Consider the following 132,491-nt stretch of genomic DNA (forward strand, 5'->3'; position numbering starts at 1 on the left):
CATCATTGAGGCAGCTGTGCTAAATTTTAACATCACTGAGGCGGCTGTGCTAAATTTTAACATCATTGAGGCGGCTGTGCTAAATTTTAACATCATTGAGGCAGCAATGCTAAATTTTAACATCATTGAGGCAGCTGTGCTAAATTTTACATCATTGAGGCAACTGTGCTAAATTTTAACATCATTGAGGCAGCTGTGCTATATTTTACATCATTGAGGCAACTGTGCTAAATTTTAACATCATTGAGGCAACTGTGCTAAATTTTACATCATTGAGGCAACTGTGCTAAATTTTACATCATTGAGGCAGCTGTGCTAAATTTTACATCATTGAGGCAACTGTGCTAAATTTTAACATCATTGAGGCAGCTGTGCTAAATCTTAACATCATTGAGGCAGCTGTGCTAAATCTTAACATCATTGAGGCAGCAATGCTAAATTTTAACATCATTGAGGCAGCTGTGCTAAATTTTAACATCATTGAGGCGGCTGTGCTAAATTTTAACATCATTGAGGCAACTGTGCTAAATTTTAACATCATTGAGGCAGCAATGCTAAATTTTAACATCATTGAGGCAAATGTGCTAAATTTTACATCATTGAGGCAACTGTGCTAAATTTTAACATCATTGAGGCGGCTGTGCTTAATTTTAACATCATTGAGGCAGCAATGCTAAATTTTAACATCATTGAGGCAGCTGTGCTAAATTTTATCATCATTGAGGTGGCTGTGCTAAATTTTAACATCATTGAGGCAAATGTGCTAAATCTTAACATCATTGAGGCAGCTGTGCTAAATCTTAACATCATTGAGGCGGCTGTGCTAAATTTTAACATCATTGATGCGGCTGTGCTAAATTTTAACATCACTGAGGCAGCTGTGCTAAATTTTAACATCATTGAGGCGGCTGTGCTAAATTTTAACATCATTGATGCGGCTGTGCTAAATCTTAACATCATTGAGGCAGTAATGCTAAATTTTAACATCATTGATGCGGCTGTGCTAAATTTTAACATCATTGAGGCAGCAATGCTAAATTTTAACATCATTGAGGCAGCAATGCTAAATTTTAACATCATTGAGGCAGCTGTGCTAAATTTTAACATCATTGAGGCAGCTGTGCTAAATTTTAACATCATTGAGGCAGCAATGCTAAATTTTAACATCATTGAGGCAACTGTGCTAAATTTTAACATCATTGAGGCGGCTGTGCTAAATTTTAACATCATTGAGGCAGTAATGCTAAATTTTAACATCATTGAGGCGGCTGTGCTAAATTTTACATCATTGAGGCAACTGCGCTAAATTTTAACATCATTGAGGCGGCTGTGCTAAATTTTAACATCATTGAGGCAACTGTGCTAAATTTTAACATCATTGAGGCGGCTGTGCTAAATTTTAACATCATTGAGGCAACTGTGCTAAATTTTAACATCATTGAGGCAGCAATGCTAAATTTTAACATCATTGAGGTGGCTGTGCTAAATTTTACATCATTGAGGCAACTGTGCTAAATTTTAACATCATTGAGGTGGCAATGCTAAATCTTAACATCATTGAGGCGGCTGTGCTAAATTTTAACATCATTGAGGCAGCTGTGCTAAATTTTAATATCATTGAGGCAGCAATGCTAAATTTTAACATCATTGAGGCAACTGTGCTAAATTTTAACATCGTTGAGGCGGCTGTGCTAAATTTTAACATCATTGAGGCGGCTGTGCTAAATTTTAATATCATTGAGGCAGCAATGCTAAATTTTAACATCATTGAGGCAACTGTGCTAAATTTTAACATCATTGAGGCGGCTGTGCTAAATTTTAACATCATTGAGGCGGCTGTGCTAAATTTTAACATCATTGAGGCAGCTGTGCTAAATTTTAATATCATTGAGGCAGCAATGCTAAATTTTAACATCATTGAGGCAGCAATGCTAAATTTTAACATCATTGAGGCAACTGTGCTAAATTTTAACATCGTTGAGGCGGCTGTGCTAAATTTTAACATCATTGAGGCAGCTGTGCTAAATTTTAACATCATTGAGGCAGCTGTGCTAAATTTTAACATCACTGAGGCGGCAATGCTAAATTTTAACATCATTGAGGCAACTGTGCTAAATTTTAAAATCATTGAGGCAGCTGTGCTAAATTTTAAAATCACTGAGGCAGCTGTGCTAAATTTTAACATCATTGAGGCGGCTGTGCTAAATTTTAAAATCACTGAGGCAGCTGTGCTAAATTTTAACATCATTGATGCAGCTGTGCTAAATTTTAAAATCGTCAAGGCGACTGGACTACATTTTTACCTCTTAGTGGCACTTGTGCTAAATTTTAATGCGTTCCGCCTTCAAACTCCAAAACACTTACAGAACATACACCTCTTCAGGTCATTACAGGCTGACTCCAGTGCTATTCGAATCCCTAGGGCTAATGATGACTACTGTTAGAATGAAACTGGCCACCTTGATTTTATTGGCCAGTTAAACAAGCTCTTCTCTGACCACCCTGCGGCTTGTCCATTTATTGGTCTGTACAAAAATTTGCTAGGTAGTGGTTCACAATTAGAATTAAAAAATTACGACATACAAGCGACAATTGATAAACCTGGGTCTTCCTCACCATACCACTGTCAATAGTGTTCAAAAAAAAAGGGGGGGAACGTGGACAGTTTAAGTATATGTATATACATCAAATATTGGATGTGATAACGGCAGAAATTACATTGATCTCCTCAGGACAACAATGGACGATGACAGGAGTACAACCTATGATCTACCTCATTGGACTCATCATTGGGATAAGCACACGGGGCACTCCAAGTAAGATGAACTTGTGGTATTCAGGCTATTTATGATTTGACTCACCCGACACAGGGGAATGTGAGGAGGGTGTGTTATGGATACAAAAAACTAAATGGAAATTTCAACTGAATGTTATCTGAGCGTCACTGTGGCAGGGGATTGGTGGGGATTTTCAAATAATGGGTGCCCTGAAATTGGATGTCTGGCCAACAGCCCAGAAAAAGGATGAGAGCTCGGGCAGTGTTGCCCCGGGACACTTACAGAAGGGAACTTTGCATTGTACGAAATACGAACTGGCCGAAGCCAACCCCAAATCCATCCACTCGATTTGTCCTGAAGCCACTCCTGGACCACAGAATGGATTGATACTAAAACACACAGGGAAAACCTTGTATGACAATATCCACCATGAATTTGTACCTGTGGTGGTGGATATAGCTGAGACTCAACTACCAGAGTGGTGGTCTCCCCAACTTAAGAGATTATACCTTCGCTTGACTGCAGACTGTTAGGATAGAAAAGAGGAATGGATGAAAGACAGGAAAGATCCTAGAGGGAATTAGTCAATGACATGGACAGCATATAGGGCAGGGGTAGCAAAGATCAACGCCCTTGATTCAGCTGATCTGGACAATAAACTTAGGATTCCGACCCAACAGGTTAAACAGACACTAAGTTCTATCAATGAGGACAATAAGCAAGGTGCTGAAGGGGAACTGACTGAGAACGCAGCCAGTAGCCACATGGTAGCTGTGTTAGAAGGACATGCCATGACAATCAATCAAATTATCAGAGAAAAATTAGAGGATGATGACCAACAACAGAACCAGGTTTTATGTAGTGCATACGGACAGTGGATGATAGAACAGCTAAGGGAAAACCTAGAGCAGGTACGCAGTGGACAGGTTCCGTCTTGGATTAGTGACGAACAGTTGGAACACCTATTTATGGGTCAGAAACACACTGAGTTATCTGGCTGTCAGATGCGACAGTTGACCAAAGTATGATTTAATGACGACTGCAAAGGGATTCCAGTGAAAGCCCTGGGAATGATATTAGGGCTTCCCATTATCACTGATGACCAGGTTGGACTTAGGGTCTTTGAAGTGGAAAATATAGGGACTACCCATGAGGATATCTGCATAGGGTACAATGGCACTTTACCATATGCAGTGGAGAAAGGAGGGAGACTCGTAGGTACTACTCTGGACAGATGTCAGTAAACTGATGAAATAATCACATGTTCAAACTCAATTTATTTAAATGAGCATGCACTGAGTGGCTTCAGAACTAACACTAGCCCAAATTACTCAGTAGAAACTCGTAGCCTGGACACAGACATAACTAGGGCAGCTTACAAGGGAGCAGGGAGATACCATCTCACCACCAACCTGAAATAATATCAGTATGGCGCGACACTTTGTAACATTACTAACACTACATTCTGTATCAAACCAGACATACCAGCCGGAGTGGGCCTCATTCAACTAATAGACATCCATAAGAGGGAGAGGGTAGATTTGAACGCCACTGATGAGCTCTGACAGACTCTAGGGGAATACCATGAGAAAGATGACACAAGCCTAAAACCCCTGCCGCAGGAGTTGAACCAGATTCGGGTGAAATTGGATACAGCCCACAGAACCTTCACCAAAGTAATACAGCAGACCTAAGAGGTGAAAGGGGGAATTAAACAAATTAAAGTCTCCTCTTGATGGGATGACCTTTGGAACTGGGGCTCAAACATCCAATTGTTCGCATAATGTCACACCTGATATATCTAGTCATCCCCACAGTCCAATTCAGCTGATGGTAAAAGAGAATCACCCAGAGGCAGGACATAGGGTCTGCCTTGAACCATGGTCCCCTCTAATTTAGTAGAGCAATGTTTACAGGAAGCCTGCCATTTTGTGATTTGTACTAATGAATCGTTGGAAATCCTACTACCAAAATGTGCTTCAGATCTGCAAATACTTTATTGTAATGTCTGTTTGAATGTTGGCTTATCATTAGCTGATTGTAATAATGGTGTTTAGAATATGTGGTTGTTTGTATTTGTAGAGTGTGTCGTCTGTAGCTTCTGGAATGTCAATATGTTGTACGGATGTATTATTACTGTACATGCCAATACCTGGGCCTTGCTTGACTGCTGAGTGACTGGAGAATTCCTGACAAGTACTGGTCCTGAGTTTGTGATCCATCACGCTTCGCTTTCAGGATCAGAGGTCAAACAGGCCACCTAAAATGGCGATTTGTAAAGCACTCTGGGACAATTGGGCAAGAACTAAAACAGCAGGCTGCAGCCTAAAAGACAGAGATAAACAGGCTGTAACTCAGATGACTGAATACAGGATATGGGTCTTCTCCAGGACCAAAGGGACTTTCTAGTCAAACTGGTTGTTTACCAGACATAGGAGTGCTGTAACTCCTTATTTGGGAGGGAGGTGTGTGTCCTATGTGCCCCCAGCACCTACAGACATGGTCATTGGGGACACACCCAGAGATTGGTGCGGCGGCACTTGATTGGACTTTATCGATCAGGGTGATCAAGTCCTGATCGATTGATTGGCAATGGCCAAAAACGGCACGAAATGCAACGGGGTATAAAGAGTGCTGTGCAGCCAAGAATATCTCTCCCTCTCTGACCGTATGAATGAGCTACAACAACAGTGACCGCCGCCAGAAATGACAAGCACGAGGAGAGTCACCACACCTGAGAAGGAAGGAAAACCAGAGCCAGAATGTCAAACCAGACCAAAGGACCAGACTATGCAGAGAACTACCAAGACCAGCACACAAAGGCCAATATCTGCTTGGGTACTTGCCAGTCACACAAAATTAAGTCAAGGTCTCGTATTGGACTTGAACTTTAATAATTTCTGTAAGATTATTGTTGCTTGGGTGGGTGATTATTGATTGTGCGTTTTAAATAAATATTGGTTGTACTAACAAGAAGTCTACTCGCAATGCTTTGCCCATCGTATAAGGGTTAAAACAGATTGTGCAGCAGGCACAACAATGCTAAGCATAAGTCTTTTGCATACTTTTATCTCTGTGTCTTTGACATCTCTCACTGAAACCAGTTCCCACAAGCTCCATTAGTGTTCTACCCAGGATCAATAGCTTGTACTTCTTTTTCAGGTTGAATGGATTAAAAAGTGAATGGTTTTCCCTTTTTTTGTTTCAAATAGGAAAGGATTGTGCCTCATGAAATGGGCTCTCCACAGCTGTCCCTGTGCCTTTGTCTGCTTGTGCTCATCTGTGAGCTGTGATTCACCAGATGGAAACTGGCTCAGTGCACCCACCAATGTGTGAATATCTGTGCTGGTCTGTGGCTATGCAACCTATGATGCTGCTCAAAAAGAATGAGGTCCTCTGAGAAATTGTCCTCATGAATGCCCTGCAACATTTACCATACATTTGAATGTCCTTGAAGACAAAAGAGGGGTATGAGTTATTTGTGGTAAAGTTAGCGACATTCTTGACAATTACTATTCTCTCTGTTCTCGTACTTCAGTGATTGATGAAATGAAGTCAGCTTTTGTGCGTCAGAGATATTTGTAATTCGCTTACCAGCTCTCTGCCAGCTTCCTGGGGGTGGCATTAGTCTGGGCCAGCAGTGTTAGATGGGCATGGAGCAAATTGGCAGCCAGATTTTCACCACACCTGATCTTCTTTCAGGCTCATGGAAAGATACAGTAAGAAGTCTCACAACAGCAGGTTAAAGTCCAATAAGTTTATTTGGAATCACAAGCTTTCAGAGCACTATTCCTTCAGCAGATGAGTGGAAAGGTAGGTTTCACAAATATGGCATATATAGACAAAGGCACAATTGCAAGATAATGGTTGAATTGCGAGTTTTTTCAGGTTATCAAGTCTTTACAGGTATAGACATTGTGAGTGGAGAGCAAGAAAGTCATAAGTTAAAGAAAATATAGAACATAGACTATATAGAAACCCTACAGTGCAGAAAGAGGCCATTCAGCCCATCTAATCTGCGCCAGCAAGATGATGTGAATTGTCTCAAGGTCATAATCACATCATGATCTCCACATAATGGGGAGATAGATTAATCTGGATTCTCATTTGCTCATCTTGCTTTTACTTGAATTGAACATAAGAACATAAGAAACAGGAGCAGGAGTAGGCCATCTAGCCCCTCAAGCCTGCTCCACCATTCAATAAGATCACGGCTGATCTGATAGTGGGTACAGTTCCACTTACCCGCCCCTCCCATAACCCTTAATTCCCTTATTGGTTAAAAATCTATCCATCTGTGACTTAAACACATTTAACGAGGTAGCCTCTACTACTTCATTGGGCAGAGAATTCCAAAGATTCACTACCCTCTGGGAGAAGACGTTCCTCCTCAACTCTGTTCTAAATTGACTCCCCTGTATATTGAGGCTATGCCCCCTAGTTCTTGTTTCCATTTTAAGTTGAAATAACCTCGCTGCTTTTACCGTGTCTAGCCCCTTCATTATCTTATATGTCTCTATAAGATCTCCCCTCAGCCTTCTAAATGCCAATGAGTACAGGCCCAGTCTACTCAATCCCTCCTCGTAAGCTAACCCCCTCATCTCCGGAATCAACCTGGTGAACCTTCTCTCCACCCCCTCCAAAGCTAATATATCCTTTCTTAAATAAGAGACAAAAACTGCACACAGTACTCTAGAACATAAGAACATAAGAACATAAGAAATAGGAGCAGGAGTAGGCCATCTAGCCCTTCGAGCCTGCCCCGCCATTCAATAAGATCATGGCTGATCTGTTGTGGCTCAGTTCCACTTTCCCGCCCTCTCCCCATAACCCTTAATCCCCTCTCTTATCAAGAACCCATCAACCCGCTTCTTAAAAATATTTAGCGAGGCAGCCTCCACCACTTCAACGGGCAGAGAATTCCAGAGATTCACCACCCTTTGAGTGAAGAAGTTCCTCCTCAACTCCGTTCTAAACCGCCTCCCCTTTATCTTGAGGCTGTGCCCCCTAGTCCTACTGTCTTTTTTGAGCGGGAAGAGTCTCTCCACCTCTATCCTATCCATCCCATTCATCATCTTATACGTCTCAATGAGATCTCCCCTCATTCTTCTAAACTCTAACGAGTACAAGCCTAGTTTATTCAGCCTCTCCTCATAGCTCAATCCCCTCAACTCCGGTATCAGCCTAGTAAACCTCCTCTGCACTCCCTCCAGGGCCAAAATATCCTTGCGCAGGTGCGGCGCCCAAAACTGCACACAGTACTCCAGCTGCGGCCTCACCAATGCCCTATACAGCTGCAGCAAGACCTCCCTACTTTTATATTCAATCCCCCTCGCTATGAAGGCCAGCATCCCATTCGCCTTCCTGACCACCTGCTGCACCTGCAAGCTGGGTTTTTGCGACTCATGCACAAGGACCCCGAGGTCCCTCTGCACCTCTAGGGGTGGCCTCACCAGTACCTTGTACAATTGCAGCAAGACCTCCCTGCTTTTATACTCCATTCCTCTCGCGATAAAGGCCAACATTCCATTTGCCACCTTGATCACCTGCTGCACCTGCAAACTGAGTTTTTGTGATTCATGCACAAGGACCCCCAGGTCCCTCTGCATAGTAGCATGTTGTAATTTTTCACCGTTTAAATAATAGTCCATTTTACTATTATTTCTTCCAAAATGGATAACCTCACACTTGCCAACGTTATACTCCATCTGCCAGATCCTTGCCCACTCACTCAGCCTATCCAAATCTCTCTGCAGACTTTCTGTGCTCTCCACGCAATTTGCTTTCCCACTCATCCTTGTGTCATCCGCAAACTTTGTTACCCTACACTCAGTCCCCTCCTCCAGATCATCCATGCATATAGTAAATAGTTGAGGCCCCAGCACCGATCCCTGCGGCATGCCACTAGTCACTGATTGCCAACCAGAAAAGCACCCATTTATTCCAACTCTCTGCTTTCTGTTAGGTAGCCAATCCTCAATCCACGCTAACACTTTACCTCCAACTCCGTGTACCTTTATCTTACGCAGCAACCTTTTGTGAGACATCCTATCGAATGCCTTCTGGAAATCTAAATACACCATATCCATCGGTTCCCCCCTGTCAACCGCACTCGTTATATCCTCATAAAATTCCAGTAAATTAGTCAAACATGACTTTCCCTTCATGAATCCATGCTGCGTCTGCTTGATTGAACCATTCTTTTCCAGGTATCCTGCTATTTTTTTCCTTAATGATAGATTCCAGCATTTTCCCAGCTACGGATGTTTAGCTAACCGGCCAGTAGTTACCCGCCTTTTGTCTACCTCCTTTTTTAAACAGTGGCTTTACATTAGCTGTTTTCCAATCAGTTGGCACCTCCCCAGAGTGCAGCGAGTTTTGATAAATTACAACTAGTGCATTTGCTATTACTTCTGCCATTTCTTTTAGTACCCTAGGATGCATTCCATCTGGACTAGGGTGCTTGTCTACCTTTAATCCAATTAGCCTACCCAGCACTACCTCTTTAGTAATAATGATCGTTTTAAGGTCCTCACCCCTACAGTCCCATGACCGTCAATTATTGGTATACTATTTGTGTCTTCCACTGTGAAGACTGACACAAAATATTTGTTTAAGGCCTCGGCCATTTCTTCATTTCCCATTATTAAATCCCCCTTCTCATCTTCTAAGGGACCAACATTAACTTTAGCCACTCTTTTCCGTTTTATACATTTGTAAAAACTTTTACTATCAGTTTTTATATTTTGTGCTAGTTACTTTCATAATCTATCTTTCCTTTCTTTATTGCTTTCTTAGTAGTTCTTTGTTGTTTTTTAAAGCTTTCCCAATCTTCTAGTTCCCCACTAATTTTGGCCACTCTGTATGCATTGGTTTTTAATTTGATACTCTCCTTTATTTCCTTAGTTATCCTGAAGTTAAAGATGTTAGCAACAGTTTCCAAGTAAATGGAAAACAGAAACTTGGCAGTGAAAAATGGACTGCAGATTCACTCTGAGCCATTGTGTAGCACTGAAATAAAAATTTAAAGCCCAGTCTCCCCATCTTGACTCACAGCATCAAACTAAGTGGCACAGCATGGCAGCACAGCGGTACAATGGTTAACACTGCTGCCCCACAGTGCCAGCGATCTGGGTTTGATCCCTGGCTTGGGTCACTGTCTGTGTGGAGTTTACACATTCTCCCCATGTCTGCGTGGATTTCCTCTGGGTGCTCCAGTTTCCTCCCACAGTCCGAAAGGCCTGCTGGTTAGGTGCATTCTCCCTCAGTGTACCCAAACAGGCACTGGAGTGTGGCGATTAGAGGATTTCCACAGTAGCTTCATTGCCGTGTTTATGTAAGCCTACTTGTGACACTAATAAATAAACTTAATCTTAAAACTTAAACAAATCCTACATCAACAATTGGGGCTATTTGTAGGCCACCCCCAGTCTTCTCCCTCTCCCTTGGGTTTGCACCATCTTTTCCTGTAAGAGGTAAGAATACAAACCAGTAAGGTCAGGTATCCATCCAAGGGACAGCGGGCACTCAGTCAGGATGTCTATGTGACACATACAACACGTTGCATAAGGATTGGGGTGAGTGTTAACAGTAGGTTGGTAATTGGGAAGATGATGAAATACATCAGAAGACAAGTTGGATGCTGCTGGAAGTTGAGAGTATGTGAAGAATGATTTGTTGTTGAACACTCAGCAAGACAGAAAGCGGGTGGGGGCTTTGCCCTTAGGATGGAGTTAAATCTGAAATTGCTCTCATTCTTCCTGATCTTATTATGTCAGTAAGTCATCTCTTACATTGTATTCTTTTAAAGTTTTGAAGTTTATTTATTAACATCACAAGTAGGGTTACATTAACACTGCAATTAAGTTACTGTGAAAATACCCAAGTTGCCACATTCCAGCACCTGTTTGGGTACACTGAGGGAGAATTTAGTATGGCCAATGCACCTAAACAACACATCTTTCGGACTGTGGGAGGAAACTGGAGCACCTGGAGGACACCCACACAGATATGGGGAGAACATGCAGACTCTGCACGGACAGTGACCCAAGCCGGAAATTGAATCCAGGTCCCTGGTACTGTGAGGCAGCAGTGCTAACCACTATGCCACTGTGCCACCCACACCATATCTCAAACCAGGCATTCTTGATGTGAGCATCAGTTTCTTCCTCCTACTATTTGGGGGAAAGTATGTTCTTCCTCCCCCTGTCATCAGCCAGCAGTAATTCCTATAAGGTGTTATTAAATATGGCTGCTTCCCTTGCTCTCTGTCCATCCTGAGTAATCGCTACAATTAAATCAAAACCACACAGTCTGTCCCACTCAGTTGGCTTCCATGATCCCCTTGCACAATTCCACCCTCGTATGTGGTCGCTTCCTTCAAATGAATTGTGGATCCAAATTCTCTCTTTGCATTTTGCAACGAAAGTCACAATGGGTTAGTGCTGCTGTACGCTTTATTGCACAATAGCAAACTTTAATCATTGACTGCTAAAGGATTATATATCCTCATAATAATTTTGATAATGCTCAAAAAGGCCTTTGTCTGTTGTTTCTTTCTCCAAACAATCCTTACTCCAAACTGAAAAGAAAACCAAAACACTTTCACCGCTTCATCCACCTTGATTTTTTGCACCAATTTCAGCTTACTTTCAATGTGCAACTAGTCACTTTTCTTTGCTGACCTTCCTGACAGTATAGAACCAGTTTCATAATGGGAGGAAAGACAGCAGCTCGGATAATCTCTGAATGAGATCTCGGAGGAAACATCGACCCTGCTCAAATTTCCTTATGTAAATGACTCAATGCGTTATGCATGCAGCTTTTGCAAAGATCACAATGTACCTTTGCTTTAAGCAGGGCTGTTGCCTCGTACACATCACCCTCCGCTTTGAAAGGAAGCGTTGACAGGTAAGCACCTTGGGCTGGATTATTTTTCCCGGCACCAGAGGTCCCGTTACTGGAGCTGAAAGTAGGACCCCCATTTCGGCAGCGCCGAAACGCAGAGAAGCATATTTCCGCCGATGGCCAATTGAATGGCTGTTATCGGGGCTACCATCCCAATTGAGGACTGTGGCCACCCCGCTAGGTGCATTGGCCCGAACAGGTGCCGGAGTGTGGCGACTAGGGGAATTTTACAGCAACTTCATTGCAGTGTTAATGTCAGCCTTACTTGCAACTAGTAAATAAATAAACTTTATTGGTTGAATCAGGGAGCCGGCTGCTCGGCACCTTCAGCGGATTCACTTCTTGCAGTGGTCATTGTTGACCCTACAGCTCCAGCCAGAGAAAGCTTTAATGGTGAGTTGCCCTCAAAGAGGGGTAAGTGGGACTTGGGGAGGACATGAGCTAGGCAAGCAGCATGTGGTGGTCAGGAGTCAGTAGGGAGCTTTATATTCATTCATGGGACATGGGCATCACTGGCTGGCCAGCATTTATTGCCCATTCCCATTTGCCCAAGGGCAGTTGAGAGCCACCACATTGCTGTGGCTGTGGAGTCACATGTAGACCATAGACCATAGAACATAGAACACTACAGCACAAACAGGCCCTTCGGCCCACGAGTTGCGCCAATCACATCAACACCTACCAATCCATAGACCTATCTATAACTCCCAATCCCATTAAATCCCATATACTCATCCAGAAGTCTTTTAAAAGACCCCAGCGAGTTCACCTCCACCACCACTGATGGCAGCCGATTCCATTCACTCACCACCCTCTGAGTGAAAAACTTACCCCTAACATCACTTCTGTACTTGCCTCCCCGCACCTTAAATCTGTGTCCTCTCGTAGCGACCATTTCAACCCGGGGAAATAGCCTCTGAGAATCCACCCTATCTATTCCTCTCAACATTTTATAAACTTCTATCAGGTCGCCTCTCAACCTTCGTCTCTCCAGGGAGAAGAGTCCCAGCTCCCTCAGCCTAACTTCATAAGGCATGCCTCCCAGTCCAGGCAACATCCTTGTAAACCTCCTCTGTACCCTTTCAATAGCTTCTACATCCTTCCTATAGTGAGGCGACCAGAACTGCGCACAGTACTCCAAGTGAGGCCTGATAAGGGTCTTATAAAGTTGCAGCATTACCTCCCGACTCCTAAACTCAATCTCTCGATTAATGAAGGCCAGTACACCATACGCCTTCTTGATCACATCCTCCACCTGCGAGGCCGATTTAAGAGTCCTGTGGACCCGGACCCCAAGATCCTTCTGCTCTTCAACACTACTAAGACTCCTGCCCTTGATAGTGTACTCGTTCATCCCATTGGTTCTGCCAAAATGGACGACTACACATTTATCCGCGTTGAAGTCCATCTGCCACTTCTCCGCCCAGTCCTGCATCCTATTTATGTCCTGCTGCAACTTCTGACATCCTTCCAGACCATCCACAACACCACCGACCTTCGTGTCATCGGCGAACTTACTAACCCATCCTTCCACTTCCTCATCTAGGTCATTTATGAAAATGACAAATAGCAAGGGTCCTAGAACAGATCCCTGGGGCACTCCACTGGTGACTGACCTCCATGCAGAAAAAGACCCATCCACAACCACTCTCTGCCTTCTGCAGGCAAGCCAGTTCTGGATCCACAAGGCCAAAGCCCCTTGGATCCCATGCCCTCTCACCTTCTCAAGAAGCCTTGCATGGGGGACCTTATCAAACGCCTTGCTGAAGTCCATGTACACCACGCCCACTGCACTTCCTTCGTCAATGTGTTCAGTCACATTTTCGAAGAACTCAACTAGGCTTGTAAGGCACGACCTGCCCTTGACAAAACCACGCTGACTATTTCTGATCATGGCAAACCTCTCCAAATGCTCGTAAATCTTGTCCCTCAGAAGCCTCTCCATCAGCTTACCAACCACTGAGGTCAGACTCACCGGTCAGTAATTTCCCGGGCTATCTCTGTTCCCTTTCTTGAAAATAGGAACCACATCTGCAATCCTCTAATCTTCCGGAACCTCTCCCGTCTCCATTGACGACGCAAAGATCATCGCCAGGGGCTCTGCAATCACTTCCCTCACCTCCCACAGTATCCTGGGGTACATCCCATCTGGTCCCGGCGACTTATCTATCTTGATAGAATTCAAAAGTTCTAACACATCCTCCTCCTTAATATCCACATACTCAATCTTTTCCATCTGCTGCAAATCCGTAGCAAAATCTCCCAGATCAGGTAAATCTACCAGACCAGGTAAAGACCAGATTTCCTTCCCTAAAGCACATTATGAACCAGATGAGTTTTTATGACAATTAACAATGGTTTCACCAGCAGATTCTTAATTCCAGGTATTTTTTATTGAATCCAAATTCCACTATCTGCTGTGGTGGTATTCAAACCCAGGTCCCCAGAATATCAGCTGAGTTTCTGGATTAACAGTCTAGAGATAACAACACTAGACTATCAATTCCCTGTAGGCCATGAAGTGCCCAACAGAGATGGCCCAGCCACCTGGAGCCCACCAGATCTCACTGGGCAATAGGCCCTCCTGAAGTGGGCAGGATGCCCGGGAAGGAGGGAAATGGCCCTTCATTGGCCACTTAATTAGCTCAGTTGAGCTCTTACTGGGCAGCCAATGTGCCAACTTTTCTGCTGCTGGCAGCAGTGCATGGCAGCGGGATGATGTTGCGCCCACCTCCAACACTTGGCACACCATTTTGCCAGCTTTCCTGCCTCCTAGTCCATTGCCAAAGGGCTGGTAACATGTTGGGGAACATTATTTTTTATCAGAAAAATAGGAACCATTGGATTATGGAATTTTTAATGCAAAATTTTAAAGATGATATCTATATAAAAAAAATGCTGTCAGCAACACACTTTATGCTCAATGATTTATCACAATTATTATCCCATTGAGAGGGTGACTTGAATCCAAACTGTCACAATGTCATGTGCAAATGATGCAATAATGGATTGCAGCACAATTTTCTTAATTTATGTCTTTAAATAAATGAATATGGTTTGCCAAAAAAAATCATGAAGGTTTTAGGGAAACATTGGTCTGTGTTGTGCCAGCTTTATGTTCATAAGACCATAAGACACAGGAGCAGAATTAGGCTACTGGGCCCATCAAGTCTGCTCCTCCATTCAATCATGGCTGATATTTTTCTCATCCCCATTCTCCTGCCTTTTCCCCATAACCCCTGATCCCCTTATTAATCAAGAACTTATCTATCTCTGTCTTAAAGACACTCAATCACCTGGTCTCCACAGCCTTCTGAGATAAAGAGTTCCACACATTCACCACTCTCTGACTGAAGAAATTCCTCCTCATCTCTGTTTTAAAGGATCATCCCTTTAGCCTAAGGTCGTGCAGTTCTAGTTTTTCTTACTAATGGAAATGTCCTCTCCACATCCACTCGCAGCCTCGCGATATCCTTTCAATAAGATTCCAACCCCACCCTCCCCCCCCGGCTCATCCTTCTAAACTCCAACGAGCACAGATCTAGAGTCCTCAGCCATTCCTCATACGACAAGCTCTTCATTCCAGGGATTATTCTTTGTGAACCTCCTCTGGATCCTTTCCAAGACCAGCACATCTTTCCTTAGATTGGGGGCCCAAAACTGCTCACAATACTCCAAATGGGATCTGACCAGAGCTTTATATAGCCTTATTTTATTTGGGAACTAAATTCTGTGCATGTTTTCACACCTGCTGGAAGTGTATCAACTTGCCAGTTTTACAACCAGCATCTTCTGAATGCACCACCCAAAGCAGACCATAGGCCCACTGAGTATGCAGATCCAAAAGCTGCTTTAGAATCAGATTGCTAGGTACCTCAGGATTTGGATGAAATATGTGCTACAAATGTTCCACACTGTATTTGGACCCACAATGTCCCATCAACTTCTTTTTCTAGGCTGTCCCTTGGGATTAAGATTGACTTGTTTCCACTCTAGTTTGATAGGTTCTGAGGTGGCTAATAATTCTAATGCATGATCTGCAGATTCTTGCCTCCTGTGAGGCAGGTGGGACTTGAAGGGTTGTTTGGAGATTTGTGTGATCTCTCCAGTGCCACAACTTCTGCACATACCCAACAAAGTTTCCCAGTGTGTTCTGTGCCTTCCTGAGTGAGCCTTCTTCATTTTGAATGAAAACAAGCCAGGACTTCCCGTGAGTCAGTGATGATGTTTGACCTTTTCAGGAATGTTTGACCTCTTCAGGGATGCCTTGAGAGCACTGCTGAAATGCTTCCCTTGTCCTCCTGGGCATCTCCTGTTGTGACTGAGCTCCGAGTAAAGAGTTGCTTCAGGAATCTGGTGGCAGGCGTCTGAACGACTTGGCCCAGCCAACAGAGATAAAGCACCTTGATGCGGGGCAAGTTGGCTTAGGGCAGGATGCTTTTGTTAGACAGCCTTTCCTGCCAGTAGATTTGGAGGATCTTGCAAAGGCACTGCTAGTGGCACCTCCCCAGTGGTTTGAGTTGCTTGTTCCAGGTTGCCCAATTCTCTGAAACATATTGGAGCACGGGGGGGATCAGCGCTGCACAGTAAAATGTGACAGTCTTATGTTTGAGATGAATAGGATGAGAATAGAAGGATATGGTCCCCAGAAGGGGAGGGGGCTTTCTTTCAGTCGGGCAGCATGGTTGGTGCAGCCTTGGAGGGCCGAAGGGCCTGTTCCCGTGCTGTAATTTTTTTTACTCTTTGTTCTTATCCTTGTCCTCAAACGCTCTTTTCCTCAAACTAAAAGCTGAGCTGGCACCTTGGAGGCGATGATAAATTTAGTTGTTTGTGCGCTCATCCAACTGCAGTCCTTAAGGGGACCACTGGAGGCCGCCGGGGAGCAGATAAGTTTCTTTTGATTTTCTCCTGGCTTCACAGCAACTCAGTAAGAAGTCTGACAACACCAGGTTTAAGTCCAACCGATCCATTGGATAGTAAACTTGCAAGTATTTACTATCAAATAAATTGGTTGGACTTAAACCTGGTGTTGTCAGACTTCTTACTGTGTTTACCCCAGTCCAACGCCGGCATCCCCACTTCACAGCAACACTGCAGGTCGCGGCTGGCCTGTGTTTAGCACTGCCTATCCTCCCATTCATCTCCACCCTCTCCCAACACTTACCTGCAGTTTGACTCCACACCCAAGATGGACAATTTTACAAAGGCCTTGTCTTATGAGTTGCATCAGGCTGTTCAGTATCTGTAGCTTGTGGTTTTTCTTAAAATGAAGGCCCAATTTCGATCATTTTCGAGCACATTGGAAACTCACAGCACGGCGGCACAGTGGTTAGCACTGCTGCCTCACGGCACCGGCGTTCAATTTCAGCCTCAGGTGACTGTCTGTGTGGAGTTTGCACTTTCTCCTTAAAGGAACTGCAGGGTAAAGGAACAAAATGAGTCACTTTGTGAGGGACACAGCTAATTATTCACTGTTATTATTGCCAGTGTGCTAGTGTCACCCAATGACCACTGCTGACAAGTGCAGTGTACTTTAATTAGGGTCAGTTCACCAAGGGTGATGCTTGTACATTTTAACTGTTAGAATACCAAATGATTTTTCTGATGATGGAATAATATTTTCTTTTATACATCTTCACAAATAATGAACTTTGCTGAAGAAAGAGACAGGTGGAGAATTTTCCTGTCCCGCCCACCACGGGAATCATAGCAGATGGGGATGGGGGTGGGGAGGGGGATTATGATCTTGCAAAGGTTCATTGACCTCGGGTGGTATATTCCAGTTTTGGGGTGAGCACAGTTGCAAAATCCTGCTCCAGAACTCATCAGGGCAGAATTCATAAATGTAAAGGAAACAATGTAGATTGCATGAAAAACGAAAGATTGATTGCCAAATGGACGCTGATTGGTAAAGGCATTGCCATGGAAATTGCACCAGGGAACAGTTAACTGCCAAGCGTTTTTTATTCAAACCAGACAAATCAGCTATGACTGGTCAAGGCATTGTCATGGGGAATGAACCAGGGAATGGCTGTACCCCAAGTTTTTGTTTAGTTAAAGAAAAGATGCAATGTGTGGACATGCTCCTTTTGTCTGCAAAAGTCAGAACCGTGTGTGTAAATGTATGTAGCTTCTAGTATGCATAAGGAAAGCATACTACAAACCCAGCAGTTAATGATAAATTGATTGTCAGTGTACATGTAGCACAATCAGGGATGTTTAGTAAGTGTTGTCCAACCATGAAATCACATCTAATGTTGGACACTATGTTTTGGCTTTTGCAAGCACGAGCTAGTGCGAGCTTGCCTGTCATGAACTGGTGAAGAGAATTGCTGTTTCATATGATCTAGCAGTCCTTGCAACTTATGGCTTACATACCTGGCATCACACTGTCACTGAAACTCATATACCACATTATTCATTTATGCGCTAGGAGCAAACACTGAATGGAAAGATACCAAAAGACTGTCCATAAAAAAAGAGGCCTAGGGCTACAAATAAAGAATTGATTAAAAAGAGATAATATCATTAAAAACAAGGCCCATTGGCACCTTGTGCAAGACCATAAAGATAACAGTAAATTGGTAAAAAGCAATATTGAAATGAGATTAAAGCTAAAATGACCATACAATTTAGATTCACCAAGGTAATGCGATGGATGAGAAATGATCATCGGGTTTCTGAGTTTCTGTCACATGTCCAGCAGACACTGCAGAAATAGAAATAACTCCGAGGAATTGCCTGGTCATTATTCACTAGGAAAAACTGGAAATACTAAGGGATATGTTATTAGTAAGTGGACAATATCTGGGTAGTGGGTAAGAAAGCCCAGCCTTTTCCCACGTCATCAGACTGCAATGATAGGATTTCATTCGAATATGATGGTGAGAGGCAATCCACCTCTTGGAGAATGGGGTTTCCTGTGAATCACCCGCTCAGTGTATAAAGTTTTAAGGAAGTTTGTGTTTAACGTGTTTAAATTGTTTAAATTGAAAGGTGTGAGGCAAAGAATACATCGGGGACGACACCTAGTTACTCTCATTCAGTTGTTGGTTGAGGTTCCGAGGTCACAGAATATCGTAAAGCGATCAAAGATGTCCGAACAAAATCTGCCGCAGGCCTAGACAGGTGAGGACTGATAACATGCGTAAGCAAGCCACACTACAAACCTGACTTAATGGGTTAAGGTTTAATGGGAATTTTCTGGCCAAGTGAGAACTGGGCAATCAAGGGAGCATCTCTGGCTGCAGACTGATACCTTCACCCATGACTTCCTTGTCTTTGTGTAAATCTGCTTCTTGCCCCTCATCTTGTTGTTGTGTGACAAGGAGCCCACGATGAGTGCAGGAGAGTCTCTGTGGGCTGTGTTGCAGCAAAACTCTAGGTCTATCGAAGCATGTTTGAGAAGCTTAACAGTGTGTTCGATGATCATTCTAACACAGGTTGTATCTCAGATCTGTGATTGTGCCCAGGTTGCAATGAGATGTGGTGAGATATGCATGGATAATCCCTGCCCCTGTGTAAAAACCATGCCCCAATATTCTTTGATGGAAGGATAATTGGGAGATGGTTAATTGATATGGAGTGAAAAGCATCTTGACAACTGTCTAGAAACTGGATACAAATGTAAATGAATGAAATTCATTTACAGTGGCGATCATTAGTCACCTATGCATCCATTGAATTATAGTGTTTTTGGTTGATAAAGCTTGCTGGTGGATTGGCAGCGATCCTGCTAAATACATGACATGGTGGCACAGTGATTAGCACTGCTGCCTCACAATGCCAGGGACCTAGGTTCAGTTCTGGCCTTGGCTGACATAAGAACATAAGAAGTAGGAGTAGGAGTAGACCATTTAGCCCCTCGAGCCTGCTCTGCCATTCAATAAGATAATGGCTGATCTTTTCATGTGCTCAGCACCCCTTCCCTGCCTGCTCACCATTACCTTTAATTTCTTTACTATGCAAAAATCTATCTATCTTTGCCTTAAAAATATTCAACAAGGTAGCCTCAACTGCTTTACTGGGCAGGAAATTCCATAGATCCACGACCCTTTGGGTGAATAAGTTCCTCAACTCAGTCCGAAATCTGCTCCCCCTTATTCTGAGGTTATGCCCCCTGCAGTGGAAACACCCTCCCTATTTTTAATCTATTCCCTTCATAATCTTATATGTTTCTATAAGATCCCCTCTCATTCTTCTGAATTCCAATGAGCATAGTCCCAGTCTATTCAGTCTCTCCTCATAAGCTAATCTTCTCAACTCTGGAATCAACCTAATAAACCTCCTCTGCACTCCTGCCAATGCCAGTATATCCTTTCTCAAAACTGTACACAATACTCCAGGTGTGGCCTCACCAGCACCTTATACAGCTGCAACATAACCTCACTGTTTTTAAACTCCATCCCTCTAGCCATGAAGAACAGAATTCCGTTTGCCTTCTTAATTACCGGCTCCATCTGCAAAACAATTTTTATGATTCATACACAGGACAGCCACACACAGTAGCATGCTGCATTTTTTTTATCATTTAAATAATAATCAATTTTGCTGTTATTCCTTCCAAAATGGATGACCTCACATTTACCAACATTGTACTCCATCTGCCAGACCCTCGCCCACTCATTTAATCTATCTATATCTCTCTGCAGACTTTCAGTGTCCTCTGCACACTTTGCTTTACCACTTATCTCTGTATTACCTGTGAACTTTGACACACTATGTTTGGTCCCCAACTCCAAATTATCTATGTAAATTGTGAACAATTGCAGTCGCAACATTGATTGCTGAGGCACACCACAGTCAATGATCGCCAACCAGAAAAGCACCCATTTATCCCAACTCTTTGCTTTCTGTTAGTTAACCGATCCTCTATCCATATTAATACATTACCCGTAACACCGTGCACCTTTATCTTATGCAGCAACCTTTTGTGCAGCATCTTGTCAAATGCCTTCTGGAAATCTAGATATACCACATCCATCGATTCCCCATTACACACTGTACTTCTAATGTCCTCAAAGAATTCCACTAAATTATTTAAACATGACCTGCTGTGTCTTCCCAGCGGGACACTTTCGATCCGGAAATTTCTGTCTATCTGTGTGAAGTCTGCACGTTTTCCCTGTATCTGTGTGCTTTTCCTCCAGGTACTCTGGTTTCCTCCTACAGTCCAAAGATGTGCAGATAATGCAGATTGGCCAGGCTAAATTGTCCCTTAGTGTCCAAAGATATGCAGATTAGATTTATTAGCCATGGTAAATGTTCAGGGTCACAGGGATAGGGTGGAGGGGAGAGCCTGGGTGGGATGGTCTTTTGGAGAACCGGTGTAGGTTCAATGCACCGAATGGCCTCTCTGTGCACTGTAGGGATTCTATGGTTTATTGTGTGCAATCTATGCACTGGGCACTAATGAAAAGGCAGCAACTGCAGCAAATCCCACAGCTCTTTTGTTTGTCATGCAATGAGAAATGATTTACCCTTTGGTTCTGGCAGAGTGGGTAATAGTGAACTATTTAGTGCATTTACCATCTGCAGACCGACTGATCGGATTTCTTCTGAGTGACATTTCTCCTAAGTGAAGAGGTTAAGGATGATGGTGACCAGCTCTGCCTCTGGCACAACACAATCTCCCCTGACCTGGAAGTCTACATGCCTTGCTGCAGAAGCCAGCACAGGCTTCTTACCCACTGCTCATGTCCAAGAAAGTGACTCTCAGTCTGTATACTCTATAACTGAGCAAGACTTTCTTCAAGCAACCCCTTAGTCTCCTGATAGGCCCCGGTTGACGTGCCTTGTGGTTGAACAGCCTGATTCTGCCCCTGCGTCTTCACTTCGTGCAACTAAATTGAAGTGTCAAGGACAATATCCATCATAAGCTCTGTGTTTGCTGAGGAATTGTAAGCAGAATGAATGTTGAAAAGCAATCCTCACAGCAAGCTCTGCTGTGGAAACCCAAAAGAAAATGCCAAAGCAAATAGGTGTGCATGATTTGAGTGCCTAGAGGTGAGTGCCCTTTAAACAATGCTTGGAGTTGCTATTTTGAGGCCAATCACGCTGGGGCCTCTCCATCCACAAACACGTCGATTTTTACTTATACGCTGATTCCACCCAGCTCTATCTCCTTCCCTTTTGACCCTTCCCATTATATTCAAATGGTCACACTGCATGTCTGACATCTAATACTGAATTAGCAGAAATTTCCTCTATTTAAATATTCAGTAGACCAAAGCCACTGGCCGGAATCTTACCACTGTTCACACTGGCAGGATTTTCTTCATCCCATTGGCTGCCACGTTCTCCGACCTCCCTGCGCTGTGAACGGCCGGTAAGGTCGCGCCCAACACCTTTGGTCCCCACTGCAAATTCCATTTCCTTGCGAATAAGTCTATCCCTCTCCTTGGGACAGACTTTTTGTAATCTCAGCATCATATCCAACCTAGTGATGAGCATCTCATATCAACACCATCACTAAAACCACCTATTTCCACCTCCATATCAGTACCTGATTCTGTCCTATCCTCAGTTTTCCTGCTACTGAAATCATCATCCGTGTCTTTGTAATCTCCGGACTTGACCATTCCCACGCGCTTCTGGTTAAACCATAGACATAGGAGCAGAATTGAGAGGTCGGCACTTCACCAAAGAGGTCATCCTGAAACCTGACGCCTGTCTCAGCCACAAGCTGCAACCTGAGAGCAGGGAAAAAGTGACTGTAACTCTGAACTTCAGTGTCTGACACCCCTCACCTCCCGCTGGAGATATCAGAAACATCTCTCAACTTGCAGTTCACTGCTGCATAATGGTAGGTCACTGAGCTCACTGCAAAGACAGACAACCACATCTCTTTCCCCCTCGCTAAAGAAAAGCAGACAGAGTGAGTGGAAGGGCTTGCAGGGATTGATTTGATTTATTACTGCCACATGTATTGGGATACAGTAAAAAGTAGAAGCATTGGTGGGCTTTCTTTACTATAGTCGGCATGGATGGGGGGGACAAGGACAGGTTGTTAGAGATCTGGACACCTAAAAACTTGAAAGATTGCAGGCTTTCACAGGGATCAAGGTGCCACTGGCTGCATGTACCTCATGCTGTCTCTGTCCTAGACTGGAACCGAATGTGATTCCGCTCACTCAATGTGCAGCTGGGGCCTGACCACAGGCCGTGCATCATCTAACAGAAAGCCAGTATCCTAGCAGCATCCCCCCTAACACCTCTTACATGTCCCTTTGCCCACTCTTATACCACCAGCAGCTTGTTGTTGTTTGTCCATCGTCCATTATGAGTTGAGGGAGAAAGGAGGGGGAGGAGGATTAGGAATGAGCTGCCCTTCCCATAATGGCCAGCACCATCTCCTCCGTGATGGGTAGAAGGTGCCGGATTAGTTCCTGCTGCCTCCAGTTGGGCAGCATCTTCTCATATAGGAGAATGGGAAGTGCGTCACTTAGTACTTATCATCTGTGAGGTGATGTGGCAGCATGTTTAATAACTGCCAGTGTGTACAAACTGAGAGGCCCAAGGGGGGAGTGTTATGTGTGCAAGGATGAGGTGAAGCATATGAATGTTAGTTATGAGTCTTTATTGATAGAGACTGTTGGCAGTTGATGACAGGGGTGTGGTGAATGGAACAGTATCTGAGATCACTGGGGCCATGGGTAGCATATGACATTTGAAGTTAGCTCACACTCTGTGACCACGCATTTCAGTTCACTAAACAACTTGTTGCACTACATTTAGCTTCCTGAAGGTATACTCCTTGCACTTCTTTTCACCTGCGATCATCTCTTGCCTCTGTCTTTTGAACAAGTGCCTGGAGGCCCTCTATAGGATACAGGACATCATTTCTCTATTCCACCTCTTTAACCAAGACCTCCAATGTAGCAGCCAAAATCTTTCATGCTCTCTCTCTCCTGCTTGCTGCCATTCTTCGCTTTCCTAAGTCATATTCACTTTAGTTTATTTGTTCTTGGAATGTGGGCTTCATTGGCAAAGGCAATATTTAGTGTTTATCCATGATTGCCCTTGAAAAAATGACTGCCTTCTTGAATCATTGTAATTCACCTGGTGTAGGTACACCCACAGTGCTATTACGAAGGGAATTCTGTGTTTTTGGCCCAGCGGCAATGAAGGAACAGTGGTGTAATTGCAAGTCAGGATGGTTTTTCACTTGGAAATGAGCGTGGAAGGGAATCCCTTCTCCCTCTCCCCTATAATTCCCACCCCACTCTGTCCCTCCCCCCCATCACTCATCTCGAGCCTGGGATCCAGCGATGACATTCAGCCTCTGGTGGGTGTGATACCAACAGCTGTCAACGTCTCCTCAGTGCCACCTCCAATCAATAGAACTGCTCTCCTCTGTTTAGCATGGTAGCTTCTTCCAGGTGGGACTTTGGCCACCCTAGGATCAAGGATGGCCCTCCACTAGCCTATTAAATGCCTGAGAGGAACAGCATGTGGTGGACCTTCCCATGAGAAGGTGATTGGGACTGGAACTCGAGTGCCAAAGGTGAGGAACCATCTCGGATTTTTGGGATCTTCCTGCAATTGAAATTGGCCTGTGTTTCAGATTGACTGTTCCATGTTGATCCTATGACTTAGGCCTTTAAATTATGCACAACTGTGCGCATCAGTACACCCAATCTTTCAAATGCCCACTAGTGTGCTAGCAAATGTCCACCCAGCATCCCATTCTGTCAGCCCTTCCAGCAGCCCCAACCCAAGCTCTGATAGGTCCCCTGGCAGCGCAGTCCTACCCCACCTTCTGATGGCATTGCCAGCACCACCCCCAGCTCATACAGCTCCCTCAGCCAAAATCTCATTTAACCCTTTTCCCTTGAAAGTTGGTCACACTGTCCATTGCCTCCACAAGATTTATCCCCTCCTCCATCTTCCTAATGACCCTACTTGAAGTTCTTACCAAGTGAACAGAGAAAAAGTGACCTAAATCAGAAAGTTATTGTTCTTATGTTCAATATTAACTTTGAATTGGTATGAAATTTGGGCTAATCACTATAGATATTAAAAAAAAGTTTCTCCCTTGTGCTGTTTCGAACTATAGATCACAAGACAATGGTTGTAATTTTCACAAGAATCCTACTGTCAGTGTACGGATTTTAGTATAAACAATGATAAATGTAAAGGTTTTATCTTTGAACCTCTTAACTGTGGTCAAATAATTTCCTTGACAGATTAAATAACTTAAAAGAATCCATGCCAGTGAGAAATTGCACATGATTTGGTCAAAAGACCTTCTCCATGGTGGCATAGTCGTTTGCACTGCTGCCTCACAGCACCAGGGACCCAGGTTCGATTCCCAGCTTGGGTCACTGTGCGGAGTTTGCACATCCTCCCCACGTCTGCGTGGGTTTCCTCCAGATGCTCTGGTTTCCTCCTACAGTCCAAAGTTGTGCAGGTGAGGTGGATTGGCCAAGCTAAATTGCTCCTTAGAGTCAGGGGGACGAGCATGGGGCTATGGGGATAGAGCCTGGGTGGGACTGTGGTTGGTGCAGACCCGATGGGCCACATGGCTTTCTTTTGCACAGTAGGGATTCTATGATTCTTATATTCTGATATCCTTAAAAGGCAGTAAGGATGTTGATTGGTAGCTATATGGCTATAATTGAAAAGTGTTCCTAACTTTCAAGATTTATACCTTTTTGCAAAGGCCGACAACGCTGTCTCAATACCTATTATTATTGTACATATGTGTTGTTTTACCATATGCCAACATGATTTAAAACCACTCAATTCTATGTAACATTCTACAAGAATAATGCACAGATAACAACTATAGTGGCTAACATAGTCAAACAGCGGAGCAATCTTCCAATATAATGTCAGGTAGAGTTTACAATGTGATATGATACTCTAGACATAAAAAATTTCTAAGGTGCGATTTTCCAACCACGTTCACCCCAAAACCAGAATATCCTTCCCGAGGTCAACAGATCTTTGCATGGTCCGGAACCCCCCTCCACACCCCCCGCCCACTACAATTCCCAAGCCGGGCAGCACAGGAAAATACCCCCTCAAGAGTCTTATATATTAAAATGAGCGGTATGTTTTCACTGTGTCCCGGTACATGTGACAATAAACTCAAATCAAATCAAAATGTAAATATTTAATTCTTGTAGCGTGGCGCTATGTTGAATCCTAAGATCTGATGTTTAACAGTAAAAGTGAGGAATTGCAGTACAAAATAATTGATTCAGGGAAATCAAATCTGTGGAGTAATTTCTAAGTGTTCCCAGTTTTCTCGGATCCATTCTCTGTGTGCTCAGTTGTGAATAGAATCAATACTGCATCCAAGGCCTGTGGTGCTGTCATAATATTTGCAGTCACACAAGTCTTGGCACTTCAGGGGACAGGCCTATTGCCACTGGATCACATTATTTGACAGTTTACATTGTTACCTTGAAAGGTCAGTTATCACAGTTGATCCACCCTGTCAAGGTTCTTCCTGGCAATTATTGTTCTAGCGATTCATCTTCCAGCCCCAGCCCTTCCTTGCTCTTGTGGAGTACCAAACTCCCTGCATCCTTCTAGGTCAGGCTTCTGCCACTTATGTCATTTCCTTCTGGCATGCTGACAAGGAATCCACAAGGCAAGGGTCAAGCTTCCCTTTTATTGGCCTATCTTGAAGCTCATGGGTTAGTCCGAGTGCTACTAATAGTCCGTTATCAGCTCCTTCAGATTTGAGAGTTGTGGAGGAGCTTCTTCTCGAGGTGGAGTACATTTTCCTATCTTTTTCGGGAAATGCAAGCCGTACTTGCCGGGCAATCCCATTGCCGTTCTCCTGACTGGAAAAGAATTATTGCCTACGCATCCTGGTTTTATATCAGCATCATTTATTATTGCCTGTCGGAGTACGAGATATGAAATATCCATTCCTCAGCTGATAGGGGGAGTGGTGGAGGGGGAGAAAACTATAAATAGTAAAGGGCTGCGACCTGGAAGGAAACTATGGTAAGTTCATCACAGAAAAATCCCCTAACATGCTGAGCTTTTATTTTTAATGCTAACCTTCACAGAAACACACACAGCTTTGAGTTCATGAGATGATTTTTAAATATAAAATGGGGAGGGTGGGGGGAGATGTATCACAATTAATTTCTGTTATAAAAAGATTCATTAACTTATTTCATTAATTCTTAATTTAATTTAATTAAAAGATAACTTCAGTTTGAGAAAAGTCACATCATTTTAAAGTTACCATCAAAACAAGGATAACTTTGTTTGATCTTCTACGCAAAAGATTGTGGTGAATATAAAATTATCACAATGTACGACTATGGCGTAGTCTCACAGTGGTTAGCACTGCTGCCTCACAGTGCCAGAGACCCAGGTTCATTTCCTGACTTGGGTAGCTGTCTATGTGGAGTTTGCACATTCTCCCCATGTTTGCATGAGTTTCCCCCGGGTGCTCCGGTTTCCTCCCACAGTCCAAAGGTGTGCAGGTTAGGCGGGTTAGGGCGTGCTAAATTCTCCCTCAGTGTACCCAAACAGGCATTGTAGTGTGGCAAGTAGGGGGTTTTCACAGTAGCTCCATTACACTGTTAATGTAAGCCTACCAGTGACACTAAAAAATAAATTTTAAATTGCTCAAAAGTCAGTTAGAATTAGGACAAGTTTCTCACTTCACAAGATGGTGTGTGGCCTGCGAAGCAATTCTAGCACTTTCTGTTTCTATCTCTGAATCCTCATCTCTTGCTTGCTCCATGTCACCGTTCTCACCTTGAATGCTCCATCGACTGTCCTGCATTCTCATTGACTTCTGCAAACAAGTGAATGCTGAGAGACCAGAGGTTTCTCATCCACAACCAGGTTTCCTCCTCCCCTCATCTTCCTACCCTCTCTGAAAGTGATTTTGTTTGCTTTCAAAGTTCAAATAAGGAAAAAGTGCCAATCTTCATTTTCTGTAGTTTTACCGAAAGCATAATATAGAGTGTGCAATCACATTAGATTAACTTAAAGTATCACACACAAATTGCTGACATTTCTGGAAGAGAAAATACTGGAAAATCTTAGTCGGTCTGCCAGCACCTGGAAGGAGAGAAAAGAATTGATGTTTTGAGTCCAGATGACTCTTTGTCAAAGCTAAAAGGCATAGAAAGTGGGAGATATTTATACAACAGGGGGAGGGAATGAAAGATGAGTCATAGCCACAAAAGCAAGGGGAAAGGCAGATAATGGCAGTCCATAGAGCAAGTAGAAGAGGTGAGTGGCCAAATAGCAGAGAAACTGAAATCAGAGTGTAAGTTGTGACAGATGAAAACGGGAGGGGGGTGTCACCTTTCATTCCCTCATCCTACAGTATAAATATCTCTCACTTCCTATGCTTTTAGCTTTGACAGAGGTCACCTGGACTCAAAACGTCAGCTCTTTTCTCTCCTCACAGACGCTGCCAGACCTGCTGAGATTTTCCAGCATTTTCTCTTTTGGTTTCAGATTCCAGCATCTGCAGCAATTTGCCTTTATCACTGACATTTCTGTCCGTGTTATGACCGCCATGAAGACTGATAACTTTGTTTTAAAGGAAGACATCCCCACAATGCCAATGAAGGGAAAAGTGCCGGATAAAATTTTGCTTTTTAAAACGGTAACTGTAATAAACTAATAAAATCAATATAATTAATTAACAGGTGATGGATATTTAATAAGGTACAATATATTTTGAATAGTCAACACAACAAAAACACACCTCACATAGTTACAAATACTCACGTTACTTTCAGCACAAATGTGTGATCATATGCATTTTTCCAGTCTTTCCAACTCAGATTTTGTTCTGTAGCATCTCCCATTTCCCATCCAACTGTTTTTGTTTCTAAATCACAAACACCAGCAGCCATCTTCCATCTGATGTACCTGGACACAGTTATCACCAATAGGGTGTATGTCTACAAACCCTCTCATCGCTCACAACAGTATGCGGTATGCCTGATGGCATAGAATCCTCAGATATTCCCTTCTCTGACCTCTGGAAACACTGAAATAACAGCAATCATAGACTCTCTACAGTGCAGAAAGAAACCATTCGGCCCATCGAGCCTGCACCGACAACAATCCCACCCAGGCCCCATCCTTGTAACCCCATGTATTTACTCTGCTAATCTCCTGCCACTAAGGGGCAAATTAGCATGGCCAATGCACCTAACCAATATATCTTTGGACTGTGGAGGAAACCAGAGCATTCAAAGGAAACCCACACAGACATGGGGAGAACATGCAAACTCCACACTGACAGTGACCTGAGGGCAGAATTGAACCCAGTTCCCTGGCACTGTAAGGCAGCAGTACTAACCACTGTGGCATCGTGCTGCCTAATCGGTACTATCCAATTGACAATGTCTCGCTCTTCCTGTCTTCAGTGTTATGTCCTTTCCAACTGTATAACATATATAATAATACAGCCTCTGCTCTATTCTTAGAGATCTGCTTCAATATGAGGACCCATTTTAAGACTACTAAACAGAAAACTGTTTCATTCAGAGGCAGCAGGGGTCAGTGTTGAGACTCTTTCTTTTCCTATTCTATACTAACTTTGCTGTGCAGGACAGTTTCAAGATTTGTGGATGATAAGAATCTTGGGAGAGGTTTGCAAGAATAGTTCCAGGGATGGGGAATTTCAGTTATGAAGATAGAGTGGAGAAGTTAGGACTCTTTTCCTTGGAGAAGAAAAGGCTAAGAACAGATCTGATAGAGATATTCAAAATCATGAGAGGTCTGGATAGAGTCAACAGGGAGAAACTGTTCCCAATTGTGGGGGGATCGAGAACAAGACAGCACAGATTTAAAGTAATTGGCAAAAGAGCCGCAAATGATATGAAGAGAAATGTTTTCTCACAATGAGTGGTTAAGGTCTGGAATGCACTGCCTGAGAGTGTGGTAGAAGCAGGTGTAATAAGCCTTCGAAGGCAGAAGCCCCTCACCAAAATCCCTTTATTTACAATTCCAACAGCAGTGCACAAACTGCTATCAGTCAGCAATTTACCTTCAGGAGTGCCAGAGGAACAGACACACTCAGTTAAATACAAGGAAAAGACTCTCTCATTGGCCCATCAATTGGCTCTTTAATCAGGGAGTTCAATCAGTCAACCTCAATGGCCTGAGTGAAGTCATTACACCTGGTTCAAGTGAGGAATGCAGAAGGGAATGAGACTGTTATCTGAAAAAGTAATAATGTGCAGGATTATAGTGAGAAGACAGAAGACAGGCACAAGGCTAATTGGTCATTTGGAGAGCTGGTATAAACATGATGGTCTCCTCCTGTACTGTAACAATTTTGAGCAGTTTCAAGATTTCAAAGAGCAAAGGAAAATGTGAGTGTGTTTGGAATGAGAAAGGATGATGTTGCAATGTGTTGCGATCGGATCCTGAAGGATGCGATGGAGAGGAAAGAATAGTTGAGATTGGTGGGGAAGGGGTGTTATCAGGTAATCATAGAATCATAGAAACCCTACAGTGCAGAAAAAGGCCATCTGGCCCACTAAGTCTGCACTGACTACAATCCCACCCAGGCCCTACACCCCGCCCCAACACATTTACCTGCTAATCCCTCTAACCTACACATCTCAGGATACTAAGGTGTAATTTTTATCATGGCCAATCAACCTAACCCACGCATCTTTGGACTGTGGGAGGAAGCCTGAGCACCTAGAGGAAATACACACTGAAAACATGTAAACTCCACACAGACAGTAGCCCAAGCCGAGAACCAAACCCAGGTCCCCGGAGCTTTGAAGCTGCCGTGCTAACCACTGTACTACCATGCCGGTATTGTTGAGAAAGATGGAGAGCTGTTCTCACCTTTGCTGCTTATGGAGTTATTGAGACTCTTCCGACATTGAACCAAGTCCCGAGCTGTGACACTGCTGAAACTGACTCACCACTATTTGGATAGTCCTGCTGTGGGTGCAGGGAAACAATACACATCCTTCCTATTCCGTGCGAGCCTCTAATGAAAACCTAATAGCAGCCCAGCAATTCATTTTCCTTATTGTCCTGTCTCCAGCACCATGACATCGAAATCTATAGTTGTGTTTTAAGAGATGCCACTTTAAATAGGCCTTAGGCAACCCAGAGAAATTGGACTTTGAGAACAGAGAGGCAGGCCATTTCCCACTGCGATCAGGTGGTTAGTCTAATGAAACAATAATGCAAGGTCAGAGCATTACCCTGGCAATGCCTTGGGGTCTTTCCCTGCCTGCCTCCCACCTAATGCTCACCCCGAGTTAAAAATGGGGCTTTTGCCCCATTTATTGCATCATGTACTATTGATTAGTGCAGAGCTAGGGGAATTCTTAGTATAGGGATGAAAATCACCTCCCAGCACTCAGTTCAACCACTAAGCTTTCAAATCTTTATCAGAACAGATGACTGCATACAAAGACCAGGGTTTATAGACTAATGGTTGCCTGGTCACAGGCTGATCAGCCAGAGAGAACCCTGCCTTCACCAGTCATGGAAACGCCAACTGAAATTTATTGACCAAACATTAAATTTTATTATCTAAAGTCGCCCTTTAAGGTGGAATTTTCTTTATTATTTTGTGGGATGTGGGCATCGCTGACTAGCCCAGCATTTATTGCCCATCCCTCATTGCCCTTGAGAAGGTATGGGTGAGCTGAATTCTGAAATTGCTGCAGTCCATGTGGTGTAGGTACATCTACAGTGCAGTTAGGGAGGGAGCTCCAAGAGGTTGACCCAGCAACAGTGGGGGAACGGAAATCGATGGTGGAGGCATGTGGATGGGGTACCAGTCGAGCATCATCCTGCTTTGCCCTATTCCATTGCACTCCTGACTTGTAGATGGTGGACAGGCTTTGGGGAGTCAGTGGGTGAGTTACTCACCGCAGTATTCCTAATCTCTGATCTGCTCTGATAGCCGCTGTGTTTATATGGCTAGATCTGGTCCTGCTAGATTTGTCCTGCTTTTTGTGAATGGAACATAATTGGGAAATTTTCCACATTGCCAGGTTGAGGCCAGTTTTGTAGCTGTAATGGAGCACCTTGGATAGGAGCATGGAGTACAGGTCTTCAGTAGTGCTGCCGGAGTTACCTGGAGAAATAAAGAATCATCAGCCAGGGAGTAGGAGGTGGAGGTGTTAACCTAATGCCATGAGACTTCATGGGGTCTGGAGTCTGAGTTGGGGATTCCCAGGGCAACTCCCTCCTTTTAAAACAGATCCAGCAGAGATGGGGGCACGGTGGTATGCATCCCTCCTGAGTATTAGTGAAACAAGACATATTCAGGAATGGTGAAGGAGGTGCCTGGGACATTGTACGGTATGATTCTGTGAGCATGACTATGTCAGAATGTCCTGCCTGTAAAAGCTGCCAGCGAGTTGGAAGATCGGCGGCTCTTAGGCCTAACAGCACCACTGGAATTGGTGGCCACTGCTGGAACTGCAGCCGGTCCTGGGCTTGCCAACATGGACGAAGTGTGTGGGTAAGTCAGCTTGGGTTCGCTGGCGCCAATCAACCAGGTCTCCAGTTCATGGGGGCTGCAGGAGACATTCAGCGGGGCCAACCCTTGCTGTCTGTTGGACTGTCCATGGGCCACAGATGCCCGATCAGGGGCCACTTCCCCATATGTCCAAATGCACATAATGGGGGTATATAGACCCCATTGTATACCCTTCAGCACCCCACCACCCACCTCCCAACAGTGCCTGGAACTGTAAAATCCCAGCCATGTTATCAGAATATTGTACTTCAATATAACTTAAGAAATGATATATTGAAATAGGCAGTAAGGAAAAATCTAAATACTCAGACATTTAAAGATCTGGCAACAAAGTGAGGGAATTACTTAAATATACATGGGCCATCACCAACTTGATTGCCTGTCTTTAAATATAGTTTACCATGAACCTTTTATTCGTGCCAACTACAAACATCAAGCTCACTGTTATTCCTGGAATACAGTCGAACTTTGCAGGAGCACTCCATTCTGGTTAACAAGATTAAACAGAATGTTGTATTGATATCTCAGGTAATTATATCCAGCAATATAGATTAGCCTGGCAGAGTCACAGAGAAAATAATGATGAAACTTTGAGGAAATGTGCTCTCTTTCAGAGCAGCACCACAGTACAAGCAGGAATAACACCACTGGAACCACCACGCAAACCCAGCCTCCCGTCCATTGACTCTATCTATACACTTCCTGCTGCTTCAGCAAAGCAGCCAGCATAACTAAGGACCCCATGCACCTAGATATATTCTCTTCCACCTTCTTCTGTTGAGAAAAAGATACAAAGGTCTGAGGTCACGTATCAACTGACTCAAGAGCAGCTTCTTCCCTGCTGCCATCAGACATTTGAATGGACCTACCTCACATTAACTTGATTTTTCTCTACACCCTAGCTATGATTGTAACACTGCATTCTGCACTCTCTCCTTTCCTTCCCTATGAACATCATGCTTTGTCTGTAGAGTGCGCAGAAAACAATACTTTTCATTGTGTGCTAATACATGTGACAATAATAAATCAAATCATTACTCTGCTGTGAAGAGAGGAAGGAATTACTCCAAGTACAACTAAGATGTAAAAGCAAATTACTGCAGAGGCCGAAATCTGAAAGCAAAACAAAAAACGTTTCATCCAGACTTGAAATGTTGGCTCTATTCGCTCTCCACAGATGCTGTCAGACCTGGAGAGATTTTCCAGCATTTTCTGTTTTTGTTACAGTTAAGAGTGTTGTTGCTTTGGCCACTATTGTTTCTGGTTTATTTCTTTACCAAAATAAATACAAAGGTATATACAAATTCACTTGATGTGCATTGTTGGACATATTACTAAAGCATATTCAAATTAAAAGAAAGGCTTTGGACACAGGTGAGGTCCCAGAAGACTGGAGGGTAGCAAATGTGGTCCCGTTGTTCAAAAAAGGTAGTAGGGATAACCCTGGGAATTATAGGCCAGTGAGTTTGACGTCGGTGGTAGGGAAGTTAATGGAAAAAATACTTAGGGGTAGGATGTATGAGCATTTGGAGCGTTGCGATCTGATTAGGGATACGCAACATGGCTTTGTTAGAGGGAGGTCTTGCCTTACGAATCTGGTGGAATTCTTTGAGGAGGTGACAAAAACGGTTGACGATGGGAGAGCCGTTGATGTCATCTACATGGATTTCAGTAAGGCGTTTGACAAAGTCCCTCACGGTAGGCTGGTAGAAAAGGTTAAGGCGCATGGGATACGAGGCCAGGTAGTTAGGTGGATTGAGAACTGGTTGGGAAATAGGAGACAGAGGGTAGTTGTGGAGGGTACCTTGTCGGGCTGGAGGCCAGTGACCAGTGGTGTGCCGCAGGGCTCGGTACTGGGACCTCTCCTCTTTGTAGTCTACATAAATGACTTAGAAGAGGGAGTAGGTGGTGTGATCAGCAAGTTTGCTGATGACACCAAGATGGCAGGGTTGGCGGGTACAGAGCTGGATTGTCAGGTGATACAACAGGATATAGATAGGTTGGTGCAGTGGGCAGATAGGTGGCAGATGGCATTTAATCCTGACAAATGCGAGGTGATGCATTTTGGAAGGAATAATGCAGAGAGGAGTTATGTGATAAAAGGTAGGCCGATTAGGAGTATAGATGTACAGAGAGACCTGGGAGTGCAGGTCCACAAATCCATGAAGGTTGTGTCACAAGTGGAGAACGTTGTTAGGAAGGCTTATGGGATGTTAGCCTTTATAGGAAGGGGCTTAGAGTATAAAAGCTGCCGTCTAATGCTTCAGTTATACAGAACGTTGGTTAGACCGCATTTGGAGTACTGCGTCCAGTTCTGGTCACCTTATTACCGGAAGGACGTGGAGTCTCTGGAAAGGGTGCAGAGGAGGTTTACCAGGATGTTGCCTGGCATGGGGGGACTGGGTTACGAGGAGAGACTGAAGAGACTGGGGCTATTCTCCTTGGAAAGAAGGAGATTGAGAGGGGACATGATAGAGGTATATAAGATACTGAAGGGAATAGATAGAGTTAATAGTGAGAGACTGCTCCCTAGACTGGGTACGAACACAAGAGGTCATCAATTAAGGGTGAGGGGGGGGAGGTATAATTTGGAGGTAAGAGGAAGGTTCTTTACACAGAGAGTTGTGGGGGTCTGGAATGCGCTACCGAGTAGGGTGGTGGAGGCAGGCACGTTGGACTCGTTTAAGATGCAGTTAGATAGGCATATGAGTGAAACGGGAATGGAGGGATATGGTAGGGGCTATTAAATAGGGTAAACCTCGGGAGACACCGGAAGGGCAGGCTGTATAACTAATATGTTTTGTCTTTATTCCACAGGTGGAGGTCCACCTCGTGTCAAGCGAGGGGCATGCACACGGCGGGTCGTGCGTGGGCTGCTCTTGGAAGTCCAGGAGTGGCCTAGTACTTCATGTCGGTGTGTGTGCTTGATCCTGGACCGATAGACGGGCACCGCAACAGCTCAGTGACTAGCACTGCTAGCTGTGCAGATACATGGATTTGGGCCTGTGTCTGTGGGAGTTTGCGCATTCTCCCTGTGGTTGCGTGGGTTTCCTCCGGGCGCTCCGGTTTCCTCCCACACCCCAAAGATGTGCTCTTAGGCTAATTGGTTTCCACCAAATTGACACTATTTCTTCCCTGAATCTGACTGAGTAGGGTCCCATTCGTAGACATGCAGGGTAGAATAGGTGTAGGGCGATGCGGCGGCGCGGGCTCGTTGGGCCGAAGGGCCTGTTTCCCGTGCTGGGTTGTTCTTTGTTCTTTTTTTTTAAAGGTGCTTTGACAGCAGCAACCTTAGATGTATGAAATAGAAATCAGTGCTGGAAAGTGAATTAGACAATTAGTAATGCCAAAGAAAGGAACTGATAATATTTATTATTTTGAGAATTACAGTTGCAGTTCTTTCATTTCAGCTAGATTTCTGTTTGTATAGTTAAGGTCCTTTTGATGGAAAATTCTGCTTAATGCTGCCAGAGGTTTTAAAGAAGCATTTGCTGCCATTTGAATTTGCGGCTGAAGTTGCACACTATCAGTGGTATAGTGGTTAGCACTGCTGCCTCACAATGCCAGGGACCTGGGTTCAGTTCTTGGCTTGGGTCTGTTGTGGAGTCTGCATGTTCTCCTGGTGTCTATGTGGGTTTCCTCTGGATGCTCTGGTTTCCTCCCACAGTCCAAAAGACATGATGGTTAGATGCACTGGCCGTGCTAAATTCTCCCTCAGTGTACCTGAACAGGTGTCGCAGTGTGACAACTAGGGGATTTTCACAGTAACTTTATTGCAGTGTTAAAAACACATCCAGAATTTAGATTCCTCTTTAAGATTTCTTACTCCACATAAGTTCCATTTAGAGCAGTGCTCCATTTCATTCTTGACTGGTGTCATGCCCAAAATGGAGTTTATCAGACAGTGATTTCATTTGATGGAGTTTAAAGAAAGGATGAGCTTTAGTTACCTATTTTTTTTTAAAGATGAGAGATTGCCCTTGCTGGGATGTAATTATTGGATCAGCAATGAGATTGTTTTGGTCAGTTGGACAATGTCTGAGGTCCACTAAAAAGCACAGAATCACATATACAGAGTCATCTCCAGTCCCAATAAGCGAGACATGGAGCATGTGAATCTTTCTCAATTGATTTAAATGATGATGATGTTTGACTGGGGTAGGCACAGTAAGAAGTCTAACACCACCAGGTTAAAGTACAACAGTTTTTTTTGGAAACACGAGTTTTCGGAGTGCTGCTCCTTCATGGCTACCACCAACACCACAAACCGCCGGCTCAAAGTGGAGAGGATTTCCAAGAAGATCATGCATACCGACACAGACATCAATTTTCTACAAAGATGCAAGAAAGTACATTATCTTGCAATTGTGTCTGTTTCTATATGCCGTGTTTGTGAACCCACCTCTCCACTCACCTGATGAAGGAGCAGCACTCCGAAAGCTCATGATTTCAGATAAAAATGTTGGATTTTAACCCAATTTAAATGATGGGTTTGATGATGGGAGCACGTATAGTAATGCTGATGCAACCTATTATTTTACTTGTCCTTTACAGCTCCTGAAATGCTGTGCAACTTTTTGTGGGAGTGTTCAAAGCACTACATGAATGCAAGTTGTTATTGTATAGGGAGGCACAACAGTGAAGCTGAGCACATCATTCCTGGATGTGTATGTGTGCATGTATTAGGTTAGGTCACGTGATAGCAAGTCCTAACTTCTGGAATCCTTTTTACTTCAGGGTTACTGAACACCTTTTGTGCCCTGCCACGCTACACATGATTTAACACTGTCCATGCCTTCAGTTCCCGGTTCTATGATTGTTCGGGGCCCGTGGTGCACAGTGGAAACAGCACCATTTGCAAACAAAGTCAAGTAGATTGATTTCCTCTTAAAGCTGTAAATACCTGAAAACAGATTGGGTGCTCACTGAGTAGTGCATGTTAAACATTAACTCTACAAAATATATTTATAGATCAATGCAGATTTAACAATGTTGCAAAGCGAAAATGGACCGACAACCTGCACAAAATCCAAAACAAATCCAACTTCCTTCAAATGAACTTCCTACATTTACTGTAAATGATCATTCATTGGTAAGAAGTATTGTTATCAGTTGACGTACAAGTTTGAATAAATATTTCTCTTTTTTTTATAGCTAGCAGTTCAGATTGATGAACTGACTTGGTTGGGTGAACCATTACATCAGAATCAGGCTGTCTTTTTTTTTTGAAGAAAATTTAACACAATTGAAACCTTTTTTGACCTTGGGAGTTTCTGACAACAGCAGCTTTGCTCAGTTGGACACAAACAAAAAAGTAAGTACAATGCTAAATGACCTTTCAGTCTTTCCCATTTGTAAATGGAGCAGAATTTTCTTTGAAGTGCATTCCTGAGACAGCACCTGGTTACAGGTTTGAAGGCAGGGCAGAACTATAGTCAATTCTGACATTGATTTAATGGACCAGTCGGAAGAATGGTTTTCGTTTGCTATTTTTGGTCATCCATTAAATTGATTTAACTCAATTTCAAGAGCAAAGACCGCTGCGACTTGTTTATTTGCAAATTGTCCCATACTTGTGAGCATGGGTAGAGACTGGTAAGCGCTGTTGATCAAGGGTGGCAGAAGAATCAGATACACTGAGTTAGAGGTAACAGCTCCCCCTGCTGGCCAAGAGAAGGCATTTCAAATCAGTCAATTAGCACAAATATCTCTGGTAGTCTCTGGATGGTTGTGTACTCGGAGAAGGTTAGGAAAAGTTGGAAGCACAAGAAATCATCACATAAGGAGCAAAAAGCAGCTGCCAGAGTGTTTCAAACAATGTGCAATTATTTTTATCAACACTGTGGGATAAAACCTCCACTCATCAAAGCCTAAGTGGGGATACTTAACATATCCCAGCCTCAGCACTGGGCATTAAACAATTAAAGACCAGCTGGTAACATCTGCATAGATATAATGTGGAAGGAATATCTTGAGGATTGGTGTGTATGTTTCACTGATCAGGAGTTTCATTCTAATAAGCCTGATTCATATGCGCCCCCCCCCCCAGCTCCACCCCCCAACAGGCACTGCCCAGAGGGCATTGCCAACATGCCAGGCTGGCAAGCTCTCTGGGACCCTCAGTTGCTGATGCACCTGATTTTATATAGGTCCTAAACTCAGGAATTTGCTTCCTAAACCTCTATGGTGTCTCTCTCCTATCTGGCTGTACTCCTACAAAGCAACATTTCGCAATGCTAAAGGCATTACATTAACGCAATAAGGTGACTGTTGTTATAAACATACTGTGGACATACTCTGATATAAACATACTGTAATGTAAACATACTCTGGGACACGGGGGCACAATTGTTAACACTGCTGTCTCGCAGCACCAGGGACCCGGGTTCAACTGCTGGCTTGGGTCACTGTCTGTGTGGTGTCTACACGTTCTCTCTGTGTCTGCATGGGTTTCTTTCTGGTGCTCCGGTTTCCTCTCACTGTCCAATTATGTGTGGGTTAGGTGGATTGGCTATGCTAATTTGCCCGTTAGTGTCAGGGAGATTAGCAGGGTAAATGTGTGGGGTTATGGGAATAGGGCCTGGGTAGGATTGTGGTTGGTGCAGACTCAATGGGCCGAATGGCCTCCTCTATACTGTAAGGGTTCTATGTTTAAAAACGTGTTCTAACTGTAGCACCAGTCAATGTCAGCTCCTACCAATCTTACTATCTCCCAGCTGCCTCTATGGCCTTCAGCACACTCAATGTACAAGTGTTACTGAAATTGTAGTTTGCGTTCTTTATATTTACAATCACAAAATAATCTCAATGTGTTGGGTGCTGTTTCCTGCAGCGTAACACTGACAAACACATTGCAAACCATGCAAAGATTCTTGAGCAGTTACATTTTCAATGAACACAGGCTGTTTACTTCGAGCAATTGAACACATTGGCTAAACACAAACAGATTTAAATACAGATAATATTCAATGCATGACAAAATGGGTAGCATTTCCACTGCAGGGTATCAAACAATGTTTGCCTTTAGTTAACATTGCCCCTGAACTCTTTAGCTTAAAAGGATTTTTGCCACTAAGTTGCTGGAAGTGCTAAAAGCACAATGAGGGAAATAGGGCATCTGTTTAAAGTATACTTATTAGTGTCACATGTAGACTTACATTAACACTGCAATGAATTTATTGTGAAACTCCCCTAGTTGCTATATTCTGGCGTCTGTTCGGGTACACTGAGGGAGAATTTAGCATGGCCAATGCACCTAACCAGCACATCTTTCAGTCTGAGAGGAAACCAAAGCACCTGGAGGAAACCCATGAGAGAACATACAGATTCTGCACAGACAGTGACCCAAGCCGAGAATCAAACCCGGGTCTCTGGCGCTGTGAGGCCACAGTGCTAACCACTGTGCCACTGTGCCAACTAGAGCGCAAACAAACCAAGGCAATTAACTGTGCATCTCCTTAACAATTCAAATTGAAGGATTGAGTTCTAAACAGGAAAGATTGGGAAGGAAGTATAAATTAGATTGGGTGCATACAATATCAAATCAGACACAGAAAGAGAAATAAACAGAGATGTACAAGAAAATATAATTATAAAGTTTAACCTTTTTATAATCTCCAAAAGTTAACCCCTAATGGAATTATGTAAAAACCATTGTCAGCACCAGAGAGATTGATTACAGTAGTTAACAATTGTCACACTGATATTTGACGACAAGATTTTCAGTGGCATACTTGACTCATCTCTGCCACATAAATAAAATAAACTCACACCTTTCAATACAGGTCAATGATGAGTGGACAGTGAGATACCTCGTTTATAAAGTTGATAAAGAACGGTGGGAGAAACTATGAAGCTGGGCTAGCGCTTAATGTAAAAAAGGATAGCAAGAGTTTTTATAAATATATAAAAAGGAAGAGGCTGGCTAGGGTGAACGTTGGACCCTTAGAGGATGAGAGGGGGGACTTAGTGGTAGGGGATGGGGAAATGGCTGAGGTCTTGAATAACTTTTTTGTTTCAGTCTTCACGGAGGAGGACGTGAATAATTTGTCGGGTGTTAGTGATGGAAAGGTGGTAGGACTGGAGGGCCTGAATGACATTATTGTTACTAGAGAGGCGGTGCTCGACAGACTGGAGGGACTGATTGTGGACAAGTCCCCAGGACCGGATGGAATGCATCCGAGGGTTCTGAAAGAAATGGCGGAGGTGATAGTGGATGCCTTGGTGGTTACATTCCAGACGTCGCTGGATTCCAGGGAAGTGCCAGAAGATTGGAAAACGGCTAATGTTACGCCGTTGTTTAAGAAGGGTGGCAGGCAAAAGGCGGGGAATTATAGGCCGGTTAGTTTAACATCTGTTGTAGGTAAAATGTTAGAACCCGTCATCAAGGAGGAAATAGCAAGGCATCTTGAGGGGAATTGCTTGATAGAGCAGACGCAGCACAGTTTCGTTAAGGGGAAGTCGTGTCTGACAAATTTATTGGAGTTCTATGAGGATGTGTCTAGGGCGGTGGATAGAGGAGAGCCGGTGGATGTGGTCTTTCTTGATTTTCAGAAGGCGTTTGACAAGGTACCTCACAAGAGGTTATTGCAGAAGGTAAGGGGGCATGGAGTTGGGGGTAGGGTGTTAGCGTGGATAGAGGATTGGTTGTCAAATAGGAGACAGAGAGTGGGGGTTAATGGGTGCTATTCGGATTGACGGTTGGTGACTAGTGGAGTGCCCCAGGGGTCGGTGCTGGGGCCTCAGCTAGTTACCATTTATATAGATGATCTGGAGGAGGGAACCGAGTGTATGGTGTCGAAATTTGCTGATGACACCAAGATTGGTGGAACGGCAAATTGCGCGGAGGGTGTAGAGAGTCTGCAGAAGGATCTAGATAGGCTGGGTGAATGAGCCAGGAACTGACAAATGGAATTTAATGTTGGCAAGTGCGAGGTGGTCCACTTTGGTAGGAAGAATGGTAGGAAGGACTATTACTTACGTGGTGAAAAACTGCAGCAGGCGACGGTGCAGAGGGACCTCGGGGTCCTTGTGCATGAGTCGCAAAAACCCAGCCTGCAGGTGCAGCAGGTGGTCAGGAAGGCTAATGGGATGCTGGCCTTCATAGCGAGGGGGATTGAATATAAAAGTAGGGAGGTCTTGCTGCAGCTGTATGGGGCATTGGTGAGGCCGCAGCTGGAGTACTGTGTGCAGTTTTGGTCGCCGCACTTACGCAAGGATATTTTGGCCTTGGAGGGAGTGCAGAGGAGGTTTACTAGGCTGATGCCGGAGTTGAGGGGGTTGAGCTATGAGGAGAGGCTGAATAAACTAGGCTTGTACTCGTTAGAGTTTAGAAGAATGAGGGGAGATCTCATTGAGACGTATAAGATGATGAATGGGATGGATAGGATAGAGGTGGAGAGACTCTTCCCGCTCAGAAAGGACAGTAGGACTAGGGGGCACAGCCTCAAGATAAAAGGGGGGCAGCTTAGAACGGAGTTGAGGAGGAACTTCTTCACTCAAAGGGTGGTGAATCTCTGGAATTCTCTGCCCGTTGAAGTGGTGGAGGCTACCTCGCTAAATATTTTTAAGACGCGGGTTGATGGGTTTTTGATAAGAGAGGGGATTAAGGGTTATGGGGAGAGGGCGGGAATGTGGAACTGAGCCACGACAGATCAGCCATGATCTTATTGAATGGCGGGGCAGGCTCGAAGGGCTAGATGGCCTACTCCTGTTCCTATTTCTTATGTTCTTATGTTTATGAAAATTAGCACAAAGCTGTGGAACTCAGACTATTTAAAGTTTGCATATTGGCATTTAACCATGAACGTGGTCCCCGCCTGAAGTTGCTGGATCATTTATAGGTAAATAAGTTTAAGCTTATTTATTAGTGCCACAAGGAGGTTTACATTAAAACCACAATGACATTACTGTGGAAATCCAGTGGGAAGCACCATTACCCTCATTGGTACTTCGAAAGAGAAACCTGGCTGAATATATGCTTGCCTAATATAGCATATCGTCCGGTTCAAACTCAGCAATGCAATGTGAACATTGCTGGTATATTTGAAGAATAATAAATGACTGGCAATGTGATAAAGGTAGTGATTCTATACTGTTCTCACTGATATCAATCTGAACTCTACTCCTGCCGTTTATCTTATTATTACAATATTAGATGGGGGTCTACTTTGATTTTTGGGTAAGTGGCTGGTACAGACTGGCTGGTCCATTCCTGTGATAAAGAATCCCAGGTAACATTGAGACCCGGTCTCACTGACCTGGGAAGATAAGGTGGTTAGTCTTTGGACTGGATGGCTTTCCATGCCTTCTGTAAATGTGTTTCTCCACTTGTCTTCTATGTACCCGTGCTGGATTTCACAACAATTCTTTTCACTGATGCATGTGACTGGTGATAGTGCAAGATGATGTGTAATGTTGAATTTCCCGATCTTATAAAATGGTTGAATTCTTCATTTGTGAACTGAGGGCCATTGCCACCCATCACTGGAATGTCATATCAACTGAAGTGTGCTTTTAGATATCCTTTCATCACTACTTCTTGTAGCATTTGGGGAATTGCTTTGTATAGCGTAGGTCACTTGATGGGAGCAAGGCACTTGCGGGTCAGATTCAACAGGTGAAACTTTACGACAAAAGTTGTAAGCGTCCAACTAGCGTGAAAATGAGGGGTTTTGGATCCATTTTTTGGGTGCATTTTACTCCCAATCTTGTGAACTTAGTGCATGAAAAATGGCCTAAAATTTGTCTAGCTACTAGAGATAGTGTGAGGGGCCTAAATCAGCAGCCAGCAGCAAAGGGAGCTATTGCACATGTGCAGACTTCTGTGTTTGCACATGCACAATTCCAACAGCAGAGGCCTGGCAGGCAGAGAGAGAGAAAGCTGTCAGGCCTCTGCTGCTGCATCCAGCCGCAACACAGCTCCCAATCCCCTCACAATCGTGGGGGCCCACAGCTGATCACAAGCCACACACTACCCGAAAATGTAGTCCCCATCACCCAGACCGAGTGCTCTCCCTATCCTCACCAATCGCAGGCACAGCAGCAGCGGGGCCACTGTCCCTCCCTCCCACTGATCACCTGCAGAGTGGCAACAGGACCCCTCTTCCCCGACCAATCTGATGCAGAATGTCCAGCGATCCCCACTTCCTCCCCAGTCGGGATTGCCTCAGCCTGGTCCCGCCCCCTCCAGGTACTGACTCACAGGTCCTGCCCTCTATTGGCCCTGCCCCCTCCAGGTCCCACCCCCGACACAGACCAGTGAGAACTGCCAGGTTGGCACTGCCCAAGGGGCACCTCCATTATCCTTGACCTCTCCGGGGTGCCTCAATGATCCCTGGTTCTACTGGTGAGGGCAACATGACTGTTTCCCATTCATGGGGAGCAGGTGTTTTCCTCGCCAGAGAGAACTTCTCCTGATGAAGCCATGAAGGCAAGGAGCCCAGATGACTGAGCACTGGGCTCACTAAATACATGTAAATGAAAATTAGAATAAATTTAAATAATATATTCAGCTTCTTACTGGAAACAGGCGAGAGGATGACCTCACTGGAAATCCAGTTCCAGTAAGATTGCAACAACTAATAAATCGGGCATGATTCTGATTTCTCGGCTCTCACATGGTTTTATTGGCTCACTCCACCCATCAATGGCCAGCCAGGAAAATTCCACCCAATGTCTTTGCTGGGGCAATCATCTCCATCTCATGTCAATTTGCTGCTTCACATTAAATCTCTGTCAACATGCTTAGGGTTGCCAAGCAAGCTTTAGACTTGTTCCAGTTGAGGTGGGAACTCCAGATCTTCCTGCTTTCATTGCATTGGGCCGTCAGATTAATTTGTCCTCTCAGTATGAGTATTGTGCTATGATATAGCCTCAGTCTGACGTTCCAGGGCTCTATTTTTGGATCATCATGTTGAGCTACTTGGCACAGGTCTATGAAGGTCATGATGTTCCATGATGCACCAGTGTCTATCTGAAACTTCATGTTCTCTTGATACTGTTCTGCAGTCATCACTCTAACAGTCACAAACCATTAATCACCTATAGATTTGATTGAACCAATCTGTTGTACACGTACAGTGCTTTATCAGACTCTGCTCTGATATCACTCCAGTGCCCATCTACTCTGTGTTGTTTTGCTTCAGTCTAATCAAGTACTTGTCTGCGAACGGTTATGCATCTTTCAGTTAAAGCACTGCTCTCTCCATGCTGGGCAAACCTCCTTTTCCTTTGTCTGATGTCATCTGCATTATTTGCATCCTGCCCTTTGACTGTGATTGCTCTACTCTTTCACTCTGCAAATCCTCTCAGTATCATGTATCTCCTAGTCTGCTCTGCCCATATCGATGCTCTAGCTGATGTTTTATAAGCTTGCACATCTATGCATGTTTTTTACATTCCTGAGTATAAGTTTCTCCTCCATCAGACAATGCTCTCTCACTGAGGGGTCCCTTATGCCTTAGAAAATTCTATCTTTACTTGGGGGGGAAACCCACTACCACTCTGCATCACAATCGGCGGGGAGGAGGGGAGTGCAATTGGCCTGAGCACTGGGGGTGCAGTAGGGGCTATATTTTCAGTCAGTATGGATCTCGCAATTGGCCACCGGCTCCCGCAATTGTGGGAGGGGTGGGCGCTGTGTTGAGGCTGGCTTCAAAAGCAGAGGCCTGACAGCTCTCTTTTTCTCAGATAGGCCTCTGCTATTGGAATTGCACATGTGCAGACTCAGAGGTCTGTACATGCGCAATAGCTTCCTCTGCTGCTGGGTGGTGAATTAAGCCTATAGAAGCTAGAAACAGTCTAGCCTAGTTTTTCACGAACTATATGCACAATATTCAGTGTAAAAATGTACCAAAAAACAAAAATGGATCTGCAACTCTCCCATTTTGCTGGACACTTAGTATTTTTCTTGTAAAGTTCTGCCCATGGTTTGAAAGTAAACTTCACCCAGGGTTCAAAACATTCATTCAAAGCTTTCAAAATGTCTGCCATTTTCTTTGTTTGTCACTTAGATTTAGGGTGATATACAATTTCTAATTTCTCCCCAGCATGGTGGGCTTAGCACTGCTGCCTCATAACGCTAGGGACCCGGATTCAATTCCCAGCTTAGAGTCAATGCCTCTACAGAGTCTGCCTGTTCTCCCCATGTCTGCATGGGTTTCCTCCGAGTGCTCCAGTTTCCTCCCACAGTCATGCTGGTTAGATGTATTGGCCATACTGAATTCTCTCTCAGTGTACCCAAATAGGCACCACAGTGTGGCAACCAGGGGATTTTCACAATAACTTCATTGCAGTGTTAATGTAAGCCAATTTGTGACACCAATAAATAAATAGTAGTGTTAGAAATATGGCTATTTTTACCAGTTGCAGTTTATTAATTAGAAAATTAATTGGAAAAACTGTGAGTTCTGCCATGCATCACCTTTCATTTCGACTGAAGTTGGATTTGGAATGTTTAGTGCCATATTCATTCACCTAGTATTTTACTTGCAACCTTCTCTGTGTGTTTGCTTTTCTTTGTCTTCTTTTAACAGCTTTTTGATGATTTGGATGATTTTGTGCGCCAATCTGAGCTGCCTTCTCTGTAGTATTTCCAGTTTTCAGAACTCTCTTTTGTACCTACTTGTTGGCACCTGGACCAGGATTCTATCACCTCACCCGCCCAGAAACGAAGCTGGCAAGAGTCCAACAGTGGAAATCTTCAATTACCTCAGGCAGAAATTTCTGGTCTCGCCTGAGCGAGGCCTTGAAATCCCGCCCAATGTTTCAAGTTCAAAGACAGCAGTGCTGCCTGATCCTTACATAAGTTGAAATCTCCGCTTTATAATTGCCAGGGTGAACATTGACTGTATTAAGTCAAATGAGAAGCTCCCATTGCCTTGAGAAGCTTTAAGGTGGGAGGAAATGGGGAATATGCCTTGGGATTCCTGTTTGAACCGAGGCACTGCTTCTCACGGTTTCTAGTTAACTCGCCTTGTGCCATCTTCTGCTTGCATTTCCCATTTATGTTTTGTTTTCCATCCTTACAGTTTTCCAATGGGCATTTTTTTAAAAAAAGGATTGCAACAAGGAATGGAAAGGTTCCTTTCTGGTTGGAAATAGGAGAAGGGGTAGGAAGGGAATGTGGATCTTCGGAGAACCTATCAACCAGAGAAAACTGGGAAAATGACCGGATCCCTTTCACAGGCTGAGCACTGATCATTAGACCAGCAATCTTTGGAAGCTGAAATAGCTGAGTCAGCCTAAGACACAGGCTGAGGTTTCTTTGTCAGAGTATGGAAATGGTTACTTATTTTATATTTTTTCTTTAGAGTCACATGCAGATTTTTTGGCAGCACCAGGGTGGGCGACACCTGCCAGCACTCACCAGTGAAGAGGTTCCCAGTAAACACAAATTTCGGGACCCTAGTCAGACCCCACTTGGTGTACTGTGCTCAGTTCTGGTTGCCTCGTTACAGAAAGGATGTGGAAGCCATAGAAAGGGTGCAGAGGAGATTTACAAGGATGTAGTGACTGATAGACTACTTCAGTGTGAGGATAGAATTGAAGGTAGGATAAGGACAATGGATTTCCTTCCCTGAGAGGCATTGGTAGTTGGCTTTTTACAATATAACAGCTTCTTGAGAACTTTGCTGTTTTTAATTTCCAGATTTTTAAAAACTGAATTTATCTTTAAGATTGTCATGGTGGAATATCAAATCGTTAATTAATAGTCCAGGCTTCTGAATTGCTGGCCCAGTAACTTAATTACTTCACTACTTGTCACTTCACTTCTTGATTCAATCTCACAGTTACGAAGTCCATGTGCAGAGTGCACAGGGCAAGCCCTTAATACATCCCCTTGCTTGCTCCAAAAATCAATTCAAATTGAATCCAATTCATGGTCCCCCAAGGGAGACAAACAAGATCTAAGCTGACAAGATAAGGCATTGCACCCCATCTTGGGCTTGATTTGACACTTGTTCTCGGTCTTTTGGCTAAGATCAAGTGCACCCCTGCCAGGTGATCACAGTTTTATCCCCACCAGTTAAGAATCATTGACTCTCCTGGAATCAACACATAAGCAGCAAAACCAATTAGCTCCATTTGGGTCAGAATATGAGACACTGCTGCCCTCTTCTGAATATCAGAGGTATGAATTGTATAATTGGTGATGGTAAGGCATATAATTGAACTCGACATTAAGTATGCCACATTTTGCAAACAGTCCAGCCTCCAGCATCCTCCGATTGGTGATCCTTTACAGCAGGTTAGTGAATAGGAATACATTTTCAAATTGTTAATGACCATACTTCAGACTAAGTTGGACCAATTAAGATTCTCCCACAGATGAGCCCAAACTTGTTTCTGAAAAGATTAAAAAGAAAACACATCGAAAATTTGAAATATACTTCTAATGATTTTTCAGCACTTTTAAGATATTTAATGTTCATTTTGGTTAATAAGGAGCATCTTGCTCCTTTCATAGTCTTCTTTAGTGCACTCATTAATTTTAGTTTTTTTTGAAAAACAAAGCCGAAAGGGAAATTGCTGATGGATTATTCATTCAGATTCACAGCTGCCATGAGGATTGCACCTGCTTGAAACTAAGTTCAGTTTTGTTATCCCTTGAGGGTGGCATAGTGGATAGCACTACTGCCTCACAATACCAGGGACCCGGTTCAATTCCCGGCTTTGTTCACTGTCTGTGCAGAGTCTGCACGTTCTCCCTGTGTGCATGGGTTTCCTCCGGGTGCTCCAATTTCCCCTCATAGTTCAAAAGACGTGCTGGTTAGGTGCATTGGCCATGTTAAACTCTCCCTCTGTGTACCCGAACAAGCGTCAGAGTGTGGCGACTAGAGGATTTTCACAGTAACTTCATTGCAGTGTTAATGTAAGCCTAGTTGTGACACTAATAAATAAATTAAAATGAACTGTCTAGATCAACAGGATGCAAGCACATATACACAAAACACATAATGCTGGCCTTGGTAACTAATTGTTATTTCCCGCTCCATAAATACGACGCAGAGATTGTTTGCTGAGTATCACTGCTGTCTTAGCACTGCAACAGAAAGCAGGAGCAAACGATCTAGGCATGCATAGACTTAACAGGTCTACAACCCTCAAAACAAAACCAGTGCAAAAAGTTTTGTTTCAAAATCTAAATGTAAAAGCCAGGTGAGGAGAGGTAAATAGTTCCTTGGCCTTTTGGCTAAGTTATTTGTCATGAGCAGGCTTACATTAACACTGCAGTGAAGTTGCTGTGAAAATCCCCTAGTCGCCACACTCTGGTGCCACTCGGGTACACTGAATTTAGCATGGCCAATGCACCTAACCACCTCATCTTTCGGTGTGTGGGAGGAAACCAGAGCACCCAGAGGAAACCCACGCAGACACAGGGAGAACGTGCAGACTCTGCACAAACAGTGACCCAAGCCGGGAAATGAATCCAGGTCTCTGGCGCTGTGAGGCAGCAATGCTAACCATTGCTGGACTAAGATCAAGCATCAGATCAAATCCAAGATGGGACACAATGTCTTGTCAGCTTGGATCTTACTTGTCTCTCTTGTGGGGACCATGAATTAGATTCAATTGGAATTTGAATTTGATTTTTGAAGCAAGCAAGGAATGGATTCAGACCACTCTGAGCATTGGCTTTGCAACTTTAAGAATGAAGTAAATTTTTAAATAAACAGCCACTCTCTTTTACCACTCCTCGTTTAACCACAAGTTATTTTTTAAAAAAGGATATGCTGGCCAATTCAATGTGTTTAAATGAACTTTTAACTGTAAAAGACTCACAGAGACAGGTTTCCTTGTAAGGGTTTAAAAAAGAGAAGTGTTTATTGTACTTAACACCCAGTCTAATAAAAATAATGAAGCGTTCTGACCCTCAGACATTAATACACTCATCAATTCATACACACAAGTAAGTTACGAAGTGGGAGGATATATAAAGCAGTATCATTAAGTCCAATAAATGTTAGTGGTGTATGGATCTCACAGACTGACAACTTGGATGGATTCAAGCTAAGTTTGATGGTCTCTCAGGGTTCAGCAATGAGACAATCTAAAGATATTGATGGACGATTTATATCTGTTCTTCTTGAGGCAACAGCAACTGGGATGATTCTTAAAGCGCTGCTTGTGGTGACTGGTTAGTTAAAACAGCAGCCAGATGCAGGATGGGTAGGGGAAAGCGAGTCAGGGGTCCTGTTACTTAGGTGCCTCTTCTTCTTCTGGCCTGGAATGAAGCAATTTCTTAAACACAAATGAGAGTTAGTTAGCTCATCAAATTATCCCCTCGCCTCACCTGACTAGTTGCCCAAATATGGTCATAGTGAATTAATTAAAAAAACCCATGGTTTAGACATGATTAGATTATGATTGGACAAGTTTTTTTTCAGATAGAATCCATTCCCCAAAGTTATTGTCTGCATCCAATTGAATCCACAGGTTATTGTCTGGATGTTTTGTAAATTAGTCAGGAGGTGGTTCATTCACACTACTCTGAGGTGAGTATCTCTCATGGAGTTTCACAGAAAGGCTCCATTTTAAAGGCTGAGGAATTTGAGATACTGACATGCAAATGTCCAGCCATCTTAGAAGCTATTGCTTTAAATTACTGGAATTCTTCTGGCTTTTAAAATTCACCCAATGGTTTTCAGCCCAGTAAATATATAAAGTTATTTTTACTATAAAGCATGGGTTTAAAAATGTTTCTATGGAATATTTCTGAAAAATGACTGACTTGGAATTGAATGGTATTTGATTGTGGTATATCTGGAATTGACTGATATCTGATTTTGTGGTATATTTGGGATTGACTGATATCTGATTGTTATATTTGGAATTGACTGATATCTGATTTGTGGGATATTTGGAATTGACTGATATCTGATTTGTGGGATATTTGGAATTGACTGATATCTGATTTGTGGGATATTTGGAATTGACTGATATCTGATTTTGTGATATATTTGGAATTGACTGATATCTGATTTTGTGATATATTTGGAATTGACTGATATCTGATTTTGTGATATATTTGGAATTGACTGATATCTGATTTTGTGATATATTTGGAATTGACTGATATCTGATTGTGTGGTATATTTGGAATTGACTGATATCTGATTTCTGGGATATTTGGAATTGACTGATATCTGATTGTCTGTTATACTTAGAATTGACTGATATCTGATTGATATATTTGGAATTGACTGATATCTGGTTTTGTGATATATTTGGAATTGACTGATATCTGGTTTTGTGATATATTTGGAATTGACTGCTATCTGGTTTTGTGATATATTTGGAACTGACTGATATCTGGTTGCGTGTTTTATTTAGAATTGACTGATATCTGATAATGGTATATTTGGAATTGACTGATATGTGATTGTGTGGTACATCTGGAATTGACTGATATCTGTGGTATATTTGGAATTGATCGGAATCAACTGATATCTGATTGTGTGGTATATTTGGGAGTCAACTGATATCCAATTGTCTGGGATATTTACATTTGCACAAATGCCAAAAGCTTTTCTTCATAAAGTTGAAGTAACTTATCATATTCAGATTCTTTGTCAACATTACACAATCTTCCCTCTTGCATTGCAAAACAGTTTGTCCTATTATCAGTGACTTGCTTTCTTGTATTATTGTTAGCTGTGTACCTGATATCTCCCATAAGACCATTAGACACAGGAGCAGAATTAGGCCACTCGGCCCATCAAGTTTGCTCTGCCATTCAATCATGGCTGGTACTTTTCTCATCCCTATTCGCCAGCCTTTTCCCCATAACCTCTGATCCCCTTATTAATCAATAACCTATCTATCTCTGTCTTAAAGACACTCAATGACCTGGCCTCCATAGCCTTCCATGGCAAAGAGTTCCACAGATTCACTACTCTTCGGCTGAAGAAATTTCTCCTCATTTCTGTTTTAAAGGACTGTCCCTTTAGCCTGAAGTTGTGCCCTCTGGTTCTAGTTTTTCCTACTAGTGGAAACATCCTCTCATGTTCACTCTATCCAGGTCTCACAGTATCCTGTAGGATTCAATAAGATCCCCTGTGTCCTTCTAAACTCCAATGAGTACAGACCCAGAGTCCTCAATCATTCGTCATATGACAAACTCTTCATTCCAGGGATCATTCTTGTGAACCTCCTCTGTACCCGCTCCAAGGCCAGCACATCCTTCCTCAGATATGAGACCAAAACTGCTCACAATACTCCAAATGGGGTCTGACCAGAGCCTCATACAGCCTCAGAAGTACATCCCTGCTCTTGTATTCTAGCCCTCTTGTCATGAATGCTAACATTGCATTTGTCTTCCTAGCTACCAACAGAACCTGCACGTTAATCTTGAGAACCTTGAACAATGACTCCCAAGTCCCTTTGTGTTTCTGATTTCCTAAGTAGTTCCCATTTAGAAAAAAGTCAATGCCTCCATTCCTCCTTCCAAAGGGCATAACCTCACACTTTTCCACATTGAATTCCATCTGCCATTTCTTTGCCCACTTTCCTAACCTGTCCAAATCCTTCTGCAGCACCGCCCCCCGCTTCCCCAATACCACCTGTCCCTCTACATATCTTTGTATCATCTGCAAACTTAACAACAGTGTCTTTAGTTCCTTCTTCCAAATCATTGATGTATTCTGTGAAAAGTTGTGGTCCTGACCCCTGAGGCAGACCACTAGTCATCAGCTGCCATCCTGAAAAAGACCCCTTTACCCCCACTCTCTGCTTTCTGCCAGTCAGCTAATCCTCTTTTCATGCCAGGATCTTACCCTCAACATCATGGGCTCTTAACTTATTTAACAGTCTCCTGTGCGGTACCTTGTCAAAGGCCTTCTGGAAATCTAAATAAATCACGTCCACTGATTTTCCTTTATCTAACTTCCTTGTTACCTCCTCAAAGAACTCTAACAGATTTGTCAGACATGACCTCCCCTTGATGAAGACACTCCCAAGCGATGAACAGTGATATAATCTTGTTTTCTGCAGAAACTGGCTGTCATTCATTCTGGTATCTTACAGGAGTTTTGTGTTATTTAAATTGTTTATTACCCTAACAATTACCAGAACAACAAGAGATTACTACCCTCCCAAGCACTCTTGCTATCTCATTTTATGGCACTTCCTCCACAAAACCACATTTCACTTACTTAACTATTCAATATTATTGTGATCAGAGCTACCGGATAGCTCAATTTATCTTAATATTGATTCGGGGAGAGAATACGCCATTAAAAAATGCTTATAGAGTCAGATCACATAGGACTTCAGCACCCATGTCAGATGTCAGCCTTCACTGACATTCGATAAGGTGCCACATAGGAGGTTATTGCGCAAAGTTAGGACACATGGGATTTGGGTAATGGATTAAAGATTTAACGGACAGAAAACAAAAGGAGTAAATGGGTCACTTTTGAAATATCAGCTGTTACCAGTGGAATAGCACATTGATCAGTCCTTGGGGTTCAGTTATTTACAATCTATATCAATTACTTGGATGTGGAGACTGAATGTCCAGATTTGCTGACCTTGTAAAATTAGGTGGGAAATTAAACTGGAAGGAAGATGAAGATGTTTGCAAAAGGATATAGACAGACTGTGTGAGTGAGCAATGCAGGTAGAATATAATGTAGGGAAATGTTCACTTATCCACTCTATTAGGAAAAATAAAAGTGTAACATTTCTTAAGTGCGAGAAACTGGAAAGTGTTGGTATTCAGGGAAACCCGAGTGTCCTTGTACACAAATCACATAAGGTTAATAAGCATGTACAGCAGTTAAGAAAGAAAATGGTACATTAGCCTTTAATACAAAGAGATTGGAATGTAAAGAAATCTTCAAGCCATGATGAGACCACACATGAAATGCTCTGTTTGGTCCCTTTTCTGAAGGAAAGATATGTTTGCCTGGAAGCGAGTGCAACAAATGTTCACTCGACTGACTCCAGGGATGAGGGGATTATCCAGGAAAACTATGTCTATCTACCTGAGAATTTAGGGAAATGGGAGGCAATCCAATTTAAACTTACAAAATCCATCAGGGACTTGGGGTGGCACGGTAGCACAGTGGTTAGCACTGCTGCCTCACAGCACCAGCGATCTGGGATCAATTCCAACTTTGGATCACTGTCTATGTGGAGTTTGCACGTTTCCCCCTGTGTCTACGTGGCTTTCCCCAGGTGCTCTGGTTTCTTCCCACAGTCCAAAGTTGTGCAGGTTAGGTGCATTGGCCTTGCTAAATTGACCCTGAGTGTCCAACAAATGTGTAGGTTAGCTGGATTGGCCATGATCAATGCGCAGGGTTATGGGGAAAGGGTGAGTAGATAGAGTGCTGTTTCATAGGGTGAGTGCAGACTTGATGGGCTGACTGGCCTCTTTCTGCGTTGTTGAAATTCGACGGATTCTATGGATTTGACATAATGCTGGGAAGATGCCTCCCCTGGCTGCAAAGTTTAGAGCCACGGCTCATCATCTCAGAATCAGATGAGGAGAATGTTCTTCACTCAAAGGATTGTGAATCTCTGGAATTCTTCACCTCTGAGAGCTGTGAATGATCAGCCATTGACTATATTGAAGATTGAAATCAATAGGTTGTTGGGTACTAAGGAAATGAAAGGATAATGGAATTAATGGATTGAGGGAGGAGATAAGTCATGACCTTATGGAATGACAGAACAGGCTCAATAGGCTGAATGATCCACTACTGCTTCTATTTCTTATTTTCATTGTTCTAAAACAGCGATTCTAAAACTTGTGGTTGAAGATCCACTTTACAAAAGACTGTAAACATGAATCCCCTTCACTCACCTAAATTACAATACAAATTTAATGAAACTCCTTGCACATTTACATTTTGGAACGTGTTCACTAGTGTCTTATTAATGATTTGAGTGAAATTTGGTCAATGTAGTGAACAATAATGTGATTGTTGATTTGAAAACTTTTACGCTCCCTTCAGCTGAAAGATAATCCTCCAGGTTCAACAATATTCCTTCCAAATATCTCAGTGTACAGCAACCCCTACTCCATCTGGAGTGGCATTAGGCCTGGTGTCTCCTGTTGGGACACTGACATCATTTCCAATGTTATCCTCTACCACGTGCCAACTCGCTGAACAACCCGCTGAGTGTTTCCAGACTTTTCCCACCCCCTCAGCTATTTATTGGTTTATTGATTTGCATCTTTTCTTCTCTATATTCTTTCATGGACTGTGAACATCTCTCACAAGGCCTGCAAGTATTGCCTATCCCTATCTGACCTTTTGAAACAGAGTTAAGAGTCATTCACTTTGCATAGGCCAGACTGGGTAAAGACACTGATTTGCTTCCCTGAAGGATGTCAGAGATCAATTGTTGAATCATAGGATCCCTACAGAGCAGAAGAAAGCCATTCGGCCCATCGTGTCTGCACCAACAACAATCTCACCTGGGCCCCATCCCCGTAATCCCATGTATATACCCCACTAATCCCTCTAATCTATGCATCCCGGGACACTAAGGGGCAATTCAGCATGGCCAATGCACTTAACCAGCACATCTTTGGACTGTGGGAGGAAACCAGAGCACCTGGAAGAAACCCATGCAGACACAGGGAGAACATGCAAACTCCACACAGACAGTGACCCAAGCCGGGAATTGAACCCAGATCCCTGGAGCTGTGAGACAGCACCGCTAACCACTGTGCCACCATGCTGCCCAGATTCAGACTTTTTCAAGCAACAATTGTTGTCATGGTGGTGATTACTGAGACTTTATATTATGTATTGTTTTATGAATTGATTTTCAATTCCAACAGCTGCCATGCAGGGATTTGAACCCACGTCCCCAGGGCAATAGCCTGGGCCTATGGATTACCAGACTGGTGACAGTACCATTGTGCTACCACCTCCTCATCACTGAATCATAAAATAGAATGATAGAATCCCTACAGTGCAGAAGGAGGCCATTCAGCCCTTCGAGTCTGCATCGATTCTTACCTAAGCCCTAATCCCTGTAACCCTATCCCCGTAACCAAAGGTGTTTTACCCCGCTAATCCCCCTAACCTATATATATCTTGGAACACTAATGGACAATCATGGCCAGTCCACCTAACCTGCACATCTTTGCACTGTGGGAGGAGACCAGAGCACCCGGGGAAACCCACACAGAGAGAGGGAGAACGAGCAAACTCCACACAGTCACCCAATGTCGGAAGTGAACCTGGATCCCGACGCTATGAGGCAGCAGTGCTAATCACTCTGCCACTGTACCCCATGACAGAGTCATTATGACACAAAAGGAGACTATTCAGCCCATTAAATCCATTTTAGAGTATTTATGGCATCCGAACATCACCAGCAACTCAAACAGTCAGCAGCATTCGCCTGACCTGCACCAATTCAGAAACAAATTGCATTCACGTTATATTACAGATCCACCAACAAACCACCCCTCGCACCCCCCCCCCCCCCCCCCCCCCCCGCAACCCAGAAAGACTTGCTGACTTTCATGTTTCTACAGGCTCCACTTTGAGAACCACTGCTCTAAACATGATAAATGACCAATTAGATTATTTTACTGATAATTAAGCTATGTAAAATAACATGTGAAATGCAGAAACCTCACCAGAACGCTGTGGTGGCACAGTCGTTAGCACTGCTGCCTCACAGCGCCAGGGACCCAGGTTCAGTTCTGGCCTTGGGTCACTGTCTGTCTGGAGTTTGCACGTTCTCCCCATGTCTGTGTGGGTTTCCTCCGGGTGCTCTGGTTTCCTCCCACACTCCAAAGATGTGTGGGTTAGGTTCATTGATTATGCTAAATTAACCCTATTGTCAGGGGAATTAGCCGGATAAATATGAGGGGTTAAAGGAATAGGGCCTGGGTGAGATTGTTGTTGGTGCAAACACAATGGGCCGAATGGCATCCTTCTGCATGGTAGGGATTCTATGATTAGCCATGGTAAATGTGTGGGGTTAGGGGAATAGGGTCGGAAGCAGGCCTGGGTAAGATAGACTGTCAGTGAGACCTGGATAAGACTGTCCTTGAGTTGGTATACACTCGATGGGCCGAATGGCCCCCTTCTGCACTGCAGGGATTCTAACTCGTTTGAGGTCATAGATCATGTTAGCCCATAAAATTCTCGTTATTTCGATTCTTTCTTTTAAAAACTGCACCATGTATTCATTGACCAAGTACATGACTGTTCAGTGACAAAAGTCACTTTGAACTGAGAAATATATCGGTTTAACCTCTTAACTTGAAGGAGAGCAACTCTGGTGCACTGGATCTGCCCACATATCTGGAGTGGGGCCATCCTTCCGATAGAGAGTGCAGAGAGCTATCAACGGGGTTAAGGCAATAATCTCAAACCACTGGCTTTGGAATATTTGCAGCTTGGATTTCTAGAATTGACCACTTTCTTGATTTGATGTGTGGGCTCGAAGGCTTGAACGTTTTATCTTTTTGTATTTTGTGCCTTTCGAGATGCCATAGAGCAGAGGAAGGTCAGAGTTTGTGTGGCTCTGCTCCAACGGAAGATTCACTGAGAAAGTGTTCAGCTTGAGGGATCCGGCTGGGATGGAGAGCAATCCGGCTCCTGTCCTCACTCGGGACTCTCTGATCCACATCTTCACTCAGCTGGAGGCCGATGATCTGAGACGGGCTGCTCAGGTGAACCAGGTAAATGAATGGCCGGAGAGGGAAGTTGGCCCGACACTGATTTAGAAAGAGTAAACTGCGCTATAGCAGTCAGCAGGGATCCTCCCCACCGAGCACATAGCAGACTCAAATCGAGATTACTTAATGCTAAATCTCTGTACCACTAAACACACGAGTTCCCTCCAGAAAGAGATTCTGCCTGATATAATCTGTTCATTCAGCTTCTTGATCTACAGCCTAAATAAGGCAGGGTTCCAGAGTAAATAGCCTTTTCAAGAAATATACCCAGTCAAAAAAACCCAGTTATATTTTCCACCAATCCTCCCAAGGTATGGCAGCACAGTGCTTTAGCACTGCTACCTCACAGTGCCAAGGACCTGGGTTCAATTCCCAGCTCCGGTCACTGTCTGTGCAGAGTTTGCACATTCTCCCTGTATCTGTGTGGGTTGCCCCCAGGTGCTCTGGTTTCCTCCCACACTCCAAAAGACATGCTTGTTAGGTGCATTGTATCCGAACAGTTGCCTGAGTGTGGCAACTAGGGGATTTTCACAATAATTTCACTGCAGCATTAACGTAAGCCTACATGTGACATTAATAAATTAACTTTTAACTGTAAATTTAAACTTAAAATTTAAAACTTTGGGATCAGTGCAAAATTCCTTTTTTTTGTGGCCAATTGGAATCTATTCCATATTTACGAGTGATGTAGAGATGCTGGCGTTGGACTGGGGTAAACACAGTAAGAAGTCTCACAACACCAGGTTGAAATGTAACAGGTTTATTTGGTGGCAAAAGCCACTAGCTTTCGGAGTGCTTGCTGCCCCTTCGTCAGACACTCACCTGATGAAGGGGCAGCAAGCGCTCTGAAAGCTAGTGCCGTTTGCTACCAAATAAACCTGCTGGACTTCAACCTGGTGTTGTAAGACTTCTTACCATATTTACGAGGCCATAGATGGGAGATTGTTGCATAGAAAAGGTCCTTACGCTGGCACTGCTGCCTCACAGCACCAGGGACCCAGGTTCAATTCTGGCTTTAGGGATTGACTGTGTCTGTTTGGGTTTCCTCTGGGTGCTCCGGTTTCCTCCCACTGTGCAAAGATGTGCTGGTTAGGTTGATTGGCTAGATAAATTGCCCCTTGGTGTCCAAAGATGTGTAAATTGGGATTAGTGATATAAATATGTGGGATTACAGGGATATGGCGTGGGTAAGATGCTCTGTCAGAGAGTTGGTGCAGACTTAATGGACCGAAGGGCCTCATTCTTGCTGCAGGGATTCTATGGTTCAATGAAACTGCAAATATCAATAATAAAAATGCATCTAAAGGGAATAGTTCCTCAGTTGAATGGAGATTGCATTGAACCCAGTCCAAGCCAGCAAAGATCTGGATGAATTGTTAGCATGAGACGCAGCACAGTGGTTAGCACTGCTGCCTCACAGCGCTAGGGACACACATACCGTTCACAGAGTATACAGGGGAAAGAGAAGGAGAGGGTGCAGAATATGTTGTAACAGACGTAGCTAGGCTGTAGAGAAAGATCGACTTAATATGTGGTAAGTCTATTCAAAAGTCTGATGGCAGCAGAGAAGAAGCTGTTTTGCATAATTCTTTAAGATGGAATGCATACAGGATCCAAATGTAGATCTGGGTTCAAGTCAGGGCTCTAGGGAGTAGATGAGGACATGAGGTGGCTTGGATCACGCAGGGTGTGTGTGTGTGTGGGTGAGGGGGTGCATGAGGTGAGGACTGGCAGGCCTCCCTGTTTTTCTTTTAACTGGGACAATTTCCCACAACACCGGGAGGCGGGCCTTTTAAACAGCTTGCCTGGGCACCTGGTAGCTCCTATCAGGCTGCCTGTGAACCGTTTCCCAGGTCGACTGGCTCTACTCCCACCCATACACCCCCACAAGGGAACCCCATCCTTGAAGACACTTCCTCCTGAGGTCGGTGGGCTGAGCTGGGGATTTCCCAAGATTCCCAGCTTGGGTCACTGTCTGTTTGGAGTCTGCATGTCCTCCCTGTGACTGCATGGGTTTCCTCTGGGTGCTCCGGTTTCCTCCCACATTCCAAAGACGTGCTAGGTGCATTGACCATGCTAAATTTTCCCTCAGTGTACACGAATAGGTGCCAAAGTGTGGTGACTAGAGGGTTTTCACAGTAACGTCATTGCAGCGTGAATGTAAGTCTACTTGTGATACTAATAAATAAACTTTAACTCTTTAGAATCTGAGGCCGGGGAAGGGATTGCTGCGTTGTACAGAATTGTTGCAGGCCCTGCACTCTCACTGCCTGCTCCTCTTCAGCTCTCTCTTGCTAACCAATATCTCGGTGCCTGTGCTGGTGGCACATTCATCTTACTTGACCTATCTGTGCATTTTGACACAGTCAGTCGCAATGTCCCCCTCTACTCTCCCTCATTGTACTGCTGGTTGGGCCAATTCAGTTTGGTTCCAATATTATCTATATGTTTATAGCCCTGGCATCTCAGACAATCTGTTGCTGTTCATTTACCTATACACCATCTCTCTTGAACCCTTTGTGTTCTCAGACTGTTCGGCCTAGATTTTCATCCTGGTGGCATGTAGTGGGAGTAGTGAAAATTCCCAGCTCATCCCACTGACCTTGGGGGAAGTGTCTTCAAGGATGGGATTCCCTTGTGGGAGTGTATGGGTGGGAGTAGAGCCAGTCAACCTGGGAAATGGTTCACAGGCAGCCTAATAGAAGCTATTAGGTGCCCAGGCAAGCTGTTTAAAAGGCCTGCCTCCCGATGTTGTGGGAAATTGTCCCAGTTAAAAGAAAAACAGAAAGGCCTGCCAGTCCTCACCTCATGCACCCCCTCACCCATACACACACCCTGCCCCATCCACGCCACCTCATGTCCTCATCTACTCCCTAGAGCCCTGACTTGAACCCAGATCAACATTTGGATCTTCTGTGCACTCCATCATAAAGAATTATTCAAAACAGCTTCTTCTCTGCTGCCATCAGACGTTTGAATAGACTTACCACACATTAAGTCGATCTTTCTCTACAGCCTAGCTATGTCTGTTACACTATATTCTGCACCATCTCCTCTTCCCCCTATGTACTCTATGAACGGTATGTGTTGTCTGTATAGTGCACAAGAAACAATATTTTCACTTTATCCCAATACATGTAACAATAATAAATCAAACCAAATCTCTATAATATCACCTAGCTGTACCCCTACCTTAGCCTATCTGCTGCTGAAACCCTCGACTATCCTTTTTCACCACCTGACTTGACTATTTCACAGCTCTACTGGCTTAACTTAATCAGAATGGTCTGCCTGTATCGCATCCCATCCCACACTGAGCCTTGCTTATCCGTCACCCCTGACCTGGCTGATCTACATGGAATTTCTGTCTCCAAACACCCAAATTTTAAATACTTATCATTGTGCAGAGAAGCATCTGTGATCTCTCCCCAACCTGTCGCTGAGTTCCAGTCCGAGCTCTCCTCTCCTGTGGTGTACCTCAAACTCACTTTGCCCCATCATTGGCAGCTGTGCTTTCAGACTCTTACGCCTTAGCTTCCGAAAATCTCCAAAACTCTCTGCCTTGCCTCCTCCTCCTCTTCCTTTAATATCCACTTTAAAATTTAACCTTGAAAGGGTTTTCGTTGTTCCTTCCTGTTGTCGCCTCCTTTAGCTTGATGCCTGGTTTAATATACTCCTCTTGTGGTGTGTTTCGTGACCCGTCTATGACTTTGAGACGTTACAGTAATTCAGGTCATTGCTATAGCGTTGAAAACGGCAAGGCCTCGCTCCAGGTCGGGGCATTAGCAGCTAGGAGGCTGAGTAAGTCCCACCAGCAACCATTACCAGAAAATTAGTTAGCAACTTTTCAAGATGGATAGAGATAAATTAGAGTCGTGCAGTTTACCATTTACCCACTCATGTTGGGAACTCCTGTGACTGAAGGATTTCCAGGCACCTTTCCCTGGTTTATTAGGGACTGAGCTTTTATCACAGTGAGCAGCAGTAGGCCATTCAGTCCCTCAAGCTTGCTTTGCCACTTAATAAAATCCTTGCTGATCTGACAGAAACCTCAAATCTGCATCCCACTTACTCCCTGATAATCTATCACCTCCCCCGCCCCCCCCTTGCTTACCACCTCTGTCTTAAAAATATTCATGATGTGGTGTTGGACTGGGGTGGGCACCGTAAGAAGTCTCAGGTTAAAGTCCAACAGGTTTATTTGGAATCACGAGCTTTCAGAGCACTGCTGATGTTGTAAGACTTCTTACTGTTAAAAATATTCAAGCCGGCTTAGAGTAACTTCATTGGCTACATTTGTCTGGAATTCACAATTAAGTTGCCACACTTTTAAATTGTAGCAAACTTTAAACTTATGCATCTTATCAATGGCTCCATAATGTCATGGGTTTTTCACATCAAATTCCAATCCAAAAAAGAATTAATATTCATATCTTCTAATTCCAGGCTTGGAATGATGCTGCCGAAACGCCCTGGCTGTGGAGGTGAGACTAGTCCATTATTATCAACCATCTGCTCTGCGGTGTCCAAGAAAATAATGTGCATTTGGGTAGCGCCGTTCACGACCTCAGGATATCTCAAAGCAGTTTACAGCCGATGTACTGTAGAAGTGCAGTCACTGTTGTAAGATGGGAAACCCAGTCTAACAAATAGCAATGTAATAGCATTTTTGGTGTTGTTGATTGAGGAATAAATATAGTCCACGAAGAACTACCCTTCTTTGAGATGGTACCACGGGATTTTTTAATATCTATCCAAGAGAGCAGAGAGGCGCCTCTGTCAGTGCAACACACTCCAACTCCTTCCATTTCATCTCTGAGTACATTCCTTTGAGATCTACCTCCTATTCCCTAGATTCCATTCTCACAACATGTCTGGCCACTCAGCCTCCTTTCATGCTGTCCTTGTGAGGAACATTCTAACTGATTCCAAAACCATTATCAATCTCCCTTCTCGAAAATCCATGCTCAGCTCCTCTGTCCTTCTAATCTCCTGTTCCATTTCCGACTTCTCTTCTCCCTGCAAAGTCTACGAGTGTGTTGGTGCTTCCCAAATCTCTACTCTCCAATCTAATTTTTGCCCAACCCATAACCAAATTGATAAGCGGCATTCTCTGTGACTGGGACCATTATCCCTGCCTGGAAAAAGACTTCACTCAGAGCGCGTTGGGAATCTGGAATGCACTGCCCGGGGAGGTAGTGGAGGCCGGAAACCTTACAACCTTTAAAAAAATATTTGGACGAGCACTTGAAATATTATTATGGAACAAGCACAGGAAAATGGGACTAGCGCATATTGAGTGATAGTTATTTTAATCATAGGATCCCTACAGTGCAGGAGGCAGCCATTCAGCCCATCGAGTCTGCACCGACTCTTGCCTATTCCTAGCCTGTAACCCCACATATTTACCCTGCTAATCCTGCGAACCAACACATTTTTGGAAACTAAAGAGCAATTTAGCATGTCCAATCCACTTAACCCGTACATTTTTGGACTGTGGGAGGAAACCGCAGCACCCACAGGAAACCCACGCACAGGGAGAATGTGCAGACTCCACACAGACAGTCACCCAGGGCCAGAATTGAACCCAAGTCCCTGAAGCTCTGAGGCAGCAGTGCTAACCACTGAGCCACTGTGCTGCCCATGTTTACTGCAGACTCGATGGGCCAAAGGGCTTTTTCTGTGCTGTATGACTCTTATGACTGACTACACCTGCAGCTTTGTCATGCTTAACCACACTACTCTCCTCTGTGACAAAAGTGGAGGACTGCAGTTGCTGGAAATCTAAATCAAGAACAGAAAATGCTGGAAATACTCAGCAGTCTGACCTTATCTGTATCGGTTACTCTTTCCTCAGATGCTGCCAGACCTGCTGAGTGTTTCCTGTATTCTCTGTTTTAATTCCTCTCCTCAGTCTCCCAGCTCTGTGATGCTGCCCTGGTCCCTAACTTACCCACCTAAAACACAGTCTGATCACAGCAATGGCTTCCATTTGCACCTCACTGTGAATCCTTCAAAGGTCCATCTTGAGCCCCTCCATTCACCTGCATCATGAAGAGTGCCATGAAGAACCTTAGCGTTGATTAAATGTTTAAATGCAAGTTGCTTCATGTTAAATCTATTAGATATTGTTTGAGGTTTACATGCATTTTTACTTCTCCTTTTCACATCAACTTTTTTTGATTGTGCTTCTCTCCTCCCGGTTGGAGTTTCTGTTGAGAAATGGTTATAGTGCACACCTTAGTGACTGGAAACATAGAAATATTGAAGATAGGATCAGGAGGAGGCCATTGGCCCTTGATCTGCTCCGCCGTTCATCACAATTGTGGCTGATCGTCCAACTCAATAGCCTAATCCTGCTTTTTCCCCATAACCCATTCGCCCCAAAGTGCTATATCCAGCCGCCTCTTGAATAGTTTCAATGTTTTGGCGTCAACTATTTCCTGTGGTAATGAATTCACAGCCTCACCACTCTTGATGAGGAAATGTCTCCTCACCTCTCCTAAACGGTCTATCCTGAATCCTCAGACTGTGACCCCTGGTTCTGGACTCCCACCATCCAGAACATTCTCCCTGCATCTACTCTATCTAGTCCTGTTAGAATTTTATAAGCCTTTGTGAGATCCCCCTCGTTCGTCTGAACTCCAATGAAAACAATCGTAACCTAGTCAATCTCTCTTTATACATCACTCCCACCATCCCCGGAATCAATCTGGTAAACCTTCGCTGCACTCCCTCGAGAGCAAGAACATCATTCTTCATTAAAGAGACCAAAACTGCGCACAATACTCTAGGTGTGGCCTCACCAAGGCCCTGTATAATTGTGACAACACATCTTTGCTCCTGTACTCGAAGCCTGTGGCAATGAAGACCAACATACCATTTGCTTTCTTTCCTGCCTGCTGCACCTGCATGCTTACCTTCAGTGACTGGTGCACAAGAGCACCTGCATACTCTCTCCCAATTTACAGCCATTCAAGTAGCAGTTTGCCTTTTTTTGCTTCCAAGTGAATAACTTCACATTTATCCAAATTATACTGCATCTGCCATTGATTTGTCCACTCACCCAACTTGTCCAGATCATTCTGAAGGATCCCTCCAATCCAGCTTGGTATCATCTGTAAACTTTGAGATGTTACATTTTCTTCCCTCATCCAAATCATTAATATATATTGCGAATAGTTGGGGTCTCAGCACCAATCCTTGTGGCACCCCATTAGTTACTGCTTGCCAATTTGAAAAGCACCCATTAATTCCTTCTCTTTGTTTCCTCTCTGCCAACCAGTTTTCTATCCATTTCAGTATACTTCCCTCAATCCCATGCTTTAATCTTGCACGATAATTTCTGTGGGACTTTGTCAAACACTTTCTGAAAGTCCAAATATACTACATCGAGTGATTCCGCCTTGTCAACTCTACTAATTACATCTTCAAAGAATTCCAACAGATTTGTCAAGCATGATTTCCCCTTCATAAATCCATGCTGACTCTGTCTGATCCTGCCACTGCTTTCTAAATGCTCCACTATAAAGTTCTTATTAGTTTCAAGAATTTTCCCCATTACTGATGTTAAGCTTATTGTTTTACAATTCCCTTTTTTCTCTCTACCTCCCTTTTTGAATATCGGAGTGACATTAGTTACCCTCCAATGTGCAGGGACTGTCCCAGAGTCTATAGAATCCTGGAAGGTGACCAGCAATGCACCCACTATTTCTAGAGCCACTTCCTTAACTACACTGGGCTGCAGATTATCTGGGGATTTATCTGCCTTCAATCCGATCAATTTGCTCAGCACCATTTTTCTACTAATATTGATTTCCTCAGTTCTTCCCTCTCACTAAATCTTGTATTCACCAACATTTCTGGCATCTTTTGTGAAGGCAGAACCAAAGTATGTATTCAGTTGCTCAGCCATTTCTTTGTCTTATTATACATTCCCCTGTTTCTGTCTGTAGGGGACCTACATTTGTCTTCACCAACCTCATTCTCTTCATGTATATGTAGAAACTCTTAATGTCAATCTGTATGTTCCCTACTTAATCAATCCTATGGTTGTTCTTTGCTGAACTCTCAACTGCTTCCAGTTCTCAGATCTATTATTTTTCTTGGCCAATCTGTATGCTTCTCCCTGTAATTTCCTTTGTAAGCCGTGGATTGGCGCTCTTATCCATTTTGCTCTTGTGCCTGATGGGAATAAACAGTTGCTACAGTTCCCCCATGCGTTTCTTGAATGTGTGCCATTGCCAATCCACTGTCATCCGTTTAAGTAACTCTCCCCAATCTATCAAGGCCAACTTACGCCTCATATCCTCATTCCTTTACTAAGATTCAGCACCCTAATCTCCAAGTCAACTACTTAACTCTTCATCTTGATAAAAATTCTATCATGTTATGGTCACTCGTCCCCAAGGGGTCTCGTACAGCTAGACCGGCAATGATTCCCTTCTCATTACACAGTACCCAGTCTAAGATGGCCGGCTCTCTAGTTGGTTCCTCCACATATTGGTCAAGACAACCATCCCATATACACTCCACGAATACCTCCTCTATGGCACTGTGGCTAATTTGATTTGCCAAATCTATGTGCAGATTAAAATTACCTATGTTCCCTTATCACATGCATCTCTAATTTCATGTTTAATCTCATTACCAATATCACCACTGCAGTTTGGGAATCTATATATGACACCTAATTAATTTTTTTTTGCTCCTTGGAATTTCTCAACTTGACCCATACAGTCTCCACATTGTCAGAGCTAATATCCTTTCTCTCTATTCTGTTAATTTCCTCTTTAACCAGCAGTGCTACTCCACCATCTTTTTCCATTGTGCCTGTCCTTCCTAAAAAATATTGAATACCCTGGGGCATTCAATTCCCAACCTGGTCATCCTGCAGCCATGTCTCAGTAATCCCAAATATATTGTACACATTTACATCTATCTGTGCGAGTAGTTCATCCATTTTATTACAAATGCTTTGCGCATTATGGCACAGAGCTTTTAAATTTGTCTTCTTAACATTATCTCGCTCCTAATATTTTCCTCTATGGCCTTGTTTGAATTTTGTCCTTGATTTCTCTGCCTATCATTTTTCTTATTCCCTTTTCTACTTTTTGATTTTGTCCTTGCTTCCTCCTTCTCCAACTCCTTACATAGGTTTCCATGCCCTTGGCATATTAGTTTAAACCCTCCCCAACTGCTCTAGAAAATAATCGCCCGAGGACATCAGTCCCAGTCCCGCCCAGGTGTAACCCATCCAATTTGTACAGGTCCTACCTCTTCCAGAAACGGTCCCAATGCCCCAGGAATCTGAAACCTTTCTCCTGACACCATCTCTTCATCTGTGTAGTCATCCAATATATCCTGTCATTTCTACTCTGACTAGTACTTGGCATTGGTAGTAATCCTGAGATCACTACCTTTTGAGGTCTGATTTCTTAACTTTCTTCCTAGCTCCCTGTATTCTGCTTTTAGCACCTCATCCTCTTTTTCACATACATCGTATGTACCAATGTGAAACATATTCAATACTTTCATAATTGAGGTCATGCTTACCCACTTCCTATTGTGCTCATCGGATAGTGATCAGAAGCAGGAACCCTGGTCATTTTTTCCCTTCCTTTAATAGGAGTGCAACTTAGAGAGTCAGAGAGAGGATCAAACCTTGAACACTTCTGCTGTTACAGCCTTGGTAATGACTGGATAGCCTCAATGATCTGAGAGACATGATGTGGAGATGCTGGTGTTGGACTGGGGTGGGCACAGTTAGAACTCTTACAACACCAGGCTGAAGTCCAACAGGTTTATTTGGTAGCATGAGCTTTTGGCGTGCTGCTCCTTCCTCAGCTGAACAGTTAAGTACAATGTCACAGTAAGGTGCAAGTAAATATTGCCGATTGTTATTGTGGAACTAAGTGAATTCCTGTTTAATCAAAATATTATTTAGTGAGTGTAATAGGAATAAATCAGGACTGGTGAGACAATGCTACACATTAAACAGCTTAAACTGGATCACCTTTTGAAAGCTCATTTTTGGGGTTTGGTATGTTTGGCCTTGTTGCCCTTGGGAAAATGGTGCTGGGCCTTTCTTTTCAACAGCTGCAGCAAAGATGCGTCCACAATTCTGTTGGAGGTCAATGATTTTGACCCAGTAATGATGAAGAATGGTAATATATATATCCAGTCAGGATGATAGAAACATAGGAATTAGAAGCAGGAGTAGGCCATTTGGCCCTCTGAGCCTGGTCCGCTGACCATCGAATTCAATATCCTGATCCCCCCTCCCGCACCCCCCCATATCTCTTGATATCTATAACATATGATGTGTGACTTAGAACCACCAAATCCCTACAGTGCAAAAGACCATTCAGCCCATTGGGCCTGCCCCAACAATCCCACCCGGGCCCTATCTCCGTAACCCCCACGAATATATCCTGCAAGTCCCCCTGATATTAAGGGGCAATTCAGCATGGCCAATCAACCTAACCTGCACATCTTTGGACTTTGGGAGGAAATTGGAGCACCCAGAGGAAACACAACCATGGGGAGAAGATGCAAACTCCACACATAGTTACCCAAGGCCAGAATTGAATCTGGATCCCTGGTACTGTGAGGAGTGGATGGTGTTCCTAAGCAAGTCTAACTCCCTTGTCAGTGATTGCAGGTTCATTAAGGTTTCTTGTTTCAGTGGATAGCTTCAGTGAATACTATCATTCCCCAGTGATAGTGTCACACAATGCAGAAAACACCTTTAGCCCATTGAGTCTGCAGTGACAATATCTATGATGTGGAGATGCCATCGCTGCACTGGGGTAAGCACAGTAAGAAGGCTCACAACACCAGGTTAAATCCAACAGGTTTATTTGGCAGTACTAGCTTTCGGAATCTCAGGTTCCTTCATCAGCTAAGTGAAGAGCCATGTTCACAAACAGGGCATATACAGATACAAACTCAATAACAAGATAATGGTCGGAATGCGAGTCTTTACAGGTAATCAAGCTATGGTATTCCGGCTACATCAAGGGCATTCTGAAACCCATTGTATAAAGAACCCCCAGTTTCTGTCGTGACAGTATGGACTTCCTACACAAACTCAACACACACGCAGCAGTTGAACCAGGAGCACACCTCATCACAATGGATGTCTTGGCGCTCTACACCAGCATCCCCCACGATGATGGCATTGTTGCAACTGCCTCAGTGCTCAACGCCGACAACTGCCAATCTCCAGGTGCAATTCTACAACTTATCCACTTCATCCTGGAAAACAACGTCTTCACCTTCAACAATCAGTTCTTCTTCCAGACAGAAGAACAGCCATGGGGATCAAATTCAAACCTCAATATGGCAACTTCTTCATGCACAGGTTCGAACAAGACCTCTTCACTGCATAGGACCTTTAATCGACGCTATACACTAGATACATTGATGATATTTTCTTCCTTTGGACTCATGGTGAACAATCACTGAAACAACTATATTATGGCATCAGTAAGTTTCATCCCACCATCAGACTCACGATGGATTACTCTCTGGAATTGGTTGCATTCTTGGACAACGCATCTCCATCAAGGACGGTCACCTCAGCACTTCGCTGTACTGCAAGCCCATGGATAACCTCACGATGCTCCACTTCTCCAGCCTCCAGGCTAAACACGTTAAAGAAGCCAGCCCCAATGGACAAGCCTTCCGTTTACACAGGATATGCTCAGATGAGGAGGACCACAACAGACGCCTCCAGACACTGAAAGATGCCCTCATAAGAACAGGATATGGCGCTCAACTCATCGACTGACAGTTCTGATGTGCTACAGCGAAAAACCGCACTGACCTGCACAGAAAACAAACACAGCGGACAAAGTACCCTTCGTCCAGTACTTCCCCGGAGCAGAGAAGCTACGACATCTTCTCTGGAGCCTTCAACATGTCATCGATGAAGGCAAACATCTCACCAAGGCCATCCCCACACTCCCAACTCTTGCCTTCAAACAACCGCACAATCTCAAACAGACCATTGTCTGCAGCAAACTACCTAGTTCTTCATGAGAACAGTGACCACGACACTAGACAATCCTACCACAGCTACCTCTGCAAGATTATCGACACGGATGCTGTCATTTAATGTGAGAACACCATCCATCAGGGACACAGTACATACTCTTGCAACTCAGCCAACATTGTCTACCTGATACATTTGTAGGAAAGGATGTCCCGAGGCATGGTATACTGGGGAGACCATGCAGACGCTATGACAATGGATGAGTGAACGCTACTCAACAATCACCAGGCAGAAGTGTTCCATTCCAATCGTGGAACACTTAAGCAGTCAGCCTCTGATCTTCGTGTAAGCGTTCTCCAAGGTGGCTTTTATGACACACGACAACGCCGAGTCGCTGAGCAGAGACTGATAGCAAGTTTCACATGAGGATGGTTTCAACCGGGATCTTGGGTTCATGTCACACTATCTGCACCTCCCATGACTTGCAAAATCTCACTAACTGTCCTGACTGGAGACAATACACATCTCTTTAACCTGTGCTTGGACTTCTCTCCACTTACGTTGTCTGTAACTTTAAGATTGATTATCTGTAAAGACTTGCATTCCAAACATTATCTTGTAAATTGAGTTTGTGTCTGTTTATACCCTATTTGTGAATGAACTCCTCATTCACCTGTAGAAGGAGCCTGAGACTCCAAAAATTTGTGCTAGCAAATAAAGCTGTTGGTCTTTAATCTGGTGATGTGAGACTTCTTACTGTGCTGACAATATCTACCATTAAAGGAGCGCTAATTCCATGTTCCTGCAATTGTCCCATATCCTTGAATATTATGATATTTCAACTGCTCATCCAAGTATTTGTTAAAGGTTGTAAGGTTTCTGGCTTTGGCTACCTTCCCCGGCATGAATGTTTAGACTAGTGAATGATCAAGTCGGCTGCTTTTTTTCAATGTTGTTGCAGTTGCCCCCAGGGAAGCGGAGAGCTATTCCAATACACAGCTGATTCATGACTTGTGGAAAGGGGAATTCCTTTCAGGAATCATTCACCAAAAAATACCCAGCATCTCACTTGCTCCAGTTGCCACAGTGCGTACAGTTGATCTAGGTGGGGACGGCACAGTGGCACAATGGTGAGCACTGCTGCTTCGTGGCTCCAGAGACCCAGTTTCAATTCCTGGCTTGGGTCACTCTCTCTGTGGAGTTTGCACTGTCTCCCATGTCTGCATGGGTTTCCTCCGGCTGCTCCAGTTTCCTCCCACAGTCTAATTAGGTTAATTGGCCATGCTAAATTGCCCCTTAGTGTACTGGAATGGGTAGGTTAGAAGGATTATTGGGGTAAATATGTGGGGTTATGGGGATAGGGCCTGGGTTGGATTGTTGTTGGTGCAGACTCAATGGGGCAAATGGCCTCCTTCTGCACTGTAGGGTTCTTATGATTTTAGTTAAGTTTCTGGTCAGTAGTTATCCCCAGGATGTTAACTATGAGGGGCTTGGGGATGAATCAGAAGCAAGAGGGCTTTCATTGAACCAAAGTTGACATCTTGTGGATAAAGATCCTATTGCTGTCTCCAGCTTCCTGTTTCACAATATGTAGTGGAAGGCATATCTAGACATGCTTTATGGTAATGTGAAAAGCGCAAAATGGTACCAGTAATAAAACCATCCCAAAAGCTTTATTTTTTCAATCTAAAAGCTCTTTCCAGGAGAATTTGGATGATTCAGCTGTGCTAAATATTTGTTATATGTGCTACTTGGATTTACAGAAAATTATGTCTGGAACGTTGGATCTTCTGCAATCTCTCCAACACAGACAGTGAAGTAAATTCCTGGAAAAAGTATTATTTACATCGCTCCAAAACAGAGCACCACATGGCATCAGGGCGTGGCACTGCTGACTACACTTGTACTACTTTCAGAGGTCACAGTGGTAAGTGGAAAATGGTTTGAGCTTCCTAGTAAGGACAGTTCTTAAGTTATTGTTTCTTATGTCAATTCTAACCTAACCCAAACTGAGATCACTCTCAAAAGAGGCAGGGGTCAGTATTTGAGGCACTTCTCGCAAGGTACATTCTAACCCCAGCTCAAAACCATCACCAACATTTCTAAACCCCCCCTTGACTGCAAGATATTTTTTATAGCATGATAGAGAAGGCAGCACACTGGAGGAGAGGATTTCGTCCTCATTGTCGATGGCTCGCTCTCTTTTCTTTTGCACCTGTTTTCTCCTTAGGTCTTTTCATATAGAATTCATAGAAACCTTACACTGCAGAAGGAAGCCATTTGGCCCATCAAGTCTGCACCAAACAAAGTCCCACCCTTTTCTCTTCAATTTCCCCACTAATCCCTCTAACCTACACGTCCCAGGATACCAGGGGGCAATTTAGCACAGCCAATGCACATCTTTGGACTGTGGGAGGAAACCGGAGCACCTGGAGGAAATCCATGCAGACACAGGGAGAATGTGCAGACCCCACAGAGACAGTGACCCAAGCCGGGAATTGAACCCAAGTCTCTGGAGCTGTGCAGCAGCAGTGCTAACCACTGTGCCAACATGCCACCCACATATTCATCGATTCCAAACACTTATCCTATTCCTTGCTGAATAATGTTCTAGTCTTTGCTGCAATAGCCACAAATGGTAAAATGTTTCAGAGATTAATGGCCCTCAGTTTAACACCCTTGCTTCTCCCTTTCCCCTTTGCCTTACTAGTCAGAGTCCCCAGTGCAGGCTGTCCCAAAAAAATTCTAAGTGTTGAATTCGTAGGAAAACTGGAGTAATTCATGCTGGTTTTTCAGTGGGAAATCAGACCAGGATCTCCTACAGTCTGCACTGCAGAGGCCTCCAGTTTGAATATCATTAGATTTCAGTGGATGGGGCCTATTCCCACCAGAGAGGCTGAAATCAGCAGGCCTCTGCACATGCGCAGTGACCCTGAACTATCAGCCTCCCCATCGCTGGCCAGCTGGGGACCCCCGCAGTGCTGCCCCCCATGGCCTGATCACAGCCCCCCAACCATTCTATGTCCTGAACTGCCCCAGTCTTCATCAATTCAGCAACAACCTACCCCCAACCCGCCTCAAACCCAGCAGTGCAAATCCTCCCAACCGATCCCCATTCCCGTGGCAGAACACACCTGCCTCCCTCTCATCGATCCCAATGCAGAGTAGCAGCAGGACCCTCACCACCACTGATTACCCTCTTGTCACTGTTTGGTGGGTAGTGCCAAGGTGCCCCTGGGGCAGTGCCAGGGGCACAGCCTAGCACTGCCAGGGGGCATTCCCTGGGAGGCCCCTAAAATGGGAAGCTAGTGTAATCCCCACTGGAGTGAAACACACTGCCGGGGTGGGAGAGGCTAGTGGGCCCGGGGAATTCATTCCATTCCATTCCACTCCACGTAAATATCATTTAAATGCTAGCCCCAACTCCACACCAATTTCAGTTGCAGACTGCGCTAGCAGGACGCGAACGCTCATGGGAATCCCACAAAATCACCCCTCACGCGATTCTCCCAGCCCGCTGCACTAGAAAATTAGCGCAGCAGGGTGGAAGAATCCCGCACCCCCCTGCCCGCTCCCCCCCCCCCCCCCCCCCCCCGGTCCTCCATCTTTGTTCATCATCCATTCCATGATAAAGTCTTTAGTTTTCACTCACTCTGCTAGTGTAGAGAATGCTGGGCTCCAAGCCCATTCCATTGTCCCTTTCTTCCCTGCCAAAGTCCCAATCTCCTGACCTGCATTTCCTAGTCTCCCTCTTATTTCATGTGGGCCCCAGTCTCCTGAATGACCTGCCCCTCCGCCAGTCGTCCCCCAAACGACAATCTCTCGACCACCCTGTTCCTCCCACCAGCCCGACTTAATGACACACACTTTTTCCCAAGTGTTCATCCTCTGGGATATAGTCGTGGTTTACCCCAGCAGTGCACCACCGTCTCTTCCTCCCCACCCCTTGTCTCTTCCTCCCCACCCCTTGTCTCTTCCTCCCCACCCCTTGTCTCTTCCTCCCCACCCCTTGTCTCTTCCTCCCCACCCCTTGTCTCTTCCTCCCCACCCCTTGTCTCTTCCTCCCCACCCCTTGTCTCTTCCTCCCCACCCCTTGTCTCTTCCTCCCCACCCCTTGTCTCTTCCTCCCCACCCCTTGTCTCTTCCTCCCCACCCCTTGTCTCTTCCTCCCCACCCCTTGTCTCAGCTTTTCAGACACCTGGCAGTCGACTGGTCTTGTTTCTGGTCACTGGAGGCAAAGATGGGGAATGAGGACATGGTAATGTCATTGGAGGGGTGGGGGAGTGAAGACATGGGTGCTGCTGCAATGAAGTGCACACTTCTCCCAAGCTAGCAGGGTGGCCTTTGTGATCCTGAAAATCCTGGATGTTAAAACGGTGGGGGAATAAGGAAGATTGTGGAACCAATCCACCACCATTTTGATACTCTGCCCACACCACTCCTCCCAGCAGCAGGACAGATTGGCATTATATACTATCCAAAGGAAAAAGTAGAAATGGAGGATTCCATGCAAGAAAGAATTCAGTCTGGATTTTGCTTTTAACCAGCTCCTTGTTGATAAACTGCAGTCATGGTGGCACAGTGGTTAGCACTGCTGCCTTACAGCACCAGGGACCGGGGCTCGATTCCCGGCTTGGGTTACTGTTTGTGTGGAGTTTGCACGTTCTCCCCGTGTCTGCATGCATTTCTTCCGTGTGCTTCGGCTTCCTCCCACAGTCTGAAAGACGTGCTAGTTAGGTGCACTGGAATTCTCTCTCAGTCTACCCGAACAGGCGCTGGAGTGTGGTGACTAGGGGGTTTTCACAGTAACTTCACTGCAGCATTAATGTAAATCTATCTGTGACGCTAGTAAATAAACTTGAAATAAACAATAAACCAGAAAACTATTAATGGAAGCAATGTTTTTTTTTCTCTCTTTAAAGACAGCATCACTGGTCTGCAGTACCTGAGTAATCCTGACCATCAGTTTGATACTGGGATCTGTAAATCATTGGTTTGCACTGCATCGAGAGATCATACACTGCGAGCGTGGAGCATTCAAGAGGTCGGCACTGTCTGCTATAAGTCCACTTCTTGTTAACTGGTTCAGTAAGAATTGCAGTTAATAACGGTCATTTTATTTAGTTAATGTGCATTGTAACAAAATGGTTAGAAATGGTATAATAGTGAAAAGTACATACAAAATGATAATCTTCCTTGCATGAGTGCACTGGTTCCCCAACACTGGCTTCCTTCCAGGTGAGATGGTCAATCTGAAGCAATGGAATTGTTAGGTTAATGTACATTATTCAGTGTCAGTTGCTACGATTAAATAAACGTGCAAATTAACCCTTAGCAAATGCACAGAAATGACTCTCATGCTTGTAAAATACACATACGAAGATGTGTAAATGTGCCTCTACACATCTATTTCAAAAAGATGTGTGGAGGCAATGAAACATTTTCAGAGAAGCCCCCAAAGTTAAAGTTTATTTATTAGTCTCAAGTCAGACTTACGTTAACACTGCGATGAAGTTACTGTGAAATTCCCCTAGTCGCCACAATTCTGGCACCTGTTCGGACCATTGCATCTAACCAGCACATTTTTCAGGCTGTGGGAGGAAACGGGAGCACCTGGAGAAAACCCACACAGGCACAGGGAGAACATGCAAACTCTGCACAGTGACCCAAGCGGGGAATCAAATTTGGATCCCTGGCATTGTGCGGCAGCAGTGCTAACCATTATGCCACCGTGCCACCCTGCCAAGTTAGTTGCAAGTTGTAGTTCTTTGAGTACTGTGAGATTGACGAAGCTAGATGTTTCATTGAAAAGAAACAACAGCTTGTTCATTTTTGAAAATAATAGGTGGACTAGATGAAGCTGATGTCAGAAATTTTGTACAGAACAAAACAAGTTATGACAATGGACTAAACTTTAGATGAAATATTCAATTAAAAATGTAATGGTTGTTTATTAGTGTCACAAATAGGCTTACGTTAACATGCAATGAACTTACTGTGAAAATCCCCTAGTTGCCACACTCCGGCATCTGTTCGGATACACTGAGGGAGAATTAGCACAGCCAATACACCTAACCAGCACGTCTTCTGGACTGCGGGAGGAAACTGGGGCACCCGGAAGAAACCCACGCAAGCAAGGGGAGAACGTGCAGACTCCGTGCAGACTCCATACAGACAATGACTCAAGCTGGGAATCGAATGCGGGTCCCTGGTGCTGTGAGGCAGCAGTGCTGACCACGTGCTGAGAATAATGAACATTTGCAATAGGTTGTTATTCAATGTGGTAAACACTAGGATGTAATAACTGAGCATTTAGAAAGCAGTGACAGAATCGGTCCATGTCGGCATAAATTCACGGAAGGGAAACAGTGCTTGACTAATCTTCTGGAATTTTTTGAGAGTGTGACCAGTAGAGTGGACAAGAGTGAATCAATGGATGTTGTGTATATGGAGGCTTTTGACAAGGTCCCACAGAAGAGATTAGTGAGCAAAATTAAAGCTCATGGTATTAGGAGTAATATACTGATGATTATAGAGAACTGATTGGCAGACAGAGTGGCAGGCAGTGACAAGTGGAGTACCGCAGGGTTCAGTGTTGAGACTCCAGCTATTCACAACATACATTAATGATTTGGATGAAGGAATTGAATGTAACATCTCCAAATTTGCGGACAATACTAAGCTGGGTGGCAGTGTGTGCTATGAGGAGGATGCTGAGGCTGCAGGGTGACTTGGACAGGCTGACTGAGTGGGCACATACTTGGCAAATGCAATATAATGTGGATAAATATGAGATTATCCAGTTTGGTGGCAAAACTAGGAAGGAAGATTATTATCTGAATAGTGGCAGTTTAGGAAAAGGGGAAGTGCAACATGACCTGGGTGGTATGGTGGAACTGTTGCTGAAGGTTGGCATACAGGTACAGCAGGCACTGAGGAAAGCAAATGGCATGCTAGCTCCCACAGCAAGAGGATTTGAGTATAGGAATAAAGATATTTTGCTGCAGTTTTACAGGGCCTTGATGAGGCCACATCTTGATTTATTGTGTGCACTTTTTGTCTCCTAGTCTGAGGAAGGAGATTTTTGCTACTGAGGGAGTCCAGTGAAGGTTTACCAGACTGATTCCTGAAATAGCGGAACTGATACATGAAGAGAGACTGGATCGACTGGGGTTATAATCACTGGAATTTAGAAGAATGAGAGGGGATCTCATAGAAACAAATAAAATCCTGATGGGACTGGATAGGCTAGATGCGGGAAGAATGTTTCCTGATGTTGGGGTAGTTCAGAACTATGGGTCACAGTCTAAGAATAAGGGGTAAGCCATTCAAGACTGAGATGAGGAAGAACTTCTTCACTCAGAGAGTTGTGAACCTGTGGAATTCTCTACCACAGAAAGCTGTTGGAGCCAGTTCGTTGATGTGTTTAAGAGGGAGCTGGATGTGGCCATTGTGGCTGAAGGGATCAAGGGATATGGAGAAAAAGTAGGAGTGGGATACAGGAAGTGCATGATCAGCCATGATCATCTTGAGTAATGGTATAGGCTCAATGGGCCGAATGGCCAACTCCTGCACCTATTTTCTATGTTTTCATAAGACCTATTCACTTACACATCAGTAAATCACATCAGTAATATTCCTTTGTTTCAAAGGGTAAACAACTGTGGTCAACTCCAGTGCAAGAAGAGCCGTTGGTGAAATTAATAACTGTTCCACAGCGAGACCTTGCGATTACTGCAGACGCAAAAGGAAAACTCAAAGTTTGGAATGGACAAACTGGAGATGAATTGGCTGTGTCTGCTACTGTGTTTACAGTTTGCAGTTTGGTGACTTACATCATGAATAACCAGTTCTATCTAACTGTAAGTCAAATTATATATTTTATAATTTATCGTCCTAGAATTTTAAAATGTGTGTATAACAATGTAAGTATCAAAAGCTTGAATCAGATGCCAGAGTGAATCATCTGTATTGTTTGCGGAAAGATATTAGTCTTGCGTTTATTTGCCGTTTTGGATAAACACACCCTTCAATCACATTACTTCATTGCAGGATGGGGTCAGGGATTTCCCCACATTTATGCTCGTATTCTGACTTGTTCAACAGATAGTCTTGACTGCAGTAGAGCAATACAGCACAGAAACAGGCCCTTCAACCCAACCAGTCCATGCTGACCACGGCATCCTCTGAGCTAGCCAAAGTTGCTCATGTTTGGTCCATACCCCTCTAATCCTTTCCCATCCATGCACATATCCAAATGCTTCTTAAATGTTGATATTGTACCTGCCTCAACCACTTTTTCTCGCAGCTCATTCCATTTACACACTGCCTTCTGTGAGAAGAAGTTGTCCCTCAGGCCCTTTCAAATCATTCCCTCCCCTCACCTTAAACCTACACCCTCTAGTTTTTAATTCCCCTTCCCTGGGAAAAAGACAATGTGCAAACAACCTATTGATGTTCCTCATGATTTAATACACCTCAATAAGGTCATCCCTCATTCTCCTACGTTCCAAGGAATAAAGTCCTGGCCTGGCTAACCTGTCCCTATAACTCAGGCCCATTAATCCTGGCAACATCCCAGTAAACCTTCTTTGCACTCTTTCCAGTTTATCAATGTCTTTCCTATAACAGAGTGACCAAAACTGTACACAATATTCCAGTAGAACCAAAGTAGCCCTGAAAATTGGTAATAGCCTTGCTAAAAATTTCTGACCATTAAGATACACTGGAGAATGCATTCACATTAGGAAGCCAGCACATTATAATTTCTGCATTGCTTTGGTCATGGGTTTCAGGCAACAACGCATTCTGCTACCTATTCATCCTGGTTAGTTTGCCTAAAGTTGTGACATATGTGACCAATGATAAAGTCAGAGTGCTTCACAGGAGATGAAAAGGTACAGAATTGATTCCTTTTGATTGGAATGAAAATGTATAGCAAAACATTCCTATCATTTACAGCAGAGAGAATGTGGCACCATTTCACTTGAGATGATAAAATGGGCACAGACATTAGTTAGCACTGAAAATTCAGTTTCAACTCGCTGTTACAGATGGTGCTCAGATTTCCCAATCTTTGTGTTTTCCCTCCTCCTCTTGAATCTATCTCATGTGCGGTCAACCCACAGAACATGGACGACAGCATTTCAAAAAGGCAGCTCACCACTACCCTCTCAAGGGCAACTAGGGATGGGCAATAAATGCTGGCCAGCCAGCAATGCCCATGTCCCATGAATGAATAAAAAAAACTCATCCTGCAGTTCAATGTCCACAATCTACTTTTCATAGTTCGTCTGAAGTTATATTTTCCATTTCTAATGCTTCCTAGCTAATGTAACCTTTTCCCATTTCCCAGTCAGTTTTTCCCCAGGATTTTTATTTGTATAATGTCAATTGCTTTACTGGAGTTTTTTGTTGATAATAAGCCAACACATTAAAATTGGAAACTATTCACAAAAGTCCAAGTGAATGTTAGATGATCACTTCTCATTACATTTTATGTTCCAAATCAGTATAACTGATCCGTCATGATTTAGCTCATGAGGAGCTGTGATCAATACACACCAACATTCACACTACAGCTGATGGCAGGGCAGATGTGGAAACAGAGTTCAGAGTCAAGTGGGCAGAGACTTAATGGGGAAATAAGACACCCAAGGTGATCACCAACACAATGGAAACATAGCACAATGATTAGAGAACATGGAGAATAAGAGATCTTGAAGTGAAGCACCAAGAGATAGTGGTAGTAGATTATATGGCCCAGTAACCTGCTCTGTCATTAAATACCATCATGGCAAATCCACAACTTCACTTCCCACCTTTTCCCCATATCACTTGGTTCCCTGAAAAACCACACATATTTGTATTAAGTGAAGAAATTCCTCATCTCAATCTTAGATGATTGGTCCGTTATCCTGAAGCAGTTCTTTAGATTTTCCAGCCAGGGAAAACAACCTCTCAGTGTCTACTCTCTTAGCTCCCCTTCAGGATATTGGATGTATCAACAAGATCATCTCCTTCTTCCAAGACTCCAGAAGGTGTAGGCCCAATTTTCTCAGTCATTCATTAAAGACAATTTCTTCATCCAGAGAGTGGTGAATGTGTGCTGAAAATTTCACTACTGCAGAAAGTAGTTGAGGCTAAAACGTCGCCCGATTTTAAAAAGAACTTAGATATAGCTCTGGGGGCTCAAGAGATCAAGGGATAAAGGGGGAAGGGAGGGGTTAGGATATTAAATTTTATAACCAACCACAACCGTAATTAATGGGGGAACAGGTTCAAAGGGTCAAATGGCCTTGTCCTGCCTCTCGTTTCAATATTAATACTCCCATCCCAGAGACCAATCCAGTGAACCTACACTGTATTGCATCTAATGCACGCATATCTTTCCTTCAATGTGGAGATTTCACCTAAGCCCTATATAATTGTAGCACAGCATCCTTATGTACTTTCAGTCCCTTTAGAATAATGACCAACATGCCATTTGCCTTCCTAATTGCTGTACTTTCATGCTAACTCTGAGTTCCTTTTATGGGCACAACAAAGTCTCGCTGAACATAAGCAATTACAAGTTTCAGGTTCTTAATGAACATTCTACTTCAGTATATGGTAAGAAATAATTAGATGTAATTAGAAAGTATTAGGCTTGTTTTTGCTATATCACAATTCATTTTTGTAGAAACAGATTGTGGGTGAGGAAACATCCTGTTTGCAGCTTTTTCTATTGAGAAAATCATGGTGAATTGAGCCAGTCAAGAAAGCAGGAGATCTGTTTTACACCCTGACACATTTCAAGTATAAATTATGCTAAGATTTTTGATTTAAAAGCCAGTGATGTATTCCTTATGTCATGGCTAGAGGTTAGATTAAGTTTGTTGAAATGCTGCTTCACGTATAACTGTTTAGGATACAAGAGTCAAATACTGAAATATTTGCTTGTTCCACATTGCTGTAATTTTACTTTGACTCCATATACTTTGTGCTTTCATTCTTGCAATTTTAGAAATTCTGTCATAAAAATTAATTCCAGTTCAAATAAGAAGTAGGAGCAGGAGTAGGCCATCTAGCCCTTCGAGCCTGCCCCGCCATTCAATAAGATCATGGCTGATCTGAAGTGGCTCAGTTCCACTTTCCTGCTTTCTCCCCATAACCCTTAATTCCCTTGCCTAACAAAAACCTATCTACCTGTGACTTAAATATATTTAGCAAGGTAGCCTCCACCACTTCAACGGGCAGAGAATTCCAGAGATTCACCACCCTTTGAGTGAAGAAGTTCCTCCTCAACTCCGTTCTAAACTGCGCCCCCCCCCCCCCTCCCCCCGCTTATAAAACATAGAACATAGAACATTACAGAGCAGAACAGGCCCTTCGGCCCACGATGTTGTGCTGACCAGTTTAAAAAAAAACAATGACCCACTAATCTAAACCAATCCCTTTTCGTCCATAAACCTATCCACGGATCTCTTAAACGCCCCCAAACTCGGCGCATTTACAACCGCAGCAGGCAGGGCATTCCAATCCCTCACCACCCTCTGGGTAAAGAACCTACTCCTGACATCCGTCCTATAACTACCCCCCCTTAATTTAAAGCCATGCCCCCTCGTGCTAGCTTTCTCCATCCGAGGAAAAAGGCTATCACTGTCCACCCTATCTAAACCTCTAATCATCTTATATGTTTCAATAAGATCCCCTCTTAGCCGCCTTCTTTCTAGCGAAAACAACCCCAAATCCCTCAGTCTCTCCTCATAGGACCTCCCCTCCATACCAGGCAACATCCTGGTAAACCTCCTCTGCACCCTCTCCAAAGCCTCCACATCCTTCCTGTAATGTGGGGACCAGAACTGCACACAGTACTCCAAGTGCGGCCGCACCAGAGTTGTGTACAGTTGCAACATGACGCTGCGACTCCTAAATTCAATCCCCCTACCAATAAACGCCAAGACACCGTATGCCTTCTTAACAATCTTATCTACTTGATTCCCAACTTTCAGGGATCTATGTACACATACACCCAGATCCCTCTGTTCATCCACACTATTCAAAGTCCTCCCGTTAGCCCTATACTCAACACATCTGTTATTCCTACCAAAGTGAATCACCTCACACTTCTCCGCATTAAACTCCATCCGCCACCTCTCGGCCCAGCTCTGCAACCTGTCTAAGTCTCCCTGCAAACTATAACACCCTTCCTCACAATCTACCACACCTCCGACTTTGGTGTCATCAGCAAATTTACTAATCCACCCAGCTATACCCTCATCCAGATCATTAATAAAAATTACAAACAGCAGTGGCCCCAAAACAGATCCCTGAGGCACACCACTCGTAACCGAACTCCATGACGAATATTTACCATCAATCACCACCCTCTGTCTCCTATCTGCTAGCCAATTCCTGATCCAATTTCCTAGACTACCCTCAATCCCATACATCTGCATTTTGTGCAGAAGCCTACCATGGTGAACCTTATCAAACGCCTTACTAAAATCCATATATACCACGTCAACTGCCTTACCCCCATCCACCTCTTTGGTCACTTTCTCAAAAAAGTCAATAAGGTTAGTAAGGCACGACCTACCCGCTACAAAACCATGCTGACTATCTCCAATCAATTCATTACTCTCCAAATAACTATAAATCCTATCCCTAATAATTTTTTCTAAAACCTTGCCCACAACAGAAGTAAGACTCACCGGTCTATAATTCCCGGGGAAGTCTCTGTTCCCCTTCTTAAACAATGGGACAACATTCGCTATCCTCCAATCCTCCGGTACTATACCAGAGACCAACGACGACCTGAAGATCAGAGCCAGAGGCTTTGCAATCACCTCTCTTGCCTCCCAGAGAATCCTAGGGTAAATCCCATCCGGACCAGGGGACTTATCTATTTTCAAACCCTCTAGAATATCTTATATAACATATATATTATATAATAGCTTATCTTGAGGCTGTGCCCTCTAGTCCTGTTGTCCTTTCTGAGCGGGAAGAATCTCTCTACCTCTACCCTATCCAACCCTTTCATTATCTTATACGTCTCTATAAGATCCCCCTTCATCCTTCTAAACTCCAACAAGTACAGACCCAGTCTATTTAGTCTCTCTTCATATTCCAACCTCCTCATCTCCGGTATCAGCCTAGTGAACCTCCTCTGCATTCCCTCCAAGGCCAAAATATCCTTGCGCAAGTGCGGCAACCAAAACTGCACACAGTACTCCAGCTGCGGCCTCACCAATGCCCTGTACAGTTGCAGCAAGACCTCCCTGTTTTTATATATTCTATCCCCCTCGCTATAAAGGCCAGCATCCCATTTGCCTTCTTGATCACCTGCTGCACCTGCAGACTGGGTTTTTGCGATTCATGCACAAGGACCCCCAGGTCCCTCTGCACTGTAGCATGCTGCAGCTTTTCACCCTTTAAATAGTAATCCCTCCTACTATTATTTCTGCCAAAGTGGATAACCTCACACTTGCTAACATTGTACTCCATCTGCCAGGTCCTCGCCCATTTGCTCAGCCTATCTAGATCCCTCTGCAGACTTTCCACACCCTCCACACAATTTGCTTTTCCACTCATCTTTGTGTCATCAGCAAATTTTGTCAGCCTACACTCAGCCCCCTCCTCCAGATCATCTATATAAATGGTAAATAGCTGAGGCCCCAGCACCGATCCCTGCGGCATTCCACTAGTTACCAACCGCCAATCAAAATAGCACCCATTGATACCAACTCTCTGCCTCCTATTAGACAACCAATCCTCTATCCACGCTAATACCTTACCCCCAACTCCATGCCCCCCAACCTTCTGAAGCAACCTTTTGTGCGGCACCTTATCAAATGCCTTTTGAAAATCGAGAAACACTACATCCACCGGTTCCCCTCTGTCTACCACACAAGTCACATCCTCGTAGAATTCCAATAAATTCATCCCCTTAACGAATCCGTGCTGCGTCTGCTCTACCAAACAATTCTTCTCTAGGTGCCTCGCTATTTCTTCTTTGATGATGGATTCAAGCATTTTTCCAACAATAGACGTTAAACTAACCGGCCTATAATTCCCTGCCTTTTGCCTGCTACCTTTTTTAAACAGCGGTGTAACATTAGCCGTTTTCCAATCTTCCGGCACTTCCCCGGAATCCAGTGAAGTTTGGTAAATAATCACTAAGGCATCTACTATCACCTCTGCCATTTCCTTCAGAACCCTGGGATGCATTCCATCCGGTCCTGGGGACTTGTCCACCATCAGTCCCACTAGTCGATCAAGCACTACCTCTCTAGTGACAGTAATCGCATTCAGGCCCTCAACTCCTACCATCCTTCTATCTTTAATATCTGGCAAACTATTCGCGTCCTCCTCCATGAAGACCGAGCCAAAAAACTTACTTAAGGCCTCAGCCATTTCCTCATCTCCCACCACTAAATCCCCCCCCTCATCCTCTAAGAGTCCAACATTCACTCTAGCCAGCCTCCTCCTCTTTATATATTTGTAAAAACACTTACTGTCCTTTTTTATATTTTAGTGTTAGTTTAGCTTCATAGTCTATCCTTCCTTTCTTTATCAACTTCTTAGTCAATCAAATAATCAAATATTTGAATATTTAGAATAATCAAAACAAGGATTTTATGTTCAGCTTATTTGAGTTTTGTTCTTAAACAAAATCCTTGTTCCAGCACTGTGGTATTTATCTTTCAGAACGTATGATTCTGGTGCATTTTCTGTAACAGATTTATGCGACCTCCATATGTTTGAATTATATTCGAGTAATCTGTGTTACGGTTTCTATGTAATGAACAAGAAAGTTCATCTCAATCAGTTTGTTGCTTAGTTCCAGTGATTCCACCCTAAAGATTACTGCAGTTCAAATTTCTACTTTGCCAAATTTAAAAAAATTAATAGATTAATTTAAAATTTGCCTTTAAAAATATCATGGCATTTGTTGGTGATAAACAGTATGTCCAACATTTGTTTTTCATTGTAGGTTGACAGTGGAGGAGGTGTGCTTGTCACATTAACTATTCCTAATCTCAGTCAGATCTCTCACGTATCAGTAATTGTTGCTGATAAAATAGATTTTTTACTGGTATCACCAGATCAGAGGTGGATCATTGCTGGAGCAAACGAAAGTTATGATATTCCTGCTAAGGTAAAAAGTTGTTCCAAGATCTTGCAAGTTGTATTTTAGAAATATAAAATGCTGTATGTTCTACTGTCTCACCGCTGCTCTAGGTCTAGCAGCACTCTTGACGTGTTGTTGAAATTAGCCCTATTCATTAATCATTACACTGCTCACATTAATGCAAATCAAAATTAATACACATCACTGCAAAGGTGGCAGTGTAAGTGAAAAATCAGGTTGACACTAAAACTAAAAGACGTACACTCATCTCTAGGAAGTAGTTTGAAACTGTTCTGGCTTCACGGTGTCTGTAGGCTTAAAAGATTACATGGAAATCCACTGGACTTCATAGAATCCATACAGTGCAGAAGGCCACTCAGACCATCAAACCTGCACTGTCTACAACATCATCCTGTAATCCCATTTATTAACCCTGATAATTTAAGGGGAAATTTAGCATAGCCAATCCACCTAATCCGCACATTTTTGGATTGTGGGAGGAAACCGGAGCACCCAGAGGAAATCCACCCAGGTACCAAAAGAACGTGCAACTCCACACAATCACCTGAGGCCAGAATCAAACCCGGATCCCTGGCGCTATGAGACAGCAATGCACTGTGCCACCTAGCTACCCTAAAGGCTTACGTTAACACTGCAATTAAGTTACTGTGAAAATCCCCTAGTCGCCAGACTCCAGTGCCTGTTCGAGTACACTGAGGGAGAATTTAGCATGACCAATTCACCTAACCAGCACAACTTGTTGGGAATACTTTAACTGTAATCTTTGGCACTTTTTGCATTAGGGAGTGGAAAATGCCAGTTAGTAACTGAAGCTGTAATATATTTGCATAGGTACATAAAGGATTGGTATCATAAAGCAGTGTGTGAACGACAGGTAACAATACAACTTGATTCTTCCATTACATCACACTCTAGTAGAATCCTAACATATATATAGGTGTAAATTTAATATGTCTGATTCAAAGGAATTGTAGATCGTAAATCTATTTGAAGAGGTCAGTGTTTACAATTTGTAGCTTACAAAATTTTCCATCCATTTAACATTGCCATCAGATCATAAAATTTACCCTAGTCGTGAAAAGCTCAAAGGCATTATTCAAAATGGCAATGTGCAATTTCTAACACTAACGTTTATCAATACTTTAATTTTAAATAGATTAATTCCATTTAAGATGCAAAATGGTGTTTTGGCTATGTTGTTTCCACAAAGGAAAAGTTGTACCTAAGTCAGTAGGTCATAGGTTCATGACCTCCTCCAGAACCAAAGCTCATCATCTAAATTTCAGTACGTTACTGAAGGAGGGACCATGTTTTAGATGATCAGGTGAATGCAAAAGGTCCTTTGGCCAATGTTCATCTCAGCTCATCTCACCATAACATTGACCTGTCATGCATCATATTCTATCTGCCAGGTCCTGCTTTGTACAAAATGGCCGTTGCCTTTTGTTTCTAAAACAGTAGCTCATTGTCTTAATTCTCATCTGTTACCCAAATCAAAACTGGAACAAGATCTAATTAGTTTGAATGCTTAAGTGGAAGTTTCAGAAATTTACCAAGCTTTAGCAGGATATTAGAATTTTGAAACCGAAAATAACTTTGAGATTTTTTTTGTACATTGCACGGAAATTTCCCATCGAAGGTCACATACAAATCAAATAGAATAGTTTCAAAGATTCCAATATTTCCTCCCCATATCCAGTAACAGGCATCACTGGCTAGGCTAACATGTATTGTCCTTGCCCTTGAGGTAGTGATGAGCTGCCTTCTTGAAGTGCGGCAGTCTGTGTGGTGTAGATACGCTCACAGTGCTCTTAGGACCTGCAAATTAAATTGTGAATAGACCCCATAGTTCTTTCTGGATTTTCTTATTTTGGGTGTTTGTCATTTTGAGTAGTTGTTAAGATTATAAAACCAAACTATGTGGGTCAATAAAACTGATACTATGAATTGTTATTTTACTATGTCTTGCTGGACAAATGGAGTAAAAGACAAATGTATTTAAGACATCAAGTCTCATAGAGGAACTAAACCACTAAAACAAGATGTATTTCTTCTAGGTGTTGAGGACAGAACTTCTAATCAATTCTGTTGATGATGACAGATTGACAACAGATTCCTTACCACTAACTGGTTGTTTCACAGCTTGTTGGTTACCAAAAAAACCATCCAGGGTGGCTACCCTAACCCGTAGCAATGTCACAGCTTCTGAAATTAGTATTGTTACTCTTGACATTGGTCTTCAGAAAACAGGACACAAACTGGAAATACAAGGTATAGATTCCTCTTTTGTGTGCAAAACAATACAACGTTGTGACTATTCTGCAAAGACCTTTGAGTTTATTTAGTTACCAAGGCTTTGCTTTTGGAATTGAAAAATATATAACTATCCTGCAAGCTTCAGCATTAGCATTAACAAAGAGGAATCTGGGCATACAGGTCCACAGATCACTGAAAGTGACAACACTGGTGGATAGATGGTCAAGAACGCAGACAAGTATAAAACTTTAGTTGGGCCACATTTGGAATATTGCATGAAGTTCTGGTCACCATACTCCCAGAATGTGGATGCTTTGGAGAGAGCGCAAAGAAAGTTCACTCGGGTGTTGCCTGGACTGGAGGTTTTTCGGTCTGAGAGGTTAGAGTAACTCATTGTTTTCACTGGAAAGATGGAACCTGATAACGCCTAATAATGTCCACAAAATTATGACAGAGATAGATAGGATGGTTGTCAGAGGCTTTTTTTCCAGGGTGGAAATGTCAACTACAAGAGGCACAGGTTTAAGCTGCGAGGTGGTAAGTTTAGGTGAGGCGGTGGGGGGAAAGTTTTTCATGCAGAGGTTGCTATGTGCTGGGAACTCATTGGGGTGGTGGAAACGAGCACATTAGCAACATTCAAGGTGTATCTTAACGGGAGGTGAACAGAGGGATAGGAACCTAGTATCGGCCCAGACCTTGAGGCTGAAGGGCCTGTTCCTATGCTGTATTGTTCTTTGTCTCAGCCCCATTTAGTGTTTACAGCTTATATATGCTTGTGTTTATGTTAGTTTGTTTTCTGTGTAGTTAATCTGAACTAAGTCTCCCTGATAATTGAGTTGATTAGTGCATTTCACCATACTCAAATAGTCTCTCATTCCATATCCATTACACTGAAGTATCCCGCTCTTGATAGTTATTGAGTGCATATACTTGGGACGCTATATGAGTTCACAACTGGGTTCATTGGGGTGTATATTCTCCACTGACAAATACCCTGCCAGCACCCGCTCTAGACTCACATATACAGATTGCCTCTACGTCATTAAGGGAGACAATGCATTTGGATGCCTAGATATTTTCAGATCCAATAACTGCATGCATTTGTCAAAGAATGGTCCATATTTTCTAAAAAGCGGTACACCTATCATAGATATTTGTTAAATTGCTAACTAGATCTAGGAATGGGGCTGGTGTCAGATGTTAATGCTTCTCCCATCAGTACTTTGCAAATTACACTTTGAACAGTAATGCAAACTTATTTCATATTGTTTTGTTTATAAAAGCTGAAAAGGTTGGAAATTTCACTCACAAAGTAGCTGGCTGGAGCAACAATATACTTCTTGAAGGCCATGGGACTAATACCATCATTCTGGCACAAGGCGAAGAACTGAAACTATTTTCCATTGATGGAATGCATCTTGCCAACTTTCGTGACCATAAGGAAGCTATCAGTGGAATTTCAGTGGTATGAACTTCTGTAATTTTTTCAATACAAATTAACATGGCTGCCTAATTATTAAACAATTTTTCACTTTTTTTGTATGAAGGATCCCTTCCGTGTCATCACTGCATCAATGGACTTGTCACTTCGAGTCTATACCTGGAAAAGGCAACCAAACAAATGTCTCAGCCTTGAAAGTAATTACCATCTACTGGGGGGATCTCACCAGAGGTCCAGGTAAGATCTATTTCCTTGCATTTATATGAGTCATTTTAGGGGCAATGAGGAATGACAACTTCTGTTTACCTAACCTGAAACAAAGCACAATGTCCCAAATTACTACACAAGTGGGATAGGGAATGAAATAACCAGACAGTAGTTGGCGGAATTGACCTAATGGGCAGGATTTTACGGGCCTCACTCATCCCAAAACTATAAAATCCCGCCCGAGATCAAAGGAGCTTTCCATGGTCTGCTTCTCACCTGCTTGATTCCTGTGGCAGTGTTGGTGGGGGCTGTGTATGTGCGTGCGTGCAGGGAATGGTAGAATTCCAGCCAATGTGTGGTTCAAGAGAGATTTTAAGGACACTTTAAGATCAATTCCCTCTGCCTTGCCTTTAGAAAACAGAAATTTAGAATATAAGCACACCAAAAGTGAAGGAAGGGGATGCAGGTAGTAAAAGGTTGGAGTTGACTAAATTTGAAAGAAGCCAGTTTGAAAATGACTGTCAGAGATGAGAATATCTGCACCTGTGTATATAATGAGGATGGATGTTGATGACCTTGGTGATTAAAAAAGGTTGTGTTTATGGGCAACACAGCTTGGGTCATTTAAGATTCAGCCTGAGCAAGAAGTTTGGAGAGTGGGAGAAGGATGTGTGCATGCAATTTCTAGAATAACAGGATTTTGTTAGTTTTTCCAATTTTAAAATTCATGAATTCAGATTCATCAATAACCAGACAGAATAGTACAGTGGTTGGATTAAGGATGATTGTGGAGGCTAACCTTTGCTGATAATGGGACAGGGCAAGGATGGAATTTGATGCATTGCAGAGGTGATCCTACAGGGCTAGAGAATCTACTGCACCTGTACTGTTTGTATAGAGATGTAGAGTAGAAGTTTGAGAGAGCAATAGAATAGAGGTATAAGACCCGGTGCATCTGAAACCAAAATTTGTAAAAGTGATGAATAACAATTTGGAGGGAATTGTATTTATTGTTTTGCTAAAATTTTAAGGCTGTATTTTTCAAAAACTACCATATAATTTATAGATTTTATCATCTTCTTTTCAGAGGATTTACAAGTGTATTATGCGACCACGTAAGCATTGTGGGTGCTGTTCTATCAAAGAATGGAAAAGATGTTGTAAAAGCATACTACTTCAATCTGTAAGGAATTCACTCTTTACAGCATTAATGTTAATTATTTGTATTATTTTACAAAATGAAAAATATTGAATTCGACTTTTCATTTGTGACGCACAAGAGTTGCATTTTGTTATCACCAGACTTCATACTTTTGACTAGCTGTATATTTTATGACTCTGGCAAGCTGAAATAACACAAAATCGCAATTTAATTGGTTTCTGTGGTTGTCACATTCATAAATTCCTACTGTGCAGGAAGCCATTCGACCCATTGATTCTGCACTGACCCTTCAACAGAGCATCTTAACCAGGCCCCATCCCCATAACCCCACATATTTATCTCATTAATCCCCCTAACCTACACTTTAGATTGATTGGCCATGCTAAATTGCCCCTGAATGTTGGGGGACTAGCAATGTAAATACGTGGGGTTACAGGGATGGGGTGGGATTGTTGTTGGTGCAGGCTTGATGGGCCAAATGGCCTCCTTTTGCACTGTAGATTTTTTTATGATTCTATGATGCTTTGGACACTTAAGCAGCAATTTAGCATGGCCAATCCACGTAATCTGTACATCTTTGGATTGTGGGACGAATCCCACGCAAAAACAGGGAGAACGTGCAAATTTCAAAGAGTCACCCAAGGCTGGAATCAAACCCAGATCCCTGGCACTGAGAGGCAGCAGTGCTAGCCACTGTACCAATTAAACACAAGTTTTCATTTATACTGGTTCCATGTGATCTTTTACCCACGATAACATTATTGGTAAGGGCACTTATGGAATAATGAAATACAATTAAGTGGGGTAGACCATAAATATTACTACTCATTGCCAATTCTGTGGTAATACCAAATTCACTTAATGTTTTGGATAATGAATTTATGAAAAAACAGCCTGTCACAGGACTAAAGACAATAAACACGTGTTGAAATTTTCTGAAATGTTGGCCCAAGTTTTGCACTGGATGCTCACACACTGTGAAATTAAGCAGGATCATGTCTTTTGATGGTGTTGATCCCTTTAAGTAAGTGGTAGGCAACGAGCTGTGACATTGTGTTAGATTTCTCTGAGGATTGTGAGATTTCCTTGTCAGCTTTCCCCAATATTTAAAAATGGGAAGTAGGTTGGGGGCCAAATTCAATGTTAAGTTTTCATTTGTAGAGGACTAGAATACAGCAGCAGAGATGTACTGCTGAGGCTGTATAAGGCTCTGGTCAGACCCCGTTTGAAGTATTGTGAGCAGTTTTGGCCCCATACCTCAGGATGTGGTGGCTTTGGAGGGGGTCCAGAGGAGGTTCATGAGAATGATCCCAGGAATGAAGGGTTTGTCATATGAGGAGCAGTTGAGGAGTCTGGGCCTCTACTCAGAGTTTAGAAGGATGAGAAGGGATCTTTTTGAAACTTACTTACAGAATACTGAGAGGCCTAGATAGAGTGGACATGGAGAGAATGTTTTCACTAATGGGAGAGACTAGAACTTGAGAATACAATCTGAGTGAAGCTCCTTTAAAACTGAGTTGAGGAGGAATTTCTTCAGCCACAGGACGGTGGTGGAACTCATTACCATGGAGGGGTGTGGAGGCCAGGTCATTGAGTGTCTTTAAGGCAGAGATAGATAGGTTTTTGATCAATAAGGGGATCAAGGGTTACAGGGAGAAGGCAAGAGAATGGGGATGAGAATTATATCAGCCATGATTGAAATATGGAACAGACTCGACGGGCCAAAAGGACTAATTGTGCCCAGTCTGTGCTGCTGGAATTGGGATAGACTGGAATCAGGATCCAAACTGGAACAGTCCAGAAAATGGCCACCACAATGAAGAAAACAGTGGGTGGGTGGGAAGGAGAGAGGGTAAGAGAAAAAGCATTGGGGATAGGAGAAGTTGGGGTGGGAGGAGAAAAGTGAGAGTGGGAGACTAAGAACATCTGTGTGCTAGGACCCTGGAGATGAAATATGTTCAATACAGTGACAAATACACTAACAAATTAGCCTTGTAATTTGAAGCTTGTGATTGAAATACACATTTTTTTTTGTTTTAACTGCAAGATAAATTTCTAATGCCTTATCGTTGCAAAATTTGCTCACAGTCTAGTGAGTGAGAAGAAAATGAAACGTGGCTCTCCACGTAAAAATGTTGGGCAGCCCTGATCAATCCCGTTTATAAATGCTGGATTTGCTTACAAAGTAATTCTGCAATGCAGCCTCGAACTTAAAATGAATGTAGACTTCTGTGACCATAAAACAGTTGGGCAAGGTGGCCTGGCTATTTTTTTAGTGTAAACACAGTAAGAAGTCTCACAACACCATGTTAGAATCCAACCAGTTTATTTGATAGTAATCTCACAAGCTTTTGGAAACGGTGTTCCTTTGTCAGGTGTGTGGACCTTCCACACACCTGACAAAGGAACACCGTTTCCAAAAGCTTGTGAGATTACTATCAAATAAACTGGTTGGACTCTAACATGGTGTTGTGAGACTTCTTACTGTGTTTATCCCAGTCGAACACCAGCATCTCTACATCATGAGTACCTTTTTTAGTGGACAGTTCACCCTGTGATCCCAAGATTCCTGTGAGCTTTCATTATTGCAATCATAGAATCCCTACACTGCAGGTGGCCGCCATTTGGCTCAAGTCTGCATTGAGCACAATTCTACCCAGGCCCTAACCCCACAACTCCACTTAATTACCTTGTTAGTCCTCCTGACATTAAGGGGCAATTTACTATGGCCAATCAACCTAATCTACATATCTTTGGAGTGTGAGAGGAAACTGGAGTATCAGCAGGAAACCCACGCAGACATGTGGATAATGTGTGTTTCAACAGTGTGGAGTTTGCATTGTTTCATAGGATTGTTTGTAGCTGACTGGGCTGGCATTTGTTGCCCAATCCTAATTGCCCCTGAGAATGTGATGGTGAGCCACCTTCTTCAACTGTTGCAGTCCATCTGTTTTACACAGTGCTGTTTAGAAAGTACTTTCAGGTTTTCAATCCAGCAACAATAAAGAATGAATAGTACAAATCCAAGTCAAGATGGTGCACAACTGAGGGGAGAACTTGCAGATGATATTGTTCCCATGTATTTGCTGCTCTTGTTCTTTAGGTAGTAGAGGTCGTGGGTTTGGAAGGTGATGTTGAAGGAGCTTTAATGAGTTGGTGCAGCGCAAGGTGCACACTATTGCCACTGTGCATTAATGGAGGTTTTAAATGTTTAATGTGGTGGATGGGGATGCTAATTAGATGGGTTGCTTTGTTCTAGATAGGGTTACTTCTTAAAAAGCTGCACTTATCCAGATAAGTGAAGAGCATTCAATCATATTCTGGATTGTAGATGGTGAACAGACTTTGGTGGGTCAGGAGATGAGTTACCCACCAGAGAATTCCCAACCTCTGATCCACCACCAACTCCACCCACTCCTCGGATACTGATGGTGGGGAGATTCTGGTCAATGGTAATGCTGTTGAAAGTCAAAGGAGATACAAGTAGATGGATGACCATCTCCAACGGGAGAGAATCTGAGTTCAGCAACTCATTTCTACTAATGGAGAACTTACATGTGGGAAACGAGACACTCTTTACAATCAAAAAATGAAACTACAAATTTGCAAGCAAAGTATTTATTTAAATAACATTAGAAATATCATCCAGGTATGAAGTATATTTTCAAAACGACAGATACACCAAAATGAACAACACTTTTAAAAGTTCTCCCATCAATATTTCAGAACTTGTAATATGAGTAATTTATGTCAACAACACTAACAAAATCAGAAAATCCACAAAAGCCGTCTTTGCTGTGTTTAAACATATACAGAAATTCACAAACAGACCAGAACCTGCACTATTGTACATTACCTTTCGAAACTTATTGCGCGTTGCTGAGTCAGGTCTGTGGAAGTTTAAGACGTTCAGTTGTGACGTTCAGTATGATGCCCTAGGAAAGGCAGCAAGTTGTATAGTTATCTCCTTTGGGCCAAAATTTCAGTCCTCGAACTATGCAACCTACTACCTCTACCCAGGAGCTCACCATATTATCCACATTGATCATCTTGCTACTTTTTTCTGTAATGGAAAATTAATGAAATATTTTAAAGTACAAGTATGGATTAGTGGCGTTACCTTCAATGTCTAGTAAGAGGCCAGTGACTATTTTGTTTTCTTAAAATGATGTCCTATTGTTTTGTGAAAATAACAGTTCCATGCTGAAAATACATTTGTTTGTTTTTGAAAAAAACCTCAACACAATTGAAGTATTCAATTGCACCACACCCCCACATTTCAGCTCCTCTACTGAAAGCTGTGAATCCTTGCTGCTTTACAGTTCATGGGTGACAACTATCCTCTAGTGTCTTGCCAAAATGCTCATTAAAAACCACATCAATATCAATAAGCATTGATTGGCTGCTTAAATGAAGGAGGCATTAGTGAAACCCAATCCTGCACCTAACTGATGTTCACACATGCGCTTTTCAAAGATGGGCCTTACTGAATATTGATCAGTAGCAGAAAACTTCAGTGTACCTTCTTTCGAACAGCCAGCACTGTTGAGGCCAACTGCAGTGTTTATACTGCCAACTTGCCTGAGATCAGCTAATACAATAGAGAAATGATGGAATCTGGCACCTTCCTGTCTACAGCTCAGCTAGCCACTAAGTAATTTAGCTAAGCTAATTTGTGGGGTGATAGCGGGAATCTGCTTATTTCAAATGCATGTTAAAAGGGCAAAATGTTTTTTTCCTAATCAAACTCAATTTGGATAGGAACATAAGGCAAGAATTTAATGAAATTTCAAAATCATAAAGTGTAAAAACTTGTTAAAACAAAGGGCAGGAAAGGGGAAATGACTCAAATTATTAATATAACAATTCATTAGAATAAAAAAAAGCTCAATATCCCACTGCTTTGGTAAGTTTTCTGCATGATTTAGCTAAAAGACTAACAAAAACATACCGAAGAAATGAAATTAACAATTACCTAGATGAAGTGTCTCGGGAAATTAGTTTATGCAAATATTTATATGGAGAATGTAACATCACTAGTCAAGAAATACCAGACTGTTAGTAATCTTTACTGTAATTCCTACAGACTTCTTTCAAAAAATCTACAGGTTTCTATTTTTTTATTCAGTATTGCACTGTACAAGAAAATGTATTGCATGATTTGCAATTTGTTTGCTGTCAATATCATGAATGATGTTAGATAAGAACACATCCCTGTCCTCAGACTAAATGATATGTACAAGATGTAAAATGCCACTTTTCTTGATTTTTATAATAAATATATAACAACATTGCATACATAAGATAGGTATCAATGGACGTTATTTAGCTGTGGAAGATATTCTGCTACCTTAGGAAAGACAGTAGATTGTATAGTTATCTCCCAGTGTGGGTGTGACCCTAAAACTATACAACCTACTACCTCATCCCAAAGCGCAAACTCTACTTCTGACGCATTCTTTATTCTGTTTATGCAATTAGTGCTCTGTGGAAACAGAATAAAACAACGAACGCTTTAACATGTGCCACAACACAAAGTCAAACTCTCACATGGATATTTAATTTCGACAAATCTACTTAAAAATACTGAAGTCCAAATACCAAAAATGTTGCCATGGTAGCATCATTATTTGGCACGACAGATTACTTAGAAGTATAGAACTAATCCACTCTCTCCAAATCAAAATTTCTATACAACTGAATAATGCACACTGTAAAAGTTTAATTAAGAACCAGACTGTCCTGACATTTATTATGTTCTATTATTAATTCCCATTTCAATATATATATCTTCCCTAAGCATTGTTCCACACAACCTATTCCCAGGCCTCTCCCAATAGCATTTTTGATCCAGACATTAAGAGTTATATAACTGAATCACAAAATGGTTCTCTAATTCCCACGACATGATTTTATGATCACATCAGAAATCACCATATGGAAAATGAGGTGCAAACATGTCCTAATGTCACAGCACAGCACAACAAACATTAACAAGGTAGACATTTTACGTATACCTGTACACTTTATATAATCTTTACATAAGACATAGATCAGTTTACCTCTCAAAATGTATCTACATGTGACAGGTCTGACATAATTTAGCTACAGTACTTTGCCAATGAACAAACTTATTTTGTTTGAAATCTCACAATATATTTGTTCAGAGTTGTACTTTTTTTTAATAATGACATTCAAAAGTTACTCTAGTGCAAATATCCCAACCAAATATTAATTGACAGAAAATGAGATATTAAAGCTTGAAAAAGTAATTTACTAGTTTATCTTCTGTTTCTAAATGTTTCTATTTCTGAATCTCAATTGTGTTCTTTGCTTTGGAAAAATTTACTACATGGGTTTACTATCCATTATTTTCTTACATATGTGACATTTTTCCTTTATTGTGAGGTCAATATGTTTGCAATTCTTTGATTATTATTGCATATCTGAAAAACTATTCAAACTGTTGTTGCAATTTTATTAAAACATCTACAGACAAAAATTAAAATCTCAGCATAAAAATCAATAGCACTCTCAGTTTATTTACCCTATCTAGGTGGTAGTTACCAATTTTATTGCAACTGTGAAAGATTTGAACAGGGGGCTTTGGGAGACCAAACATCAATGTAGATCAGCAAGGACTTAGTTGATATAAACACAGAAAATAAGAGCAGGATAGGCCATTCAAACCTACTCCACCATTCATATGTTCATGGATGATCACCAGATCCTACCTTCTCCCCATATCTTTGATTCCCTTCACCCCAAGAGCTATATCTAACTCCTTGAAAACATACAATGTTTTGGCTTAACTCCTCTCTGTGGTAGCAAATGCCACAGGCTTACAGTGTGTGTCTGAGAGAAGTAATATCTCATCTCAGTCCTAAGTGGTCTACCCCATGTAACCAGACTGTGATCTCTGGTTATGGACTCCCCTACTATTGGGAGCATTCTTCCTGCATCTACCCTGTCTAATCCTGTTTGAATTTTATAAGTTTCTATATTCCCCCATCAATCTTAAGAATTGTAGCAAATATAATTCTAACCAATTCAATCTCTCCTCATATGTCAGTCCCATCATCCCAAGAATCAGTCTGGTAAACCTTTCTTGCACTCCCTCTGTAGCAAGAACATCCACCCTCAGATAAGGAGCCCTAAACTGCACACAATATTCCAGGTGTGGTCTCATCAAAGACCCATATAATTGTAGAAAAACATCCTTGCTTCTATACTTGAATCCTCTCATTATGAAGGCCACCATACCAATTGCCTTCTTCATCACCTGCATGCTTAACTTCAGTGACTACTATACCCAGGTCTTTTCACATTGTGATAATAATCTGCCTTCCTGTTTGGCCAACAGACCAATTGCCTTCTTCGTGGATTGCTGCATCTGTATGCTTAACTTCAGTGACTGGTGTACCCAAGTCTTTTCACATTCTGATAATCTACCTTCCTGGTTTTGGTACCAAAATGGATAACATCACATTTATCCACATTATTCTACATTTGTCCACGCATTCATCTTGTCCAAATCACACTGAAGCATCTCTGCATCCTCCTCATAGCTCACCGTCCCACCCAGCTTTGTGTCAACTGCAGATCTGGAGATATTGCATTTTGTTCTCTTATCCAAATCATTAATACACATTGTGATTAAGTGGGGTTCCAGCACCGATCCCTGAAGTACCCCACTAGTCACTGCCTGCCATTCCGAAAAATACCTGTTTATTCCTACTCTTTGTTTCCTGTTTGCCAAGCAGTAACTGGTGTCGCAGAGGTGAAGAAACAATTACAATTTTGAAAGTGTGGGATGGAGAAATGAAAAAAGGGGAGAAGCTGCCAAGGAAATTGGAATAGTGACCAGGGTGTGATTTGGTTCTATGGCCACCCTGCTTGCTGGCAGTTTGGACAGAAAAGTGGATGGAAAATGTAACTAACTGTACAGAACATGCTGCCACCCATAAACCAAGTTTCAGTTAAGGTAAGGATGTCAATGCAATCCTTCACAATAAAATCACTGATGACAAACCTAGTTCACATGTTGCAGCATTACCAATGTAGCTGGGAAAAGGAACTGGTCTTATTGATATTTTCATTGTAAGAGGTCCATCAAAAATGGGACCTGAAAAGCTTTAGTACATTAGCAGAAAAAAAACAGAATATTTCAAGTCAGTCAAATTATTATCCTGATTGCCACAGCGCTTTCATAGTGTGTTTCTGGTCATTCTTTCACCAAAGACTTTGACAAAAGCAGAATTTCTCACTCTGGAAAAAGCTACATCAAGATGTCCATTTGCACAAACGATATGAGGAATATTGCCAAGAGTCTTGGCTCGGAACTTGTTTATTGCCATAAAATTGAGAACAGTTTTTGCCTGAAATAAAAAGGGAGATTTAACTCTGATGGGAGTAACATTATTCAAATATAAACACTATTTCCTTGAAATCTGCCTGATCCTATTTCAACATCTATGACTGAAGAAAATGGCCACCAATCAAATTCAATTTTTTTAAGAAACATTATAACTTTCCTCCTTGAGTCTACATTTGTGTAGTGTCATTTCCACTGGAATTAGACACTGTAAAAACTCTCAATCAACACTGATACATGCTTTTCCATTTGAATCCAGTGAATTTTCATTTTCAACACAAAGAATAATCTTTGAATGATGAGTTGTATCAAATAATAATCTCCATCATTGTGCCACACTTAACTAATTCTTTCATCTCATCCATCCCTCACATGCCATCTTCATCCTCACAGAAACAATCATTCTAGACAGGGTAACTTGCTGTTAAGTTCCCCTTACGTTTTGCTGCTTTTGTTCTCCATCAACACCCCAGCCACCAACCATCTAGCAAGATGTGCATTAAGCACTGCAGTCCTTCATGCACCCCTGTAATTCCCCATGCACCACCAGTCCAAACGGACAAAAAAACTGATATAATGCTCGAGGTCACAACCCAAGGTGCTGACTGGAACATAATTTCTCAAATCATCCCATTATTTTCTTCAATTTGGTGAATGTGTGGGCACTAATTTTAAATGGAGTTATCCTGGATCATTCAGGAATTCTACAACTTGGACCAGCCAGATAAATGCTGTGGCTACATAAGCAGATGAGAGGCTAGGAATACTGTGGCAAACAACTTGCCTTTGAATCCCCAAAACCTGTCCACGTTCACAAGGCACAAGTCAGGAATGTAATGGAATAGTCTCCACTTGTCTGGATAAGTGCAGCTCCAACAACACTCAAGGAGTTTAACACCATTCAGGACAAAGCAGTCCACTTGACTGGCACCCCAGCCACTGCTTTAAATATTCACTCTCTCCAATATCAACATAAGAGTGGCAGCAGTGTCTAGAAGATGCACTGTAGCAATTCCAGCTATTCCAAAGTGCAGTGGATGCTGGGACAGTGAGTAAGTTTGACAAGTTAGATTTCTAATTTGTAATGGGTTAAAAGGTTATGGGGAGAAGGCAGGAAAATGGTGATGAAAAGCATATCAGCCATGATTGAATGGTAGAGTGGACTTGATGGGTTGAATGGCCTAATTCTGCTTCTATATCTTATGAACTATTATTCACCAAGGTTCTTTGACAGCACCTCCCATATGAATAACCTCTGCCATCTAGGAGGGCAAGGGCAGCAGATACATGGGACACAACCAGCTGCAAGTTCCCCTCCAGGACACGAACAATCCTGGCTTGGAATTCTACTGCCATTTTTTCACTGACGCTGAGACAAAATCCTGGAACTCATTTCCTAACAGCACTGTGGGTGTACCTACACTACACAGCCCGCTCACCATCACTTATCAAAAGTTATAAGTGCTGACCTATACAGTGACACCTACATCCGTGAAAGAATAAATGTTTAAAAATCTTAAGTGAAGAGTGTACAGTGTGACCAATAATCCACTTTCTAACCTCTGCTTGGATATATAGTATCCAAGATATCAATCCCAGGTGCTGGCAAGCTCTGTGAATAAACTTTGTCTAAACATAATAAATCAAATCTCTTTTGGTACTGTTGTTTTCCAAAAAAGACTAAAACAGGAAACTGTAGTGTAGCAGCCTAATAGAATTAAACTAAAAACAACTTTAGAATAGACATCGAACTTGATAAACCAGATGGAAAATTTCACAAAGGTGAAGATAAGTGGAAAACTCTCAAGAAGTCTGTCGACATCAAGAAATAGAATGAATTCACTTGTAAGAGGTATCACAAATTATTTTCTTGGTTGTCAACGTGAGCTTACTCAACTGTCTGAAGGTTGCTGGAAAGAAGAACTTTAGAAATCTTACTGCAAGTAATAAAAATGTTTATAATTGGTTTAATACAAAAAATTATTCCCTCTACACATCTGTTACACCAAAATACCCACTGTTGATCTAATTACTTACATCAAGAATTTCTTCAAATGGTAGCACTAAGAAAGTTAGCTATAATATCTTGTTAACAGTATAAAATGCTGGCACTTAAATGTAACTATTGCAGTTTAAAACCCTCATTCATGTTACATAAAGATACGAAAGCCTAATGCTTCTATTGTGTAGCATTTGGCAAACCCACAAGCAGATCACCATTCACAATGTAGACATTTTACTCAGCTTCAAATCAAAATACAGACAATCTATAATTTGAATTATTTTTACATTAGATTGAACCAACTGAATTCTAGTAGTGAATGACCACTACTTAGTTTGCAGATGTCACTTATATTCATACCCACCAAGAAGTGGTAATAACAGGATTTCACTCCCAACATGATGTACTTCCTCTTCAATGAATCATTCAATATACAGGGGCTTCTGAAAAATATTTACTGTGTGTGCAATTAACCATTTTCGCATTTTTTCACCCATCCGTTTAGTATACGAGCTGCTGCAATAAAAATCTACAATTTAAAAAATACATATTTTTCGTAAAACTCGAGTAGCAACCCACTAACACTGCACAAGATATACCTCTTAATACAAAAATAAATCAGAATAAAACTGGTTTTCCTGAGTAAACATAATACTCAGTGAAAAGATTAAGTAGGTAAATTTACTAAATGGGATGCACTCAGCCTTACAAGGGAAGGTTTGATCTCTGCAGCATGTTGAATTAGCTGATTTCAATCAAGCCAACAATTAGAACATAAGAACATAAGAAATAGGAGCAGGAGTAGGCCATCCAGCCCTTCGAGCCTGCCCCGCCATTCAATAAGATCATGGCTGATCTGTCGCTGCTCAGTTCCACTTTCCCGCCCTCTCCCCATAACCCTTAATCCCCTCTCCTATCAAAAACCCATCAACCCGCGTCTTAAAAATATTTAGCGAGGCAGCCAATAGAAACTGCAGCTAATTTAGTGCCCAAAGCTTGGGAAAGGGAAAAAACCCAACTTGCACTGATATTCAGCAAATCTCTTCAAATTTTACATTTGTGCAAGAAAGATAAGTCACTTCAAGTTCAGCTGGGGTGCTTTCTACAAGGACCCAATAACACTAGGATCACAAAATTCAATCATGAAGTGATTTGATGCATGATTAATCCATGTGGTTGCTTCTGATGCAGGTAGCATGCAAACTTTGTACTGCCTGCCTATTTATATGATGTGGTATGCAACACTAAGCACTCCTGAGCTGGGGTGCGAAATCACATGAGTGCAGGTTAGTTCGTATTACTTAAAGCCAACTGGCCCTTCTTAAAGGGGAGATGCATTTTGGTGGGAGCGGTGCTAGAAGTAAATCTAACCAGGAATTTGACCTGAAAAAGTCACTAGAATGGCACGTCATGACAGACAGCATGATCTTTCAGAGAGATATTGTAGCAAAAGCAGTTAAGCACCACAAACAATTTCAGCACTGTAGCCCTTGGGGATCTGAATGCAATGCTGCAAAAAGTTCAATGGTCTCACATGCGTGGACAGTTCCTAAGTGCATCCTCAAATGCTATATTCCACCATTACTAGCCTCCCACACTTCTCATCACTTTCCTTTCATTTAATCAACACTGCCAACCACAACTAGTATTTAACATTTATTGCTTCATTTCATCCGCACACATGCACGCACTGTTGCAAGCCTCACACCCACATTTTACAGCTTGCACAGAAAGCTAGCTATTTAACCACAACACTCACCGCAATTAGACACATTGCATCTTTTACTGGCATACTTCCCTCTCATGCAGAACAAGGTGGTGCAGAATGCAAGCAGCAGCATCAAATCAGCAGAGGACAGGTGTGGACGTACGCCCTCATCTCCGTCATGGAGATGGCACTCTACATCATTGGAATGGCCAAGATTGAGGCCATGTCCAGCAGCAGAACTGAAACCATGCAAGTGACAGTATGCTCATAATAAATCGGCCTTCTCACATCTTACTTCTCCCTCATCCCACAAACTCTTCTAATTTACAAACTGTGGGTGGTTTAAACATTCATTTCTTGCTTTCCCTTCCTCCTTTCAGATCTCAAGAATTATAATCTTGTCAGGTGGTATTGAAAGAGCAAGAGAAAGGGGATGAAGAGACTGATGAAGGAGAAACATCATCACTCACTTTTATAGTTGCAGATGTCAGCTCTGATACTGACAGTGCATTTACATCCCAGTGTATTTACTTTATTTAGGCTAGCTTAACAGACAGAATCCACATGTGGCAAGTCACTTGCAGCCAGGTTAGCACATGAGGGAGAGATCACACAAGTTCTGCTGCACAGGACTTGTATGAGGACTTCAATGAAGAGGTTTACAGAAAAATGTTAAAAGGCATGTTTGATGCATTGGCAGACCTGCAAAAAAAAAAGCCTAATCGGAAAGGTACTGTGGTGATTTCCTCATTCCTTCTTCTGCTCACCGTATACCTACTCACAATGGTGAGAATATGTAGGGTACAATATAGCAAATCATAATGAATTGCAAAATGCATTCTGGCAGATACTACAGGGTTTCACCAGAGCAGTCCACACAGTGGAAAACTTATTTAAGCGCTCAAATGGTCTGCTTGTGACATTTTGTATGTCAGCATAGTTCATGTTATACGCAGACGTGTATTAGTTGTGCACCAAAGTCAGTTAGTCAGCGAATAGCCCTCAACCACCACACTCTGGTTTCTCATTGTGGATGAAATATTGATAGCAAAATATATTATCACAGAATAAAGGCACCAAGACTATATTAACCTATAGGTTAATATAGGCATTAACCTATATTACATGTGATTGCACACTGCCTGGATATTGAGAAAAACAACTTTCTTCCAGTTGTGGTACATCTCCAAGTTTATATGCAACACTTGCAGAGTGGTGTGTATAACAAACGGCATCCTGCTCCATGGCAAAGCTGTGCCTGCTCCTCTCTGATAAGAGATAATGATATAGATTCAGCTCTCCTAATTTAATGAGCATCAGCAACCTCCATAATGGTAGGAAGGATTATTACTTACGTGGAGAAAAACTGCAGCAGACGACGGTGCAGAGGGACCTCGGGGTCCTTGTGCATGAGTTGCAAAAACCCAGCTTGCAGGTGCAGCAGGTGGTCAGGAAGGCGAATGGGATGCTGGCCTTCATAGCGAGGGGGATTGAATATAAAAGTAGGGAGGTCTTGCTGCGGCTGTATAGGGCATTGGTGAGGCCGCAGCTGGAGTACTGTGTGCAGTTTTGGGCGCCCTACTTACGCAAGGATATTTTGGCCTTGGAGGGAGTGCAGAGGAGGTTTACTAGGCTGATGCCGGAGTTGAGGGGGTTGAGCTATGAGGAAAGGCTGAATAAACTAGGCTTGTACTCGTTAGAGTTTAGAAGAATGAGGGGAGATCTCATTGAGATGTATAAGATGATGAATGGGATGGATAGGATAGAGGTGGAGAGACTCTTCCCACTCAGAAAGGATAGTAGTACTAGGGGGCACAGCCTCAAGATAAAGGGGGGGCAGTTTAGAACGGAGTTGAGGAGGAACTTCTTCACTCAAAGGGTGGTGAATCTCTGGAATTCTCTGCCCGTTGAAGTGGTGGAGGCTACCTCGCTAAATATTTTTAAGACGCGGGTTGATGGGTTTTTGATAAGAGAGGGGATGAAGGGTTATGGGGAGAGGGCGGGAATGTGGAACTGAGCCACGACAGATCAGCCATGATCTTACTGAATGGCGGGGCAGGCTCGAAGGGCTAGATGGCCTACTCCTGCTCCTATTTCGTATGTTCTTATGAACTGTGAGATGCTGCAAACATCATCTGCTCCAGCTTGGAAGGAGCCCGATGCAAAAAAGCTCATGACCAAGATCACCTTCAGACTCTCGTAACGTCGTCATTACTCTGTCATAAGGCTGAAGGTCTGTCCACAAAAGATGAGGGATTTCAGTGAGCATCTCCTTAGTGAAAGGGAGGCATCACCTACATTGTTGCCCCATGAGGTAGAAGGTTACTCCATGAACATACTAGGTGAAGATCCTGCTAAAAACCTTTCTCCTCCTACTTATTCCTCTTCAAGCAACTTGTCCTCCTCTATGTCACCTCTGCTCATTCTTTGTCATGCTGCAGGCCAAGGAGGATGGAGAGTACAGCACATATGACTGGACGCAAGTTGGGTATGCAGAACTCTTGAAATGTGGATCAAGACCTTCAAGTGCCAAACCATTAAGACTCCAGCAACTTTAAGTCACATACGAATCTACAAACACTTCTACTATTTCAGCAACAACCATCAGTAATCAACTAATCTGAGTGTACCTGATGATCCTTTTAAATAATGCTGGTAGGGGTCCTTCCTGCTCTTAAACAAATTTGCAACTGTGCAAGGTTAACAACTGAGGGTGAAAATGGCACCACTAGATTCAAATCACATGCTGACTGATTGCATGACCTGTCTAACTCTGTGTACTTCCAGTGCTCACTCCCAACAACCATGTTAAGGCACTGGGTGTGGTCCACACCATAAACGTGCACATGTTGGTATGAATGCCATTTTGGACCAAAAACAGCATTTGTAGTGCCAAAAACAGAGACACTTGTGGAACTGAACTTGCGGCCAGTAATCATAGGCTCGCGCACGAAGAATAGTTATTTTGCGCATGCTATGGAGGGTAATTAGCAACAAAGGAACCATTCTTCAGCAAGATTCACTACATGCAAGAAGGCAGGAATAATAAGCAACAAAAAAAGAAGAAACTGGTGCAGCCCATTGGTATGTCAAAAAATGGTAGGATATGATTCTCTCACCAGATGAGTTCTAGATATGAGCTAGATTATCATAGAAATAACAGCAAGGCAATAAACTGACCTACTGCATTAAGACTGAAATAGACTTTTTTTTGTTATCTAACATAGTAACTGCCCCTGAAATGTAGTAACTATTTTGATTAAATCGTCCATTCCAGAGTGAGATAAGTAGAAATACCAACATATTAATTTTAACATATTAGGCAACATGAAGAACCATTTCTGAAAAGACAACTAAAATTCACTCAATACTGTGGAGTAAATGCTGCAGGCCACTTCACATTATAGCATAAGCTAGTTGCTTATTCAATATCATAAAATTCAAAACGTCTTAAATATAATTAAGGAATTTATTCTCTTTGTCAATAAAAGAGCTGTTAAAATGATTAAATTCCAAGATTAATGTATCTCCTAAATATTAATTCACTCCACAGTAACAAATCCATTATGAGTTCAATGAGAACTCCTGTATGTATATTTTCCTGAATTTCTACAACATTTTATAATTAACTTTATCTTTCACCTTTAAACACACACCTGCAGCTCTTCATTTTCCTTCTCCAACTAAACTTGCTCTCTACATATGCCAAAACTCTTCACCCCCCTATGCCTTTAGCTGTATTAGGCCCGAACTCTGCTATTTTTGCCTAAATTTACAAAATAGACTGAATTTGCCCTTTTCTAAACATATGGTTAATAAACGTACCATCTCTCCTTCATAGAATAAGAGTAATAGCATATCAATATTTTCCATAATTCCTCAAATATGATCAATTTACACTGTCTAAAATTTAGGAATCTACCACAATTAACCCACTATGCAATGAAAATTAGTTAACTAGCACATATATTTTAAAAAATACTGTTTTTGAGTTTGCATTTTTTGAAGGGGAAAGAAAGTTAAAATCAGCACAAAAGGTTGATAATTACTTCAAAAATATTATGGACATGTTATGCAAGCTAGAATCTAAATACTAGAATCCTTAATTTGTGTTATTTTATAAAATTGGATAATTTCTGCACAGTAAACAAGTTCCTCCTCCGTAAATAAACATTTTAGAATAAAAATCTATCAGCCTAACACTGCACCAGATCATTAATCTCAATGAACAGCCATATTTGTTGTATGTGCAGCTTTCAAATTTCCTGCATGCATGCCAGTTATACTAGATTCATAATAGCTTTATTTCTATATATTAAAATAGCCTAAACTAGTTTCTCATAATCTGAACAAAAGGTTTAGCCTAAGAGTATTTTGAAATGCACATCTGCATTGCAGTATTGTCCCTGCAGATCAGAAACATTCAATCGCCATCTTTTTTTACATCCATCCATATAGAAAATTACCTTTTGTTATTTTAATTTCTGTACTACTCATTTTAACGCTTCTTCAATTTTTTTTTCAGTTCAACAAACAGTTTATTGTAGATATTTTCTTTTTGCCATAGTCCTCCCTAATGTGTCACTGGCTTAGTTAAGGCGCCCCTCAAGAAATTTAAAGCATAGATACCAATTCAAAATTAACATCTAAAAACAAAAATATTGGTAAAAACGCATACTATTTACCTCCTTGGCTGAGAAACAAAACCATAGCGACTCATTAGAAAAGGAAAAATCGTAACATGACGCTGAATGCTATTTTTATTGCCAAAATGCAGATACTTGCCGCACTTCAAACGCAAGCCAAATAGGGACAGGGAATCCTCTCCTTGGTATCATTCACTCTGTAGAACAAAAAAAGTGAAGCTGTAAGCTTCTTTTGTGGAACACTGACTGTAAAAATGGGGGGAAAAGTGATGTTAAAAAGGTAAAAAAAAGGCATCTTCAATTTTAATTTGATCACCTTAGATACATTTGACAACAACTGAAAAATCAAATCAAAGATGATTCATATAAGCTTTTCAGACAAAACAAAATTCTTAAAAAAAAAGCCTTGATGAACAGACAAACAGCACTTCTGATGCATGCTAACGCCCTTACAAAACTAGCCTCGTATTCATTTACATTAATATTCAAAAGGGCGGATGTCATTCTACAACCCAATGTGGATGCACTCACAATTCCAAAATTACAAACAAAACACACACAAATACATCAACAGACCTTCTACACCTTATTATACTGATATATTCTTTCATGCTGACATACGAACAATGAATTTTACTTAATCGTCTATTTAATGTTTGGTCACAGCTTGGCATAAATCCCAGACTTGCTCTCATATGCACCCTTGCACCCCTCTGTCTGTAACCTCCTCCAAAGAATTTGTTTTCACATTGAGCACAGATGGAAGCAAGTACTTGGCACAGGCAGCACCCAAATGGATACATATTAGGAATATACTGGCAGCGACACAAAAACGTGAACCGTTGCAAGGAACTGGCACAGGGCCTCCCTCGGATTAGCATTTTACAGGAACTCAAAATGAGAAAAGAAAATCAAATGGGTGCGCCATTGCGTTCCATTTCTGTGTAGAAAATTATTTCACTTGCCTTAATACTGTGTTAATAATAAAAGATCAGTCGCACAGGAAAACAGATCCAAGGTAACCAAGGCATTGCTTGCTTCAGAAAGTATGCTGGTGCATGCCCACTTCTCTGACTCCAGCTACGTCAGTTGCAGGATAAACCATGCAGCAGTACTTCCAAAATAATCCACACTGGTTTTGTTTCTGATAGTCTACTTAATAACTACAGTTAGACCAAGACATGATTGTATGGCAATTTTGATTTTAACAGTTTACTAAGTAGTAACTGATATTATAAATAATATTTTTCATTTTGACTATTACAAAGAAATTGATAATTTATGCCCAAGTTAAGAGCACTGCCACACCATGACAATGATCACCTCAGCAAGAAGACACAGTTATCAGTTTACTATAATTACTGAACAAGCGTCGTCACTGAGATCACACATTCTTAGGTTCTGTTTCACTTCCAAATGAGAAAATGTAAAATTGAATTTAATTTTTTACAAATCAACATTCGGGTATTGATCAGCTACAACTTTATAACTAATAAAAGATTACTTAAATGTTTTCACATCGATAAAGTTATTACTTGTAGCTTTGTGAATAAATAAATCATAGGCCGATGACACAAAAACTGAAAAAAATGTAGAAACCCTCTTACAAAGCTCACTTAACAGTCTCAACCCCTGTCCAATGCCCTGATATTAGCCATAAAAACCATAATGCTGTTTGGTCATGTGGCATGAAGACCAGTCGTTTATGAGGTAGCTAGCAAATCAGCTCTAGTTTTTTAAATCAACAATTCATGTCAGCCCATTCTTTGGCCTGAATCCAGTCATGGATCCTCTTTTGTAACAAAGAAATGGGAAGGACAGGTTAACGATTTTTCTATTTAAGTCACGTCATCCTGGTTACCTTAATTTCTTTGCACTTCAGAGAATTCTGAACTGAAACCAAAATGCAAAATCTTTGGATAGCTATAAAGGATGCAGACCAAAAAAAGGACATGCAAATTTTAGAAGCTAGCCAAATGGAGACGATAGTTGTATGCTCACGATTTAACAGAATCACTGCATTAATCAATATTCAAATCTAAGATTTCATCATTACAACATCTCACCATGTCTCCTCACCACCTAAAAATTGACAGATGTAACACTGATATTCAGTTCATTATTTTTAAATTTATTCTATCAGACATATTACTGAAAACAAGCAGGAAAACAATTCCTTCGCTTTTTCAATGTACTGGTTATCTCGACACAAAATTATTGTAACATAATAGCTGTATTCAACATGCATGAACATTTTCAAAATTGAAGCTTTCAATAACATCTGAAATACAGAAGCCAAATTTAAATTCTTTCAACCAGCTTTAAGATTTTCCACATCAGCTAGAAATTAGTTAGTCTTCTTTTGAGTTTTTAAGGAAATCATAAACTTTGTTTTGCAGTGAAAATATAAGGGAAACAGATAGATATAAAACAGATATTTGACGTTTTTCAATCAAGTAAATCCTCAAAAGAGGAGCAGAATTTTACTTATCTAGTAATCATGTACTAAACATTTCAGTTTTCAAACATAAATCACCAACCCTAGTTCATCCTGCTACCTTTCAGCACCAACATAATTTAAACTGACACCATCAAGCACAAAGCAGTATTGCCAACTCATAAGGGAATGTTTCTAGCAATCAAATTTCAAGTTTTCAATGAAAATAATGATGTATTTTAATCAAAACAAACCCATCTACCTGACTTATGTTCAAAACACATTAATTTGCAAACATACTCAAATGAAACAATATATGAAAGCTTGCATTTATACATTGTGAAACATCCCTAGAAGAGATCTTTGGCCCAGTTACCACAATCTTAGTTGAAGAGAACACCACAGAGGAGAGTCTGTGAGGCAGAGACATTTAGGGGGGAAATTCCAGAGTTTAGGGCCCATTTAACTGAAAGCAAGGTCACCGAAGATGGAGCAATGAAAATGGAGAATGCATATAGGCCAAGATTGTGCAAGTGTAAACATGTCAGGATTGTGGAACTGGCAATCGTGGATATGGGAAGGGATGAGTGAATGAAGGATTTGAAAACAAGGATAAGAATGTGAAAATTGAGACATTTCTGGTTTGGAGCCAATGGAGGTCAGCAAGCACTGGGTTGATGGATGAATAGGTCTTGGTACATATTAAGATGCAAGTATCAGTTTTGGATGTGCTCAAATTTACAAACCATGCAAGGTGGGACATCGCTGAAGGATTTATATGTGATATTTCCTTGTACATTACAAATTAAATTGTAAACATCAAATCTTGAAGATTGATGACACAATGAACTACAAGTGATGTTCTCAAAATCACAATATTAAGAAAATGCTATAATATAACACTTCAATCTAGTTTCAGGAACTGCTGTAAACAAGATAAACAAATATATAAAGAACATTAATATGTTTTTCATTTCCATTGCATGCCTAATCTCATTCGAATTAAAACATATTCCGTGACTTAACTCAGTATTGTCACCCTCTTAATAAACTGATCTGTGTACCTCTTAATCCTGAAGGTGAAGAAATTGGCTGCCCTGTCTTATCTGTATCTAATTCAGATTTAAGAAATAATTCCATACTCAGCAAGCTCTGAAGTGTGGAATTAATTTTTCAAAAAGGCTGTACTTTCAATGTAATTGCTAGCCTGAATGCACTATATTAGCACTTACCATTTGACATACAGCAATCAAGAGCTAACATGCAGGTTTCTGTAATAACTGGCTTGCAACCTTACTGAATGTAGATTTTAAGTTTCTATATGTAACTAAGTGACAAATGTAAAATAGTTTAGGAATTTTACACTACCGAATGGGAATTGAATATTGACTATCCATATTGAGAATCTTCAAGATTCTGGACAACCACCCAAAAAGAAACAAGTCTACTCACATTATCAAATGGATGTTACAACATTAGTGTACATATTAAAAATACAAAATTAAAATTTACATAATGATATATATTTTTTACATACAGCCAGTTCAAGAAATGTTTTATATTCCAACCTCCCCCCATTAAAATATTTCCGACATCTGCGGTAATCATGTAAAGAATTCAAGTACAGAAAACGATCAATGACTCTTCAATTCCATGATAATATTTTTCCCCATGGGCTATCTAGCTAATCCCACTCTCCTGCTTACTCTCTACAACTGTCAACCTCCCGCTTCTGAATCCAAAAGTAGCCTGGTAATTTAACACTTTAACATAATGTAATTATATTGTATTAATTATAATTATACGTTCTGGTTGAAAGACAACAATTTTGTAAAGTTTTGCTCCTGGCTCAGTGTGTCAGGAACAACAGGTCCACAGCAGTAAACTGAAATCACAATACTGTAGCCCTCTCTCCATTCCTGTGTTTATCAGTAGCACGTCTTTACACCATTAAATTACCTCGAAGTGATAAAAGCAGAGTATGATCATGCAAGACAAGCAAAAGGCTGCATGAATGATTTGATGCGTCAGTAGAAGAGTAGCAGTGGTTAAGGAGGACTTTGTGGCAGCTACTTGATGTATGAAACCATTGCATAACCTTATCTGGGGAGCTTTAATTTAGTATATAATCTTACTCCTCATGCAAGCATTGCTGACAACATTCAACCTGTTATGTCCAGTCTTTTCAAGACCAGTGTTTTTTTTTTAGTGTCCATTCTTCATTCAGAAAAGCAAACATGAATGGTCATGGATGAAAATGAACCATTTTGCAAAAATATGTCAATAATAAACTTCTTCACTTGGCTTGCAGCCAAAAATATAGCCCTTTAAATGGCTGCTACAGGCTTTTTATTTCCCATCAGTGGTGCAAACACTTCTTCTGGTAACAGACAAAGGCCTGTTAGACAATTTGAGTTAATAACCAAATTTCAGATGAAAATTGCATGCAAGTTTACAGGATCTCTTACATTGATACAATCTGTCTGTAAATAAGAATTTCTACTGACATTTTGCTGTTTGCTATCTTTAACTCAAGTGCGGACAGGAGTATATTGCAGTCCACCAGTTTTAGAATTATCTCTGTAAACAATGAACTACCCCACTACACTTAAGACAAGGGAAGATCAGAGAAAAGAATCTGGAAAACAAAACGTTTGGGGCAAAGCGAGAAAGAGAAATGCCAAAAACCTGTCAAAAATAGGACAGCTGAATTGTTTTTAGCTCAAAATTTGGAATTCAGTATAAAACGTTGTTTCTAAAATCCTAGAAACGTGTGTTTTTAAAATATCCAATTCTGGTGTTTGACATCATAACTCCACAATAATACTAGTCTACACAGCCAGGTATAATAAAACCAACTCAATGCAACTGCTGATGTGAATAGAATCATAGTTGTGCGGTGTAATGCAAGAAACTAACACAATGGAAGCAGAACCTTCAACAAAATTAACAGAATGCATTAAAGTAAGAGAGGTTAAGAATCATAGAATCAAGTCAATGAGTAATTACGTACATTTCCAATCATTACAATGCTGAGGTCAGGACTACAGTAATAACTAGCAGCAGGATGGATTTATAATTCTTCCACTGCAGATAATATTTCTTTCCCATCACACGAACGTAAAGAAACATTGGACAGGAAAAGGTCTGCTGCCCCATCAAACCTGTCGCATGCAGTTGTAATGTCATCATGTTAACAATCAGGATTTAGTTTCTTCTGGATGTATCACATGCACGCCTTTCCCTTTTCAGAAGGTGACAAATCTTTCATATTTGGTACACATGAAGACAAATTTAATTAAAGTGTGGAATCATAGATGGTCACAGCAAATATCCATTCAGGTGGTGTAGCAAGCTATTTTGTTAAAAATAATAAAAAATGTGGGAAATACTCAGCAGGTCAGGCAGCACCTGTGGAGAGAGAAAAAAAAGTTAATGTCTATTTTCCTTTGTGCATACTGATTGTTGGAAATTATTTCACATTTAACCAGGTATTCCCTCCAGGTTCCACACAGAACTATTTGCAGTGAAACAACTTGCATTCATTTGTGGATTTAGGATAGTAAAACCATCTCAAGGTACTAAAAAGGGGCAGAGAGAGATGGAGAGGTTGAAGAAGAGAATTTCAAGGTTTAGGGCCAAGGGAACTTAAAGCACAGCTATATGTAAGTTGTAATTGAAATTATGGATGCACTAGAGACTAGAGTAGGAAGAGATCAGAGATCTCAAAAGGTGCATAGAGTTGGAGAGACGAAAAGCATAGGGAGGAAGCGAAAACAAAAATGAGGGTTTAAAAATTGTGTTGTCAGACCAGGTGCTAGGGGTGGATGGATAAACAATCTTTGGTATGAGTTAAGAAATAAGCAGTAAAGTTTTGAAATGAAAAAAAAACACGTATGGAAGTTGGAGGATCGGAGGCTGACTAGGAGACTATCAGTGACAAAGACAGGGATGAGGTTTCAACAATACAAAGAATCAAAGTTGAGCAGTTAGCCTGGTAGCAGAAGGCAGTCTTAGTGATTGTGTGTTTATGTGGCCTAAAACACAATACTATGGTTGTGAAAGGTCGTAATCAGCTTAAGACAGAGGCCACAGATGGATAACGTCAGGAAATTAAGTGTGCAGTGGAGACCGAATACAAGGACTTCAGTCTTTCCAATACTTAGTTGGAAGAAATATTTGCTCATCTAATAATGGATATCAAGTAAGTAGCATGACAATCAAAGACTTTGGAGGAGTCCCCACAGTTGGTGGTGAGACAGTGTTCAGTACTGTGGAAGACATGTTTTCGTATGCTATTAATAAAGGACAGCTTAGGCAAGAGATATAGAAGGGGGCCAAAGATAGATCTTTGGGGGACTCCAAAGGTTAACATTCCATGAATAAGAGGAGAGGCATTCTTGGTGATTCTCTGGCTGCAATTCGATAGGTAAGAATGGAAATACCACACAGCTGGATGATGAACAGACACCGAAGGAGAACATTGTGGCCCACCGTGTTAAATGCTGCAGACAGGTCAACAAGGATGGGAGGGCTAAGTTATGGCCGAAGAAACAAAATGTGCCAATTGCGACAAGTAGTACAATTTCAGTTCCTTATCTGGGCTGAAAATGTGACTGGAGCGATTCAAACATATAATTGAAGAAATGATGGGCATGAGATTGGAAATGGGGCAGTAGCATGCAAGAAGAGAGGAATCATGGAGAGCTTTTTCAGAAAGGGTGTTGACAGCAGATTTGATGGGAAGAATGCCTGATGAGAGAGAACCATTAACAATATCAGCTAATATAGGACCAAGAAACTGAAGTTAATTGGTCAGCAGAACTATGTACAGTTCTGGTCACCCTATTGTAGAAAGGATATTATTAAACTAAAAAGAGTGCGCAAGAAATTTACTAGGATGCTTCTGGGAGTTAATAGTTTGAGTTATAAAGAGAGGCTGGATAGACCAGGGCTTTTTATCCGGAACATAGAAGGCTGAGGGGCGATCTTACAGAGGTCCATAAAATAATGAGGGGCATAGATCAGCTAGATAGCCAATATCTTTTCCCAAAGGTAGGGGAGTCTAAAACTAGGTTTAAGGTAAGCGGGGAGAGATACAAAAGAGTCCAGAGGGGCAATTTTTTCACACAGAGGATGGTGAGTGTTTGGAACAAGTTGCCAAAGGTAGTAGAAGAGGCATGTACAATTTTGTCTTTTAAAAAGCGTTTAGACAGTTACATGGGTACGATGGGCATAGAGGGAAATGGGCCAAGTGCGGGCAATTGGGATTAGCTTAGGGATTAAAAAAAAGGGTGGCACAGCCAAGTTGGGCCAAAGGGCCTGTTTCCATGCTGTAAACCTCCACGACTCTATGAGTTTGGTCAGAATAGAGCCAAGAGAGCAAAATGTGGATTTCATGGTTAAGATGAGGTCTTAGAGAGTGTTGCAGGATATGAGATAGAATCTAGAGAAAAACATCAAGACTAGGGCAGTTTGTCCTGATACACTGAAGGAGGAAAGTGAGACAGACAGCTGAAAAGATAATCTCCATGTTTGCTGATATAACAACCATTAGTTACCTAAATAGTAAGAAGCCTAATGAACCTCTTTAGTCTCAACAATTCACCCGATTATCTGCCAAAACGGATTTGGCATAGAATTTGTGCAAAATATTACCCAGTTCTGCCAGTCACCACCAGTCTCCTCCTGTCTTACATTAAGTCAGATTCAAAGCCAAAAATAGTAACTTAATTTGTTAATTCTATTTTACTTATCTTTATTCCCAGATCTGAAGTGCAAAATCAAAATTCGTCTCTACTTAATTTCCATTAATCATAGAAGCTGTTTGGCTACAGTGGATAATATAGTTTCTGTTGCAAATCAAAGCTATTTGCCTATAAATCCGTTAACATAATTTCTTGTATTTCTCCCAGATACAATTTAGAGGGGATTCAACACATGCACCGTATCAATCTGTCCAAAAATAATTTCAATTAATATGGTGAAAACAACGTGACAGTAAATAAGTGAAAATGTTAATTAAATATCAGTTGTGACTCAACAATTTCCCCTCTAAGGCAGAAGGTTGAGAGTTCAAATTCTACTGCAGGATATGCACAAAAATTTAGGCTGACACTCCAGTGCAGTCCTGAAGGAATGGTGCACTGTTGGAAGTGCTGTCTTTCAGATGAGAAGTTAAACAAAGGACCTCAATGTCCTCTTAGCTGGACATAATTACTTTGAAAAAGAGTTATCCCTAGTGTCCTGCCCAACATTTATCCTTAATCAACTCAAACAGGTTATCTGATAATTTATCACTTTGCTGTGAGTGATAGTTAGCTGTGAGCAAATTGACTGCCACATTTCCTAGATTACAACTGTACTACAAAAGTATTCAATCAGCTGTGAAGTGTTTTGAGATGTCCAGTAGTTGTCAAAGGCATTTTAGAAGTGTTTAATATTTGGTGGTGTTGTGAAGTTAGCAAAGTCACAATAGCCAGGGTTAAAGTTTGTCACAATTTGAATACAACCTTCTTTTATATCAGTGCAGAAAACTGATAGCATCCCATAATTATCCACTGAAAATTATCAGTTTCATTTAAGAGTTGAAGACAATTTTTCAGATCAGCTATACTCACAAAAGTGACAGGGATGGAATTTATGTTCAGCTCACAGTTCATCATCCAAACAGCTTTAATCTTTCCTAAACTAGGCCATCTGCAAAATGGAAAAAAAAAGACAAGATACAGTTATTACCTCAAACCTGAAAACTCTGATTATCCCACAGACAATTCAAAACAAAATGTGAAAATTGTGATTCTCTTAAAACATGCCACTAAGCATCTGCAATATCAAGATATCCCAAATGCATTCATTACAATAAAATGAATAAAACTTTGAATTAAAAGGCAAAACATTAGAATACAAATCAGATAAAATCACATTCAAACACTGGATCAAATTATACTCTGAAAACTGTATTTAACTCTGGTTGCTAATACATCCTGAAGGCAGTCCAAAGAGCACCACAAGACTGGTCCATCCTGTCAAGGCCTTAGTTATCAACAAGAACAGGAAAAAAACTGTGTTCGTCAGCTGAGAAAAGAGGCATCTGGAGTATTTGTACAGAAGTATATGAGGTAGTTTAGGAAATAGAAAAAAGTACATTAAATTTCACATGAATGAACAACACTGATTTCCAAATTGGATACTGAAGATGAAAACATTAGTGTTATTGAAAAAAATGATTACAATGAATGGTGGACGGGATAGTTTGGGATCTTTTTGGTAGATGGATTAAGGTGTGCTGAATAGCCTTATTCATCCTCAATTATCCTGGTTGTGGATAGCACTAGTTCTAAATTGAATATTTTTTTAAATGGAATGTTATTGAGCTTTCACATAATAAGCTGTTCATGTGTTTGTGGAGAAAGTAGAGCCTGAAACCAGCAACAATCCATTTAGTTTCATTAAATTTTCTTCCTGGAGCACTTTAGAATTTATCTATATAGATTGAGGGCTAGTACCTTATTTTAAGTGAGGTAGAATCCCATATTCTATATTAAAATAGCCTCAAACTGTTAAGTGCTCGTGATTGCATATTGTATCCATTCAGTTTTTAAAATGTAACCTTTTTTTGCATCATTTAATTTAAAATTCAATTCCAAATGAAGAGTTATTTATTGCATTTAGACATTTTAAAATATTTATTCTTATTTCTATTTATGTACACATTTATATAAACTGTAACTGCACACTGGCAACAAATGTTTTCTAGCACTATCATTGCTTGTAGTGAAGTGATTTGAACATTTTCCTTCTTAATCTGGCATTTTTTTGTTAGACTCTTTATTAAAATAATTAGAGAACAGATACCCAAGTCTACCTCTATGCATATTTCTCATTAAAGTCGCTGTATTTAGTTTTAGAAGATAATTTATCTTCGTGGGTTTTTGTTTTAAATGTAAAAGTAAATAGGGAACTGATTCCCCTATTCAAGTTCATTCTGCCTACCTCCAGGTCATCTTAATTATTTATAAGAAATAATTTATACATCTACTTCATTTTACACCAAGCAACTGCTGAACTTCCCTTTTTGCTTTTGGGACTTTTAACACAACGATTAAACTAAATATAAATTTGTTGTGGCAGAACTACTAATTTTTTACATGTTTCATGTTATTTTGATGTGCTGAAGCTTTGTGGTCTTTTGGCATAATTTCAGTATTTCAGAATCCATGTGCTTTATACCACTGCGGATACTGGCAAACATGAGAGTGGAGTGGGGTTAATAATTTCTAAAACTTCTGATCCATAATTGTCAGCACGCCACATAGCCTCACCTATGTTAGAATATTCACTGATAAGCATTTCTAAACCAAGTAATAGATGTTAAATATATGGAAATAACTTAGCTGCACCAATATATTTCTCAATAAAGTAGCTGTATTCAATGTTAGAAGCTAATTTATCTTCATGCTTTTTTGTTGACTTAGCTCTTTCTAATGTGAAAATGAGTAGGGACTGATTCCACCATCCGAGGCCTGCCACCTGGTCATCTAGGCAAATGGAAATGAAAACTAGCGTACAAAACTTTCAAGGAAAATACAAACAGTATCGCTAAACATTTTTAACAGATTATGGGCAGCATTCTCTGAGCGTGCTCTGCCAGAGAGAACAGAGAATTTGTCGCTCAGCCAAAACTCGTCATTGCAGCGGGACCAAAAAATTCCAGCTGCGGGCAAGGTCAGCAGTTTCCAGCACATATATCTTGATTACTTTAATTTTGTTTAAAAAATGTACAGATTTATTTTAAAATTAAATGTCTGGACATTTAAACCTTAATTTTTCCTTTTTTTTTCTTAGAACATGGGCATCATTAGCAAGACCAGCGTTTATTGTTCTTTCCCTAATTTCCCTTGAGAAGATGGTGGTGGACTGCCTTTTTTAACTGTTGCAATCTACATGCTGTGAGATAGGGAGTTCCAGTATTTTGACCATTATAATGAAGAAACAGAGACACAATTTCAAGTCAGGATGGTATGTGACTTGCAAAGTCAATTCAATTCAAAAGCTACATAATTAAAGGCATATATTTTAAATAGTGAAATATATGTGGAAATCATTCATGTATTCATATTACAATCATGGTAGCATTTTTTCACTTTAAACTTGTTAATTCCCACATAAAATGGCCACATAGGAATATCCTTTTTAGTGTTTTCACAAATGAGCGTGCTTTTTTTTTCTTTTTTGTTTAATTGTTTAAACAAATTGGATTGTTCTTATGTAAAAGGCATAATTGTGAAAACGCATCACAACTCAACAGAAAACAACTGCAGAGTCTGCAGGCAAAATGCAATATTAAACATTTAAAAACAACAACCATCTTACCTTCCAACACTAATCCTATTAAACTAGCTTTAAAAAAAGTGGAAGTTGCCACAGTGCATAAAATAGCAGCATGAAAATGTAAAAGTTTAAGGAAAGAGCAAATAAAATAATACGTTCAAATAATTTTTTTTCCTCTGGATAATAATTTCTTGTTTTGTGAGTAAAACTACCAACATTAGATTGTGAACAAGCCATATTCTCTGCTCATTTCAACACTGCCTTTCAGTGTACCTTAACTACAGTATGACAGGCATTCTAATGCCTATTATTTGTACTTTGTCATCGTAAGGGCTTACCAAAATAGCACAAGTCAAACATTTGGAACAGCAAGCAGATTTCTGCAAACCAAAACTGCAAGAACTAATCAACTAACAAAAAACTTTAAATTTACTCACTAAAAAAAGCTGATTCTGGTGATTTTTTTGGATCATTTTATTTTCATATTGACTTTTTAAAAAATTGTCTTGTGATACGCTTACTGGACTCTGAGGCATGGCACTATGCAAGTTACATGTTCACATGAACAATAGCATGTTTGGCACAATTAAAAGCAATGAGGGCATAAATGCTTTGTCTCAGGAGAAAACATGTTTTCACCTTCTCAGCACCTTAAACTTTATGTCTGTTTTATATACTTTGCTAAAATGCATTAAAAGCAGTGGCTGTTAATTTCATTCCTTGGCATATCTATCACCAATCTTCATTTGTGAACCACATGAAAGCAGTAAAATGTCATCCAAGTCTTGTATCATAACTTCTATCATCATTACTCCATCACTGCATGGTCAAAATCCAAAAACTCCATATCTAAAGGAACTGTGGGAGTACTTTCAGCATATCAAGGCGGCAACTCACCACTATATTCTCAGGGACAGTTAGTGATGGGCAAATCATGCTGATCTGGCAGCAACATCCATATCCTGTGAAAGAATGAATGAAAAGAGAGCACAGATAAAACTGCTGCCATTTGAATTACTATAGCTGTTCAAAAAAGGACTTTCATTTACACAGCACCTTTCAGAATCCCAAGACCTCCCAAAACATTTTACGGTCAATAAAGTATTTTTGAAATGTATATACTATTGTAAGGTAAGAAACAACAGCTGATTTGCACACAGCAACATAATAAATGGCCAGTTATCTGTTTTGGTGATGTAGATTGCAGGATAAATATTGGCCAGACCACTGGAGATAATTTCCCTGCTCTTCTTCAAAATAATGCCACAATTTTTTTATATCCACCTAAGAGAGAAGACATAGCTCGATTAAAGACCATGTTGAAAAAACAGCACCTCTGATAATACAGCACTCCCTCAGGAGTTCTCCTACTGGAGAATCAGCCTTGATTTTTGTACATTAGGAAATGAATGAATAACTTTCAGACCTGGAAATGAGAATACTAACAACAGCTGATACTACATAGTTTGCTGCATTCATCATTTTATATCACAATGTTACACTCATGTTTGTGCAATAGTTTTATACCGATGTGTCAACTGTAGAATCAGAATGGTTACAGCACACAGACGACCATTCAGCCTGTGTTTGTGCTATCTTCCTGCAAATTCCACTCCCCATAGCCCTGTAATACTTTTCTCTTCAGATAATTGTTCAATCTTCTTTTGAAAGCCACAAATGAATCTGCCTCCACCACACTCCCAAGCAGCCCATTATATATCCAAAACAATGCATCATAAAGGTTTTCCTTGTGTTTCTTCTTTTACAAATCACTGTCAATCAGTACCCGCTGATTCTTGATCCTTCCAGTTTCTCCCTATCTATTCTGCCCAGGTTTTTGAACACCTCTATCAAATCTCCAATCTATCCACATAATTGAAGATCATTATTCTGATAGCCATTATCAATAATCTTTTCTACACTGTCTATAAAGTCTTCACGTCACTTCTGAAGTGCAGTATTGAGAGCTGGATATGATATTCCAGTTGCTGCCTAATCTGTGTGTTTTACAGATTTATCAAAATATCTTGTTTTTGTAAGTCCCAAGATCCTGTAAACTTTAGTACCAATTTCAATGATTTGTGCACATATACTCCCAGGTCTTTTTGCTCCTGCATCCCCTTTAGAATTGCACCGTCATTTTATACTATCTCTCCTTCACCCAGTCAAAATGAGCCATTTCACACTTCTCTGCATTAAATTTCATCCGACACTTGTATATCTATTCCACGTGCCTGATAATGTCCTTTTGAAGTACTACACTATCTTTCTTACAGTTCGCAATATTCCCAAGCTTTTGGTCATGCACATCAAATGCTAATAATTAATGTATAGAACAGGAAAAACAGGGGTCCTAACGAGGCCTCTGATGTACCTCACTGTTTACAATTCCCCAATCCGAAAAGCAACGATTCACCACTATTCTCTGTTTACTGTTACTAAGTCAACTTCATATCTGTGTTGCACCGATCACTTCTATTCCATCGCCTCTAACTTTGTCCACAAGACTGTTACGTAGTCTCTATCATATGCCTTTTGAAATCCATGTAGATAATTTGCACCTTTGGAAACTGTCTTCTACGTGATTAAAAATACCAAACAAATGAGTTCTAAGCTACATTGTGCATTTTTAGGGTGACACATGATAAGACTACTTCACACTCTTACAAATAAAATTGTGCATCTACATGTACTCTGGAGTTCTTTTATTAAAAAATGTGTGGCTTTTGCCCTTCTAAATGTCAAGTCTTACTTGATTTTTCTTTACCCAAATTACTAATTTGAAAATTCAATTAGCTTTAAATGGAGTTTAGAAAATCAGTTTATAATCTATATTTCCCATCCAGTCATCCACAAGGCTTCCATTTTTGCAGGGCTGACAGCATCTGCTTAGAGAGAATAGAGCCAACGTTTCGAGTTTGGGATGACCCTTGGTCAGAGCTGGCGAAGAAGGGTCATGCAGATTTGAAACGTTGGCTCTATTCTCTTTGCACAGATGCTGAGACCTACTGAGATTTTCCAGCATTTTCTGCTTTAGATTGCAGCATCCGCAGTATTTTGCTTTTAAGCTCCCCATCTCCATTTAGCAGTCTAACTGACCAGTGCCGAACCCAATTCGTATTTCTTCGCCGTGGGGTGTAGTAATAGTTCAGATGAATCAATTTAAACTTGCATGATAACCTTCACACATTTGTCATTAAACACCGAGTGGTGTTTAAGTATTTGAAAATTACGCCTGGCCATTCCGCTAACGCGGTAATTCGTTAAGATATTTCAAAAATAACCTCCTTAATGCTACGTTCACAACTTTGGGCTTTTATAAAGCAACTATTTATAATGTGTGTAAGCGTTTAGAGGTTAAATTATTCCGCTCCTTTTTAATGGAAGCGCTGCTCGCTTCCAGACAGCTCGAGCCGCTGCTCGAGGCCAAGGTCTTCACTGCAACCTAACGCAGGGGCGGAAGTTACGTCAAGGCCAACTGATTGACAGCTCCGTGCAGCCAATCACGAAACCCCACAAACACAACAGCCAATCACAACAAACTAGCCACCTGCCAGACCGCCAATCAGAAGCCATCAGGGGCGGAACTTCCGCTAGCACGTTACGTTTCCACCGGCAGTTACAGTGCCATCAGCGTGCCCGGCCTGGCCCCGGCTTGGTGGGGGAACGGGTGCGAAAGTCTGCGGTTCTCCTCTCAGCAGTGGCCCCGCCCGGGGCCGCCTCCCAGTTCCAGCCGATGCCGCCAAAAAAGTCGGCAGAAACTTTCCGCTCTACGGATTAAAAAAAATGGCGGCTCGCGTGGAAATGTGTGTGTGAGACAGAGCGAGAACCATCTCCTCTTCACAATCTATCCGACAATCTCTCCCCTCCTGCCCAGGGGAAGCCGGCCGATTCTTTTTAACGGTAACCCCGGTCTGATCACAGCATCGGAACAGTCACATACTCACCCTCCCTCCGCTCGCCACCGCCGCCTCACCACACTCCAGATCACAGCCTCACTATCGAGTCCGCACGCCCCACGTGACCCGGACCCCAGAGCGCAGGCGCCAAGCTCAGATCGTGAGGAGGTTTGGCTACTCCTCTGCAGTCTCACATAATACAACAACAACCACATTTCAGCAGCTACAGCATTACTCAAAGAACATCGAACATTACAGCGCAGTACAGGCCCTTAGGCCCTCGATGTTGCGCCGACCTGTGAAACCAAACTAAAGCCCATCTAACGTACACTACTTCCAATATCATGCATATGCTTATCCAATGATCATTTAAATGCCCTTAATGTTGGCAAATCCACTACTGTTGAAGGCAGGGTATTCCACGCCCTTACTACTGAGTAAAGAACCTACCTCTGACATCTGTCCTATATCTATCACCCTTCAATTTAAAGCTATGTCCCCTCGTGCTAGCCATCTCCATGCGAGGAAAAAGGCTCTCACTGTCCACCCTGTCTAATCCTCTGATCATCTTATACGCATCGATTAAGTCACCTCTTAACCTCTCTAACGAAAATAGTCAAGTCCCTCGGCCTTTCATCATAAGACCTTCCCACCACACCAGCCAATATCCTGGTAAATCACCTCTACATCCTTTCCAATGCTTCCACATCTTTTGTATAGTGCGGTGACCAGAACTGTACGCAATACTCCAAGTGCAGCCGCACCAAAGTTTTGTACAGCTGCAACATGACCTCATGGCTCCTAAACTCAATCCCGCTACCAATAAAAGCTAACACAATGTACGCCTGCTTAACAACCCGCTCAACTTGGGTGCCAACTTTCAGGGATCTATGCACAGGGAGAAGATTGTGCACAGCAACGTTATTATTCTTCTGGTGGCTTGAAGGGACAAGGGAATTAGTGAACTATATCAATATACTTTTAAGGTTATAGCTTTCATTACTGAAAGAATACTTCAATGCTGTGCACAACAATAATATTGTTCTAGTAGCTTATGCAGCATGTGTGGGTGGCACAGTGGTTAGCACTGCTGTCTCACAGCACTAGGGACCTAGGTTCGATTCCCTCGCCTGAACTACCGTCTGTGTGGAGTCTGCACATTCTCCCAGTGTCTGTGTGGGTTTCCGGCAGGTGCTTCAGTTTACTCCCACAGTCCAAAAAACATGCTGGTTAGATGCATTCGCTGTGCTAAATTCTCCCTCAGTGTAACTGAACTGGTGCTGGAGTGTGACAATTAGTGAGCTTTCACAGTAACTTAAATTGCTGCGTTATTGTGACAATAAATAAACTCAACTGAAGGGGCAATTATTAAACAATATTTATCAATCTACTTTTATCTATAGCATTACTACAAGATTATTTCAATATTGTACATAACATTATTATTCTTCCAGTAACGTGCATCAACTGAAGGGCAAAGGAATTATTTAAAAATATTTGTCACTCTACTTTTAAGCTATAGCATTACTGAAAAAATTTCAATATTGGGCACAATCTTAAAAAAAGTTTATTCATTAGTGTCATCAGTAGGCTTACATTAACACTGCAATGAAGTTAATGTGAAAATCCCCTAGTCGCCACATTCTTGCACCTGTTTGGGTATACAGAGAGAGAATTTGGCACAGCTAATGCACCTAATCAGCACATCTTTCAGACTCTGGGAAGAAATTGGAGCACCCGGAGGAAACCCACGCAGATACAGGGAGAACATGCACACACCGCACAGACGGTATCCCAAGCCAGGAATCAAACCTGGGTCCCTGAGGCCGTGAGGCAGCAGTGCTAACGACTGTCTATATAATGTTTCTTCCAATAGCTTATGCATCAACTGAAAGGGCAAGGGAATCAGTAAACAATATTTATCAATATACTTTTAAGCTATAGCATTACTGAAATCAAATCTCAATATTGTGCACAAGAATATTATTTCATCAGTAGCTTATGCATCAACAGAAGTGGCAAAGGAATTATTGAACAATATTTATCAATCCACTTAAACATCATCAGACCAATGTTTTTTTTGATGAATCAAGGACCCCCTGTAAATCCTTGTGGTTTATTGTTGAACTTCATACATTTGTTTGTTTTGTTACACCAATTCAATTAAATACAACTGCAAATAAAACATTTCAAAATCTGTTCCATTGATCTAGCTAATAAAAATAATGTCAACAATGGTGTACTGGATGGAACAAAATTAGTTACCTCTCTCTCCATTATCATTTGATATGCCCATATACATACAAGACTGATTTGGCTGCAGAGAGAAATTGCTAAAAATATCAATGTCGGGGTATGTGGACTGAAAAGTTGTTAGACTTGGACAGAAGCAATTGTGGGTAGAAATGTAACTGATGCAATTCATTGCAAATTTGTCATTTTCACAGAAAAATCAGATAAAATTCTCAATGGTGAAGAAACAAAAGATTTCAGCATTTACAAAGGTGTAAACACACCTTTCAATGAAAGCTTGCCATGGGACTCTGGATGATTTGCTGTCATCTCAAATCTAGACATAGAATGATATGTGGTCATTTTTGCCAGTACCAGCTCCTTTAAAAACAATCCAGTTAGTTCCACTCCTCACTCTGACCCAGTAAAGCTCTTCCCTTCAAGAATTTGTCCAGATCCCTTTTGAAAGATATTAATAAATTACTTCCCTCACCCTTTCAGGCAATACATGCCTGATCACAACTTGCTACGTATTTTTTTCGCTCATGTTGTTTCTGCTCCTTTGCCCACACCTTTAATATGTCTTCCATTTACTAACCCTTCTATTAATACTGTTAGTGATTCTGAACATTTCTATCAAAACTTCTCTGCTGTAAGATGAATGTCTAATAGCCCCAAGTTCTAGCATACCCTTCTTGCACTGCTCTACCTCACTTTCCTCCTTTAAAACTCTCCTTAAAACCTATTTATCTAAGATTTTGGTCATTTGATATAACGTCTTCTAACATGGTGTCCTACTATGTTTTATAATGCTCCTGTAAAGCACTTCAGAAACTTTTTATTGTATTATAGGTAGAATGCAAATGTAGATAGTTGCGGAGAACAACCTCAGCTACCCCATTCTCCTGTTGAATTCCTCATCTCTCGCACCATTCTGGTAAACCTATACGGCACCATTTCCAAGACCTTAAAATTTATCCTACAGTGGTGCCTGGAATTGAACGCACTGCTCCAGCTGAGGCTGACCTGATACTTTGTAAAGGTTTTGCATACCTTCCTTGCTTTCATACTCTTATACCTCTATAAATAAAAATAAAGATTCCATAGTCTTTTCAACTTTTTCTGCTACTTTCAAAGATGTGTAGACAATAACCTCCAGGTCTCTCATCCAGGACCCTAAATATAGTATCAAATAATTTGTATTGGATCTTTTGATTCTTCCTACCTGATGAATCACTCCACACTTGTGTCAAATTTCATCTGCCAGTCTGCATGTTTCACCAGGCTGCCTATATCTTCCTGAAGTCCATTATCCTCCTCATTGTTTATTACATTTCTGACTTTTGTGCCATCTGTAAACTTTGGCTACCCAAGCGCAGGTTATTAATATATCAAAACAATCAGTGATCCTGATACCAACTCCCAGACAACACCATTGTATATGTCTCTCTGGTCTCAAAAAGCACTATTTACCATCATCTCTCTGCTTTCTGTCCTTTAGCTAATTTCATATCAACACTACCATTATCTCTTTATTCCCAAGGGCTTTAATTTTACTAACAAATCTATGATGTGATACTTTGTAAAATACCTTGTTCGTATACACATCACCCACATCATGCTCATCAACCCATACTGTTACTTGAAAGAACTATTAGATCAGTCAAACACAACTTGCCTTTAATAAATCCATGCCCACTTCATAATTAGCCCAGACCTTTCAACTACCAATAAATTTTGTTCAGGATTCTTCATTATTGATGTCACACTGATTCATTGTTGTTGCCCTTTTAAATCTCTCCCCTTTTCAAACATTTTCAATCTTCCTTTTCTTGGCAACATCCCCAATAAGATGACTGGAATATTGTAGTAGGAGCCTTCACAATTTCCACCACAACTTCCCTCACTAACATTGGATGCATCCCATTTGGATTAGGTGAACTTTGTTTTACACTGGAAACTCATCCACTAGTTAAGGTGGGCTATATTGTACTGCTCATATTTGGCTCGAACCTATGCATTAATCTGTCCTGATGAAGTGGCATGTCCCAAAATGCAAGAAGGTGAAGACGACTCTAATAAAATGACTAGGCCATAAATAAAGGATGATGTAGTTTTGGTTACCCCATTATGGAACACCATAGCAAAGATGCATCTTATATTCATTAGGATGATGGTAGAGATGAGGATATATCGTCTCGCAGCAAGTTGATAAAGGTGATTAAAATTCATAAGAGAATATAAATTCTAGCATGATTATTGCTTTTAAGTCACTGGCTAGGTCTCCCAAGTACTGTGGACAATTCTAGGCACTGCATGACAGTAAAATGTAAAGACCTTAGAAAGGTTACAAAGGGATTCCTAGGATGTTGCCAGTTGTGAGAAGAGATTGGAAAAATTAGAGCTGTTCACTTTAAAACAAAGAAGATTAAGAGGTGACCAAGGAGAGATTTTCAAGATGGTAAGTTTTGATAGAGTAGATGGAGCAAAACTATTCTTCCTACAGCATGGGTCAATAATCAGAGGTCATGGATTGAAAGTAACTTCCAAACCATCTTGAGGGAAGCTTATTATTCATTCATTTGTTGGCATCTGGAAAGCTTTGGCTGAAGCGGTGGTGATAGCTTATTCCATCAACAATTTTGAAAAGATAGAGTCCAGACAATTGAGGATAAGGAACTTGCTGTGTTATAGCCAAAAAGCCAAGATGTAGGATTAAGCACAACTGCTCCTTCCAAATACCTGCACAGATAGGTTGGGCTAAATTTATCTTCTTTTCTGTTGTAAGTTTCTATGAATCTCTGTTTGTTGAGCCATTTGTAAAGTTAAGGTTGTATTCACTGGGGCAAAGAAGGTTGCCGCCCACATCAACGAATCCTCAAAAGTCTCAGGTCTAAAGTTGTAAGGGATTGTGAATAATGATGGATACGAGAGGTAATCAGAGATAGCCTTGCCTTTGATTGTATTTACATTGAGTCAGTCTCAGTTAAAGAACAAATGCCTCAATGTTACACTGGTAAAATTAAGTGGTTTACAATGTTTTCAATGTGTTTAAAAAGCAACACAAAGAAAATGTGTTGTAATTTTAGGTTATAACAGCATGCTGCATTTTGTTTTTAAACAGCAAATCAGTGTGCATTTTTTAAATTGGGAAAGAGCCTATTTTACATGATGGTTTTATCCAGGTAAACCATTTAAAAATTGCGATATACATTAAAATCTTTCTCATCCGAATTGGCTTCAAAAGTTGAATTGTATACGATTCTATAGAGGATCTTAGCTCAATGTGCTTAAAATAGAGTACTCTGACCTCCAGGCATCATATTCCTCTGCATGTTGCAGAAGCAACTTATTTGTTTTGGAAGCAATTAAGCAATTTCCCAAAATAACCTTAAGTCATGTCTTAATGAAATGGTAATTTTGGATAGCCGGTGTCACACAAATTATTTTGTTAAGCCCCTTCTCCTCCGTATGCTGCTTCTAAAATGCGCTGCATTTAGACGTGAATCTACCAAATCTTTCAGCTGCAGATTTGGAAGGTCAGCAGAGGTCAGCCAAGCTTTTCTGCAGATTCCAAATTTTCGAATCCTTTCTTATTCCAATTAAATATCCACTGTGGTAATGTTTAATTTTAAATCAGCAACCCCTGTAGCCACTGTCTTTGTTCATGGATGAGAATTTGAAAAATACATTGCATTTTCAAGTGCCCATTAAAAGAGTTAAAGTTAGTTCAAAGACTTGCATTTACGGTATGCCTTCCACATTATCACTAATTTAAATACTATGCAGCCAATTAAGAACTTTTTGAAATACTGTCACTAAGAAACTACAATAATATTATACAGAAAGTCCAACAAACAGGAAATGAGAAATGAGCAGCTACTCTGCTTTTGACTTTATTGATTGCGGACTACATGTTGACAAAAACACAGAACAAATAGTGCCTTTTGTTTTCATTTTTTTTACTGTTCTCTACCTTTTATTTCTTTATGGTCTTCCTTCATTTTTCTTTCCTTCCCCTCTACTTCATCCATCTTCCCTTTTCTTTTCTCCCCCCCCACTTATCCTTTTCTATATTTTATCTCTGTCCCATTCCCCCCTCTCTCCCAACATCTCCATCTGTTATAGTTTACAGCTTCTCTGCCATTTGGCCAGTCACATCCTTTATCCTCTCAATCGACAGCTATTAGCAGCCTTTTTCCCTGGTTTCTACGGCTTTGACTCATCTTTCATTCCCTCCCCCTGCAGTATGAAGATCTCCCACTTTTTATGTCTTTTAGCTTTGACAAAGGGTCGTCTGGACTCAAAACGTCAGCTCTTTTCTCTCCTTACAGATGCTGCCAGACCTGTTGAGATTTTCCAGTGTTTTCTCTTTTGGGAACAAATAATGCTATGGGAAGTCTCCTGTATTCAGTGGAGCAATGGTTTCCATTTAAGGATTCCAAAAAAAAGAAACAAAGAAATGCAGAGTGAGGGTTTAAGGCAATTTTGGGGCCTGAATCCTAAATATCCTGGTTCATGTGATGGGTGTGCTACCATTGAACCATGATGTTTGCATGTTTAGCATTATGATAGATTGGAAAGGGATATGGTTTTTTAGAAGTTGAGGCATAGTTTAGTTCACTTTCCATTGTTATCTCTGGGCTGGATGTGAATCCAGAGGCCACAAACTGGTGCTTTTATTCATAAGGATGGTCCTAAAGCAAAATTAAAAAGACAACACCAGTTGTTGGTGAACGTGCTCAACTGAGTTGGAGTACAATGGTGGGAATTTCATTTTGCAGCATGATGTGCCAAACCTGATCTAGAAGCGCTTGATGCAGACATTTGGTGCCAAAACTAACATCTCGTCAGCTTGCTGAGTAAGTACTCAAAAAGGTTTGGAGGGAAAATTAAGAAATTGTTTGGGTTTACACTCACAATATGCCCTTGCTAAGTTTTCATTCTCAGCTGTGCCCAGAGGATGGGTCTGCAAGTGAAGAATTAGTGGTTATTCATAGTGGAGCAGTTAAAGGTCAAATTCAAAACAACTAAATTCCTTGACTGCTTCCTCTAGTGGCTGCCAAGAACAATCATCTGTAGAGCACAAAGACATGAATAACACACTCAACCAAATAAATGAATTGTAACATAGGATATTTTACAAAAAGATGAAGACAGATACTATATGGAGCTAAATAGTAATTGATTTACATGACACTGTGCATGTTGGATCAGCACCAAGGGCAGTATTCACATCAATGTTAGGAAGTAGGAACATAATTGACTAAGGTGTTAGTTGAGGGAGAGATGCAGGGAAGAGGAGAGGCAATAGGGAAAGGGAGGGTAGATGAGAAAAGGGGAGTGAGGAACAGGTGAGGGGACAGTTTTTAAAATGGAATATCCTCTCCAGGAGAGGTGAGGCAGAAGGCATAATGATGTGCATGTAATGGGCGGAGGGGATATGGGGCCCTGATAGACCCTGGACACTGGCAGCTGAATTTAAGAAGTTCCAGAGACTGGAAAAGTCAATCAACATGGCATGACGGAGATGGTAAAGCCTGAAAATTCAGTATGATATGGGGCTCAATGCCAGCAGCAGAGGATTTTTCTGGGTGCAGGCGTTAATAGCATAGCTGGCTAAAATGGGGCTATCATAGAACATAGAACACTACAGCACAAACAGGCCCTTCGGCCCACGAGTTGCGCCGATCACATCAACACCTACCAATCTATAGACCTATCTATAACCCCCAATCCCATTAAACCCCATATACTCATCCAGAAGTCTTTTAAAAGACCCCAGCGAGTTTGCCTCCACCACCACTGATGGCAGCCGATTCCATTCACTCACCACCCTCTGAGTGAAAAACTTACCCCTAACATCACTTCTGTACTTTCCTCCCCGCACCTTAAATCTGTGTCCTCTCGTAGCGACCATTTCAACCCGGGGAAATAGCCTCTGAGAATCCACCCTATCTATTCCTCTCAACATTTTATAAACTTCTATCAGGTCGCCTCTCAACCTTCGTCTCTCCAGGGAGAAGAGTCCCAGCTCCCTCAACCTAACTTCATAAGGCATGCCTCCCAGTCCAGGCAACATCCTATCATTCTGTTATGAAGTAATGCTGCTTAATGGTCAACAAGGAGCCCAGAGAAAAAATGCTGGACACTGTGCCAAAAGGGAAGGAATGGGGTGCAAGCTCAAGAATGTTATTAACGCCCCAAGACAACAGCATAAGAATCAGAAAAAGGTAGCAGCCAGAAGTCATGCTGATATAGGTCTTCCAGCTCAGTAAGAATTCATCAGTAAAACTAATACTTTATCCGCAGGTGGAACTTTTCCAAGAAAATTACAGTGTCATTTCCGGTGTGCAAATCGGGGCAATTCCTGCCGGCACCAACAGTAGGATCCAGATCGCAATCTTTAGGCAGTTGAAAAAAATGTTATTTCTTCCCCCATGTGCAAAACACTGCGCCTGGTTCACCTGCCATTTAAACACTTCAATCAAGGAGCACTCCACTTAAGCAGCTCCATAGCACTCGCTCTCATTCAAGCCAGGAGGACAGCAGCTGGAGGGCTCCCTCACTCAATCACTGGATGCGGTGGAGGAGAGATAGGCAACAATCTATCTTCGGGTTCGAAGGAGGCTCCCCCAGCAAAAAGGTAAAGTTAAGTTTATTTATTTGTGCCACAAGTAAGGTTTACATTAACATTGCAATGAAGTTACTGTGAAATTCTCCTAGTCGCCACATTCCGGTGCCTGTTTGGGTCAATGTGCCTAACCAGGACGTTTTTTAGACTGTGGGAGGAAACCGGAGCACCCGGAGGAAATCCACGCAGACACGGGGAGAATGTGCAAACTCCACAAAGTGACCCAAGCCAGAAATTGAATTTGGGTCCCTGGCACTGAGTCACAGTGCTAACCACTGCACCATTGGCAAGGTGACCAATCCTGCCTGGAAGGCACTGACAGCGGTGGTCAGTGCTCGCAGCATGATAGAGGATGGGGGTTCAATGTCAGAAAAAGGTGAATGACCTCCTATGGTCTGCAAGGGTAAATGCCCCCATCTGCCCTTGGCATTCCACCTCTTCCATCATCCCTGGAATGTCACTTTGAACCCACATATCACCACCTCACTGGTTCCCAGCACCTGACTTTCCAGCATCATTCTCAAATATTACCACCCTGTCCAACCTAGCACTCCCGATAAGGAGCCCTTCCTGCCTAAGCACAGTGCCCATACATGCCAGGTCCAAGGGCAAGATTTAAAGGAGATGTACGAGGCAGATATTTTACACAGAGTGGTGGGTGCCTAGAACTCACTGCCAGGGGACGTAGTAGAAGCAGATATGGTAATGACTTTCAAGGGGGGTCTTGACAAATACATGAATAGGATGGGAATAGAGGGATATGGTCCATGGAAGGGTAGGGGGTTTTAGTTCAGTCAGGCAGCATGGTCGGTGCATGCTTGGAGTGCCGAAGGGCCTGTTCTTGTGCAGTAATTTTCTTTGTTCTGTGTTTGGGGACTGGGTTGGGGTGGGGGGGGGTGCTTGGAAGCCTGGCGATCAGGGGGCCAGTGCGCACTGACTGATAGGCACACGCGCAGTGGCTCGCTCAGTGTGCTGAGTCTAGCCTCTCCAATAGGTTCAGGCTTTGCCCCATGATGCACAGAGTCCCTGAAATTCATTTCATTTAGCTCACCCCAAAAAACAGACAAGAAAAACACCAATATTCCTGCGTGTTAGCCACTTTCTTTTGGGAGAATCGTCCCCGTGGTAAATATACCGTTAACATAAATATAAAATTTATATATATTGAAGTACATTTATACATCCATATTTAATAAGTGGTATTCCAGCAGGAACTCCTTTGATTACTGTATGACTTGCCTGTCACAGCTCCATCACACCAGAGTGCTAAATCATGTTTTCCTCAAAAATCACTCAAAATGCTTTGTGGAGACACATGATTGTAAAATATCCAATTCCAAATAAGCTTTCAAACCAAGTTAAATGTTCAAAAATGTACATATTCCACAACAAGTCAATTGATTTGTTTGTGTGTTTTTAATGTCCTCCCAAAAGCCTGAGATGGACATGATAGTTTTGCAAAGAGCTTATGCAGTCTGCACATACGGAGACTACCCAATTTCTGTGAATGCATCAGTATTGATCAGTCAACTGAACCACAACCTCTCCCTTCATCCTTCAATAGTTCTGCTTAATTTTTGTTTTAGATTACTTAAAGGAAAGCTGAGAGGCAAATTTTGAAACTTCTACCGAGACAAAGTTTATAACATGATTTTTTTTTAAAGCAAAGGGGTCATTTGCACCTCTGCATGCGCATGTGCACACACAAAAGTGAGAGCAAAGAATGTCAGTGCCAGTTACACAGCTTTTATGATCTATAATCTTCAGGAAACACATTAAGCCAAGAGACTGCTTTTCTACATTCTAATTTTAGTACTTTCAGATATCCATAATTGGAGCAAAAAGAAGTGAGCAGGAGGATATGCATTTTCTGTGACAATACTGGTAGAATTGACAAGTATTCGGGGAAAAGCAACACTTTGCAACAGGAAACAATCAAAATAGAAGAGTTTAAGTATATTACATGGTGTGACTAATTGATAAGTTGGATAATTATGTTGTCTGTCTTACCTGTTTGTGTTATCTTTGACTTGTTAAGTGTGCTATGCTCTTGTGCTGTTATCATTCTATCTTGATTTTGCATTTTTCATGTTTTGGTGTCATGTTCATGCAGGGAAGCTAGGCAAATGAAGGAACAAGTCTTAAGGGTACAAGCAATGATGTACGATTCCAATTTTGCTTGTTCACAAAACTAGTGCTTAGGAATTCAGATATGAG

The 132,491-nt window shown here is 41.9% G+C and overlaps 1 protein-coding gene and 1 long non-coding RNA gene across 2 annotated transcripts; one reads left to right on the forward strand and one right to left on the reverse strand.

The window, feature by feature from the left end:
• Positions 1–56,452: 56,452 nt before the first annotated feature.
• fbxw12 (F-box and WD repeat domain containing 12) lies at positions 56,453–89,732 on the forward strand. The gene is made up of 10 exons (XM_080182304.1): positions 56,453–56,812; positions 61,256–61,293; positions 70,571–70,734; positions 73,730–73,851; positions 76,460–76,669; positions 83,785–83,949; positions 86,001–86,214; positions 87,483–87,664; positions 87,747–87,877; positions 88,935–89,732. The coding sequence occupies exons 1-10, from the start codon at positions 56,711–56,713 to the stop codon at positions 89,032–89,034; spliced, it is 1,428 nt and encodes a 475-aa protein (XP_080038430.1). The 5' UTR covers positions 56,453–56,710; the 3' UTR covers positions 89,035–89,732.
• Positions 89,733–92,611: 2,879 nt separating this feature from the next.
• LOC145337523 (uncharacterized) lies at positions 92,612–121,502 on the reverse strand. The gene is made up of 6 exons (XR_013885365.1): positions 121,457–121,502; positions 118,407–118,471; positions 114,797–114,875; positions 105,779–105,936; positions 99,750–99,914; positions 92,612–97,387 (listed from the first exon to the last, which is right to left on the reverse strand). It is a non-coding gene; the product is annotated as an uncharacterized LOC145337523 (long non-coding RNA).
• Positions 121,503–132,491: the final 10,989 nt, after the last annotated feature.

The sequence above is a fragment of the Carcharhinus amblyrhynchos genome, chromosome 3, assembly GCF_965287045.1.
Source record: "Carcharhinus amblyrhynchos chromosome 3, sCarAmb.v2.hapA, whole genome shotgun sequence".
NCBI lineage: Eukaryota > Metazoa > Chordata > Chondrichthyes > Carcharhiniformes > Carcharhinidae > Carcharhinus > Carcharhinus amblyrhynchos.

Excerpts from the sequence above, each read along its gene's own strand:
- fbxw12 (XM_080182304.1), top strand. The coding sequence starts at position 56,711 with ATGGAGAGCAATCCGGCTCCTGTCCTCACTCGGGACTCTCTGATCCAC. Across the intron at positions 73,852-76,459 it reads GAGCGTGGAGCATTCAAGAG|GGTAAACAACTGTGGTCAAC; the intron begins GTCGGCACTGTC and ends TTTGTTTCAAAG. Across the intron at positions 76,670-83,784 it reads ATAACCAGTTCTATCTAACT|GTTGACAGTGGAGGAGGTGT; the intron begins GTAAGTCAAATT and ends TTTTCATTGTAG.